Here is a 135,110-nt window from a genome sequence, read left to right as displayed (position 1 = left end):
ATTTGCAGTCCCGAGAGCAGGCTGCAAGAGCCCACGCAAAGGAAGGCCACAGCTGGGGCTCCGAGACCTCCGGGGGGCTGGAAGGATCAGAGACGATGTCTACTCAGCAACTGTGACAAAGCTTAAGTGGTTTGCTGTAATGCGTATGCTGCTCACCTGGGCAGATTAACAACACGTTAGTCAGCACACAAAGAAAAAAACACAGACAAGAGACTACATAGGTTAAGTTACAATCACCTTGTGCTGGTGCTGCTTCTTCCCTGTTAGAGTCTTCCTCAGGGTGACTGGATCTCAAAGAGCTGATCTCTCTCCATTAGCGGGCTGCTGCCCACCGCTAGCGGCAGCAGTTCCAGAGCCCGATTAGCACATACTGAAGTCAGAGATTAGAGACACATCAGCAAAACAACCCCCAACCTTTCAGGACAACATTACCGTCCTCTGGGAAAATTCAGATATGCACAGTGTCCAGGAGGCCACTGTAGGGCAGAAAATCAGCAGTTGATTTCTCCATGCTGGGGAAGACCGTTCTGCAAGTCAGGATGTAAGCCATGCTAAATTTTAGAGCGCTGCAAATCCAGCCTTCTTATAGTTTCTGTAGTCCCACAAAACACCATATACCCTAGAAGCCATCTGTACTTTAATAAAAGATGTGGGAAATGCATACAGAGCACCAGACTGTCCCAAAATAGGATCACATAGTTTCCAGCAAAGAGTGCTGAAGCATCCCTAAGTAGTAATCAAGTTTACATTTGTCACTGTGACACACGCCCCACATCCCCCCAAGATTTCACCCAATTTACTTCAACAAAGGAGTGGAGCAAGTAGCTATGGCTTGCACACACCATGTCCTGATAACTCAGTGGAGGTCACGTACATTGGCGTTTAGTGATAAACTCCTGTGCTGAGGGACCACCTACAGGTCACAAGCAACAAAGAGTCCCGGGCTTGGGGCTGAGCTTCAAAACATGAGCTAATGCCAGTAAGAAGCAAGCAATAAGTACATCAACACTCATCACAGCTTCCCAAGGTTTTTCTAAATGGAGCAGTTTTGCCCCCTGCGTCGCTGAGACCCCTAAGTTCTGCACGTGGCCAGCCTTGGCGCGCCCACGGGCATCTCAGCTGAAGCTTCGCAAGAGCTGCTGGCAACCAGCCTGCGCCGGCCAGCCCCGCTGCAGCGGCGGCTGCTGTCGTGCTCAAGGCCAGGCGAGAAAGGCGCTGACCAGGACCTGGCAAGGGAGCAGCAGCCCTTCTCTGCTCCTCCTCTCATCGCCTCCTCCGGGGCACCTGTGGCCCAGGCTCCCAAAGCCAAAGTACAGCGAGACCCAAGGGGATGCAGGCGAGCCCCTGGCTAATGGTACCATCACCACGTCTCCCCAGCACAGCAACAGGTTTTGCCTGAGCCACCAAAACTGGCACCAGCAGAGGAATTCCTGGAATACATCAGTCAAATATTGCATTTGAAATTTGAATTTACCTTAATGTGATTTCAACAGACAAAAAAAAACCCCAACCAAACCCTTAGAAAAAGGTTAATGTCCAATTGAGAGCTTGTAACACAGAAATCGATAATAAAATTCAATTATTTGGAAAAAAGCTAATTTTATTTCAAAGGTAATACCAAGAACATTTTACTTGTAAATTTAAAGTCACCTTGGGTCAATTGACCCAATTAGGTCAATTCACCTTCATTTACATATCAGAGGACTCCAGGCTTGCTGGGTAACAATAAAAGGAGACCCTGGTATTAGCGTCCATACTCTCAACAAATATTTCTTCAGAACACAAAACCAGACTTTTTTTGCACCTTGTAACTTTGAATTTATGTTATATGCACTGTTTATTGTCCAGCATAGAGGGCTAGAAAACAGCCAGATAGCAGCTGCCACATCTGAAAATGCAAACACTGCATTTCCCAAGCACGGGCTCATCGCGCCTACTTCTCTCCTCCCCCCCCCACACACGGCTATTACAATACAAGAGTGTACCCCTCATCTCCCACTGGGAAGCTCCCACTTTGCCCCACGGAAAGCTCCGGAGGAGCCAGACCCCTTTCCCCAGGCACTGCAGCTTCCACTGCCCTCCAGCCTGTGCTGCTGGTGCCCCCTCCCCAGCCAGGCTGCAACGCTGCGGTCAGGGTGGAGGGGCACAAGCACAGGACAGATGCACAAGCACGGCTCCTAGACTGCTGCAGAGCGTCCTTTTTGCAGCCTGCCTCAGACTGAATGTCTACTTGGAGGCCAAATTGCTCCCCTAAGTCATGTTTCCACCTTCCAGTATGAACAGCAGAGGCAAGTGCCCCCCCGTGCTCCCAGGGACCTGGGCAGAGCTGATGATCTCTGAAGGGGTTCAGCAGCTTTGTCTCACCTGCAACGACACCGGCATTTCAGACTTCCCGTGTCTGGCAAGCCTTTCCCTGCAGCTGCATTCACATGGCATTTAGGAAAGCGTGGCATGCCTTACCTCTCACACGGTAGCATTTATCTTCTCCTTGTCCAGTGGCCTGATGTTACGTTTAGATTATCTTCTCCTTGTCCAGTGGCCTGATGTTACGTTTAGAGAGGCAGAACTAACAGTGAAATAGAAAGGCTGAATCCATAGCTAGTGCAGAAGGGCTTAGAGTTGAACAAATGTTAGGGAAAAATGGCTCAACAGACTTGGATTACACAGAGAAATGCGTTATATCCAACAACGCAGCTCTTGAGTTACCTTTGAAATAACCACTTCAGACCACAAAATGAATTAAAATGCTGGCTACAGTTTGCATCCGTTGGAGGGCTGCATACACTGCTCAGTAACCAAGACTGAAAGCAGTAAAATTCATAACCATCTGAGAGTGAGCAGATTGCAAAAGGATGATAATTTTCCTTTCAGTAAAGCAGAAGGCAAGCACCAAAGACAACATTACCACAAACATTTGAGGAACTAGGAAGTTTTGTAGCATGCTGCAATTGGACTAATGAGAGTATGCTTAATACGTATCTAATTGTAGGCTATTTATGTCTGGAGTCCGAACATGGCTAGCTATATGTACAAATTTTTTTTCTATTCAACATACCTGGTCACACCTGTGGGAATGTGTGCTACTAAGGTGGAATCACAAACACATTTGTCCAGCTGAGACAGAACTTGCTATTAACTTAATTTGTATTAAGATCTACTTGAAGCTGATTTTTTTATTTTTTTAATAATAATCAAGTCTGGAGAGGGAGCAGCAACATTTATTTATGCAAGTTCTAACTAATAGTATGATATTGTTTACTCTCCCAGTTAATATGATAATTGGAAACAGCTCAAAAATTATTCAGAGCTTCTTGCTAGGAAAAACGATGCTGGTCTGGATTCTTTGGCAACATCAATGTGCCATCTGTGTATAAATGCAACACGTATTGCTGTGCACCTTCACGCACCGCTTTGATATGCAGATCTTCCGTGGTGGTTGACGGTGTGCAAGCAGCGAGCAAAACCAACATCCTCACCAATCTCTGTGTGCACGGAGAGGAGGAGATTACCCTGCTTGTCATAATGGAGACAGAGCTTTAAGAATTAGTTTAAATCCAATAGTAGTAGCAACAATTGAGCTCAAACTAAGTTTAGAAAGAAGTATCTAAACAAGCTCTGCACTAAGTATTACATCTGTACCAGGCTGTGTGCAGTACAGAGCTGCCAGACAGCAGCAGTCGCCTGTCTCTGGGCCCTGGAGCATGTGGGGTAGCCAGAGCTTTGCATTTCTGCTGATAACAGTGCAGAAAAAAAAACCCCATACCCCCCCATGGTGGAGAGGTGTCCTGGTTTCGGCTGGGATAGAGTTAATTTTCTTCCTAACAGCAGGCATAGTGCTGTGTTTTGGATTTAGTAGGAGAAGAATGTTGATAACAGGCTGATGTTTTTAGTTGTTGCTGAGTACTGCTTATGCTAGTCAAGGACTTTTTCAGCTTCCCATGCTCTGCCAGGCGCACAAGAAACTGGGAGGGGGCACAGCCAGAATAGTTGATCCAAACTGACCAAAGGGCTATTCCATACCATATGACGTCATGCTCAGTATATAAACTGGGGGGGTTGGCCGGGGAGGGGCGATTGCTGCTCGGGAACTGTCTGGGTATCGGTCGGCGGGTGGTGAGCAATTGCATTGTGCATCACTTGCTTCGTGTATCATTATTATTATTATCATTATTATACTGTTACTATTAGCATTACTATTTTACTTTATTTCAATTATTAAACTGTTCTTATCTCAGCCCAGGAGTGTTTCTCACTCTTACTCCTCCGATTCTCTCCCCCATCCCATCGGGGTAGGGGGAGTGAGCGAGCGGCTGCGTGGTGCTTAGTTGCTGGCTGGGGCTAAACCACGACAGTCCTTTTTGGCGCCCAACGTGGGGCTTGAGATAACAACAGATTAATCAGAGTGTATTAAGGAGTCTGTTAACAGTTGCCGGTCACGATATTAGTTCTTCTGATCTGCACCATGTTCTTTTTTTTGCAGCACGCGTTAAAGCTTGCTGTCAGTTTGTGTAGTGTGCTATGCTCTGCAGTGATTCATGATCTTTTGCTTGGGAGGCTCCTTATCAAAACCCTGACCTTGAGCATTCTTTGGTATTTGGGTTTCATACAGAAGTCACTACTGTACTTCGGGTACTACCTCATAGAGAGAGTTAGCAATTATACTTCTTACTCTGAGAGGCTTGTTGTGGAGGAAATACAGAATGGCACCTTTGCTGCTTTCTTCTATGATGTTTCCTCCTTCATTACAACAACTTTCCTGTATCTTGAACACCCCTGGGCAGTTAAGATACTTCTATTGATAATTCTTGGGAATGTTGTTTCCATTTTGATAAAGGTCAGTAAGCAGTTTAAAAATACCATCCAGAGATCTACCCCAAGGCTGGATAGTTATGAGTGGCAGGGTGTGTGGGAACGTATGCGCAAGTACCTAGGGCAGTGGGGACCTCCAGTGTTTTGGAACTTCACCCCTGAACAAGTGCAGAATCCTGAAGAATTAGTAAAGTATTTGGAAGAAGTATGTTGTCACCCTGGTAGCTCCAGAGAGACACAAATCATTGCAACATGCTGGGGACTGGCCCATGCCTATCGAGCCGTGGTCAACGCTAATCAGTACCCTCAAAAGAAAGAGAAGGTCTCTGGATCTGATGACAAAACAACAAGCACTGTGGCTACTCAAACCCCCACTACAGGCCCTGCGGCTACTCCAACCCCCACTACAGGCCTTGCAGCTACTCAAACCCCTGCCCCAGGCACTGTGGCTACTCCAGCCACAGCCATGAGCACTGCGGCTACTCAAACCCCAGTGACAGACACTGTGGCTAAACCAGAGAACCAACCTGCGCCGGTATCAGTTGCCCCTATACAGAAGAAAAAATACACGAGGAAATCAGTTCGTTTAGTAAGGGATGAAGATGAACCAGGGCCATCACGAGAACCAGAGGAGGAAGAACCCATAAATGAGATGGTGACCACCCGATCCCTATCCCTGAGTGAGCTGCGAGATATGCGAAAAGATTTCGGTCGTCATCCAGGCGAGCACATCATCACCTGGCTGCTCCGATGCTGGGATAACGGGGCCAGTAGCCTGGATTTAGAGGGTAGGGAAGCCAAGCAGCTGGGATCCCTTTCCAGGGAAGGGGGCATTGACAAAGCAATTGGAAAAGGGGCAAAACCGCTCAGCCTCTGGAGGCGACTTCTGTCAAGCGTGAAGGAAAGGTATCCCTTCAAGGAGGATGTTTTATACCGCCCAAGCAAATGGACCACCGTAGAGAAAGGTATCCAGTACCTGAGGGAATTAGGCGTGCTGGAGGTGATTTACAGTGACCTGAATGATGAGCGGTTAACCAAAGACCCAGATGAAGTCAGGTGCACACAATCCATGTGGCGGAAGGTGGTACGGAGCGCACCAGCATCGTATTCCAACTCGTTGGCAATACTAGCCTGGAAAGACGACGAGGCACCAACGGTGGATGAAGTGGCTAGACAACTCCGGGACTACGAAGAAAAGCTCTCTTCCTCCCTACGGGCCTGTGTCTCGGCTGTGGAAAAACTGTCTGAAAAAATATGCCAAGAGTTCCAACAACTCAGAGAGGATCTGTCCTACTCCCCACCTGCACGGACCAGTGTCTCAGCCATTAGGAGTCAACGTCCCTATGCTCAAGAGAGAGGATATAGAGGATACACACCACGGGGCACCCTGTGGTTTTACCTGCGTGATTATGGAGAGGACATGAGAAAGTGGGATGGAAAACCCACCTCAACCTTAGAGGCACGGGTGCGTGAATTGCAAGGAAAAACTATTAGAAAAGGCGGTTCTCCCAGGAAAATTGCAGCTCCAGTTTCCAGTGAGCAGTTCCCGAGACAGAGTAAGAGGGCTAATTTTACTTCCGACCTTGATCAGGGAACTTTTGATTCACATTTACAGGAAGTGAACAACGAATACTGTGACCAGTGTTAGAGGGGCCCTGCCTCCAGCCAGGTGGAGGAAAGGGACAACCGGGTTTACTGGACTGTGTGGATTCGATGGCCTGGAACGTCAGACCCACAGGAGTATAAGGCTCTAGTGGACACTGGTGCACAGTGCACGCTAATGCCATCAAACTATAGAGGGGCAGAACCCATTTGTATTTCTGGAGTGACAGGGGGATCCCAACAGCTAACTGTACTGGAAGCTGAAGTGAGCCTAACTGGGAATGAGTGGCAAAAGCACCCCATTGTGACTGGCCCAGATGCTCCGTGCATCCTTGGCATAGACTACCTCAGGAGAGGGTATTTCAAGGACCCAAAAGGGTACCGGTGGGCTTTTGGTATAGCTGCTTTGGAGACAGAGGAAATTAAACAGTTGTCCACCTTGCCCGGTCTCTCAGAGGACCCTTCGATTGTAGGGTTGCTGAAGGTTGAGGAACAACAGGTGCCGATTGCTACCACAACTGTGCACAGGCGGCAATATCGCACCAACCGAGACTCCCTGATTCCCATCCATAACCTGATTCGTCGACTGGAGAGCCAGGGAGTGATCAGCAAGACTCGCTCACCCTTTAACAGTCCCATATGGCCAGTGCGAAAGTCTAATGGGGAGTGGAGACTAACAGTGGACTATCGTGGCCTGAACGAAGTTACACCGCCGCTGAGTGCTGCCGTGCCAGACATGCTAGAACTTCAATATGAACTGGAGTCAAAGGCAGCTAAGTGGTATGCCACAATTGATATTGCTAATGCATTTTTCTCCATCCCTTTGGCAGCAGAGTGCAGACCCCAGTTTGCTTTTACCTGGAGGGGTGTTCAGTACACCTGGAACCGACTGCCCCAGGGGTGGAAGCACAGCCCCACCATTTGCCATGGACTGATCCAGACAGCACTGGAACAGGGTGAAGCTCCAGAACATCTGCAGTACATTGATGACATCATTGTGTGGGGCAATACAGCAGAAGAAGTTTTTGAGAAGGGAAAGAAAATAGTCCAAATCCTTCTGAAGGCTGGTTTTGCCATAAAACAGAGTAAGGTCAAGGGGCCTGCACAGGAGATCCAGTTTTTAGGAATAAAATGGCAAGATGGACGTCGTCAGATCCCAATGGATGTGATCAACAAAATAACAGCTATGTCCCCACCAACTAGCAAAAAGGAAACACAAGCTTTCTTAGGCGTTGTGGGGTTTTGGAGAATGCATATTCCAAATTACAGCCAGATCGTAAGCCCTCTCTATCAAGTGACCCGGAAGAAGAACGAATTCAAATGGGGCCCTGAGCAACAACAAGCCTTTGAACAAATTAAACGTGAGATAGTTCATGCAGTAGCCCTTGGGCCAGTCCGGGCAGGGCAGGATATTAAAAATGTGCTCTACACCGCAGCCGGGGAGAATGGCCCTACCTGGAGCCTCTGGCAGAAAGCACCAGGGGAGACTCGAGGTCGACCCCTAGGGTTTTGGAGTCGGGGATACAGAGGATCCGAAGCCCGCTACACTCCAACTGAGAAAGAGATACTGGCAGCATATGAAGGGGTTCGAGCTGCTTCAGAAGTGGTTGGTACTGAAGCACAGCTCCTGCTGGCACCCCGACTGCCGGTGTTGGGCTGGATGTTCAAAGGGAGGGTCCCCTCTACACATCATGCAACTGATGCTACATGGAGTAAGTGGGTTGCATTGATCACACAACGGGCTCGAATAGGAAACCCCAGTCGCCCAGGAATCCTGGAAGTGATCATGGACTGGCCAGAAGGAAAAAACCTTAGAATATCACCAGAGGAGGAGGTGACACGTGCTGAAGAGGCCCCACTGTATAATAAATTGCCAGAAAATGAAAAGCAATATGCCCTGTTCACTGATGGGTCCTGTCGTCTCGTGGGAAAGCATCGGAGGTGGAAAGCTGCTGTATGGAGTCCTATACGACAAGTCGCAGAAACTGCTGAAGGAGAAGGGGAGTCGAGTCAGTTTGCAGAGGTGAAAGCCATCCAGCTGGCTTTAGATATTGCTGAAAGAGAAAAGTGGCCAGTCCTTTATCTCTATACTGACTCATGGATGGTGGCAAATGCCCTGTGGGGGTGGCTGCAGCAATGGAAGCAGAGCAACTGGCAGCGCAGAGGCAAACCAATCTGGGCTGCCGCATTGTGGCAAGATATTGCTGCCCGGGTAGAGAACCTGGTTGTAAAAGTTCGTCATGTAGATGCTCATGTACCTAAGAGTCGGGCCACTGAAGAACATCAAAACAACCAGCAAGTAGATCAGGCTGCTAAGATTGAAGTGGCTCAGGTGGATTTGGACTGGCAACATAAGGGTGAATTATTTATAGCTCGGTGGGCCCATGACGCCTCAGGCCATCAAGGAAGGGATGCAACGTATAAATGGGCTCGTGATCGAGGGGTGGACTTAACTATGGACAGTATTGCACAGGTTATTCATGAGTGTGAAACATGCGCTGCAATCAAGCAAGCCAAGCAGTTCAAGCCCCTTGGGTATAGTGAACGATGGCTAAAATATAAATATGGGGAGGCCTGGCAGATTGATTACATCACGCTCCCACAGACCCGCCAGGGCAAGCGCTATGTGCTCACCATGGTGGAAGCAACCACTGGATGGCTGGAAACATATCCCGTGCCCCATGCCACCGCCCGGAACACCATCCTGGGCCTTGAAAAGCAAGTCCTGTGGCGACATGGCACCCCAGAAAGAATTGAGTCAGACAACGGGACTCATTTCCGAAACAACCTCATAGACACCTGGGCCAAAGAGCACGGCATTGAGTGGGTATATCACATCCCTTACCATGCACCAGCCTCCGGGAAAATTGAGCGATACAATGGATTGTTAAAGACTACCCTGAGAGCAATGGGTGGTGGGACGTTTAAACATTGGGATACGCATTTAGCAAAAGCCACCTGGTTAGTCAACACCAGGGGATCTGCCAATCGAGCTGGCCCTGCCCAATCAAAACTTTTACGTACTGTAGAAGGAGATAAAGTTCCTGTAGTGCACATGAAAAATATGCTGGGGAAGACAGTCTGGGTTACTTCCCCCTCTGGCAAAGGCAAACCCATTCGTGGGATTGCTTTTGCTCAAGGACCTGGGTGCACTTGGTGGGTGATGCGAAAGGATGGGGAAGCCCAATGTGTACCTCAAGGGAATTTGATTTTGGGTGAAAATAGCCAATGAACTGAATTGTATGATATTAATTGCTTTATAATACTGTATGTTATCTCTTAACTATATGTTATCTCTTAACTGCATGTTAATATAATAATATAGTAGGTTAATATTAAGTATATAATACTATATATTATGATTGCTATATGCCGCATCAATGGTATTGCAGTAAGAATTGCCCAGCCTAAGGAAAATGAACTTTGATGAAACCATGTTGGAATGAGAACTGACTTCAGCATGCAACAGTCCAACACTGCACACCACCTGTCCTGCTCTGAAAGACTGTGATGACAGATGGAACCCAAAGTCATGGGCTAAATGAACTCAATGGACATTTTAGAGGGATGGGCCATAGACGAAGGGAATGATATCTGTGTGTATATCAAGATAGGGAAAGGGGTGGTGATTAATTGGAACACATTGGAAAGGGGAGGGCCTGTGCATGACGTAGATGGTATAGAATAAGGGGTGGATACTGTCCTGGTTTCGGCTGGGATAGAGTTAATTTTCTTCCTAACAGCAGGCATAGTGCTGTGTTTTGGATTTAGTAGGAGAAGAATGTTGATAACAGGCTGATGTTTTTAGTTGTTGCTGAGTACTGCTTATGCTAGTCAAGGACTTTTTCAGCTTCCCATGCTCTGCCAGGCGCACAAGAAACTGGGAGGGGGCACAGCCAGAATAGTTGATCCAAACTGACCAAAGGGCTATTCCATACCATATGACGTCATGCTCAGTATATAAACTGGGGGGGTTGGCCGGGGAGGGGCGATTGCTGCTCGGGAACTGTCTGGGTATCGGTCGGCGGGTGGTGAGCAATTGCATTGTGCATCACTTGCTTCGTGTATCATTATTATTATTATCATTATTATACTGTTACTATTAGCATTACTATTTTACTTTATTTCAATTATTAAACTGTTCTTATCTCAGCCCAGGAGTGTTTCTCACTCTTACTCCTCCGATTCTCTCCCCCATCCCATCGGGGTAGGGGGAGTGAGCGAGCGGCTGCGTGGTGCTTAGTTGCTGGCTGGGGCTAAACCACGACAAGAGGGTAGTTAGGCAGAGCTGCGTTTTCCCCAAAGAGCAATGATTTACACTTTTTTGCACAAAAAGCACAGATTGTTCCTCTGTTCATCTCCAGCAGAAACATTTGCCAACGCAAAGGTCTCCAGGACCCTGCTCCCTCATACCACTTAGCAATAAAACTTGCCAAGGCTCCATTTATTGCACAAAGCAATACCAGAAACAAAGGAAATGCTGGTTCCCCACTTGTGTGTACCTAGTCTCTCCCGGCTACGCAGTGGCTGTTCATTCCCCGCATAAGCTTTCTTGGGAGCAGTCATTCAATTCCAGACACACCTCTCCTTGAACAGCCTGGCAACGCAAGGAAGAAGGAAGGAAGAATAATCCTGAATTTGTAGCCTAAAGTGACAGCCCCCAGACTGCACTGCAAGCAAACTCTGAGGTGCGAAGCTTAAAGAGCAATTCATTCACTTCTTCAGCACAGCACATGATGAACCTGCGTAGCAAAAAGGCCGCTGCGGCAAAGGGTAGGCAGTACCTGGTGCATGCTCCTGTCCTAAAGTACCAGTGAGGTACTGCTGTGTAGTGCCAGCTTCTTCGGTTTAATGGCAAGAAAATGTGGCTTGTCCTGAAGAGCACGGATTCCAAGAGGCATTGCAGCTTAGTGCACAAAAAAAGGGACGCTGAAGACAAACTTCTTTGAAGCTGAGTACATCCAGGCAAGAAGCTTTCTAGGGGCAGGACTATCACCAAAAATTGTTTCCTGGTGATGGGACTTCTGAAATATATCTTATTGACCTGGAATCTTTGCATATTCTCAAGGTGAACAGTCAGAGCATGATTTGGCAGGGCTGGAAGCTCTAAAAAGCCATTTCTGCTCCAGCAGCATCAGCTGGCTGAGAGACATCAAATGAGATTGTATCAGAGAGATGCGGTTGTGAGTATTGCAGCTATCAGCCATGCCCAAAAGCCATTAGCTAAATAGCCTGGGGAACTCTGACCTGCCATTCTCCAAACATCTGCATTTAACACAAGGCACAATCTCAATAAAATTAAAGAAGTGAGAGCCCAGGGCCCATGCTGGGGTACCTGCCCGAGGACTTGACATCTCGGTTGCATCCGAGCCAAGGCGGCTGTGCAAGGCACAAGCCTTGTGCGCACCGTCCCGGTGACACACGCTGCCACAAAGGCCTGCCAGCCCTGCCTCAGTTTGACAAGCTGGGGTTATTTAGGACCTAAATTTCAGGAAGGTTGTGGCAGCGAATCCTGTTACCTGAACACGGTACCGCCTCCCAGGAATGAGCATTAGTCTGGGATTGACCCACTTCAGTTCCTCAGCCTGATTTATAAAGTTATTCACTGTCTCCCCCAGGTCAAAAGTATGTCTCTGCAATCCTGTGAAAACCTAAAAAGTGGCTGTTGTCTGGTACACAGCTATTAGAAGGATTAAGCTGGCCTTTGCATAAATGTTAATGACAGATGTTAACACATCCTTTTTCTGAGAAGAGATGAAAAACTGCTGATTTTAGGGTCTCGTTTCAACCCTCTGTGCTGTGGACACTATTAGCAGTATCACTGCATAATCTATTTTAAAAAGACTGCAACTTTCCTCGAATGCCCGTAAAATGCTGGTGTCAGAATCCAGAAGACAGATTAACATTTTTCTTCACTAATAAAGTGCTAAAGATTCCTGAGAAGCCTTTGCTCTCATACGCTCTTCAGCCACTGTCATTCAGGAAAGCGGGAGGTGGCCTTTTTCAGCATAATTGCAGTAGTCTCCAGGTCTTCCCCGGTGCATTAAGCGTTTCCAGAGCAGAAGGAGGGTTTGGTCAGTGATTTCCACTGACAGTTCATGTGATGCTTTCAAGCCCGTGTACGCACACAGCTCCAGCAGCCATGAGGTGGGTAGTCTTCAGATTTGAAACAGCCATGGACCACGCCGCATATGGCTTTATCTCAGCACAATTTCTATCAGGAAAGAAGATAGGTAGACACTAAGAGAGCTGGGTAAAAGAACCTGGAAAAATCCAATGTGCCCGCACAGCGCAGTAAGAGACCGAACACATCTATCTGCAAACACCTTTCTCCTGCACTGTAGGCAATAACACCTGGCAGAGCGCAGGAGGTCACAAGCCCAATGCCCCTTGGAATTAGCTTTAAACCACAATTGTTTTCATGGAACAGAAAAGGAAAGCAGAATGCATTGAATCTCAGCCTTCTGGAAGAAACAAGCTAAGTTGATATCTGTAACGGAAAAGAAGGAGTTATAAGCTGGTTTTTCTTCCCCCCAGCATGCTTACAAAGTATTTGTCGTATTCTAGTTATTTTTATCCCTCCCAGTAGAAATACAAGTAATAAAAATAGCAGTATTTCTATAACAGAGAAAACAAAAACAATGGTGCACAATTGTGCCTCTGAGAGAAAATGCTGTAGTGTTTTTATTTCAGGAGAAAATTAACATGTGAAAAGAAACCTGAGAGGTCTTTGATTAACCTGCTCCACCAGCCTCCAGAGAGCACCGCAGAACTGCAGGATCTGCTCCCCCCCATACCCCGTGCCGACGCTTCCCACCCAACACCCCCGAGGACACGAGTGGTCTCCTCTCAAACAGCGCTTTCCAGGCGGGCGCAGCCCCTGCTCCGGGAGCGCGGCCGCCCGCATCGCCCCGCATCGCCCCGCGGTGATGGGGACTGGCAGCTCCTCACCTGCCATGCTCTGCGGTATCCAGCCCATCGAACTGAGCCTCGTTACCCCTTCTCTCTCCTACTGCCCTCAGGGACACCGTGGCAGGGCGTGGTGAGGGTCCTGCTGCAGCACAGGCAGTCCCAGCGCGTGCTGGACAGCAACGCCAAAACTCTTTCACAGGACCCACAGCCAGCAATCCAAGTGATTTTTCTGGCTAGAGACATACAGATGTTCATCGAAGATCTCTATTACGTGTACAGCTTACACTCAGAGCATCCTCTGCAAGGATTTCTCCTGGGAGCCCAAAGCAACATTTGCAATACTGCTATTAGTAAAAAAGGAAAAAAAAGAAAACTCTTGCCAATCACTTCACTGCTTAATAATCTCCTTCCACAGGTGACCACGGACAGAAGAGTTAATCCTAAATGACAGATGTGTTGGCAATCATCTCAGTTCCCGAGGATCCTCATAGAGAAACGTAACCAGCTTCATCTATGAGCTATGCAGCATATGGGACTTGCCCAAGCTGCTGGTTTCTGTTGCCTCTACTTTCCCACAATTTCATATCCCCCAGAAAGAGGAGCACCAGGTCCTGCAGTTTGGAATAAGGGTGTCCTTGCCAGCGGCCCGTGGAAAGAGCAGGAGAACCACACAACGGAAGAAAAGCAATCGGCTGCTCTCATCAGGCAGCAGAGTTCATGGCCCAGCACCGGCGCTCAAGGGCTCACCCTGGGAAAATGGCTGGGACAGCGGGGAAAAAGCATCGTGTCTGCCTCATTGCACGGTGTTTGCTGCTCCTGCCAGCATCAAATATCAGGCCCAAAAGATTTCACTGGGGTTTGTGGTTTGTTTTTTTTTTAATCTATTTACTTACCGATAACATTATTTCCCAAGGCTCTAAAATGACAAGAGGCAAGGACACAGAGACATTAGCACTGGCAAAAAGTTGTTTACTTAGTAGGTCTGCTTAGACAGTAGGCAAACACCCTCCCCACCTCTGCTCTCAGCCAGTGAAGTGCCCTCCATCATCACAGCAGAGTGCTGCCAAAGGCAATGCCCCAGTCACGGGCAGCCCAGAGGAGCAGAGGGTGACGGGCGCAAAGCCTGCAGCACCCTGTCCCGGGGAGGCACGTGTTCCCGGGATGCCAGGGGGCCCAGCCCCAGACATCGTCCAGACCCTCACAACTGCCCTGCCAGAGCCCTCCTGGCTAGGGTCACACTGCAAAAGTCGTCTCTGCACATTATTACTAGAACTCAGGAACAAACATTGTTTAGTTTAAGGAAGAAGTAACTCATCAAGTAAATGAGGGTATAGGTCTTCCGCTGACTTTGATGAAGCTCTGTCAACTTACACCACCTACAAATGTGGCCACCATAAATCATGACTCAGACACATGCATCCAGAAAGCCCTCTCTGTGAAGCCAGTTACTGTGCTTATCGTACAGTAAAAGCGAGAGAGAGAGAGGGCTCCTTGGAAGTAGAGAGTAGAATAGAGTCTCCAGGCCCAACAACAGCATTATTAAATTACTTTCTACAGAATTTAGTTTTCAACAGCCAGCAGCAAATAAGATGGCCTGACACATTTACGTTCTGCTCAGACGCTAAAAGGATACCGTGTCTGCGTGTATCTGGAGGAGAATTAGATCGATTATCATCGGGCAGAAGATGAAACTGATTTGACGTCCACAGTCACTCCATGAGCCAGCAGCACACTGAGTATCAGATCGCTTGCTGTGAAATGGAACCGAGAAATTGTAGAGTTAACAAAGATCATACTGTAGCTCTAGACACCAAGCTAGGGAAAGAAAACTTCCAAATAACAAAGCAGAGTATTGAATGCTGACACCACAATCTGATTAATCACATTTTCCAGAGGGAAGGAGAGCATTGCACAAGGGTGGTGAAACCAGGAACATACTGCAGCTTCAGGAGACACAGACCACACGCAGCTCTTCTACAGCCCCAGTCAGCTCTTCCAATTGCCTACTGAAGGAATAACTGAAATGCCTCAGTATTACCAACTTCAGCACCGCCTGTCTTTCCAGCATTAAATACTGTTGTTAACTCATTCAGTTTAGTTATAGCCCTTCTTTTTCATTAGATGCAGGGCAGCAGGAAAAGAGATGACAATGGTGAAAATACAGTCCACGCCATGGTCATTATTAACAGTGTTCCAGTACAGCTGTGCCCAAGCTCAAAGCAGGCTGAACATGTGCAGCATCCACTGCGTACGTGATTCAGCACAAAAATCCAGGGCTAGGATCAATGGCAGGCTCAGATCTCACCTAGTCTCAACTCTTTGCTCAGCATCAAGAACACACAAGCCCAAGAGACAGCATCGGATGCAGGGCCGGAGCACAGGGCTCCTGTCTACAGGTGATGCTCAGACCTTCCTTCTTTCAGGAGCACACAGTAAGCCTATGGTGGCGGCAGTGGTTGCTAGCTTGGTTACTTGCTTTACTCATTAAAAGGACCCCGAGACACAACTTTCAGCAACAAAAAAATGACTGAGGAGCATCGCCTTCCTGGACAGGTTTCAGCAGTGCAGAGAGCACCCAGAGCCTATGCTACATGCCCGATTCAAATGAATAACACACTGTTCTTGGTGCTTGGCACCAACAGTGCTCAAAGCAATTGCCAGAGTCAGGGGAACAAAGCGGATTACCATTGTAGTAGCTCCTCCTTGCTGAAAGCTTCCCCAACCCCTGCGTGCCTTGCAGTCGCAAATACGAAGAGGGGGCAGACGAGGCAGGTCGCTAGCTGAGGTTGTTCTTACGTGCCTCCTCCCCAGCAGGCATGGTTCACACAGTTTCCCCACGGCAGGAGGATTGCTGCTGCTGCCAGCTGTGCCCAGTGCAGTCATTTCCAACTTCCCCATGCAACATGACAGCATCGCCTTCAGCTCTCTGCTCGCACATCCAGGCAGTAAGCACAGCACTCTATTAAAGCTAAGATGGAGAGAGAGATGAATGAGATTGAAGTCCCCAGGTTACCACATTCCACTTAAACATGAACACTGACCCTGGGGTATAAGGCAACACGTGCAGATCTCAGCACACCACCCATGCCTCACTCCCAGCAAATGACGGGTCCTCAGCCGGTACCCCTCACACCTGTGGAAATCAAAGCCAGCCTTGCCTGAGAATTTCTTCCCGAGACAAAACTATTTGCTGAGAGACCAGCACGTAGATGGCTGTGTAAGAGCACCATCTGGTGACACACTCCGTATAAGAGATTTTAAAGAATGAACGGTTAATTTACAAATTCTTAGCAGAATGATGCATAACTTACAGTTTGCGATCTCTGCTTTTATGCAGAGTGTGTGTGTCTGACGACAGAAGGCTGACTATTCACAGACCACTCCGTGCTTCCTAACACAGTTGCTGCAGTTCTCTGAATTACATGCACCTTCCCTGTTGTGTTGAGTTGATTAAACCCCAGATTGGCAGATAATCTGTCTTCATTTAGAAAGCAGAATTCATTGTTGAGCACGGTCCCTGCAGCATGCTGTCAGAAGGACTTTTTGCTGCAACATCTCCTTCCTTTGAAAACATGCTAGGGCCAACAGAGCAGATACATGACTTACATTTGGGATTGCCTGGACACACAGATGACCTCCAAGGGGAAAACAGACTTCAGTTTGGCATTCTGCATCTTGTCCTGTTGAGATCCATGGCACAGACCCTGTGGCTGCGCCCATTACAGCTGCAGAACTGCACTGAACACATCTCCAAAGAGTTTCAAATGGAGTTTTCAGCCACTTTCAGAGCTCGCTCTTTCCTGATAGGAAAGCGATCTGAAACAGATACACACTGCCATGCAGATCCCAGCGTCAAATTCACAGCTTCAGCACATGCTAGTGGGATATCCCAAACCCGTATTCCCTGCAGTGGTGGAAATCTTCAAAAGATGTGATTTCCAAACACTTCTAGTTGCCAGAGCTGTGACAGACAGGATCACTTGTCACCCACCAGCTACATAACATTTGCTGAGTAACTCTTCTACCATGAAAGGCTTTTGTATTTATCTCTGATATGGCATATGAGATTAAAAAATAAAGATACTCTCAACAAGCCAGTTGCTATGCAGGTTTAGTTAAGGAAATGACTGCATCCAAACAAGCCTCGGTACTCTCGTTAGCCCGCTGGCCTCCGGCAGCGCAGGTGGATCTGGTTCCCCCCGGAGCGCAGGGGCTGAGCTGCATACGACAGCAGCAAGCTCTTCCTGTGAGCAATGCTGTGGGTTTTGTTGAAGCCACAGGAGGCAAAAAGGGCTGTCAGTAGATGAAGAACATCACTGTCGGGATGAAGCAACAGATACACCACCGACTCCCAAGTACGCCACAATGTACCCTTGCTTGTTCCTTGGCGAGGAGTCTTCACCAGGCATCCATCAACCTTAGCTGATGGGACCCAGCACCGTGTTTCGCGAGTCTTGAGTCATCTGCTAATTAAAGTTATACACTAAACACGCTCTTCTCTCTGGCGCATTATTGAAAGGAGCAGGAATTTATATCCCCGGTTTTAATCCCCACTAATTTAGCAAACGTTATCCTAGTTCCTAAGCATTAAATCACGTGAAGATCACCAAGCACTTAGGTGCAATGGCAGCCCGTGGAATGCATCAGAAGGTAATTTCGCAAACAGCAATTCCACTCAGTGTAAAGCGCTTAGTTCTGCATGCTTTGCTCCACTAACACAGAGCAAAGGACACAAGAACGGTATGAAATGCAGTTCAGCCCCTGTACACATATTCAGGCACTGAAGTGATGCAAAAAGCTCGCAGAGTGAAGTGGATTAACAGTACAGGGAAAGGCCAGTGGTCTGAAGATACAGGCTTGTAATCTCAACCCTCAGAGAAAGATGGCAATAATTCCAAAATCACATACTTGTCTACAAAGATATCGATGTGAATTCTACAAAGGCAGCAAATGGTAAAACAGTCTAGTGGCATAGTTTCTAACTCTTGGTAGAATTTCAGGATGGAAAGAAGAGATTAAGATATACCCCCGGGGGGGTGGGTGGTAAAAAATGGGCAACTGAATTGCAGCACTTTGTGATGTGGTGAACAGCTCAGTGTCATCGGAGCAAGCCAGGATTAGTTTAGCTAGGACACAAAGGGAAAAACACCAAGCAAGCCTACTGCGGGAATCCAGGGGATTGAGTGAAGTCAAACAGAGGTGCTGAAAATGACAGATCGCAGTCCAGCCACAAAGGCAGCCAACACGAATGCCACAGGAAGAGACGGAGCAGATGGGCTGTCAGAAGCTGGAGCAGATGGGCTGGCAAGGCTGAGATCGCTCTGGACACAGAGAGGCAGTGCTGCAGTGCCTGGCAAAGAGAAATGAAGCGTCCGCCCAGAGAACTGCTCATTGTTCCTCTGCCAGCAGAGCGCCAAACTCCAGCTCTAGAGGAATCAGAAGGGTCAGCAGGACATCCGGCCACCCATTTGTGTCAAGCGCACGCAGAGCAAGCATCGCCTCACGCAGACAGTATTTGGTCTAGCAGCAAGATCCATCTGAAGTGCAATGGTTTAGGTTCAAACCATCTGCTCCTTTGCTGCAGATCGCAAAAGGCAAGCAAGCGCATTCAAATAATCATTGTAAATGCAGGTATTCTCAATTTTAGCAAGAATAAATGTACTTTAGTGAAGTTAACTAAACCTTTCCCTAGAAGACAGCTCTCTTACCATGGAGCTTCTGTGATACTAAGCCACCACAAGCACTTAAAGAATAAACAAACAGCAAGAGAAAAAATCAACTTCTTTATGAGCTACAGCCTGAAGTTAGTTCTCTGATACATAACAGACATGCTTGGATCAGAGCCTTCACCAACTGCAAAGTTTCTGAAGGTACAAACATACCTTCGAGATGGTTGGCATTCCACGTTACTAGACCTCTCTCATTGCTTGCAGAAAAATTATTCAGAGGTAATTTTAGTTTATGTGCATGCTGACTTTACTTTCTTCTTGCGGTTCTGCATGGTCAGCTAGAGTACAATTGATACCGATGTCTTCAAGGAACTGCAATCATTTAATCTGACTCCTGTTGAAACAAACCCAACTAGTTCCTACGTCAAATTGTATAGCTGTAGTTGAACTGGGCCACATTCCAAGATATGTAAGTTCAATTCTGCCTTTAGTTCTGATATGGTAAGTCATGAGACTGCTCCAGTAGCAACAACAGCACAAAAAGTTGATTTATCAGTAGGAGGGAGCAGCCCAAGGCATATACACTAAACTGCAGTTAAAAGGTGAATGAACACAACAGCATTGCATGTGCACAGCTTTTTCACTGCATGCAAAAAGTACTGATGATGCAGGAGTAACCACCTCCTCTTCCCTTACAAAGACTACCAACCTTACCTCCTAGATGTCGTGGTTTAACCCCAGCCAGCAGCTGAGCACCACACAGCTGCTCGCTCACTCCCCCATGGTGGGATGGGGGAGAGAATCGGAAGGGTAAAAGTGAGAAAATGCGTAGGCTGAGACAAAGACAGTTTAATAGGTAAAGCAAAAGCCATGCATGCAAGCAAAGCAAAACAAGGAATTCATTCACTGCTTCCCACCGGCAGGCAGGTGTTCAGCCATCTCCAGGAAAGCAGGGCTCCATCACACGTAACCGTTACTTGGGAAGACAAACGCCATCACTCCGAACATCCCCCGCTTCCTTCTCCTTCCCCCAGCTTTATATGCCGAGCATGACATCGTATGGTATGGAATACCCCTTGGGTCAGTTGGGGTCAGCTGTCCCAGCTGCGTCCCCTCCCAACTCCTTGTGCCCCCCCAGCCTGCTCGCTGGTGGGGTGGGGTGAGCAGCAGGAAAGGCCTTGAGGCTGTGTGAGCACTGCTCAGCAACAGCAAAAACGTCCCTGTATTATCAACACTGTTTTCAGCACAAATCCAAACCACAGCCCCACAGGAGCTACTATGGGGAAAATTAACTAATTAATGCCAGCCAAAGGCAGCACACTAGATCACAGCACTATCGAGTCCGCGAGAGGAGGACTGGCCAGACGACCAGATTGCTTCCGCTGGCGTTGCTCCCCTGTATTTTGAATCACACCTCACACCCAAGTGCAGGGCCACACATCATGTTACTGCATGGGTCTGGTCCCTGATACACCAAAATACACATTTATTAAGCAAAGGAACACGCTGCCCCTAGCTATGCATTCACTGCAGACTCGTTTCCAACAGGTAAAATACACTAACCACCACGCGGAGTATGACAGCAGGCAAGGAGCATCACACAGCTGCGGGTGCAACGTTGACAAGTTACAGAGCAATCAGGATCAGCTCCCTTTTCCTTTTTCCAGTGCTCACTGGGGGGCGGGGGGGCACGGGGAACAACGCTCCAGAGCATCCCCCTGCAGACTGTCATCAGGTCTGCCGGAGCCTTGGAAAGCATCCCAGCTCCAGGAGCCGTACACCTCAGAACCGTCTCCTCCGAGGCTGCACCAAACTTCAGGATGATGGCAGCACAAAAAGCCCTAGAGAAAACCTTAAAATACTTGTATTTCAAGTACTAGGTGTAGACAAATGTGACAAATCATTTTATGGAAAAGTAAGTGCAGAGTGGTGAAATCACAGCATCTCCAACCCAAACTTTGAGTCGAGTTGACTTCAGTATTTTCTGTCTTGGAACTACTGATCGCTGCAGGTTATGCAGCCTCAGGTGGTCATACTTGAATGGCTGCAGTGAAAATTTCATCAAGGTACCTCCCCACTGCAAGTACCAGAGAAGTCTTTTGCCAGACCTGAACTGGTATCTTATGACCTAACGCAGATGTGCAAAAAAGAAACCCAAATTGAAAGAGTAATTTTTCTAATTTAATAGAAATAACCAAAACAAAATGGTTTTCAAACAATGCTTTCAACTGATCTAATACAACTTCTACAGCACATTCCAGAGCACTTAACAAGAAATATTTACAGGCAGCTAATGTATTAAATAACCATGTAAAGAAAACCTTTTTTTTTTTTTATTACACATCAGCAAAAAACACAGGAACGGAACAATTAGAAACGGTAACCTTGTTTAAAAAAAGTTAAATATGATTATTCAGATAATACAATATCACAGAAACAGCACGTTTTTGAAGAACCATATTAAAAGATGAGCGAAGTTTTTACTATGTGCAAAAAAGAACCAGTTCAATTACTGGAAGCAAGAAATAATCGAAGAATCAAAGAATGCCATGAATTTAACCCTTCCGTGAGTATGTTTACATGTAAAACAGGCTTCCAACCGCACAAATCTTTATAGGCTTATATACACGTTTCATGGTGTTCTGAACCTAAGAAATACCCCCATTTGCAGGCCATTAGCAGACATGCACTTTTTTTTAAAATGTAGCTCACTCTAGAGTGAATGCTGCAACAAGTTGAACTTATAAAATATTTTAGTACCTCTCCTTGTAGAAATTAATAAATTCTAAAGAAAGCAGCCTTGAGCTGTAGGATCACTCAATAGAAAAGGCCAAAACTGCATTTCATACATTTAATAGTTCACTTATAATAAAGATACCCAAATCAACTGCAACTTTTGAAAACCAATTCAGATACATTAGAAAGCATATAAAGTAGGATCCCCATAAGCAAACACAGGAACTAGATGGAAGAGTTACTGTACACGCACTTTGAGAAAATAAAAGAAATCGCCATATCTGAAGATAGAATGCATATGTTCAATCTGAAATATGTCTATGTAAACTGTGGCATATAAATTTTTTTTTAAAAAAGTACCTCCGTTATTCACTCAAACACCTACTTTTTAAAAAAATATGTAACTTTCCCCAATTTTTAAAATAAAATGCCACACTATATTGTCAATAACTCCTGCACACTTTGTTTTTAAAAGCTAGACTTGGTGATATGCATACAAACTTTCCTATAAAATCCCTGTCCAAAGGAAAGGACTCCTGTCATGCTAATAGGCAACAGACAAAGCAGTTTTATTGCTTTTTCCAAGGAGGAGAGTAAGAAAAACAAGAAAAAGCCAACTTCCAGTACATCATACACATAGCTTTAAAATACTGTTGCCATTACCTAAACTTTTAGAGGTCAGCCAATAAACTAGGTTATACAACAGAATGATAAATCCGGGCTAATTTTAAGAATTTCTGTTCCAGCGGCTTGCAGAAATGTTTATAAAACATTTCAGTGATCCAGTGTTAAGTGTGCCAACACAGTCAAATGTCACAAGTAATAGCAATGGTGACATTCCACACAAAAAAAACAACCTCTCTACATTTAACAGAGCATTTCTATTTTCAAAAGTTTGGGGAACATCTTTTTTTTGGATAGTAACTCTGCCTTATTATGCTATAGGCCACTTAATTCCAGGGCACAGAACCTATTCAAGCTGGTTAAATTATCACTAATCACTAGTAATTACATGGCAGGATACCTGCTGAGGTAATTGAGAAGTCCACAAGTAGCATACTGTACACTTTTCACTCTTATTTCAAAAGCAAGTTGCCTTTTACTTCTTTGGATTAACTTAAACTTCAGGGTCATTTACAACAAAAATTGAGACATGAATGGTCTTTTTTTTTTTACAAGTGTCTTAAATGAGAGCATATCGTTACATCAAGTGCCAGACTATCTTCTTGCTATCATGCTGGAACACTGCAATCGTGCAGACAAAGGAGCTGGCACACAGAGCGCACCCTCCGCATCTTTTATCTGCTACAAGTTTTATTGATGTAAGCTACGTTCTGATTCCCAGGGTAAAACACACTGTCACTTGCACATATTGCACACACATCATCTGGCACAAAGGAGATGCTCAGAGTAACACATTGGCCTGTTAATACAAACCCCATTAATCTGCTCTTGAACAAGGTACATAGAGCGCGGCACCAAAAAGTTGTTTTGACTGAGCAAACCCTTACCGGTTCTACAATGAACATCTACAGACAATAGGATCAGGAAATATATTAGCAGAGCTTATCTATCCTTTCAAATATTTTTTAATAGAACTTAGCTAAATTCAAAACAGTAATTGAATTGTTGTATCAGGAGTTCCAAAATGAAGGGGGAGGGAGAAAACGTTGTTTTGTTTCTTTTCTATAAAAAAGAAACACTTAAGACTTCTTGCACACAAGTCAAAATTCCACATACTACTACTGAGCACTGATGAGCTGAACAGAAGGGACAATTCTAGAAGTTCAGTGGGTTATGTGCAAGGGTAGAGCTTCAACTCTCATTGAGGTCAAAGCTTAGCATCACTTGTGGTTTGCAGGTGAACTAGTGGAATACAGGCTAAGTCGCTAGCCTACAAAGTTTGACAATTTTTCTACCTTGTCACAGTGAGTGACCCAATCCGAGAGGCTATCTCAAAACATTTAGACATCTGCTCCAGGGTCTGGTAGCTGGGATCTGGGTGGAAAACCGCTGGCACCATTCCTGCAGCAGCCAGGGAGCAAGCGCTGCCCCTGAACCGCAGCTCTGCAGCGTGGTCCTTGCCCCACTCTGTGGCCCAGTCCAGGATGCCGTCGCGCTTGCCCTATGCTCCGGCGCAGGCAGTGGGTATCTGCAGCACTTGAATCCATGACTGGTGCCTTACAAAGTGAACAGTTAAAAAGTTGAGGCCTGAAGGTACAGAACCTAGAGTGCTTAAGCGCCATAAAAATAGTAACCCCAATTGAAGAGAATTCACAAAATCTCATTTTCATGATAATTTTAATAATATTCCTTTGCAAAAAGAAGCTGAGAAACTAGAAATGCATAAATAGGCAATACACTGAGCCATTAAATGATCCCTTGTTACTATTAGTGTCCTATTCACACAGGTCATCCTTTCTACGGGCAGTTTTTGCTGTTTGCCAATTTAGTATGTTTAAGTAGAATTACTTTTCCTTTCACATACAAACCAGTAAAAAATAAATTTAAACTGGCACTATGTTAGTATCTGAGAAATGACAAAAAAAAAAACCAAAACCAAACCCAGTTTGAGTTTTAAGTGCAACATTTGCGTAATCTCAAGAAGCGAGTGTGAGTCAGTACCCTCATTTATTGTGAGAGGTATAGTCACAATGTACATATACTTTGTTCTTATAAAAAGAAATCAAATCTTCAGTGATTTGCATAAAAATTGCTGAGAGCATATCTCAATTTGATACATTGTGCGAAAATATTTATCTTTACCATTATGGTAAAGTGTATACAATGTCACAGGAACTGCTCATGCTGAGTATACCAAAACCCCAGTGATTTACCACAGAACTGCTGTATTCACACAAAATCTTATGGCAAATTTATAGTCCGTCAACTTGACCTCATCCAATTACATGATTTCTTCATCCTACTTTAACAAGATCTATATAAAGGCCAGAAATTACATTTATTACTTCTAGTATTGATTTCTGTCAGTAAAGGAAACAATTGTTCAAACTGTAATTACTTTGTGATGACCTCATTTCTAACCAGAAATGCTGGAATGAAGGCAGTGTGCAAAGGGAAGGCACTGCAGAGATGCCTGCCACAGGGTTTAGGGAAATAGGGAAATTGTTCCGTTTTCAATATTTGACCAGAAACCACTCAAAGCCAAATCCTGGTCTGTGCAAGTGCTTTGTTCAATGGATGGACAAGTAACCCAATCTCAACAGATTTATTCCAATCTTTCTAGACATTTCGCTCATAAGCTGCTTCTGAAGAAAGGTCTGAGTAGTACTCTAATAAAAATAAGACAGAACCTCAAAATGAATGCAATGTTAGAAATAGCATATATTACAAATCTTTTCTTGATAGGAACAATTAATAAGAATACATATTAGCTTAAAAACAGTTCAGCAAATGTTGCTGATCTGCAAGAAATCTCAATTCACTATTTACAAATAAGACAAAGTGAATACAGGAAATTTTACACATTTGGTAGTTAATAGGTTATTGTTTGCCGAGTGGTCTATTAGAAACCGATATTTAGGAAGACTGGAAAAACACCCCAACCAGTTATTACCTCTTCAGTCTATACTTTAAGTACAGAAAATTAGACAATGAGCACTGGAGGTAACATTCTACCTCATTAGGGGGAGCGGGGACAGATGACACAATGCTAAGACTTCTGCCATGAACGCCATTAAAATGTTCTGTGTACAGGATTCATAATAAATATACCTAGCCCTACTGAAAAGAGAGTGTTGCCACCAGTTTAGTCTTTCATCTGTCAAGAACTCACACTCCTGCACTTGCCAATTCAGAACAGTTTAATGATTTTTTTTTTCCTTTTGCTATACATAAAATGTAGTAAAGAAAGTCAAATTTAGATAATTGGATCAACACGGAAGATCAGTTATTCACAATACCACTTAAATGAGATGATAAAAGCAATGACCAACACGCACTTAAGTTCACACAAAGAGGGGGTTTCAGAAACATTGCTTGCAGTTTACACTGCAATCCAGCATGAATGCAAGATACAGTAACTGTATTGGTCCAGTCCTGCAGAACATTTTACTAAGCAGTCTTATCTGTACATGGAACATCTCTTATCACACCTGCTTCTCTTCAACATTCATCCACCTCTACCTGTGAGACCAGGATGAGTGTGTCCCCTCCATCAGGAAAAGAAAAAATATAGCAAATAATCGGGGGGGAGGGGGGGGGGGGGGGCAACAGCGACACCCCCACAACCAAAAATTTACAATACAGGTTTTTTTCCCCTTTTGATGAGAATGCTTTTCTGTACAAGTGTTTTTTGTAATCTAATACTGTTTAAAAAGCTATCAGCTTCTTCAAGATGACCACTGTAGGCATGATAATATTCCAGGAACACTTAAATAACAGTTTTTACAATAAATTTTAGGTCCATATCATTAGATTACTTTATATGCACTGGTCTCTCATCTGATTTTAGGCGTTTTCTACGTGGTTGTATAAAATCTTCATCGGAGTCCTCAGTTATTTCACCATCATCCTCTTCCTGCTCAAATTCAGGCAAAGGCTGGAAGGTCCTGTCTGGGTAGATCTCTGTAAGTTTATCTTCAAAGTATAATGCAACTGCCTTCCCTGCCTGTGCTACTTCTGAATCAGCCTGTAAATAAAAGAAGACAGGAATATTCACCTGTTGGAAATGCACATCCCTTCACCAAGTGTGCATGGTCTGAAACGCTTACCTTCAAATTAATCTCTTGTGTTTCTGCATAAACTTGAACAACTTTCATCATCTAAAAAGGATACCAGAGTCAAAAAAAATGAAATTGTAATGCTTTCTAAAGTTATGAGATTGCATAGGATTGGATGACTAAAGTCAGCCATAACAACAAAACAGTTTGTTATGGACTACACCTCTTTAGTTCTCAAACTTAGCGGAAGCAGGTCTAAAACAGTCTTAGGAGGGTGACATGAGGTAAATAAACCTTCAACAAAACACACAACTTTTGTACAAATAAGTGTCTACCAGCCATTTTCAAAACTGCACTCCACTCGTGACTGCTTTCTTCATTATTAATTTTAGTTGCCTGGACATTATTGTGGAAAAGTCTCACTTTAGAGAGAAGTGCTCCATGAGACTACTTTCTTGGGTGTCTTACCCCACTTCAATTTCTATTTTTTAAAAGCATATGGCTTAGAGGCACTAGACATGATGCTACTATGAGAGGTCAGGGTGACTCATCTTTTGCCATGAGCCAGCATTTCAAACAGCGAGACAAGTCTGAAACATCATTTAAAAAAAAAAAACCCAACAAACACACACACATCCATCAGTCCTTGCTCCCTTGTTTTACTCTTGTCCCTAAGAGCTGCAGCATGTTTTCCTCTACAGTAGATGCTTCATTAATTCCCTTGATTGAGAAGTTCACATAATTGCAACTTCTTCCACAGTGCTCATTAACCTCCACCTAATACAGAGACATAAGGGAGTCGGGGGTGTCAAAGTCCCAAATGCTTGTGAGCGTTTACAGCATTACATCATCAACCTTGACTTTTACTAGTGTACGTGTGAAACAGTTGAGATTTAATTGTAGGTTTGTGTACTTCCTTCAATTTACTTCTTCACAGAGCTAGAAACGCAGCCCAAACACTGCAAAACTCAGATTACATTTTACAGAAAAATACTAGCTGTTTTATGCATTTCTAAGGTCAGAAGAAAGCCATTCCCTGTGATGCCTTCTCCCCAGGGCTTTTTGTCATCCTTGCTTTAAGGCATCTCAGAAATGAGGATACCCTCTTATCTCAGCTCCTACTCTGTTTCAGCACAATGCCACAATGTTTTTGATATTCAGAATATTTTTTTCCATTGCTCCACCTAGTAACAACACTTGGGTAATTTATCTCCAAGTCACATTTTACATGTAAAGTGCAAATATTTCATTATCAGATGGGTTCATTGCGAAGTAAGTCAACTTGCCACACTCATCAAAAATACGACTCCATTATCTACTGAAAACTGATTTTTGTGAGAGCCCAACTACTCAGGAGCTAAAGCACTAAGCTTAATACTAGACATAATGAACATAATGCTTTTCTGGGTTCAGCCTGCATGAGGTACTAAAACCAGTACAATATTCTTCAGAAAGGGACTTTTCCTCAGTAGAGGAAGTTTCCTCAATAGAGGTTTACCATGTTTCATGAGTGTAAGAACAATTATCTGTACAATAGCTTGTATTAGTGCTATATGTAGCTTGAGACAGTTTTAACGACTGCTTGATTGTCTTTATTACCACACTTCCTATGCACTTCTACAATCTATTTCATGTACAGTAACAAGGTCACCCTGCTCCTCAGTCATATATCCATACCAGTGAACGCACTTAAAAAGTTCCGTCTGTTAAAGCCCGATCTCCCCATTTAGCTAAAACTGAGAGGTAGTTCTGTAACTGCATTTGTTTTGTTTTTTAAGTGTCTGATTCAGCATCTGCTCCATAAGCAGAAGTTACAACTGGAAGCAGAGCCTTTAATTAGAGAAGCTGCACAACCATGTTGAAATAAATCTTAATCTAAAAAAATGTATACAGATTGGAAGTTAACATACTTCATTAAACCTTTCACAGTTCTTGAATATCAACCGGACATCTGCCACAAAATCCTCAGGAGTCTGGTAGTGTTGGGAATGCTTCTTTTGCAGTTTCTTTTTCACTGTAGATAAATCCATTGGTTTCTTTATAATTTTATAGTAGTTTGGTATCTGTAAAAGACAGTGATTGATCACTACAATGACTACATAGTTCACAGAAGCAGCTGAATTTCTTCACTTATCAAAATATCAATCAGCTAATCTCATCATGCACTGTGTGCATGTTCAGCAAGTGAGAACAATTTCCTTTCCTCAAACTGTTTAAGAAGTTCTTTCTAACCTTCAGTGTCTATCATAGCACAGCAAAGCTTTTCATTATAGTTACTTCTTTTACAGCTGAAAACAGAAGAGTCAAAGCAGTTTCTTTCCTCCTTTCAAAAGATTGTCAGAAAAAACAAAACAAAAAAAAACCAACCCCAAACACCCACAAACTCCCCTAAAGCATTTTGAATTTCATGGGTATCCCGAGACATCCTCTTCCAATTCAACCACTGCTAATTGCAGGTATTTTTAAATATGTGGGTTTGAGACTGGGCGAAGAGCCTCTGCGTGGAGAGGCTACAGGATCAGCCTGGGCCTCTCAGAATGATGACAACAAGGCTGGGGAAGGGTCTGGAGCACAGGCCTTATGCGGACCAGCCGAGGGAACGGGGATTGTTTAGCTTGGAGAAGAGGAGGCTGAGGGGAGACCTTATCGCTCTCTACAACTACCTGAAAGGAGGTTGTAGCGAGGTGGGTGTTGGTCTCTTCTCCCAAGTAGTTAGCGATAGGACGAGAGGAAATGGGCTCAAGCTGCGCCAGGGGAGGTTTAGGTTGGAAATTAGGAAAAATTTCTTTACGGAAAGGGTGGTCAAGAATTGGAACAGGCTGCCCAGAGAGGTGGTGGAGTCCCCATCCCTGGAAGTGTTCAAAAAACGGGCAGAGGTGGCACTTGGGGACATGGTTCAGTCTGGTCTACCCTTGATTGGTTTAGTGTGGACTTGGTAGTTAATGGTTGGACTGGATGATCTTAAAGGTCTTTTCCAACCTAAACGATTCTATGATTCTATGAAATACTGGATGACTGCCAGAACTTTTACACTGAGCAAGAAGGACATGCTTCAAGTAAAAGCAGTCAGTTCCTTCCCAAACTCAACTCTAGACTTTTAGAGATGTTATGCCAAAAATAAATCACAAACTATTTTTCAGAAGACTCACCGAGGCTGGGACTGGCTCTTGAAATTCAATGCTCAGCTCATGACAATACAGGTAAAGCAGGAGACGTTCACATTTCTTACAAAGAAATAAACAGCTTCACATTAATATCCTTAATTTCTCCTCAGCCCAGAAGTTCATATCTTCCTATTTTAAATAGGTTTGTACTTTAGCAGCTTAGTACTAGAAGATTTAAGTGCAATACCCACAAGCTTAATTATAAAATGTAAAGTTCTTAGGAGGGCATTGTTGAGAGGGTAGAACACCACCTTACTGTTCACGTAGCAGAAACATACTCCCTTTTTGCTTTCTTCTTCCTAAACAAAAGCCTAGGGCTAAAGTCAAACATGAAGAAGCATGCCAATATACAGTCAAATTAAAAAAACAAACAAACAAAAAAGACAAACTACAACCACTTTTGTCCAACCATAACTGCATGTAACAGGAAAGGACTGAATCGCAGACTTTTATTCTTTTCCCCACAACACAAAATTAAATAATTTGAAACCAAAGGCAGAGTGTTTTTATGAATTCCCTGTTGAAATATTTTTCTTTCCTTTGCTTGTAACTCCTTTGGAGGCATTTGATTTGGTAATACTCTAACACTTTATGCACAGGCTGACTGATAAAGCTAAAAATAATTCTGACTGTCAAGGTCATTACACCTTCCACAAGAATGCACCTAAATACTTCTAGCACCTCTCTCAGCATCAACTTAACACACCAAACTTACATAACTATTTTATGAAGGTTATATCAATGTTAAATGCAAAGGACTTCTAATTAAGAACACTGAAGAGATTAATGCATGTTAAAGGATGCATTTAAATACAGAATGCAAGTTTACATGCAAGTTTTAGCTACTAGATTATGAGTCCTAATGTAATGGAGCACTCCCACATAGTCACCAACACCTGGATATGTGGTCACAGCAAGAAAAATCTCATTACTCATTTTGGGTTTTTTTTGCAAAAGCCATAAGTATATTTAATTTGCTGCAGCCACAGCAAACACATCTTCAATAAACAGTGGGGGATAGCTAATGCAAGAAACGACTTTTTTCTAGGAAACAGATTCCTACAGATTTGAGACATACCCTTTGGTCCACAGGGCTCAGACCTTGTGCTGTTTTCCCTTTCTTGCTGTGTTGTGAATTGTCACAATCATATTCTACTTCTGGTTTGCTCAGATCTCTGCAGAATGTACATATCCACTCTCCACTAAACAGAAATAAACACAATTATTCCAGATACCTAGGGACAAAGACTCATCAGTGATGACTACAAAGATTTTTTTCATTAGCTCTTACAGATTCACACTGTACTGTAGCAAAGACTTGGATATCCAAAGATAAGGAATAACCCTTAATGCTCAAGATAATTCTGCCAGTCAAGGCCATTTTTCCTGCCCTCATATTCCTCTCCCAAGTACGTTCTAATACTTTAAACACCTTCCTCACCATGACTTTAAGATGAACTTTGCACAACAGAATCACATTTTGAGAGACCATATGTTTACCAGATAAACACTGACCAGTTAACATGCAAAACAATTCAGGCAGGCCTTTGAAATGTCAGATTTTTTTACTAACAAGAAATCATCCAGAACAAGCTGATGTTGAGGATGAAACACCAGTGTTGGTACGTGTTGAAATCTACCATATGATGAGACCACAGAGCTGTTCTCAGGAACCATTACACTGTTTCTGGTACCTTGGAAAGCTGAGGAGTGTTGGTACATGACAAGTCAGGTGAAACACCTTTGGGCACTTTTCACAACATAACAGATCCCCTCCATTTTGGCATACAGCACACCAGTCTTCATTTGGATCATCATCTTTGTTATTGCCTTCTCCTCCAATTCTAGCTGATCGGTGCATTAGACTCCGCACTGGGGATTTTCCATTTACAAGGCTATGTCCAGACTGTTTGCAACTTTCACTTAAATCTGCTGGTTCAGTTTTTACATGATTTTCAAGACTTCCCAATGCTTCTAATTCACTTTCCAGATGCAAGTTAGTGGATAGTGGTGGTGTCAAGCTGCTCTCAGGACTGCTAAGCTGAAATGAAAGTAGCACATGACAATCAGAAAGAGTCAATTTTACAAGGGTATCTTTCTTCATATGGTGGAAGTAAAAAGCCATCCACCATTTAAAGGTACTATACTCATTTCCCAAAATACACGGCAAATCATTACAAAGACCCAAGTTGCATACAATATTGAAAACTACTTTTACAAGTCCATCCTTTCAAGAACAGACTCATTTCTACTGATATATAACATGATAAACAAACTTTCAAGCCAAACACACTGATAAATTTTTAAAAATATACATTCACTGTCACTAGGAAAAATCCTCAAATCCATCACCCTGCTCCCAGTACACAATCCTATTAAATCAAGCATAGCTGGGAAACACTGAAAAAATATTCACTTGCACAAATATTTTATTTATGCTCTGGCATAAGAACTTTTGACTGATTGGAAGATTTCTCAATGTAATTACATACGTATGAATGTCCAGGAACTACTAACAATAGGTGACTTAAGAGCTTTTATTAGTTAGAGGTTAAAAGCAGCAAACGCACTATACTGCTGAGGGTATTTCATTTTAATAGCTAGAAATGAAATGTACACAACAGACTATCCTGTGTCTGGCACAGCATAGTATTAAAGGATGTAATAAAGTTCTCAATGAGGACCAAACTGAGATTCCTGTTTTCTATCCGACTACTTTCAACACACAACTACCTATGGTAATACATAAAACTGACAAGGACTAGGTGTGTTTTCAATCCACATCACTAGGATCCTGTCCAAATCAGGCAGGGAAACGTCTGCCATCATTTAATGTTTATTTGTTCCACATAAGAGAGCAAGCTACTGTTCAAGTCCCATTGCCGGCTTATTGGTACCTATGTCACAAACCCCCAGTAATTAAGTCTTAGCAGTCCTACAAAAACAGACAGCTCAGCACTTGAGCTGGCCCACACTTAAAGTTCAGACACACTGCCAGGGAGCAAAATACCTCTCAATCTTCAGGGCTGTTAACAGAGTATGAGGCTTAAGAGTAAAACTGCTTTTTTATTTCCAAAATCCTAAACATGCTGCTAGGAAAAACACAACATACTGTCACACAAACTAACTGTACCATGCAAGCACTCCTTCTGCCATCCTCTGTTTTCTCCTGTTTTACTGTTCCTGAGAAACTGCATATCTCTTCCTCTGTCCCTGGCTCTTGCTTGACTTTCACTTGGTCAGACTTGAAGTTAATGCTAGTTTTCTCAGCAGTTCTGCCCGACGAGCCACAGCTAGAAAAGAGACCAGCATATAAATAAGAGGAAAACTCATCAGAGGACAGAAATTTAAATGACCATTTCCTGAACAATTTCAAAGGCAAAGCACGTCAGAACATTTACAAGACAGCTCAAGTTTACAAGACAGCAGAGAATCATAGTGAAGAGGGGGCGGCGGGTGTGTGTGGAATCTCCTTCATGTAAGCATTCTTCCATTACTGGGTCATAATATCAAAGCCCTATTGACCCACTGCCAATTCATTTTTTTTTTTCTTCATGTCTGATTTTTCAGCCTGGCAGTGTTAACGTAACACACTCACCTTCCTCTGCTACCTGTGCTGGAGGTACTAGGTGGCCTTACAGGAGTGTGGGAGTTGGACAAACCTGCAAAGAAGCAGCATAGAAGTTGACTTGGTACAAATTTACATTCTGCAGGAAAATAAATGTCTACTGTTGAGTAACACCAGAAGTACTGCTAGAATATCCTAATTTAATAATTCACATAAGTCAGCTGCACTCTCAGTCGTTTGATCAGAACAAAGGTCTAGCACACCACATTAAATAAAAACAAGACAACACACTGTTCTTAAGAGTCCCAATAATTATTTCACCTAATCCAAACAGTGTTATAGCCCTCAGCCCATTAAGTCCTCAAATTTTATTCACTGACATCCACCAGTAAAGTCAAGAAAAGCAGGCTCAGTATGTTTTACATGCAGGTTTTGAGACACATAGTAAGTTCCTCTGCTGCTACCATTCATTCACAGAATCTTACAATAATCTTGCAGGGAGAAGACTAAGAGAAACGTGTATTTGAATGACTGAAATCAGATTCTTACTAATAGAAATTGACATTTTCAACATTTACATAACTCAACATTAGGTATTGGTGACTTAGTTTGTTCACATGCATAACGAAAGCTCTATCATCTGTTGGCTATACTTAGAATGACCTTGCTCAAATGATTGTTGCGTGTAAGTATTTCTGTGACTAAACTATTCTATAAACTTACTTCCCAAACCACAGAATGGTCTAGCCAGTCATCATCTGGGGGCAATAACTGAACTACATCCTCTGATGCACAATAAAATAAAAAAGGATTGTGGTAACACAGGACGAAAATATAGTCTATACACGTATCTGGAACTCTGTGTTGATGTGCTGGCAGTTTGTTATTACAAAGATATTTCTGAAGGAGGGTAAAATTTAAATTTCCAGAAGAATTTTTTTCTGAGCAAAATAAATTTTAAACTAACTCAATGTTACTTCCCTTTTGGCAGGAAATGGTAGGTAATTATTTTCAACTTACATACCAGAAATACCCATCACTTTCTAGAATCACTAGAAATACCCATCACATTTACCTGATGACCCTGGAGATAGAGCTGAAGGTCCTGGGGAGGGATTCATGGTACTTGTAGGTTGTGGGGGTAGGTGGCTGCCCGTAATGTATCTACTTAGAAGGTTATCTAAATTACTTGAACCAGCATCTTCAAGCTAAGAAGCAAAACCAAAAGTCTGAATCAGAGAGGCCTAATTAAAGTTTCTTAATAGTTCCACATCTTTAAACTGTGATCAGTATCTTTACCAGAATTGTTCACTATCCCTTCAAGGATTCAGGACATCAGCAAACGTTTTTATCAGTTTCATACAGAGATCAGTCTTTCAAAACAGAAACCCACAGTCAGAAACTTAAAGTAAGATTTTTTTCAAGAGCTCCTAAATACCTGAGTTCTTCCAGTATGGTCATAGGCTGCACTTACTTTAGGTCATTCCAAACTTTTTGGTTCCCAGATGTTCAGGGTGTTAGTCATATGAACTACCAGCTTACTAATTTTGCAAGAGTTATTCCACAATTAAGAAATTAAAGGAAACCATGAACTTGTTTTTCCTTAGCATAATGTGAAATCTCCCTCCCTCCCATTCACTTTTTACACAGACTTTAGTATCTATTAAAAACAAGGAAACAGGTACCCTATTACTTTAACTGCTTAAAGCTATTAACTGCAAGACAGCATAATTGCAAATAATGTGTTTGAAAGACACTGTATTCAAAGCAGGTTTTTACGACTATGCAAGCAACTCGAAAGACTAATAGCTTCCTATCCAACTCTTCTATCAACTAAAATCTGTAACAGCTATTACATGAACAGGTATAAAAAAAGAGCATCTTAACAGAATTCTGCATTTTCAGCGCACCTAGAGGTTGCATGTTTATGTTTCAGACTATCCCACTAACAACTATTTCTAACTTGTTGTATCATGAACTTTAGACACGTACAGCTGAATCAGTCATAACCAGTTATACTTGTGTTTTGTTCTAATGACTAAACAAAGCTTCAGCACTGCAGATCAATCACAGAGATGTGATCCTTTTTTTCTTCACTATTCTTACGTTAGCAAATTACGTGCAGCCTCATGAGGAAACTGAACGTACAACCCTTGAACATGAGTCTCTATAGATTAAGAGGTAAACAGTTGCCATTGGTATTACAGCAGACCATCTGCTTGGATGAAATTCAGGTTTTGTTTCTAAGGCGATTGTTTCCTGTATCATGACCGAATCTCCCGTGCTTTATATGGGCATTTCAACGTAAACTTCCTGTTCTCAAGACAAAGTCATCATCCTCCACCTCCCTGGCCTCCCAAACACTGCTGCAGAAAACATATTACTTTTACTTTCTTTGCCTCCACCCATACACTAAATTATGCTTCTGACGTCTCCAAATGAGCTTGACTTCATCAAAATCGACCTCAGCTTGTGTACAGTACTATCCACTGCCTCTCTGGGCAAAGAATACAGGGCACACTCTGCAGTGCCAAGTCAGTGAGTATCAATAGCGTGCAGAAGTGAAAACTACAGAAGTAGCAACAGTCACACTCTGTGCAAGCAAGAATTTCCAGGCAGACACCACTACAGGTCAAGTTGAATCACGGAGGCCAGCTTAAGTGTTCTGCAGCACCTTCCAGGATCCAACGCTAATGTAAATGCTGGCCTCTTGCACACAAGGAAATGATTACAGCCACACCACTGGGGTACAGAGGAAATGTGAGGAGAGAGAAAAGTAGGGCAGTGGGAGACCTTTTCTCTGTACTTCCTGCATTTGATTGCTATGTTTAGGAACATCACAAGGAAGTGCCAGGCAACTTTAACTCTGAATAAACCATTCAGGGCATTCAACATAGGTAACTATTCAACTATTCTAGTGATATCTTCCCATATGATAGTCTTGTGGAAGAAAGGAAGTGAACACAGTACTTGGGATTAACCAATCTAAGTATCAATTTTACTATAGGACAGCCATTAAATACTTATGAATCTAAAGGTTAATACAGATTGAGCAGGTCAGCCCTTTATAGGGAAAATAGTTGCATGCCCAAGTCAAGGGGTGAAGATTTTAATTCTTTGACTTAAATTATAACTAACTATACCATTCTACAGACAAGTACCAGTATCCAAATAAAAAAGATACAGAAAAGAAAGCAGATCATTACTTCACCCACAGTGTAAGCGCCTGATTTTCTCCACTGACCTGGATGGGTGGGATATCCGGCAGGGAAGGTAAATTTTCTGGGTTTGTTACAGAAGGAATGAGTTCAATTGCTGTAACGGACGGACTTGTTGGACCACGGTTTGCACTTGCCATTGTTGCTGTAGTAGGACTAGTTGGATTAATAGTGGTGTTGTGCACAGAAACAACTGGAAAAGGCCCCGCATGTCCAGGGTTAGAATGCTGTAGGAAAAGAGAAGAGAACATGACTGCACTACAAACAAATCAGCCACTGCATGTAAAATTGCAACATGTGCATTATACGATACTCCTCAACAAAAAACTGGGGGGAAGAACATAACCTGATAGCACTGAATGCAAAGCGACTGCTATTTTTATTTACTTTGAAAGAAAAAACACTTTATGTGGCTAGATATTTAAATATACAGCACATCTTCCACCAAATTATTTTCATATATAGTTCAGTTTTCTTAAAGCAATTACTTCCTCCAAAGACAACTTTAGAGTCTGTACGTCTGTCTACAGACTTTTTTTTTTAAAAGGAAAGAGTAACTGTTTCAAGTATTATAAAGTCATTTTTTGTTTTCCAGTCACATTAGCATTCATTGTCAAGAATTTTTATTCTTAATGGTATGCAGAGCTCTGCATCATGCTTCAGGTTTGAATTTAAAAACACTTTAGAATTTGGTTTCATTAAAACCCCTCAACTACATCATTTTGAACTTCACTATTCCTAACTATTTTCTAAGAAACCCAAAAGCTGAATGTCACTGAAAAGTGAAAAAGGAAATATTTTGTTTCCCAGAACTAAAATGCAATACAAATATTGGAATTCATTTTCATTTTTAAGGTTTGAATTTTCTTATGTTCAGCAAAAATGTCACAGTACAGTATGCAACATGAAAAAGCATATAAATGTGTGCAGCTGTGAGTTATATGTGATAAACACATTTACAGCTGGAGGTATCATCTATTGTAATGAAAGTTTGGCGCAATGGCACAAATGAAGCGTGTACACAGGATATACTTGTCTTTGAAGGTGAGGTTGCATCATGGAGTATTGTGGTCCATTGTGGCGTGGTATTCCTGGTATACGAGCAGCATTCTGAGCCATTCTCATCTGATGTGCTTGGAAAGCCCCACAGTTCATGTTACCCCTCTGCATGGTCTGCATGCTGATCAACCTGGGAGGCTGCAAGGGTTTTTGTTTTTTAAAAATTTTGCTTTTAACATGGAAAAAAGAAGCCAATCTCTTTCCACAGTAGTAGGTTTACCAGTTACATAACATCAAGAAAAGCCAATAGCTGTCACATTTAAAGTATGTCAAATTTCAAAAGATCTTCACATTTATAAACTGCTTTGTAAGTTTATATTTGATAGGGCAATTTTAACTCTCAGTGTTCTGGTAAAAGGTGAAGTAAGAACATATGAGATACTTACCTGCTGCTGTAAGATTTGTGGACTCGTCTGCCTGGGAACTGACCCAGATGGCTGTCCCATCCTCATCTGCTGCAGCTGCTGATGTTTTTGTGCATACACTTGCTGCTGCATATGCTGAAGTCGAAGCTGCGCTAGATTGATTTGCCCTGGAGCTTTGTTGATGTGGTTTGTTCCTGGAGGAGCTTGTCCAACCACTACATTAGGAGTGTAACTAGGAGTTGGCTTATTTTCAATGACAAGGTTACCTAAACAAAACAAAAAAGGAACTAGTAAACAGCTAAATCTCCATCATTATCCAAAGGTCAATAAATGCAGAATATTCAGATGTTTCTAATTCAGTTTCCTCAGGGGCAGTAACAAAGCAATTTAAGTTTGAAATCTTCTTTTTAAGTCTCCATAACTGCACACAAGAGAGACAAAAAGAAAACTCAGACTACAAGAAGAAGAAATTGCAAAACTAAAAACAAGACCTATGAGGCAAGAGTGAAAGAACTGGAACGGCGCAGCCTAAAAGACAGAGATGACTGTTCTCTGTGTTCACAACAAACGGACAAGATGAGAAACAAAACAGGAAAAAAAACATGTTGAGCATAAAGTTTCTATACCTAAGGAAGCAAAGCCCGGGAAAAGGTATCTGGGGGACAGTGGAGAGCATCCCATCACTGAATGACTAAGAACAGGTTAGACAAGCATGACACAAAACACTGCTACAAGCGAGTCCTGCCTTGATACAATGCAATGGACCACACTGTCTCTAGCTCTCTCCAGTCCTGTTTTCAAAGGGAAAAGGCAAAATGTTGATTTTTGACTTTGAACATGTACTCACTGGAATCTGCATGTCACTTTTTATTGAGGTTGACAGCTTCTGTTTCCTACACGCCTTCCCTGCCTGCTCTGGGTTCCTAGTCAAACAACATTTGAAGCTCTGTTCTGGAAAGCCCTGCTTTTTCCTTCTTGAGTAATGTCCAAGAGTAACAGCACTCAAAACTTGCTTCAGGAACTGCCCATGAAGGAATAGCGTCAAATGTTAAACCATTACTTACACAATGAAAAGTTTTTTTACTGTGCATATAAACCTTCTTGACTAAAGACAGGAACACCAAAACCTGGCTAGTGGACTTAGAGCAAGAAGCGAGTACACACAAAAGCATCAGGAAGAGCTGGTATTATCAGATTTTCTGTTAGATTCTCATCCAACAGAAACGTTCACAAGCAGGAGCTAACAGATACCTCTGTCTCACTGTGCTCTCCCCACTCTAGCTCACCCCCCCTCTTCTCTCATTCAAAACCTGTTCTTTGAAAAGTATAATTATGGCATTAATATGGAAGAAAAACAGTGACACTACACTGCTGCAGGATAAGGCAATAATAAAGAAGCTAGGATATCAAACACCTTACATCCGTAAAAGAGCACGTTATTACTGCATCTGGCAACAGTCAGCAATGTGCAGTAATCATAACTCCAAATGTTCAGCGATCCCAGCTGTCACCAAGCGCTCATGCAGGACATGAGCGCTCCAAGCTCCTGTCTCACCCAGATTATTACAGACTCCCATGGCAAATAAAGCTTTAGGGCAAAGAAGGAATAAACAGCTGCACTGAGAAAAACTACTTAAGATATAAAAGGTTACAGCTATGGTGCCGTAATCTACCATGCGGCAGTTGCAAGCAACACACACGCAGAACAGCAGCGTATCTCCCATTATGAGGCTCTGTTTTTCTTCACCTTTATAAACGTGCCAGACATCTTAGGATACAAAACTAGTTAAACGTTGCTTCTCAATTCACTTACCTTTCCAGCAATCACATGGACTGGCTTGGTACTTAGCCATGAACTTTCCTCATATCAACAGTCCCCCTAATTATGCTTGTTCGTGCAACTTCCAACACATTAAGACATCTAATATTACTCTGTATGCAGCTAAATATGAAGTTCAGATAGGCAAAACTGATTCTATTTACTTGCCAAAAAAAGCTCATTCCAGAAACTGAAGCACCCATTTAGCGCTAGTGTGTTATACTGTAACCATCAGAACCACTTCAAGAGGAGAAAAAAAGGCCATTCCTAGAACTATTCCTACTGGAAACCAAAACCTGTGGAGAAAGCTTTGCTAACAGAAAGAACAGAGCACGTAAGGAGGGTAATCAGGACTGGATAGGTTGTATCAAGAACTTTGATCTTCTGCATTAAGAGATGTATTGCACTCCAACTCATTCATGTTGGATGAACACCCAGCTGATGAACTCAATCTAGTTTTTCAAGTAACACGGAATAAACAAACACAATTTTCTCACCTAAATTGACGACATTCTTTGCCCAGAATGTAGGGTCACAATGGAAGCGTATTGCTCCATTGGCAGCTGGGACAGGATCACAACGTGCCTTTAAAATATGACGTAACTGGAATGTTATCTAATGGAAAGCAAAAACAAGACTGTTGATGACAACGAAATAAAGAACGAGAACGTTAAGCAGTGTGCATTTGCCCAGCAAGTTTAGACTGCTGGATCACCAACAAGGACTGTCAACAGCACGTTTGGTTAGTAGCCTGGAAAGTACTCAATTCACCAGGAAAATCACCCACCGTACAACTAATTTTTTACTAAACTCAGAGGATTACAGAGAAGTACTGTTACACAATAATACTACTTCTGCAATGACTCAAATGAAACACTGAGGTGCCTTTACAGAGCTTGACCCCATTCCTTCTACGATAATACTGTTAAGTCCTTAATTTATGAATGAAAAGTGGTGTACAAGTTGGGAAATTTATCCCATTATTACAGAAGGGTTTTTTTTGTTTTGTTTTTTAAATGAAGCATGAACAACTCATTGTCTGTTCCTTGGATATAATCTAGTGAAGCTACATGACACTTAGAAAATTCTTTTGACTAAACAATCTCTGTACCGTACAGTCAAGTTAGAGGATGCTTCCTTACCAGCCGTTTACTGTATAGCAAAGCAGTACTGCTGCCACTTGCAATAGCCCAATTAGTAAAGTTCATCACATGCTTCACTTGTCGTGAAAGACCAGTGATGTCGTTTTGTTGTTGTATTAACTTCATCTGTCTCTCCTTTGTTACATTCTACAAAGAAAGAAAAACTTTATTACAATGGGGGCTTCAGATTTATGAGGAAAATGTAAACCGCTATCACAGTTCTTAGAGCAAAAGAAAAAAGTCACAAGCAAAGCAGCTTATACTAATGCTCATATTCAGAGTGGCTAGAACCATCAAGTAATAATTCTCTATTATTCCACTCTAACATTCTTCCCAGAGGTATCAAAGTGCAGGGAAAATAGTGGGCTCAGAGAAGAGCCTCTGCTTTATCCCAGGAAAATACCAACTACTAAAACGAGACCAGTTCTCTTCCTCATGTTGCCAGAGGCATAGCAGCACGGCAAAGAACTGGGGGAGCCACCCAGACTGGGGCCAGCCAAAGTGCCCGCTCCGTAGCGGGTGGTGCCCTGGCATTCCTGCAGCCGCCAGCGCAGAGACAGCAACAGCAGCGGCCCAGATGCTCCGAGCACCAGCTCCTACGCCAACCAGAAACTGCCCCTAAACACCTCCCGAGTGCGGCAGGTGAACTCAGCAGCCCTATCTCTGACGAGTCTTCAGCCTTTGATAACCTGCCAGCTGCAAACTTTGTGCTAAAAATCTGGGTTGCTGTACCAAATCTTCAGGATTCAAATTTAGCAATACGCGATTGGGCAACTGTTACAACCTCACAAAAAAAGGAAAGTTTCCAATGGAATTTTTCTAGCTTGTAACAAGAAAAGCCAAAATTCAATTACTCATGTAATTTTAAATTATTTGTTTCACTCCTGATCAAATACTCTCTTCTTCCAGGAGTACTCCATTTCATTGCCAAATAACTGTTCCTTAACCAGAAGAAATCTATTGTAATTAACCTGATCTTAAATTTTTCAGTCACATCATGGCAGACTGGCAATATGCTGCGAACTAAGTTATTATGATAGATTTCGTCTCTTCAGATAAAAAAAAGTAATAATAAATTACATTTTCACAGATTTGAGTAAAAGTCAGAATATAATTATTATTCAGAATGGGCTAGCCGGAAAGTATGTCTGAAGTCATTGCCTCCTTTATGATGCCAATCTATGTAACTTTTAAATACCAGCATTACACCTTCACGTACAAATACGTAAGACCACCATGTTTTTGAAAACCTAGGTGAGCTTCAAGTGTCAGGATTTGTGAGAAGTCAACACCAAGTTGTGAAAATTACTAAGGAAATAAATACTAACAACCGCCATTAGGACCCGCCACTGTCTTAGCAGCAAAGCAGTCAACGTGACGCTAGGAGTGAAAATTAATACTAGCCTGTCCACTTCCCTGCTCCCTTCCCCTGCTGCCATCACCCTATACAAGCAGGAGGGAAACTGATTTTAACAACAATCTAGCACAACCGTCAGAGCAAAGAACGATGTACAGTTGCATTAACCACATTGCATTTACTTGTTACGTGCTCAAGACAATGTACACAGACCTGTCTCTAGGAGTTCACACTCTGAAGAAAAACTTCTAGACAATGTAAGAGGAGAAGACAAAAAGCAGCAACTCAACCGTAACAGTGCTATGACTCAAGTCATGAACCTTAAACATCTTAGAATTATGTTATAATATAGAAATACGGGAAACAGAACATGGAAAGGAGATTTTCAGAGACTCCTTTATGATGAGGAGCCTGTTTTTGAATTAATCTGAGGCATAAACATAAAACTAAAGGAGCCACAGGCTCCAGCTAGTGAAAGGATAAACAACAGATTTAACTCCAACGCACTATTAATAGGAAATATCAGTATCGCAACACCTGCACAGTCACACCAAACAAACTGTTTTCAAACTTGGAATGTGAGTTCTCAATAGAGAACTGGAAACAGTGAACAACACTTATTTTTTCTCTTAACTGTACCTCAAGGTGCTGTAAGAGAGATTTTCCCTTTTTATTGATTTCATTGATGAGGGTGAATATAGCCACTTTGATTTCCTGTTCTACTCGTTTGTTAGTTTCATTTACTTCTTTTATCCTAAAAAAAGAAAAATGTATTGTCAGGCAGTCACTTTATACTATGCTGCCAAATACTAAATACCACGGGCATCTTCCCACCCTTGAAGACTGAACGAGCAATTTCTGTATTGAAGTAGTGCAAATCCTTCAATACAGTGCAAAATTTATAGCTTGTTTGATTTCTAACAGAGATATCATCATTAATCAACTTTTTCAAAGAAGCCATCTAAAATTTCAGTTTTGGAAAAAAATTTAAATAGCCCGAGATCAAGATGGTATCTCAATTAACAACTTGTGTTTTACTTAAAATAACATGAAACAGTCCTTGTAGTTTATACACGTTTACACACACGCAGACATACCCAGCCGAGACCACATGTGTGTGTATGTGTGCATATGTATTTACTCCATATCATGTCTCTTTCACTATGAAGAATTTATGTATGATACCTTAAACTTTTATGCTATTGTATATTAACCAGAAAGGAGGTCAACCCTGAATTTCAGATGGACCCCTCCACCTCCCCCAAAAAATCTTGTAACAAAAAGGTTATTACATAACTGTAATCAATACACAATAAGAATATAAACGTTTCACTAATGATTTGCCTGACACTAGTCTACATTATTCTCTTGAGCTTTACTATCACTGCCTTTCAGTTTTTTATACCTCATACCTCTTCATCATTTCCATCATTGTCATTCTTCCTCAGGTTTAGTGTCTTCACTATTCTCAATTCTTCAGACTCAAGCAAATCATCTTGAGCTCTGTCCACAGAATTTGAAATACAGCATTTCTTAAACTCCATTGTAAATTCTGGATTTGTTTGATCCTATGCTGCCTTAATCTAGTGACAACATAGCATTGCAGCAGGATTCTTTACTTCGCTTGTAGGAGTCAGAGCACAATATCTTGCCATGAGCCAGTCTGAGCATGAAGCCTTAAACTGTCCTTTTTTAGCGGGCTTCTTCGCTACTAGATCAAGCATCTGAACTTGTCATTCATCCTGATATGATCACAAGACCACTCATCTGCCTGGTGATGATCTTCGTTGTTGGTGTCAAATGCCCTTTTTAGGCACCTCAGACACGTGTGGTTTTTCGTGACAGCACAACCTGGTCTTCCACTCCAAAAAACATTCAACCAACCCTTCATTAAGTCAGTAGGCATCCATCCTTGGCTTTGGCAGCTAACAATTATTCCAGTAGGCAGCTATTCCTTCAACACTGTTTTACGTTCCATGATTACATACGATGGCAATTTCATATCATCCGCTAACACTGACAACATTATTATAATATATATTTTTTTTCATTCCCTGAAGTTTTTATAGTAGATTTTGTGCCCTAGACTTCAACAAAGTAACCGAATGGCATGTCGAAGTAAACTAGTGTCTCGCACTACCTACTTGGCTCAGCAGATAATCATGATCTTTACACAACCCAATCACATGCTGCAGAAATTCACTGAACTTTCAGTGAAGCCAGAAACTCTTAGGCAAAAAAAATTACAATGTGTTACTCATATACGCACCACCCATTACTGGCCTCAAATTCCTATCAGAAAACATTGTGTGACGTTTCTTGAGCTTTCAGTTTAATTATTTCCCATGTAACTGGGTTTCTGTCTCTTCTTCAAGCATGTGACAGTTCTACAGCTTGCCCCCCTGCTTCACAATGGTGTTATCTTTTGGATCCCTTCAGAGAGTTCCATGCCGAATCATCACATAAAAATTTCCATTTTCATTGCTTCCATCTTCACACATTTGCCTCTGTCATGCTGTATGTTCTCCTTCCCTTACAACTTTTCTTTTCTTTTAAAAAATGTACATGGTACCACTAGGAGTTAAAAATTTGCACCAGAACTTCTCCTTATGTCTTTGGTACACTTCCTTCTACCCTTGTACTTCCCATCTCCAGATGATCTGTCATTCTGCAAATGACTTAAAAGTTGTAGAAGGCTCACAAAACCACCACGAGTCACAGTGGAATTCCCTGACCTCCAGCACACCACATCACCACAACTGGGTGAAAAGCCAGCAGCTATCATGTGCCCTGTCTCTATATTTAATATTATATATGACGTTGAATTTAGGCTAACCCTGGCATTCTTAAGTTAAACTACCTAAAGAAAAGCTTGTCTTCCTTTCAAGTAATTACACTAAGTTTTGCTTAATTTAAAAAAAAAAATGCACACCACTTCCTATTCAATTTCAAAACAAGTTTTTGTTACACAGTTATTAGAGGCATTCATATGAAACATAAAAATATTTCAGGAAAAAAATGTTTATCTCTACAGCCAACACTTCTGTCACCTAGAGCTGAACTTAACAGAAACCATAAGACAGGTTTGCCTTTGCCTTGCCTTTTTTATTCCTTTTTTCTTTTCCCCTCCCCCAAGCATAATAAATGTGTCACATCTTTGGTTCTACTCAAAGTTGCCATAAAAGACATCATCTTTGACATCTGCTTCTTGTAACAACTTCCAACAGATGCACAGTATCGTAGGGAAGAAAACATTACGTAAGCAATTAAGTCCAATACAACTAAAGATACAGAATCAACTAAAATGTAAGTATTATTCTAGTCCCATCATCCATCTTACTGTGATTCATTAAAAGGCAATGTAATAGTAACAGTTAATCATTTTGGGGTACTTACCTATTCTGAACCTGGGCAGCTGCAAAATTTACATAATTCTTCTTCTCAAGAAGTTTGGCCAATAGGTTCTCAATTGCACCCTTCTGGTTCTGAAAAGCTTCTTCCAGAAACTGATACCTTTTCAACATGCAAAAGAAGATATCAATTACCAAGGAGCAATGTGCTGAAACTAAGGGTTCCCAATTTAGATGAAAAGCTATAAAATTTTGAAAAAAATATGACAAAACACACAGAAAAATCAAACTATATGTATGCCAATCAGCGTGCAAGATGTTTCAGTACTGATAAAATCCTTTGTGACTGTCCAGAAGACTGAACCTCTATGGGTCAGTTATTAATTGCAACAGGGAGACAATGCCCTGCATCATTTCACAAGACAGCACGCTATGGAACACCAGCTAAAGGAGATACCAGAAACTTCAGAGTTTGACAAATCATTTTGTTAACATTAGATGAGGAAAATGCACTAATAGCTTAAACACACTTTAAATGATACAAAAAAAACCCCCACCAAACCCCAAAACTATCCCAGAAAAACAGTTTTTTTCAGCTGAGATTATACTGCTCATATTTGACTGAATTAGTTTAATCTGAAAGAAAATATTCCTATAAAAAAAAAAACATTTTTTTTTTTTGGTACTTCCAAGTGAAGAACATATCATTCACTTCCAAGCCCTTCAACCAAACAGCTACTGTATCAAAGGCACCTTCCATTACTTCATCTGAAAAGAGTGCAAGTAGCTACATTGAAGGAAAATAATGAAATTAGTTGCATTTTCCTAACATAGTATGGATCACAAGAGGCATTAACAATGCAGCAGAAGCAAAACACCTATGTTGAAAATGGCAAGGATAATTAAGTAGCTCCAAGAGTTTCCATCTGATCAACTGCTCAGCTATCAAAAGATTCCCCCCAAAACCCAGGATTTCTACCAGTCACTTGCCACTTCTTGTCTTTGCAGTAAGTAAACTTCATGCTTCTGAAATATAATTCATTAACAACAGGGAAAACTTAGGTTCCCAGAATGTCTTCCCTTCTTCACTACACTAAATCCCAACGTTCAAAATGGCAGAAAACTCCTACAATTGAAGTGAAGCATCTCACAAGCTGCACCAGAAGCAACCTACACAATCTCCCAACCACAACTGAAAAGAAAGTAGCATTGTCTTTCATCAAAATCTAGGAGAACATTACAAGCTAATGTAACAGTAGAAGACTCTGAATCTATGACCAAATTTACAGTAACACTGTTTCTTGATTCAAATTACTCACAATGATGATAAGAGACTTAGGCAAGAGAACACTGTTCACCTCTGCTCCTGTCCATTCAGTTTGTACCAGCAATGGACAAGTTTCAACTACAAGAGTTTACATTCCTCAGTCTCAATGTTAGAATGTGGCTTCTTCTAAGAACAGCCTGAAGTTCTTGCAGACAGACAGTATCACAAGATTTTAGGTATTATAATGCAAAACAGTAGCAATACTAAAGCCAAGGGCAACAAAATTTGAAATGTTTGGAGATCTGCAGATTTTCTAAAGCTATTTTCATTAAGTTGAAAAATCAGATTTCCACTTTAAGGAGAGAAAAAAAAAATGTATCTACACTTACCTAGTACTGCTAAAATTTTGCTCTAACTCCTGCTACAGCCAAAATACCTTTTTTTTTTTTTTTTAAAAATACTGTATTGTATTTCTAGCTTCCGAAGTGAGCGGACTGAAAACTACCTAAACTAGAGGAATCGCACACCATTAGGCTGCTACAAGAATGTCAGCTTTCTACAAAATCGCCAGCAATTCTTTCACTTGAAATTCTGAACTGAACACTGGACCATGTTGCTCCTGAAATGGTGATTCACCCTCCTTTGGTGCAAACTATTAGGATTTCAGGTAAGAAGTAAACAGGAGATTAAAATCAATTCTTGTTTCCACTTGACAGGATTTTCCTTCAATGATTTAATGAGTTTCATAAAAATCTCAGTTGTACTTCATGGTGGACGAAGCAGTCGCCCTAACCATCTGCAATTCCCATCTGCAGACAGAACAATTTTTAAAGAATATTCTGCAACAAAGCATGTTAATAGCAAAGTATTCTCTTACTGGAAGAGAACAGGTAAGTAGAACAAGATACATCTGTTAATCAGTTAGCATCATGCGCAAAACAGATGCAAAGAAACAGACTAGAAAAAGTTAGTTAACATATCCTAGGAGACCACGCGTTCTGGACAAGCATGTCTTTCAGGATATTTATGATCAAGCCTATGAAAGAACAGAGCAGGAATATTTGAGGTGGTTAATATTTTAATAGAACTAATTTCAAAAGTAAAAGCTCTCCATTAGGCTGCTGTAGCAGTCTGTGAGAGTAATCACTACTCTGGAAAAAAACCACTAAATTCAATATTGCAACGCACTGTCAAGCACCTTTACAGAGAAACGTTACTTGTAGACTGACTAGGAAAAGCAGTGTTGCAGTGGCTGACAAATACATATTTATTCCCAGATTCTCTATTATAACACTGCAAAATACTTTTTCAAACATTCAAACAACTATATGACATTGCTGCTAAAGAGCAGGAAGTTTTAAGGTATCTTAACAGGTTCCAACTTTTTTCTAGCAGCTAAGAGAAAAGCAAGCTCCGGAGACAAAACCCATAATTTCTTTTTACTTGGAATGAGGAAACTTTCAACCAACTAAAACCAAACATTTTTTTCCCTCTGTACTAGAAAAATATATTCATCTATGAGGCAAAATTTATACCTTCCTTTACAAAATTACCCTAAATTGAAAGACTGTTGCATAATAAAATATGCCCTTTCAAAGAATTACCTCATCCATGACTCACTGCATCACTGTTGCTTCCTTACAGCAGCAGGTGTTCAGGGCTGTAGCAATTTCTATTCAAGTCCTGAACAGAGTGACAGCACTGGTAAATGCCAGGCAAGTTAACACCTTAATCACACCACATCACCTCGCACCATGTTGTTCTGAATCTGCTCTTAAGGTACTCCACAAAGCTCAACCAACTGATCACTTAAAGTTTTCAGCACTCCACACAGGTTCTCCTTTGCAAGGGATCATTTCAGTCCGACAAAGAGTAAACACAACAGTATTTAATGACACAGCTGTTTTAAATCAATGCCATTTCATCCTCTGAGAAAGCGCACCACAGGAATTAAGACATGGGAATAATTGTACCTGTGTTCTTTGTGTTCCAGTAACTGACAGTCTCTGCATGTCAGCCTGTCACATGTTTCACAGAAAAGTTTTAACTGCTCTTGTTTGTGGACAGGACAGAAAACAGGACGTTGACCAGATGCTCCCACGGCCTCTGTTTTTAAAAATAAACCATTTTTGCATTTTAAAATAAAATTTAGACAATCTGAAGAGCAAATCTACCAACTTCCAAGCTAAGTAACAACCAAGAATTTGGACAAAGACAGCTACAGACCTGTTCTCACCCTAAAGTTACCGTGAATACGTTCTCATTGAAATATTCACAGTGCCAGTGGTTTATAGCTGTTTCTGCTTCAGTGTGTTCAAAGCGAAGGAGGAATTCCTCTCCTATCACAAACACTCAAAAGACACTGGCACCTGTAAGAATGTAAAAACTGTACACAAACACCAGGATCATTTAAAAGTTGTGTTTAAAGATTAAATTGCGTGCAATTGCACCTCTGACACACTGAAGGGTGGATCAAACCGCACAAACTTTTATGCTGTCAAACACCCAGAGGTTTTCTAAATCACCACTTCAAAACCTTTATAAACCTCATTAAGTCATATGCAACTGAAGTGGTAAATGCAAAGCAAACATTGCCCGTGTTAAGAGTTACTTAAACCCCAGCTAAACTGCTTAACTCTTCCACTTAAGCAAATAACAGGTAACGTCAAAGAATAGTTCTGAGTTTACTAAAAAGTGCTGCACAGTCTTCTAAAGATATTTTGAGCTTAGCACAGAGGAAAGCAGCCTTTGGAAGATACAGCAGGTAAGGTTTAAAACATGAATGTCTTCCTCAGTCTCCAACATTTCTGAAGCTTGTTATATCATGCAAGTTATTGTAAAGAAAGAGAGTTCATGAATCTACAGCTGACACTCATTAATAGAAATTTAAAGTCTCCAGGGCGTATCTTAAAGAGTCTAACAAGAAAGAAGGGAACAAGCTCCCCTGAGAAAATAATGAATAGTCATTCCCTGCAATCAAGAGAGTTACTAAGGATTGCTGTACATCAGGTCAAAGGCAGGCTACGTTCTTGCCATATGCTAGCATACCTACTACACATGGGCTTCCATCTTCACAAACACCAACCTGAATTTCTGACAGAAAGTTTACTTTATTGGAGAAGCCATTTTTCAGCACCTCCCCACTCAGGTTATTAAAGGGGAAGGGGAGCTATAGTATCACCTTCGCAGTCACAATACAGCACTCCTAATGAAAAACATCAGTAATTCTTTGTAGAGACCTGTAATTTGATTTCACCTCAAGGGTTTCTCGTCTACTAGGATTAATACGTTTAAAGAGGTAATATTTCTTATTAAACAATACCCATTAAGACACAGAGAAACCTCTCCAAAAATTAAGTTTATTTGATAGAGCAAGTGAAATAAGATCATTGTCTAAAAGAACTAAGCTCAATAGCAAACTTTTTAACTATTAATATGATTTGGACGAGAGTTGGCAGAAAGCAAAGCAGTGTTACTCCTTTGAAATGGCACAACGAACAATCATGAAGATCTTTATTCTAAATGTAGAGAGAGCGCAAAATGTCAAGATCTCTCTTCCTTGGTATGATCAGTCTTCATATACATCCAGATTGTGTAGAACATATGGGTCTTTAAATCGGAACTTTTATCCCATTAGAAATAAAATCTTCTAAGCTAAAATCCAGTTACCTTTTACGTGTACTGAGAATGTTTTCCACATTACCTCAGTAGGTTACAAACGATATGTGGTCAAATGCTAGTTTAAGAATTAACTTCTAATAAAGCTCCATGTCTAAACAAACTGTACACAAACTTTGCACACTAAATTTTGCTAACTGAAAGAGGTATCAAATCTAAAATAAATTCAAATTCCATATTTACTCAGCAATATCAATACAACAGTAACATCATATTGAATATGACTATAAGCTTATCTGTATATACTTCTCTACTGGGAGAACTATAATTGCTCCTTATAACCAAGTACGGCAAAATGTATAATTTAATTTCCTTGGCCAATGGATAAGACTACCAGTATGTCAGCGCTCTCCAGATATCAAGCCCTCCATTTAGGTTATTCTACTAAATAAAAGAATTATTAAGAATGGATCTAAATTCTTTCCAAAGACTGCAGTCTCATTCTGTTTCTTCTGTACTTAAGGTATTTTTTACATTGGACATCAAACTGCACAAAGTATTAGCAAATAACCCATTTTAGCTTAAAATTTAGTTTTTCCTCTATTTTTAGAGCTACCAATTTTGCACTGGTAGCTTTTTACTAAACTTTTCCCAAATCTTTGGGGAAAGCCATACAGCTGGTTGTTACCTAAACAATCCTCCCACTCTCTTTGTACGTGTGCCGAAAGAGAAAACGTTTTTACTACAGGCAGGACTAAGTGATATCCACTCACCTGAAGATACATCCTCTTTTTTTCTGATCATATGATCTTTAGTAAATTTTACTCGCTGATGAGCTTCTATGCAAGTCTTGCACAACCATTCCCCACACTCTACACAAAATCCAACAGCACTGGCATTATCTTCACAGCTTGTACACACCTGCAAAGGGAAACGGTCAGTTATCAATTTCCTGGAAAGCATTAACATGTACAGAAACAAAACCAGCATGTGACTTCCAGAGAGCAGGGGAGTGCCATACCTGTTCTGACTTCTCATCGGAGCTGCTTGGTGTTTCTGATGTGTCTTTTACAAAGTAGTTATCCACCAGATCTATTTGTCTGCATTCTTGGCGGCATATCGGACATCTGATTACACCAACTGCAAAACAGAAAAAGTTTCCCAGTTTTAGGAAAAAGAACATGAAAATCAACATGCCCAGAATCAAAAGATGACAAGAATGAACACAAAATCCTTAGACTGTTCATTTCACTTGGGTAAACGAACGGATTCCGCAGCTGACATTACCCTTAAAAACCAGCCGTTACCTACGTATAATGGGTTTCCCCCCAAAAAAGCACCCCAACAACAACAAAAACCAAAAAAACCCACAAATCACACACACTCCCCTCTTCAGAAAAGAATCGCTTATCTAGAATGAAGCTGTGATAATTTCTACATCATACTCAAGTTTTTCCTACTGATTTCTTAAAAAAAAAAAAAATTAGGTATTTTTAGCCAAGTCATTGCTCTCCCCAAGCAAGTATCATCTTTTTTTTCCCCACCTCATTTTAGTTTAACAAACCCAAGACACCTGTTAATTGCTTTTTATAACCACCTATTGCCCAGCCTGTCTCAAGACAAGCATTAGAGAGGTGTGCCTGGATAGTCAGGTATGACGTTAGTGATGTTCATGAAACCATCAAAGTAGTAGTGTGTCACAGCATTCTCCCAGATACAACAGGGGATGTTTTCGAACATAACCTATTTCCACGTGGCCAGGGAGGCAGATGCAGTAATACGACCTATCTGAAAGCTTCAGGGTTTTTTCAAACAGTGTTCTGCAGGGAAGGCTAATACCAAATAGCAAAAAAAAAATCCTCTCGTGCCAACTACACCCACCTTGCTGCAGCACATATAACACTTTGTACGCATACATGTAAATGTAGATGCACACAGCTTTACGCTGGATATCAATTAGACTAGTTCCTTTCCAGTATCCTGCTTTGTTATCCTCTGTAATTGCTAAAGTAGTTTTAAGTCCTCAGTGGAGCTGCAAAGAAGTTACTACATGAACCGAACTGACGTTTAAAAATGTTCTATGAACAACCTACGTTAAAGGTTTGAAAACTTATTTACCACCAAGGTAGTTGTCAACACTTTCCTCCCAGAAGTGTCATCTAGTTCCTAAACAATTTTATTGTGAATATAATGTTCAAGGAGAAGCTTTCAAAGCAACTGGGTATTTTTATACACTGGGACACCTGAAACAACTTTGAAAAGTAAGTGTAATTAAATGATGCTCAACTCCTTTGAGAATATTCAGTTAGAACAGTAGGACTTATTTCAGGGAGATTAATTACATTAGTAGTAAGTTAGCATTAATTTTTTCAAGCGCTAAAATTAACAATGGCTTCAGAACACAGAAGATTCACTGCAGAGCAACAATAATCCAACTAAAAATTCCCTGTCTCATCAAACCAAACATGCTTCAAGAGCAGGATGTGAAAAACAACCAGTATTTCAGTATCTACATGTACAAGAGCTTTCATAGACACAATGAATCCTCCCCTGTACGCAGAACCTTGAAATTTTCATACTACTGAAAGGCAAAATTCTTCAGGGAATACTATATGAAAGCCTTCTATCAGCTGATGTGTATATAAAAAAATTATATAAAAAAATTTCAAACATTTACCATTAAAACTATTCCACCTAAACCAGACCACAGCTAAACCCGATTTTTAGTGCTGTTGGGTTAATCACACAAAATATTGCAGGAAAAGAAAAAGCCCAAGATCTATAATCTTTACACAATGCAAAGTCAAATTCCACAGATGCAAACCGCTTCCTGTAAGGCAGGTTTTGTTTTCTTTTTAAACTAGAGAAATCACTGAAAATTTGGATAACATCAAGCCCTTTGATGTCAAACGAATGATACAACTGGCAGTCCACGGGCTGCGTTCTGACCGCGGGTAATTCCACCTTGCCCACTTCTTCTGTCCAAGAGGACACGGGGAACGGGCAGTCCACGAGTACTGCTCTCACAGTCAAACACCCACTTTTTGCACCTCCATATTCAAATACACTTTGCACACAAGGTGCCACCAGTGTTCTGCACAAATCTCTATAGATCACAATCCTAAGACAAGGCCTTGCAATTCTCAGTCAGCATATTACACTTCACTTTCGCATCTCAATGCCCATTACTTCCAACAGCAGCTTTCCAATATGATGAGCCACAATACATCTCATACTGACTCATGTCCCAGTCTTTTAATCTAATATAAAACAAATGAATGCAGCATCATTTGTACTAGAAACCAAACTGCATTACTGAAAAGATAGAGATGTGGCTGATTTTGTGAGAGGAGAGGGAAAAGTAGAGAAAAAAAAAAAGCACACTGAAATAGCTTTTACATGGAAGAAAAACAGAAAGAAATCCTTACCTGTCAAAACTTGAGACAATTTGCAAGCTAACAAAGTTTATGGTAAAAATTTAATGAGAATGTATTTTAGGACAAACTAAGGCTCAAATGTTTCTATAACCTACTAGAAAAGCAAGGTTTCACTGCCAGTTTCAGTCCAAAAAAATTCTTACATAAGGAAATTGAAATGAAGTAAAAGTAAAAATATCATCCTAGTTATACTACAGCAGAACTTATTACATTGTTTTTCTGCATCAATTTAAATTAGAAGCTTAATACCGTTCAAAAAAAAAAAAAAAAAAAAACAAACCACATGCCAATAGCCCTAGTACACACATTTCCACTGTCACTCTGCTTTCAAAACAGGGACATAACTGCTTCCAAGGAATGTATCAGCACACAGCAAAACATCTGTTTTTGCAAAAGATCAATCTGTTTTTCTAAATCACAGCTGAATTAGAATTAGACACATTCACAGAAATTATGAAGGTCAGACTGGTTTATGATCTCCCCCCCAATCCTAATTATTACCATAAAGACTTCCTACATTCTCAAAGATGGCTTCATATTATTCTGAAGCCATAAATCGATATTGCAGAGGTTAACAGCAACACTACAGCTAAGAGTTGAGAATCAGGAAGTTTCTTTCAGACTTCACATTTCAAATCCCATATAGCTTAGTTTCACCTAACCGTAAAAAAGAAAAGCTTCTTCCCTGGCAAAAATACTAAAAGAAATAGTAGTATTGACTGCATCACATGAAACTCTGCACTGAGGGTCTAAAACTTTTGAACAGCAGTTCCTTTCTGACTTACAGTACACTATCATCAAAATACTGTCATCAGCATTAACTACAGGAACACAGTTATTATACTTCAGGTACCAAAAAAAAAAAAGAAAGAAAAAAAAAAAAAGGAAAAGCACCCACAAACTTCACCAGCCATCCACGGATGCTCCTGTGAGTATCAGTACTTTCACAAAGACATGCAAGAACAAACAGCCTTTGGACCTAAAAGGCCACGGTAACTATTTTACAAGAGTTGCAGATAACAGGAGTTGGCTTCCGAGCTTCTTACATTGCATTTAAGAGGACTGACATCACCGGTTTTTCTACTTGTTTATACACCATTGTGAGGTTTGTGACGTAACAGCCATGAGCATAAATACTCATTACCTCTCTTCCACAGTACTTGATATACACAGCTATATATACCAAATTTTCCCTTCCCTGCCGTTTCCAGTAGCACTGTGGTGAAATTAATTACATCCTATTCCCAATTAATTGTGCGGTTCAGATCACATTCTACTTTTTCTCACACACTTCTCCAGACATTATCCGGAACAGCAAAAATGTTTTCAATCACACATGTGTACTGTCCCCTGTCTGCTGCTGCACACAACACGCAGCCTAAACTCGGTTTTCTTTCTCTCCTTTCACCCTACCTAAGGCTGATTTAAGTGAGAAGCGGGAACAATTTCTTACCTGGAAGTTTGGTTTGAGAGTCACCAATCCAGCAGGTAGGAAAAGCCTGCCGCGCACTGTCAACCCCGCTCACAGGGAGACAGGATTCACTTGCCATCTTCTCACATCATGAACCACTGCTCCCTACAAGAGTTTTCAAAGCCTGCAAAGAGGGAGAAAAGAAACTCCCAGGTTCCTTGCGACACACCCCTAAGGAGTCTCCTGACGCGGTCCGGAAGAGCAATTCGCCGAGACACAACTCTGAGCCGAAGAAAGCGCACAGGAGAGCTGGCCGGAGCGCATCCCCACAAGAACAGCGTCAGGGCAGGGCCTGCCAGAGCCGCAGCGGGCACTGGCCCCGGGGAGCCGCTCCGCACCCAGCTCTCCCCGGCACGCTGATGGCACTGGCGGCGGACGGGCACGGGAACGCCGGCCCCGGCCCCAACGCTCGCTGCCCCTGCCCTGCACAGGAGCCCATCCCTGCAAACCAGGCTGCCGATCCTGACGGCAAAACCAAGGCAAGGCCGTGCAAGAACGCCCTGGGACAGCTCCAGCTCTCCCGGCGACTTCTGCCGAGGCGATCACCGACGCTCCCAAGCGAAGCAGAGTGCCGAATACCCCCGGCGAAGAGTTTCTGTCAGAGCAAGGAGAGCCTAGTAGCGCAAACTGCACTACGCAACGCAAGGTGTTGAACCCTTAGTTATACAACTGCTAGAAGTCACATCTTCCTTACGATGCGCGCTAGACGTTATTTGTCAAAGACTTTAAGAACACTAATGAGAGTAGCATCTATGTAATCCTTTTAACTGCTTATGATTCAGATAAAGCACACTAAACTAGACCACAGACATCAAAGGATGTCAAAGCACAAAACTGAAGCAAATTGAGAGGAAAAAGTAATTTTGTTTTCATAAAAACGGAAAGACTGCTAAAAAAATCTGCAACATAATCCAGCAGCAAATCACAATGGAACATTTCAAAGAACTTAAGATTTTGAATAGAAGATGCTTTTAATCTGCCACTGCCAGCTAACACCTAAAGCTGCAACAAAACTATTTCCTTAACTGTAACTCTGAACTGTGAGAATACCTTGTATATATTTATGTTTAAATTTTCCCAAGGGTAACGACGTATTTCTGATGGCTATTTGCATGCATCTCAAAACAGGCAATTTTTTCAACAGGTTAATATAACTATGACGGCCTTCATCTTGATCTACTTGCAACAGGAAGTTTATTCAAAACCTGCCTAGAATTAATTTCTCCAGTCTGACAACTTAATCCTGACACACTAAAATACTCTTCCAAATTTTAAAAATACTTGAGAGCTACAGAGATGGAGGGGGAAAGGCTTGATTCTCTGTACTTCCAGTCTTGTAGGATGAAACCAGAGAGATTATCTCCAGAGAAAGCTTATGTCAAGACTTCAGCTACTCTACCCACTCCAGCTTGATATTAAGGAATTCAGACTCTTGGCACTTTTAACCTAAGTTGAAATCGACTGCTCTGCCCCCAGTGCATCTTTGCTAGGCAAGACACATTCTGCCCAGTAAGACAGTATGTGTTCAACTCTTCTACTTTTGCACAAGAAGAAAAAAACTGGAATTTTCTCAGTCTTAGTTTTTGCTCCCTACCCACACTTCTAGAAATTCCCTTCTGGAATTTATCAGATGTTTCAGAGACCACCTGTGGAAGAGCAAGGCTTCCTGAGCCAGTAAGAATGAATCCGTTTGCTAGCCAAACCCATGTACTACCATCCTCTCGATCTGGTTTTCTAGTTTTTGTTCACAAACACTAGGAGAAGCTGGCTGGGAGCTTCCAGCACCGTAGCCCTGGGGTTAGAGAGAGGGGAGGAAGGGGAGGGGAGCACAGTTACCACTAGCCATGGAAACTTGCCTGCTCACTACAAACATGACACTAGCTAAAGCAAAACAGCTAACTTTCATAAGAAGCTTCCGTACATTCACTTGCTGACATCCACTCCTAGCTGACTTAAAATGAACAGGTCACAGCCTAACCAAACACTTCTTAAACCTTAGAGAGAACAAAAGCAATAATGGGAAGCGAAGTCACTGAAGTTCTAACTCCAAGACAGCCTTTGGCAACAAAAAAAAGGGTATTGCTGCGGGTGAGGAGATCATCAGTCTGAACGGGGGAGGGCATGGCATGCACACGACGTACGTGACCAAGGGGTAAGACACGACAAAAAGCACTTTGCACTCCAGTAGCACCACTCACCACGGGATCCCTCCATCACTGGGCTAACACAGGGACTCTTCCCAGTAGTTCAAAACTATAAATTCAAAGCATCTCTCAAAGTTTATTCAAATATTGAACCCAAACACTTGCATTCCTAATATCCCCACTTACATACTAAAATTCATAGTTTCGTAAGATCCAACTCCTTTAACACAAGCTCTGGTCTGTAATACAAAAATCTTTATCGATCCTTCAGTTGCTTCATGACATTCAAGAGTACAAAACCCCTAAAACGCAAGTAACTGACCTCACTTTAATACCCTAAAACACAATGTTTGAAGTTACCTTATGGACAAGAAGCTGAACAGGAGTCAGCAGCACGGCCTTCAGCAAGAAAAGGCCGACGCAGCCCAGGCTGCATCAGCAGAACAGCCAGCAGGCCCAGCGCAGCGATCCTTCCCTCCCCGTTCCGCACGCTGGGAGACCGCACCGGGACACCGGGCCCAGCCCGGGGCTCCCCCGTGCAGGACAGACTGACAAACTGGGGCAAGCCCAGCAGCGGCGACCAACATGTTCAGGGCTGGAGCACGCAACGCGCGAGCAGAGGCTGCACCTCCCGGAGCACCCGGCCTGCGCCGGGGGACCTCGCCGCGGTCCGCAAGCCCTGACGGCGCGGCGGCAGCGCCAGGCTCGTCCCACAGGCGCGCAGTCCAAGGGCAAGCATGAACGCACACAAGCAGGAACAAGGCAAAACCTGCGTCAGCGCAACATCTATTTCACGTATTTACAAGGACGGTGAAACGCTTCAGCAGAGGTTCAGAGACGCTGCGAAGCTGCCATCCCAGCAGTCGCCACGCAGCTGGAGAAGGCCCTGAAGAACCTCCTGGAACCAGCCCTGCTCTGAGCAAGAGGTCAAGCTAGACACGTCTGCCAGTCCCTGCCAACCCATGCGATGCCGGGCTCCCTTGTCAACATTCACTTTAAAGAAACGGCTTAGATCTTCTGTTGATACTTATGAGACAGCGATTAGCACTAGCCTAAAACTCTACCACATCATCCACTGACAATCAAGTCATCAACCTTCCACAACCCTAATTACTGTTGAGTGAACAGCATCATTTTAGACATCTGGTTTTAAACACACGTGTTTGGTTTGGGTTGAAACGTGTCATGCTGATTCCCAACACAAAAGTACTAAGTGAATATAAGAAAATTCAAAAATCCTTTCAAATGTTTAGATTGTTATAATGATGATAAAGCTTCACAGTTCAGCAAATATTTGCAAGCGCTCGTGCAATCTAGTAACTCAAACTTCCGTTTTCAGTTCAAACTTGGCATGCATGCAGTCCTCTAAGGAATGAAACTCTGCCATGCTTCATTTATTGGTTGAGGACACCAACAGTAGTTAGTGCATGTGCAACAATATTTACTTCTCTCAGAAATGTAAGCATCCAAATATGTTTCTGCATAGCCTTACATCAAAACCTCTGTTCTAGTTTCAGTGATTAGTCCTTGAAATAAATCCTCACAGGTCAAGCGAGTAACATAATCAAACTGAAATCTATCAGAATATAAATACATTAAAAAAAAAATTAACTGCTTTCAAGGTCCACTCCTAACTCAGTAGTTTTGGTTTGGTTTTTTTTTTTTTTACAAACAATCCTTGCTTATATCACAACTGTCATGCACTGAACTGACAACAGATTATATTTAATAAGGAAAAGCAATTCATAGCAGTCACAGACATCAATTCTTATAAAAATAACACATGCCTAGAATGTTCTCAGACAAAAACATTATTTTAAAACACACTATCAATTTAGACTGAAATTTAAGTTTCAGACCTCAATTTTTAGTAAGTTCAGAATACGAACTGAACAATTTTCAGGACTCAGCCTTTGCTGGGCTCCAGCATATATTCCTGATGCTCAGCATTCAACACAGGAGAAAGCTAAAGAATCAAGAGAGTTCAGATGATGCGTACTAACATTCAGTGAAACTAAGATGGCCTGCATTTACATAGCTTAAGCAGTCTATTCGATGCAGGAATTTTCAACTTTCTAGACTGAAAATACAGTAACTACTACTGAACTCAAATGATGTCATACTCCCATAGATGTCATAACATTTTTATGTCCCCCTTCAAAAGCAAATTAAAAGTAGTTACTGCATGATTTAAGGTGTGATTAATACACAGTTTCTAAATACGCAAACACTGGGTATGGGAGTTAAATTCAGTGTATCAAAATAACTTAGGATGCTATATATTATAGCACTCAGCACTAAATGTATTGTTCCTCAAATTACATATACATGCACATTAACCAATCATGTATGTATCCCTTAAGCTCTCTGAAAGCATCTTGCAGCTCTTTTTTAGTTCTTCAGCCTAATGAAGATTGTAACATTCACACGGAGCTGGCAGAGCCACACATTCTCTCTATTGAGATAATCTTCTTAAGAGAGATTGTAAATATCTCGGTGAGGCAGTGAAACCTCAAAACAACCTATCTTCCCAGGAGCAGAAGCAGCAGTGCGTGCATAAAAAGTTGTTTTGCAGTATCTGTAACCGTCTGAAATCTCTAACTTAGAAGTTTTTCAGAATACTCTGATACAAATACAAGAAGGCATTTTCTTTTGTAACCTATTCAATCTGAAAGGTGGAGTCCACGTTGGACAGCCAAAACACCAGGCATTGAGAAATCATCTATCCACCAAATAAAATGCACATTCCAATGACCTATTACATCATTAAACTGAATACGAGATGCTACGTTTTATGTTAAATAAATGACATAAAAATACACATTTTAAATACATAAACCCAAAAACTTCCAACTTTTTTCCCAACATTAAACAGCAAAAAAAATTCTTTCACCACTGCAACACATATGAACCTACCAGTTACTTCTTTATAATACAGCAACCCACAACTTCAGATAATTGTTTTAAGCTTTAGTCAGTGTTTCTCAAACTTGAGATCATTCTTCTGTCTTCATTAGCAGTGTCTCTCGAGTAAGTAGCAACATGGTAGAAGAAGAGACACTGACACAGACCACACACTACTGCCTTCAAGCATCCTTACTGTTTTCTCCAAGAGAGCAGCAGCATGCTTTCATCAGGAAAGGGCACGGTCACTCAGAGAACCACTCCGTAGGTACCGACCTCGCACTCAACTCCTCCTAAGCAGCTTCCACACTTATGACCCAATAAATACACATATTTACTATTTTAAGTACTAACAGAGCAAAATCTGAAACTAATTAAGAAGGCAACCAGGAAAAGAAAAGAAATCAAAAGAAAATCCCAGTTCTTTTCCACAGCACTTTTAATTCTCTTATCTAGGTGTAGAGACACTGAAAAATAGCAGGCAAATTTAAATGCATATAAAAGAGTACAGCATATAATCCAGCAGTGAGAGCCTGCAGTTAAGTGTAACCTGCTTCAGGTATAGCTATGGGTACCACTTCCCATTAATTCTTTCTTCATGAAAAAACACCAGCTCACGGTTAAGGAGACTAGAGAAGCAGTAGAAGTGGAAGTAACACTTCATGACTATCAAAACCCATGCCAACAGGGAAGGAACCTGCATGACTAAGCAATGTGGTACTTCTCTGTATGTTGAGAATGTCCGTTTTGTACCCGATTTACTGGTATTTCATGTGCCATTCAACTGATTCCATTTACAACGTGCAGAGAGAGCTGTCCACAAAAGTGCATCTTCTGGTTGATCAATGTGTCATGCTTAACTGACCTGCTGGGCTAATACATTTGTTCTTACAGACTTATGTACCACTACAGATGGATCATTCACATCTTTACCAGTGTACTCTCCCGGACCCTACATGCACATCTTGCTCACATCATCTAGAAGTTTTTCATGCAGCAATCCAAAAATGATACTTCACCAAAGCACACAATCAAGCATTCTTAAAACGTGTATAACAAGAATCGATATTCCAGTTTATATATACTTCAGAAGCTACGCTTTGTGTTGTTCACACACGTGTATCCTAACAGACATAGTGGGATTCAGATAATCCTGCTAATTGCTAGGAAAGTAAACCTAGTTTTCCAAGTTCTGTCTCTTTCACTAGCATTTATAACACAAAATGTAGAATCTGGAATTCAACAAGAAGGATCACAAGACCAGCCAAGTGCTTTAGTGCATTTATGAGCTATATTTAATGCATCACCTTTTTAAAACTGGCGGACTTTCTAAGACCACATCCTAGATGAAACACTTCTGAACAGTTTGGATGAAAAAACCACTACCAAGCCAGGTTAATTTCTTCATTATGCAACACAGGAAAGGCTTGAGTCCTTGCTAAAACCAGAAAGATGTCACCAAACAAGGTCTCCTTGACCACAGGGCCCAGTTAAGACCTGCAAAACCACTTACCAGGGCCCTAGTTTGGTCTGTAGACCACAGCATGTGAGTCAGTCCATTAAAAGCTCCAGAAGCTTTTCAATTCATCCCTGAACATATAAAATAAACAAAACAAAATTCAAGTTGTGATTTCAACAAAAACACCTGGAAGGGGCAGTCTACGCTTGTTCCACGGCACAAGCTCTGTACGCGCAGAGCACACAGGCAGAGCAGGCCAGCTGGCAAACAGCACCGCACTGCTTTCACTCGGGCCACGGGAAACACGCACCCGAAAGCAGGTGAACTACACGCACCCCCTCCAGCTGAGCGTGTAATACTGGAACCACAGCGAATGGGATTTCACTTAGACAATTTTTTTTCCCCGAGTGCCGCAGAACTGAACAGTTGAACACCTCCTCAGAGGCACGCCTCTACTGTAACACCCCCGAAAGCCAAAACAAAACGCAGAACGCAATTTAGGCTGTAATTCCAAGAACTTCCAAGTTTCAGCCGTCGCCTGGAAACACGAACCAAGCTGCTGACGGGCGCTGCAAGGCCCTGCCCGGGGCACCGGGGCAGCAGGCACACCGGCGGCCACGTACGCCGGCCTCCCCGGGTGCAGCTTTCAAACAGGGCCGCGACCCACGGGGGCTCCAGCCCCGAGAGCCGAAGCCGAAGGCTCCCGCGGTGCCAGAAGCGAGACCCCGGCCAGCAAGGCGAGGGGCCGGCCGGGGCAGAGGCCGCGGGCGGGCGGCGCCCCCGCGCTCACCTTGCTGGATGTCGCCGTTGGCGCCGCCGGGCACGGGCACGCTGAGCTGCCGCTCGGGCTCGGGCAGGCAGCGGCGGCAGAAGGAGTGCAGGCAGGGCAGCAGCTTGGGCTCGGCCTCGCGGCGGCTCTGCAGGCTCTGCACGCAGACGGCGCAGGTGTCCAGCAGCGAGAAGGGCCCCGGCGCCGCCGGCGTCAGCGGCGGCACCGGGCTGGGGCCGGGCCCCGGAACGCCGCCGGGCCCCGCCGCCGCCTCGGCCTCGGCCTCCCCGAGACCGCGCTCCGCCGCCGCCGCCGCCGCCGCGCCCGGGCTCTCCCGCTCCTCGGGCGGCGCGGCGGCGGGCGCGGGCGGCGCGGCGCCGGAGGGGGACGCGGCCCTGGGCTCCAGGCCGCCGCCGCCGCCCGGCCCGGCCTCGGCAGCCCCCTCCCCGCCGCCGCCGCCTCCTTTGTTTTCCGCCATGTTTCCTCCTTTGAACCCGACTCCCCGCTCCGCGCACGCACGGCGTCACCACGCGCCGTGCGCGCGCCCCGGCGGGGTGGCGGGCCCCAGGCTCGCGCAGGCGCGCCCGGCAGGCCGTGCGCAGCCGCGCGTGCTCCGCCGTCAGGGGGGGCGTCCGGACAGACGGGCCGTGACGTACCGCCGGCCGGGGCGGGGCGCAGGCCTGTCACCGCGCCTCGGGGTCGATCTCCATTGGCCGGCGTCAGCAGCTTCGCAACCAATCGCCACTGGGGGCCGGGGCGCGCGGCGGAGCGCAAGCCCCGCCCCCCGAGCGGCTCCGCGGCCCCGGCCCGGGCGGGAGCGAGAAGGCGGGGCAGAGCCGCAGCCCCGCCCGTGAGCGCCGCGCCCGAGCCCGCCCGGGCCCTGGGAGGCTGCCCGCGGGCAGGAGGCGCCGGCAGCTGCAGCCCCACGGCCCCTACCTACCCCCGCCGAGAGCCAGCCCTCGGCTCCGCTGCGGAGCCCCGCGCCCCCGCGGCGAGCTGGAGGAGCCGTGTCCCGGCGCAGCGCCAGGTGCGAGGCCCGGTAACTCTGCACAAGCTGGCGATGGGAACGCCCGGCTGAGCGGACGGGCCGCAAGGATGCCGAGGCATTGCGATGCTGCAGGACATGCACAAGCGTGCGCACTGCGCCGCGCCGCTTAGGAGGGAGCATGAGAAGCGCGCGCTGGAAGGTAAGGGGACGATCGCCGTCGCACCGCCGTGGCGCAGGTATAAAACCCCTACAGCAAACCCCCTCGGCGCGCACCGTTCGGCCGGGACACCTCACGCGCATGAACAAGCATTTACCTTTGCAATTCCATACGCTGCGTCCTAGCTTCTCTCCCGCGCTGGCACGGGCCGGTTACGAATGCCGTAACGCCCGGCGCAGCCTCGTGCCCAGACACGGCCTCCCACATCAGCCCCGCAGTGGCTTCACGGCAAAGCCCGCCTCGTGGACAGCACTCGGGCTGCTTTTGAACGTCAATCAGAAGCCATACAGATAGCAAAACAACGTTTATTACAGGCATAGGGGAAAATGCAAAAACACAAAACAGGTTTGTTTAAGAGCTCCTACTTTAAGTATATAAAAAGTGAAACAATTCACAGTATATTTAACTGCGCCCATAATACATTTTAACAGGACATTTTCAGTCTACCCTGCCTCCTCCTAGGATTTCAAACAAGGAAAAGAAACAGTGAAAATACCTTTTTATCATCTTACACAACTGCAACTTGAGGTGTCTACAAACACATAGCATCTCCAAAGTTGTTTTGTTTTTTTTTAACGTATGCTGTAGTAAGACAGTAAGGATTAAGTCACTGGAAGTCTTGCTGTATGTTCTCCTTGTTCGCTTCCCCATGCTGCTGTTTGATTTGTGAAATTTCATTTTCTAGCTGCACAATAGTTCGTTCAATCTCGTAATTTTTACTGACAAGAGACACCCATCTGGAAGGGAAAAGAAATAAAATAACACTTGAAGGCTTTTTAAGTCCTCTGTTTTAAAATCAAAGACAATTATTGCTCCAAAGAAAGCACGAAGACACTGAATAAAGCAGTATTTTTCTCAGTTTGATATATGAATGGAAATTTGAACAATGCAGTGATAAAAAGTAGTTTTTAACCCTGTTAAACCTTAACATACCAAATTTAATTTACTAGACTCAAATCCACTAACTGCCAATATTTAGATAAAGAAGAGTTTAAGAAACAATTTAGGCAATTTCAAGCAGCTAATATGCCCCCCTTCTCACACCTGCTGCTCACCGATTCACTCAACCACAGTAACTATTACGTAGACCTGAATCACAAACCCTTTAAAACACTTTGTGCAAAGCATCAGTATTCATGCGGTAACACCCTACAACAGTACTAAAAGATCACTGATGCTCTGCATGGAAGAATTTCAAGCAAAAGATACACTTGTGGAAGATTTAACAGAAAAATTCTGGAGACTCACGTAGATTCCATTTCTCGTAGCTTAGCCCCAGCTGTCAGCTGCATGTTCTTCCGTTGCCAGTTCAGATCTTGAATGTTTTTCCTGGGGAGAGAGAGATGTGTGTGGGTTTTTTTTTTCCTCCTTTCTTTAAAATTTGTAATATCTGCTTCTAATTTCAAAACACACCTAATCCCTAGAAGTACTACCAGAAGACACTTGTATAGCCAGGACCTAACTACAACATATACATGGACAAGTGGCAGTACAGGGCTCCACACAGAACCCTGAGATAAATAAAAACAAAACCACAAAAAACAAAACAAAACAAAAAAAAACCCCAAACAAAAAAACCCCCACAACCACCACAAAAACCAAACCCAAACCACAACAAAAAAAATTCCACTCTACTACAGGCAAAACTTTTCAAGCCTACTGCTCCTGAACATGTGCAGAACAGAGAAAATGTTTTGTTCTGTCTGAAAAAAAGCCAGAAAAGTAAAGATGAATGGCTCATCATTCACAAAATTCATAATTCAGTGAAGCACCTGAGAAGTGCAGAATACTTAAAATACTTCGGTCTCTAAGTAGTTCTTAGTTCACACCGCTAATGCCCGTATTCTGTTAGCCTGCTTGCTAACACCATGGTGTTCCTTTAGCCTTCCCAACTTGAATTCTGCTTCTACCCTTTCCCAGGCTGATTCTGTCCAAAACAATAATTCCAGTTAATCTAAACACGCAGGTACTGATAAAAGATACGAATCGCTACACAACTTGACTTCTACCCATGTCCCAGTATACGGTCCCATCTTCAGGCTGAGAATGACAGTAGCTCACCTAAATCTGAAAGCTGAAAACCTTTACTTGCCAAGTCCATAGTGTGCTGTCTAAATAGAATGAATTATGAAAGCGCATCATTTCAATATGCTACAACCTCCATCCCCGAGTAATCCATCTCTGTAAATGCATTAAAGTGTCCACTTTAAAATGATAGACCAAACGTCAGGGAACACCTCTTCACTGAGACAACTGCACACTAAATAAGTCTATCAGCCGTGAAAAGAAAACATGACTGCATTTCAGAGAAGATTCCACCACAATCCATTCTGTTCAAAGCAGAGGTTCACACAAAACCAAACCAAACCAAACAAACACAGAGTTTGAGTGGAATAGGCATTATGAATGTAACCGCTTGGGGAGGGCAGGGTCAGATTTCTTAATTATTGTTATTACTGGTTCTTTTTTCCTAAGACCATGGCAGCGGCATATAGACAAGGCTTTGTATAGCATGGGGCAGGGCAGGGGGAAAGGGGTTCACTTTCCTTCAAACCTCAGTATGAAAATATGAAAAAGAATGACTCACCTCAACTTCTGAAGCTCCTTCTGGGCTTGTTCTATCATATGAACCAGATGTCTAATAGCAGAATGCAAGCAAAGCATTAGGAAAACATACAATTGCTAGATAAGACCCATTTAACCTGCAATTTAACCCTCCAGAGCTAAGGATGCAACAAGCCACTTCAACACAAACACCACACAACTTGTTCTCAGTGCAGTCTGTGCTCTTCACTCCTGAAGGGAATGACACAACGCCAGAACACTCCAATTGTAACATGCAGTTTTAAAACATAAACTTTCAACACTCACTATGGTCAGCCCTTGCCATCAGACAGTATCATAAAATCATAACCATTAGCTGATCAAGTTTTATCTTCAAGGTTGTTACTGTATGCTTGTGCTATTGTGACTGGAATGCTATTGTAACATCTCCCTACCTTATCACCCATCTTCTAATTTTAATTCTACCTGTAACCAACTTTTTTTATTGTTTCCCTCATCGTCGGAGCACAAACAGTTCTTTTCGCTTCCTGACACATGTGCAAGCTAATAGATCCTCTACCTGCCTCCGTTCTCCAAAGCTAAGCAACCCTTTACCTTCTCTCAAAGGTGAGTTTCGCATTCCTTTTGCCTACACCTTTATTTAAGGCTAAAGTAACACTTCTCGAAAGTGAACATTAACGTTCTCTGCCTGAAGTAACCCTGGTGCTTCCTGCAGCCATATTGTCTACAATTTTTTTTTGGCTTTCACAACAGCTTTATTAAGGATCAATAAAAAGTCATCTTTATTTCCACTGCTGAATGATCATTTCACAGGCTGTCATTAGTCCCATTAGTTATCCCCAGTTAAAGCCCGTTACCACCAACTGCTACCCAAACATTAACTCACAAAATTCAAGACTAGGATGTATTGAAACACAGACCATTTCCTGGCCACAGAGAAAATTCCTTCTCTTTCAGATCAGCCTCCTTTTCTTCTACATATAGCTATCTCAAAGGGGCTCAGTTACTGCAGGATATGTTCTAAAGATGCCCACTGGACTTACACAGGAAAACATGAGAAATATACAAAACTTGCAGTCAGAACAACAAGGTTCAGCAAAGCAGATGAAGGCCTTACTCGTTGTACACCTTCCATGCATTACAGCCGTGCTGCGACATTAACTCCAGGTTCTCGATGCGGACAGCCTGGTGCTCCAGCTGCGCCATGGAGTTGTTCACGCACTCCTGCCACGCCGTGATGTCGTTCTTCTGCCCAGAGGACGGGGCCGGCAGCTCGTACCTACAACACACCGCCTGCCCGCCTCAGGAGAAGGCCCGGCCGCCTCCGGCCCGGTGGGCACCGCTCCCTGAGGGCGCCGCGGCCAGCGGCTGCTCGGGTCGCCTCGGCTCACCTCTTCATGCTGAGCAGCTCCAGGGGCTGCCGGGCCGCCAGGCGCTCGAACTCGTTCCGCATGATCTCGGTCTGCGGGGAAGGCGGCGGTGGCGGCAGGGGCCGGCCGGGGGCGGGGGCCAGCTGGGACAGGGGGCCGGGGGCGGGGGCCGGCCGGGGGCGGGGGCCGGCCGGGGGCGGGGGCCGGCCGGGGGCGGGGGCCGGCCGGGGGCGGGGGCCGGCCGGGGGCGGGGGCCGGCCGGGGGCGGGGGCCGGCCGGGGGCGGGGGCCGGCCGGGGGCGGGGGCCACCTGGGACAGGGGGCCGGGGGCGGGGGCCGGCCGGGGGCAGGGGCCGCCTCACCTCGAAGGCGCTGTAGTCGTGCGCCGGCAGGTAACTAAGGTAGTTCTTCGTCGGCCGGTACCGCCGCGTCTCCTCCTCCACCAGCGCCGCGGCCTAGCGCACACAGGGCGTCAGGCAGGAACGCCGGCCCGGCCCGCGCCCTCCGCCCCGGCCCGCACTCACCGCCTCGCGGACGCCCGGCGCCTCGTAGCCCTGATCGAAGTAGGGCAGCGCATCCACCACCACGTCGCCGGCCACCAGCCCCGGGCCCGCCATGCTGCGCCCGGGCCCGCGCTCTGCGCATGCGCCGGACCCTGCCCTCCGCCAGGCAGCGCTGCCGCACGGCGCCTGCGCGACCCCTCGTAACGCCGGCCCCGCCCCTCACGGCCCGACATCGCCCCAGGCCCCGCCCCCCAGAGAGGCCGGGCGAGGCGGGCGCGGTTGGGGCCCAGGGATGTTTTTAGATTTTTATTGGCAGCGGCAGCCGCACACGGGCCCCGCGCCCCGGGGCAGCCCCAGCCCTCCTGGAGGCAAAGGGGAGTCCAGCTCCGGCCGCTTCGCTGGCCCGCAGCAGCGCACCAGCCCGGCTCCGCCCACGGCCCCGCCCCGCAGCTCGGCTCCACCCACGGCCCGGCTCCGCCCACTAACTCGGCTCCGCCCCATATCCAGGCTCCGCCCACCTCCCGGCTGCGCCCCACATCCCAGCTCCGGCTCCACCCCTCAGCCCAGCTCCGCCCCCGCCCCACTCCACATCCCGGCTCCACCCACTAACCCGGCTCCGCCCACGGCCCGGCACCGCCCCGCCCACAGCCCGGCTCCACCCACTAACCCGGCTCCGCTCCGCCCACGGCCCGGCTCCGCCCCACAGCCCGGCTCGGCTCCGCCCACCCGCCCGGCTCCGCCCCGGGCGCGGCCCCAGAGAGGCCGGGCGAGGCGGGCGCGGTTGCGGCCCGGGGACGTTTCTGGATTTTATTGGCGGCCGCGGCCGCAGCCGCACGCGGGCCCCGCGCCCCGGGCAGCCCCAGCCCTCCTGGAGGCCAAGGGGAGCCCAGCTCCGGCCGCCGCGCCGGCCCGCAGCAGCGCACATTCATTTCTTCTGAAGAAACTTCATTTTATTTCCTGCGGAGAAAAAACAACATTAGGAGCAGCAGGCGCTCCAGGAGTCATCTGCCTGAGGAATTCTTAAGGCAGAAATTCCTGCGCGGCCACCCCTGCTGCCAGACACGACTTCTGCCCCCGAGTGTGTTCTCAGCCAAGACCAAAGTTAAGAAAGAAGTTTAGACAGCTCTAGGACTAGGCAACTTCCACAAATCTAAAGATGCAAAAGCTTAAAAATAAAAGAGAAACCTTACAAAGTGTTCGGTATCCCCTGCAGGGGCAAATGTAAAGAAAAGGAACACAAGTGCACAGGCAAAGAATGGGCCCTGCTCTCTTTTGCATGCAATTATTTGTTCAATAGCTAAATATATTTAAAAAAAAAAAAAAAATCAACAAAAAGCAAGGGTGTCCTACCAAGACTACGAAGGATTTTGTTCATTCCAGTTGGTTCCGTCTCTGGAATACTCTCCAAATACTCCAAGGCACGGACCTCAAAAAGGCCTGAAGAGAAAAAAAAAAAAAAACAAAAAACCACACACTCACCTAGATGAGCTATTCCATCTTTTAGCACGTGGCATCTTATATCATTAACAAGGTTACAGAAAGGAAACCATGCATGTAATGTAAGCTGCAAGGATCAAGCCCAGAAAGCAGAGAGATGCAAAAATTCTTTGCTTCATAAGATGAATTTTGTTGAGTAATTAGAAGGGCATGGAGCTATTACATATGCCAAAATGCCAACAGGATAACTTCCCAGGACAAAAGACTTCTTAAGAGTCAAAGTCACATGACATACTTTGAAAGTGAGTTGTAAAACAAGAAAGTAAGATCAAACCTCACCTTTGACCACGTTCTTACTTAGCTCTCGATCCTGTATGAACCCTGCAAACATCTGTGTTTCCATGAAGAAGTGCAAGAAATGACGCACATTGCGTGACACATGAGATTTACGGAACAGTTCCCGCTGAAACACCCGCTCCCCCTTTTCTGTGACACTCATGTGCAGGGAGTAGTGTCCAACGACCTCCACAAAGAACTGCACGAAAGCTTCTGAGACCAGGGAGTTAAGAGGCATGTCTCCTGTGAAGAGGACAACAGAGGAGAGATTTCCCTCTACATCATCACTTCGGTCATTCCTTTTCCAAAAGAGGAGCAGCAGTTACTTTTTAGGCTGGCTGTCCCAGACGATGAAATTTCAGATGAGTGTTTGATATCAAAGAAGCCACAGCTCAAATATTAAGACTTCTCTCCCATGTCAACTTTCTGCTGCAGCTGAGACAGGCTCCATTCTAAAGCTTTTCCAGTAGTTAAAGCATTCATAATTTCTTTTCCCCTGTCAAACACCTAGTGTCTAATAAGCTGTAAGCTCGTAACAGTCTAAGTTTAATTCTCTTAAAGAATTAGGCAAATTAGAGAACACAAACACACTGGAAAACTAACTTTGTTACTTCTGATGTGCATGGAATTACATAATTTGCTGATGCCATTCTCTCAAGCTACTGAATGCTTTTTAAAATTCTCACACTCATTTATCTGACAGATTATGTATAAGCAGTTCAACTTTGAAAATGATCTGTCAGATTACCCTCTAAAGTACACAAACTTGCTATGTTCTCTATTTAAGAAAAACATTCTTTCTGCCACTTAAGAGAAATCAAAGAAAACTCAAAGCATGGGAACTGATGGACTTGGCCCAAAGAAAACTAGAGATCTACACATACTGATTGTGAAAAGAGGAACAATTGTTAGGACACCAGATTTCTTTCTAACGTATTCACAAGAAAGATGTTCTCAGTAAGATCACAGGAAAACAACTTTCTAGAATGTCACTTCCTAATGCTTATTTCCATTCACTCATTTTTATATCAACTACATGGAAGCTGTAGAGATTTGCTAATGTGAAAACACTTTTCCACAGAAGTACCTTGTGCGTCACTCTGCTCGTGTGACAAGATTTCACTTCGTTCTTCCAAGATTTGTACAAGTGCAGCCTGGAGTTTATGAGGCAGGATCTCATCTTCATCTGACACCTAAAAAGAAAAATGGCCATGAAAGCATTTTTGTGTTGAATCTATCATCAGTAGAACCTTCTGACTGTGAACAGATGAGAAATACTCGTAACATGCCTAGAGCACTTAGAGGGAAGTTACTCTGTGATATGGTGTATCTTGGTGGAGACAATGCATTTATCTTGCAGCTACAGAAATGAAAAACGCTTGCTCAGCATCCTCCAACTACATACTATTAGAGTCACACACACAACTGGCCAACACAGAACAATGTGTGCTATATCCACAACACAGACTCAGGCTTATTATACTGGTGATAAAACACACAAGAACAACAAAATCCTACTGAGAAAATATGACAAGTCTCAACATTATGGTTAAAAATAACCAATCTTTTAATACCTTTCTCCAGTTGCAGGCTGCAATGCAAAATAGAACAGTAAGGCAAGGAAAAGGAGATGCAAATATCCTCCTGAACTAGTAATACTCCAGTATGTTTATAGCTACTTGTCTGGTGATGAAGAAGCACATTAGGTAAAGTTCAGCAGAGAACCACAAGTGAACTGTGATAATTTGTCTCCTAGACTATCAGTCCTGGAAGAAAAAAAAAAATCAAAACCAACAAACACACCCCAGCTAGATGAGAAAGGAGAAAGCTCTGTAGAGAACAAATACGCAGGCAAGACAGCCAGAAGGCAGCAAAGAATCCTACTGGTCCACTTCACATAATGAACCAACTAAGTATCTGTTTTTAAATTCAGCTCCGGTAAGCAGCATCTTTGGCTTCGCAGAGCTTGGTACCTCATGCAATCCCAATCTTGCAACAAAGATTTGTGAGCCTGTTCCCTTCTCTATAGATCAAAAAGGAATGCAAGATGTTTCTTCAGCCACTGGGGTCTACCTATGAATACTAGCTTTTGCTGATTTCTTGTTTTCATTTTCTTTCATTGATGCCTTTTCCTGGCATATAACCATGAGTGACTGGTAGTTATTTCACTCACCTCTTGCAAGAACTTGTCAGCACAAAGATCAACAATCAGAACCTGGGGAAAGATGTACAAAACATACTGACTCTTATAACCAGGTACGTTGCTGTACAGAAAAAAACACTTTTTTTTTAAATGTCCCCAGTGGCAAGGGATGTCACACATGAAACACAAATTTTGCATAACTGCAGCCTGTCTATAAGAACAGTGAATATTTATCTTTGGTAATAATGGAACACCCTGACATGTATCTGGCAAGTTCACCAACTGTCTCAGAAAAAGGTCTAAGAGTTTATATGAAGACAGAATCCACAGAGATTATGCCAGAGAGGTCAGCCTCATACCACTGACATCGTCCCTCCACCGTGCTTCACCCAATTCTCACCTCTTCTATGGGCAGGTCCTGGAGCTGTGGTAACGAGCAGGAGAGAATGCCAATTAAGAATGGGGTCGGAGAGCACACAATATCAATCATAGAAGTTGGTAGGACCGGTATGTAGGTGTGTTGCCAAGTGAAGGGATAAAGCGTCGCAACTGCAGCATGACCACATTTAGACAGAGTGCTAGAAAGGCAAGAGAAGCACAGAGTGGATTGTCAATGTCTCGTTCAGTACTCAGCTACAGACACAGGTTAGAAATGCTCAGGGAAAATGTAATTCGTGTATATTGTTTATGCATCAGCAGAAGCCCCATGCATCCACTTTTAAAGTCAGCTATGGGGAGCTAAGAATAGCATCAACCCAGGCTAAAGAGGTAAAGGAAACATTCCCTTATCTCCTCTTGGGTGAAGAGCATACTCCAAATGCTAAGCATGCACATGTTGTGTGGAAAGTCTGCAAAAAGCTTTTAAATGTACCTATTTACAAAAAGTTAGACAAGCTTGCACATGAAACAGGCCCAAACGCCGAAGAAAAAATAGTATCCCTCAGAAAGAACTAGCCACTCAGACTCTTTTTTTACCTTAAGTTGTCAGCAACAAAGATCACCCTCCTTTCCAGCAGGAGAGAGGCAAAGACCTGAATCATGTGAGAGACACTTAGACACTTCAACAGGCATTCGAAGTCAACGTGTTCGAGTCGAGAATCCAATGGACGGCAGAGCTCCATCACCTGAGAGGCAAGCAGAGATGCAGGGCGCTGGAGGAGAAAGCCACGGCGCGGAGCAGGGCCGGACAAGGCAGCCCAGCTGGGGCGCAGAACTGGCGGCTCCGCACAAGTGGAACCCCATGGCCTGGGCAGTCCACACAGGGCATGGCAGAGGACGCCCAAGCAGCTCTTCCTTAAAATGCAGGGAATCACTTCTACAGTCGGTGATGCGACAGGAAGCTGGTTTCTGCGACAGCCTCCCTTCGGACTTTAGGACATTATCTTCAGACTAATTCTTTACAGGCGGCATCGCTCTACCGTGCAGTTTGCAAAGTGCCACTATGCCCCAGGGACACCATCGGCACAGGAAAGCCAGCCCTGGTCTCCGTTACCTCATTTCCTGCTCCCGGCAGGAAACTCCTCACGGTAATCGTGCGTCCAGGAGCAGGGAAAGGCGCCTCCATCACACTGCGCATAAATGGGTGTACTAGGGCTGGGGACATCTCTCGCCTCTTCTCCACTTCATCCAAAATCTGCGAGAAAATACACCAGACGTTGGTTCGATGCCTGCTGGTGAGCCAGAGGAGATACGAGCCTCTGTTAGAGCATCCCGTGCCATGGCTACACGTGAAGGCTCCAACACGGACTCACAGCCCTCTCCCCCCCTCGCTTGGGATCCCTGTGAAAGCTCCTCTCAAATGTCTGAACAATGAAATGGGAATAGATACCTGTGAGTACAACTCTTCATTCTCAAATCCAATCTCCTGCTACTGCAAAGTAATGTCTTGTATGTGATAATCAAATTCTCACAACTAGTTAGAGGAATAAGAGGAGCAACACCCGATCCTCCTCCCCAAGAAATCTTTCTCAAACACTGTTCTAGAAACTCTGTGCTCCAACAATTAGAAATCAGCTTTCGTCATAAGCTTGCCCCTGTATTCTTCTGCAATTAGCTGCCCTTTCCCTGCAGTATCTGTGCCCAGTCCTTACCTCCAGTATCTCCTCTCCTTATAAGTGCTAGGATAAACAAGCTGAGATCTCCCTCCCCAAAAGTGATTTTCCATTTCCAAGTCATGGAAGAAGAGGATGAAGGGGCACCATCAGTAGCATCAAGCACTAGAAGCCACCCCCTGACAATAGTTTGCTGAAGGAATAGTCATCTGTGTATCAGCTGACAAGTCGCAGCACTAGTATCATTTTATTTGCCCTGTCAAAGCAAAGGCAGTAAGGAAGCACCACTCCCCTGGGATGAGTTACAATCGCTAAGCAATTCTAGACTGGACAGAAGCATCCAGTTACTTTCAGGAGCTTGCCGGTTGTCAGAGGCTCAAGTTCGATAAGAAGTAACAGGCTCTCCCCACTTCACCTTGGAGAAGAGGTTGAAGCAGCCCAGGCGGCTAACGATGCAGTATACCTCAGGAAGGCGCTTCCCTTTCCCTTCTGGCTGAAAGGCAACAGGAACAGTTATGCTGAGAACAGGGACGCAATAAAGAACCTGGCACCTACACTGCAGCTGATTCACAGAAGTCCTTCTGCTGTAGTTCCCTCTACACTTCTGACTTAAAAGATTGCTGAGGAATGGCCAGTTCCAAGAGCTGTCTTTCATGCTCAGAGCCCATTTCACTGTATTGCTGGGCATCACCATCCTCCTTCCCTTACGCATTCAAAGGGCTGGTTACCTCAGCAGCAGCAGAGGTGCTATGTAACCCACATGGGAAATTCCTGCCAATTCATGTCTTGCACTTGACTGCACATTTATCAATGCTTTCTTTATACTCCACCCAACACACACATACTTACCAGGAGCTTCTTGCAGTACCCAAACCAGCGTCCGCCATCCTCACCCGTCAACACAAAAGAAAATGTTTCACTGGGGAACCAAAGAACAGTCAGGGTTAAATTCACCATGCAGTTCAGAGAAGACACTGACAAACAAAGCACAGAAACTACAAGCCGTTCTCTTTCTGGTCATGCTGAAGACCCCCTGTTGTGGTTAGCAAGCTACTTTGGGCTCTGTTCAGTCAGTGTAAAAACCTGCAGCCTACGGACTCTCAGTGATCTGCTACAGCTCTCTTCCTTCCCAGCTGCTTCTCCGTTCTGCCAAGGAGCAACAGAAGCACTTGCCAGCCCCAGGAGCTGGCCTTGAACAGACGTTACAAACTTCCTTCTTAGAGGAAAGACAGTGCTCGGGCAGAAGCAGTGCTTCTGAGTCCACCTCCGTATCTCATCTTCCCCTATCACAGGGGTTAGGGATTCAGCCTTTCCCATTTTTCCTTGCTCTGGCTGCAGTTCCTCCGGTCGAAGAAACTGGCACATACCTGAGCTTTCAGCATTGCCTGTTTCAGGCATCAGTATTCAAAAAGTCTTTACCTTTTAAGGTCTGATGTAGGAAACCAGTCTTTGGGATCTGGAAAGCAGAATTTGGGAATGATCTTTAGCCTCTCTTCAGTATCCTTTGACTGTCTGAAGGGATGTTCAGGCTGGAGGGGTAACACATGCATTTGAAGTCACCGAAGTGTGGTGCACAGCTGCAGCATTTAAAACAACGGGAAACAGTATCTTCCTGACACTTCCAAATGCTGAACCATCAGATAGCTAATGCACAAGTATAGGAGAACATATTCTGACTATAACAGATTCCCAGTTCCCTCTGGCATGTTTCCTGCTGATTGGACCTTTGTAAAATTACCCAGCTGGCCTTGGTAAGAACCAAGTAAGGATTTACAAGCATGGCCAAGTTTATTGGGCAATGAAGCTAGAACCGACCCCCCAAATGATGGTTGTGTCAGCTTGCCTCGGTTCTACTCCTAAGAGATTTGAAGACACTAAGAGGAATGGGAATGTGTTCAGCTTGCGATGTGCAGATCACTCATCATTCGATTGCAAAACAGTGTATCTGAATCACGTGTTCCAGTAACCACACGTGGGCTCAAGTCAAATCCCTCAAAGACTACAGGACAACTTTCCACACTCAAAACTGCCCAGAAGGGGCAAAAGGAAGGTTTTCAACTAAGAGAGATCACATTTAAGTAGGAAATGCCCCTGAGAAGAGGAAAGTTTATTGCATAAAGCTGATTTTAGACACTGTACTCTCAGTCAGTGCATCTAAGCTATTCTAGTGTCCCAAGCTGTGACAGCATGGAGTAGTTAGAAAACAGTTCAGCATTTTCACAGAGTAACAGTTGTACAAAAGCTTTGATGTCCTTGGGCATGCAACCCAAAGAAGAGGGTGACAAGCAGATTACTTGGAAGCAAGGCTATTTTTAGAAAGGAGAAAAATCTGTAATCAGAACACCCCCATAATTACTGGGCAGTGTTTCCTGCAAAATCCCAACATGATAGACTGTCCCATATAAAGTCACTCACCAAAACACTTCACTTTGAGCAGAGGATAAATAAACACTGAGAAAATAATTTGGTTTTTTAGCGCATTGTAAAAAGCCAGTAAAGAGCCACATGGTACAGTTGGGTCTGATTATCTGCTGAGGTAGCAGGAAAAGAACAATGCACTGCCCTTCCCTGGTGCAACCTCTCAGTCTGTCTCAGCTCTTTCTGGCTGTAGTCCTTTATTCATTTTGTCAATCCAAAACGCTTACACATTTGAGACACTAGAGTTATTTGCACATAAATCCCTTACATAGCAGGATACTACGGGTCCTGCTGGTGTCCCACATAACCTCCCTTAATGCATCTGACATCTCCTCCTCTATCTGGATGATATGCAGATTCCTTAATAATCTCTGGCTTATTCCTGATAGCACAGCTAGAATTATTAGTTTTGTTCTGTTTTTTAGTGGAGAGCAGCAGGTACAAGCCTAGACGGTGACAACTGACTATTCATTTCAATCTGGAACCACAGAAGCAAGCATCAATGCTCCATCCTCTTAGCTTCACAGTAACTACTGTGTACACCGAGTCATAATTCGGAGTCACACACTGATCTTGTCATCCATTTGGGCTGAACAGACAGAAAGCAAGCTTATTTAAAATGGCTCGTTCTAGCTACAGTACTTTAACTTCAGCAGTTCTCCTCTGCTTTTGGGGGACTAGTACACATGACTTTGCCATTTTAGGTTTTTTTCCCAAAACAGTATAAATAAGCATAAAAGCCCTGGGATTCTAGTTCCTGTGCACCATCAGTCAAATTGCTTCACTCCTTGTTTATAAACCACTGACTACTAGGATGAGGTCATGCCAGCTTTGGAAACAGAGCACTGCACTCCCTCTCCTCTCCGGCAGGCTGCCTCAGCAGTGTATCACAATACAGTACAGCTTTATGGTATTTCCAGGCAATTAGTGTTAGAGTAGGAGCCTTCCTAGTACCAAAAAACCCAGTAAACTCGTTATGAAGAAAGATATTCAACAACTGCCCAACGCTATACATTAGGTCTGTAACAGGGCAAGGTGCTTCTTATCCCAAGCCTGTACCCTAACCCGTGGGCCAGCTTTCCTAGTATAGAGTTTAGGAAGGGATACACACTGCAAGAGGAAATAAACAGCTGCTGAGTGTGTTTTGTGGGCAGGTTTCCATGCAGCTCATACCTTGCTGGGAAACTGCTGTATGATCTGTGGTGTGTATGTCATCTCAGATGCCTTCTTGTGCAGCGACACCACCACAAACAGCTCAAATAGCCGCTGCTCCTGAAGCTCTATCAAATCCCTCTCCAGAGTCTGGTAGTGTGGGTTCCTCTTGGAGGCTGACTGCACCTGCAGCAGGCACCTGTGTCGACCTGAAGAAAAGAACAAATCCAAAACCAGCCTGTGACTATCACTGCCACACACCTACAGGTCACAGAAGCGGACTCGTCAACACCTTTAGAAGGGGGAAGAGAGATGGGTGCATTTGCCTAACATCAATGCTGCGCTCTACAGGACTTGGACTCCTGCATCAGCTCCTCAAGCACAGAGCTGTTCCGGATAGGGGAGCACCGGTCTTGCTGCAGCTCTGCAAGTCCCTCTTGAGCGATGGCTAGCATTCTCCTGCTGTCCTGACATTCTTTCCACACCTCTCAGAGCAACACACCGTGGTAACGATGAGGGAAGCCCAGCTGTGAGAAGCAGCCCAGCTCCACCAGTTCAGTAACTGCCAGGCCTCAGGCAGCTACTCTGTAAAGCAGCATGGGCATTCAAGAGAGGCAGAGCCAGTTTCCTGGCCAAGAAACCTCCAGGCTGGGACATCTTGACAGGCAATACAGACTCACAAGCACAGGCACAGCACTCTGATGTAAGACATTCCTGTGGCCCAGGCATCATGACACATTCTGGACACTTTGGAAACAACTCTTAAATCAGGCAGTGACTCAATCGCTGTATTTCTGCAGAGACTCTTCACTCTCCATTACTTTCCTTAACATAAAAAAATGGAACTTCACTATTCGCTCCACATTAAGGCCTTCTGTGTGCTTCCCTCCAAGTAAATGAAACATCTAAAACGAGTCTGTTGGTCCTTTTTGCTAGATGCTTGCTTAGAGACAAGACAGAGTCACTCATCACGGCTGCTGGCCAACCATTACCATTTTGCATTCAAACCTTACCAGCACAGAAACTAAAACCTCTTTGGTCCTTCCCACACCAGCTAAAACCAAGTAGGTATTTCAGGTCTGTAGTTTGGGCCTATAATCATACTCAGGACAGTGGAACCAGACAAATAACCAAGTGATTTCCCCCCAGAGGAAAGGGCGTTTCACAACATTTTACATATAAAACAGAACCAAGGGAAGGAAGTGGGGAGAAAATAACCTCAAGTGTTAGCAGCAGAGATGATCCAGGGACAATCTCCTGCAAGACATATTTTAGTTAAGTGTGACTCTACCAACCCAAAAATTAATCTACTTCTAGCAGATTAATGGCATTAAACCTCAAGGGCTCAGGAGAAGTGGCAGAAATAGAGGTTGATTTGTCACAGCAACAGCTCCCAGCCTTGGCCATGCTGCCTCTTAGATGATCTTTTTTTTCTGTCTCACCAGAAGCCACAACTAGTCAGTGTGCTTATCCCATTAGAGCCGTAGCCAAATGTATAGTGCTATGGGGACAGGACCAGCCCCTGTGATTCACTCACTTTTTGGCTGATTTTCTGTATCGCTTTCATTCCCACTGGTTTCACCTGAAACACACATAGTTTTCACTTATTAGCCATGCGGAAAGAAGATGGGCAACACCTAATGTTGGGAAAGAGAGAGAACTGCAGACTCATCAGACCAGCGTCACTCAGGGCTGCCCACCTATCCCACTCAAAGCATCAGCAAAGAACAGCCGGTATTGGCAAATGTTCTACAACAGTAAACTTGAAAAAGCAGAGTTGATATCAAGTCACTGTTTCCAGTAAACCACCTGTAGCTCAGCTGAACACAGGCAAAGAATGGAAACCAGGTGGTTATTTGATGCTGCTATAAAAGTTAACAGACTTGCTGAACAGAATATACTACAAATAAAGACAATACCACGGCTACAAAATCAGAACACAAGAATATCACTTTAGAGGCACAAAAGCAGTGAGTGGAGTAGTCAGACGTAGTTCTCATGCCACGTGGTTTTGTGGGGAATTTTTGGGTTTGTTCTGCTTTTTTGAAAAAGCACTTTTAACCAGCAGCCCAGCTCTTCAGGCTTAGATCACAGCAGAATCTTCCATTTGTGACAGTGTTAAACTTGGCTTAGGCAAGTGTTCCCAGTCCTAGCGGTGCTGAAAGCTCAACAATTCCGGCTGCAAAACATGGGGTTTAGCACTGTTGAGTCAGCCCAGCATGAGCTGCAGGAGATGGTGGTGCCTGGCCTGCTAACTGTGCCCCAGGATGTACAGGAGCTGTGCCACTCAAGAGGTTTATGGCAAAGAGAATGGTGCTGGAGACCTCTATACCTTTCATTGGAGGTGCTTCTCTCCCAACAGGACTGAGCAACTTCACCCTCTTCTTTCCACGCTTAGAATCAAAGATCTCCTGTATTTTTAGTACCAGCTGAAATCCAAAGCAGAAGCAGAGGTTAATGCGTGGGTGCAGAAAAGGGTCCAGGTGCCAAAAGGACTGCAGCCCAACAGCTATCACCTAGCACCACAGCACTCGGGAAAGGCTGCCCAAGTCCTGCCAGGGACCCTGGCTCAGGGACTGCTTGCTAGAGTACTTCTAGCACAGCTCACTGCAAAATGAATAAGCACAGAATTTCTGCTACAAGAGACAGATTACTGTTAGCACAACTCAAAGCTGGAAGTTATCATAAATTGCTCACAAAACAGATAGCAGAAGCAGGAAACTGTCTGGCATCAGATCTCCATTTTCTACTAGAGACACCAACTGCAAAGGCACTTGCAAGAAGATCTTATAAATGCTCCACCACAAAGGACTCTGAACTCCACATGCTCTCAAGCATCCCAATTCGTTCCAAGCCCAGAAAAAGCAGAGCTCTCTCAGTGTAGCTTGGGGTTTGGTTTTTGTTTGTTTGGTTTGGTTTTTAAGTTTGCTGCTCTAGCTGGATGTCAGACAGCCAAAGTTCTCCAAAGCACCATATCGGGCACAGAACAAGGCTGCTCTAAGCATAGCCCTTGTCCCAGGGTAGTTTGCTAAAAAGAAAGGATTATGTACTTTCATTTTGCATAGGTGAGGACAGACAGTGGGACAGAACAATGGGGTCTATGCTTCAGGGACACCACAGACCTGGTCCACTGGAAGAAAAGATTTGGAAAAAAACGTAGCCCAATGCAGACTAAGCTACAGACATGAAAGAAGGGTCAGTATTTAGACACTCCACTCTCTGCTGTTAACCTTCCTTCCACTGGTCACAACGGCCTTAAAACCAAAGTCCTAATGCCTTCCGTCACTCCTGTCACAGGCCCCTCTGGGCTCCCCCCTCAGCTGCCAGGTGTACAATGCTGCACCTTGATTCTGCATGTCAAAGACGGCTGTCGCTTCATTGTGAAGAAGGATTTACGCGAAATGCAGTGAGCAGGTCAAGTTCATTCTTGTCTCAAGAATTCATTAAATGTTCCCACTGAATGTAGGAGGGTGGGGCCCAGCCATTTGTCACCACAAATACTGCATAAAAAGGAAGATATTCAGCAAAAGAACCTGTTTTTCAGCTCAAGCCTTTATCCACAGCTCAGCAAAACAGGCAGGCTCTTCTCCTTTTCAGATCTATTTCTACCCATTTTCTGCATTAGCCAGTCCTCCTACCACGATGAGGCTGCAAGGAAGAAAAGAGCCCACAGCAGAAAGCAGTTGCTTCTCCTGCAAAATCTGCCTTCTTTCCCCTCTACTGTCCAGCCTTACCTAGAGGGTTTCCATTTCTGTTCTGATTTTTGTGCAGTTGAGTCACCAGTGAAAGATACTGGGTGTGTTTAAGGCAGCTACATGTTTCTTAAACAATAAGTATGTTTTTTCTTTTTAGACTCCAATCCTTTCCTCAATCTCTCGAGCAATCTTGGCTCAATTCCTTGTGAGCAAAAAGACTAAAGTGTGCTTCCTGCATGTAAATTGTTACCAGATTTTTGGAATAGGTTTGCTTTTGGAGAATGTCTTATTTTCCCCCTCCAAATGAAAGATACTCTCCATCACAGCATTTTTATAATCTTGCCATCCCCTTCCTGATTTGCCAGGCCTACAGTTTGTTTAAAAACACATACAGAAGTTACTTGTTACTCTAAAGTACTTAACATTTGAAAACTGTTTTGCAGCTGTCCAACTCCACCTCACAGGCTTGTGCAATTTGAGCACATACACCCAATTTTCACAAGAAATAAAGATCTGCAAAAGTTAAATGATTTTACCATGGCAAAAGTAAGTTGTTGCCACTACCACAACTGGAATTTGAGTCCTATGCACGAAGTGCCACTACACTGGTAGCTGCAGCTGTCCTTCTAGAGCACATGCTGCATTTTATCTATACTGAAGGATATGAGCTGGTAATCAATACTAGTATCTAGAAAGATTCCCAATGCACCAAATGAGAATTACAACAGAGTCCTCTATCGTGAAGGTGGATTAAAAGCCTTTCTCGCTACTCCGGCCTCAGAAGCATACCTGCCTTTGCACACAGGCAGGAGGCAGCAGCCAGAGGCAGCAGAGGGCAGAACTGTACGAAGGCTCTGTGAAATGCGCTTATCCCTAAAAGCTGCTCTTCACCTTTAGACTACGAAACAGCTGCAAGGGTATGTTCCTGATGGCAAGAACTCCAAGCCAACAAGCCAAGTAACCAAGGGCCCAGCCAGCTCGCCACAGCAGCCCTACGCTGTCAGCCATCTAACAACTCAGTGCCTGCAGTGAGACCCTAAGGGTCAGCCTGAGAAGTCACCAGGAGCAAGGGACATGTACGCACAATTGTACAGACCTGGCCCTTCAGCTCACAGAGAGCTTCCTTGCATTCCTGCACCGCATTCAGTGCAAAACCAGCTTCATTACTCTTCATGGAAGCATTGGGAACAAGGCTTAAATGACAAAACACAAGGAAGAGCTGGTATTCACACACGGCACTGATCTCCAGGTCAACACCTAGTACTCCATTTGCAGACTGTTGGCCAACAAAACCACCACTGCCTCAGCTGGAACTGGCACTCTGTTTTTCGATTTGTGAACACCTGTCCTGCTAGCTGGAGGGGAAATGGTTCGAGCAGGGTCTCTTGCCCACACATACCGCAGTGCTAACCAGCGTTCGTTCACCTGCCAGACACACAGCTCCGCAACAGCACTCAGAATGTGCTAGACAAAGCAGCAAGAGTTCGAAATGCCATGCAAGGAGTAATGCTTAAATCTCACCCAGGGCAAGTTCTTTCTCCTGCTAGCAGCCTCTACTGCTCGGAACAGCTTCCACTCAGTCAGTGTGACAGGCAGGGTTGTGTCCTTCACCATTTTCCCTTGGAAACTTGCCTGGGAGGGCTTTAGCTCAAGAGTCTTGCGACTGAGAAAGGGAGGTTTTGGGGGAGGCTAGAAAACAGAATCAGAAGAGATGGTTAAGCATGGGATTAAGCTTTGGTCCAAGCTCAAAGGAGTCAGATTACAAATGATAAACTTCTGCAGCCTCCTGCTCTACCAAGCCCCCCATCCCACCCCCACCCCACATACTCAAGCATCTCATCAACATTCTCTTGTTCCTATTCTTTTGCTCCTTAGCAGCTTAATCAACCGCCACTGCCATAGCTGTTCGTTATCTTTTACATTAATAACAAACAATAAAAACTAAGGAAAACCAATGACGTAGCAATGGGGAATGCGGGGCCAGGGGGAGCACAAAATAGGGCCCTTGTGAGTATGACTCTCTGCAAACATGTGACCGTTTAATCCCCTCACCCTACCTTGGGAGCCCTACTGGTGCTCCGGGGGGGTGGTAGCTTCCAGACAGATGGGACCTTCCACAGGGGTAAGGGCAGTGCTCCAATATCTTCATAGGGGTTCTCTTTTGCAGGACCTGGAAAAGCATTGGATGGGACATTTATGAAAGGAGATAAAGTCCTGCATTCTTGCAAGGGATGTAAGCAGGAAGAGTGTGCAGTTGTCTGCCAACCTTTAACAGGGTCTGAGAGAGACCTGTTTTAAGATGGATAGGTTCCCACCACTCAAAGATCCTTCTAACCCACTACCATTAACTTGGCAGACTGTACACAGGCTCAGCAAAACAAAACACTTCTACCACTGCAGAGAAAGTACCTCTATTGCAAAGCAGCTAATTTTGTCAGTGTTCACACTGATCTCTGTGCAGCACTCGAGCAAAGCAGTTGAAGAGCTAATAAAGAAAACAGTTTAGCACAGGCCAATTCTAGCAACCTTCCATGACATCTGAAATCAGGCTGTTCACATGCAGATAGTTACTAACATCAACAAAGAACCCTGGACGGGGTAGACCTTGAAAGTCACAGAGCTGGAAAGGGCCTCAATGCATTCTCATCTTCATTCCTCCCTCCCCAGCAAATTTGCTACCCTTAATTAAAGCGAGCGCATCCCCCAGAAGCACAGGCACATACAGATAATGTCCTCGTAGATGTTGTCTTCTGACTGTGCGTAGACGAGCCTGGATCCTGTAGTGCCATTCGTCCTTTCTCGAAGTCTGTGGGAGTTGGTGGTTGCCATCCGGTTGCGGAAGCCCTGGATGTCCTCAAACTCAAAAGATTTCCTAGAGGAAAACCAGTGTAACGTCTTCTAAAGGCATCTGCATGTACCAGTGAGTTGCTGTCTCCAGTCCACACAGAGTATGGTCCTCCTTGGGGCCATCAAGCACACGGATGCTCCACTCTGGACTCTCTGATTTCCAAGTGTTGAGGTTTAACCCCAGCCAGCAGCTCAGCCCCACACAGCCGCTCGCTCACTCCCGCCCAGTGGGATGGGGGAGAGAATCAGAAGGGTAAAAGTGAGAAAATGCGTGGGTTGAGATAAAGACAGTTTAATAGGCAAAGCAAAAGCCATGCATGCAAGCAAAGCAAAGTAAGGGATCCATTCACTGCTTCCCACCGGCAGGCAGGTGTTCAGCCGTCTCCAGGAAAGCAGGGCTCCATCACACGTAACTGTTACTTGGGAAGACAAATGCTAAAACTCCAAATGTCCCCCCCTTCCTCCTTCTTCACCCAATTTTTATTGCTGAGCATGATATCATATGGTCTGGGGTATCCCTTGGGTCAGCTGGGGTCAGCTGTCCCGGCTGTGTCCCCTCCCAGCTTCTTGCCCACCCCCAGCCTGCTCACAGCGGGGTGGGGTGAGAAGCAGAAAAAGCCTTGAAGCTGTGTAAACACTGCTCAGCAATAACTAAAACACTGGAATATTATCAGTAATATTTTCATGACAAATCCAAAACATAGCACCAGCAAGCTACTATGAAGAAAATTAACTCTATCCCAGTCAAAACCAGCACACCAACCGAGTCCTACTCGCTTAACTCTGGGAGACTTTTAAATTAAAAATTAAGTTGGACGCCCCATGGCCAAGCACACTTCAAGCAGGTATGGCGAGTCCCATCCTGTCACAGAGGCAAGAACCCAAAACATGTTTTGCAGACTAAGCACTTGCAGCAGTACTCAGAATTAGGGCACTGCTTTCTACTGGACCTCTCCTACTGCTCATGCTAAGGGTGTTACCGCATTTGTGAGTTTGCATTTTCGTACACTTGGCCTCCATTTCAAAACTATGGCACAGAGGTCACAAAGGAGCTGGCAGAGATTTAGCCCATCATCACAAAATTTAGTTTGTTGCTGCACACTTTGCCATGGTGAAAGAAGGTTTCAGGAGTCCTAGCCACATCTCCACCTACAATGTTCACACTACTCGCTAGCACAGCTGCCCTAGGCAGCTCATCTGCAAGCAGAGCTAGCATCAAGCTAGCTCAGAGGCGTTGTACTCTGTAACAGGCACCTACGTACGGGGAAGAGGGAAGAACAGCCAAACCTACTGCAACAGGAGCACCCACAGCTGACAGCCTCCAACTTTAAGCAACAAGAGAATCTTTCACTCACAGGAAAGCCGGAACACTTAGCAGCCATACTGCCCCAAGAGAAAGCTATTCTGTAATCCACAAATTGCAGCAGAGGAGAAGCTCGGGGAAGAAGCAGGCAGCACTCTCCCTGGGGCCAGCACACCAGCATATCGTCACTCAACTCTGGTTTAAGGTATGTGACCGACATCTGTTTGGAGCTTTTAGCCTTCTTTGCAAGATTATCAGCAGCAAAAGCAGTGCATACGCAATGCTGGAAAAGGGATACTTTCATCCAGAAATATCCTCTCCCCATCAACAGAGGCATCATCAGTACTAGCACCTCCGCAAGGATATCGTGGCAAGCTCTTTAAACCCATCTAGAAATTGATTTAAGGAAACATGTTTCAGACATGACAGATGAATCGATGTACCTCTGGGTTCTCTCTCTGATCCTCCCGCTGGCTTTTCTCTTCTCAGGATTGCTGGAGGATGACACCAGGTCTCCTCCGTGCTGCTTTTGCAGGGGAGCTTCCCTGGTAGCTCTGGCATCACTACAGCTACTAGCATCCTTTTCTGCGAGATAGCGGAAAGTCCTACGGGGCTTGGGTGGTGGGACAGCAGCTGGCTCCTCCTCTTGCCCCTCAGCCTCAGAGTAAATGTTTTTCAAGCTCCTCTCTGCCCTGCAGAGAGAGTCCACTCCTTTAAGTTCTCTTTCTGTGGAGCCACAGCTCCCTTGCTTCCTCTGAAGGTCCAAGGGAGCTGGTGGGGCTTTGCCAGGCAGAAGGGGATCTACTCTCCTCCACAGAGCTTGTGAGGTATAGAAGTTCCCTGGGGGCAGAGTCACCCCTGGGTCCAGGAAGCCTGCTTGCCACTCTCCTTTCTCCTTGGCTGGGGAAGCTAGGCTGCATGCACAGGGCTTGAGGTCACCACAGTCATCAGTCTGCAAGCAGCTCCGTGTGTCTTCCCTGAAGTCCAAACCCAGGCTCTTCGGATCTTCGGACCCAGTCTTTCTGCCCTTCTCTGTATGTTCTGGCTTTACTTTGGGTAGAGCGTCGCAGCTGGGATCATACTTTACTCCAAAGTCCTTCAGCTGCTGTTTCTGCTTGCCAGAGCACCCTCGTGCCCTCCCCTCCCACTGGGAGATCTTCTGTTTGATGTTGCGGCAGTGGCTCCGGGAGAGGGTCTGCACAGCACAGCGTGAGAAGCTGCTGTCCGCTGACCCTGTCGGGTGCATGGCAAGTGCCAATGTGCTTACAAACGCCCCATCTCCAGCCTCGTCCAGGTCCAGCTGTGCCCTGCATACATCAAGCTGGCATGAGACTCCAAAGCACCCAGTGGTGTCCAAGAGCCCCTGGGTGTCAGCTCTGCAAGGACTGCCTGCTAGCACGACCTGCAGACAAAAAGAAGAAAAGAACCATCAGCTGCACTCCAGCCATACGCACCACCAGGAACTCCCAGCTGCTCTCTGGCAATTGCTGAAGAACATTCCTCCCCAAATCACATGTTCAAGAGTGGCTTCCAGAGCACGCTCCCCACAAAGCCTGTTTCTGTAGCACACATCTGGGAGGGCTAACAAAAGGAAGCAGAGGTCTCACCAGCTTAAAAAACAAACAAAACACCACAACAGGAACAAAACACAGCCAGGGATCCCAAGGGTCCGAACTCAAGGAAATTATTTAATGGCACAGGAACACAGCAGCATGGCCCGTCTGCAGCAGAGCTCTCAGCCAGCTGCTCTGCTGCCTCCTTGTACCGATGCAGGCTACGCAGGAGTGCTCGGTTTCTCCTGATGCTCTGCATTGCTCAGAGCACCTTAGGCAGCAAACAGCCAAACCACTGCAGCACGATGTCTCTACCAGAGCTCTCAACACAGCAGAGACACAGCAAGATGCAAGATACCACGCCAGCTGTATAGAAATGGAACCACATCTACTCCAGAGAGTCGTCAGCAGCAGGACAGATGCTGCGTCACACAGGACTAGGACAATTGTGATTGACCGGAGAAGAGCCCAGCTGTACTCCTCCTCCCAGAAGTGCTCTCCACTGCACAACACAAGTGAAAACCTGTCTGATGTTCTGCTTGTCAACGCCTGACCTAAATTTGCCATCAGAGAGACCGGAGGGCAGTGGTGCCCAGCCTGCGGCTTACAGCCAGGGGAAGTTTTAAAAGGCATGTAACAGAGAGCAAAAGGCAGAGGAAATTGGTGAGTTCTCATGCTCAAGAGGAAAACAGCCCCATGTTTAGATCAGCAGAGGAGAAGGAATGCTAAAGAAACACTATGACTTCTCCTACCCAAGCAGAGCCTGCGCAAACAGGAGCTATGCTGTTTGAGACCACCCCAACGTACAATCCAGAGGATACAGCAGTCCTCCAGATAGTCTTGCAGCAAGAAAGGCAGATCCAGCCAGCTCTCACTGCCAAAAACTGGGTACGTGTCCTCCAAAGCTGCTATTATGACACCCAGTCTTCATTGACTCACCAGAGCCTGTAAGAATTTGCAGAACCAAGGATGGGAAGCAAACCAAGCTGGAAGACAGAGGAGCTTAAACCTGCCTGACAAGGGTTCATGCCCCATGCTCCAGGCCGGGTGTGGAGAGCCCCTACAGCAGCAGAGGCCTGCATCCTTCCCACCGTTGATACCGCACCTCACATGCCAGGGCTCCAGTGCTACCGCCCCTACCCCTGGCACGGCTGATCTGCTTGGCGGAGACATTTGCGGTGCAATTAAAAGCACTGGCCTTGGCAGACCTGCTTGATATAGTTAGTGAGAAAGCTCATTGATGTAGGACAGCCCAGGGCTCCCCAAGCAATTCAGTGGTGGCTTGGGCACACACATGGCATCAAGCCTCTGCTCTCCGCTGCACTTTCACACTCTCTACCAACGCAGCACTGCTCGCTGTGGCAAGAAGCTCACTGCTGCCTGTCTCCAGAGAGAACAGCATGGGTTCTTGCAGTCTGGCATTGCTTATCACATTGTCCCAGACAGCCAGTAACTCTCCCACTCAGCAGTGAATGGGCTAAACTTAGACAATCTGGGTAAGCAAATGAAGCGGGGGTTTTTGCTCCAGCATCAGCATTCCACCCTGTCCTCAACGCTTTTGTAGCCACACCGCTCCTGACCACCACCCAGCACAACTCTGAAGAAGCGAGGTGAACTACTACTGCGCAGGTGGCCCTGCAGCTCCAGTGCCAGCTCCAGCGTGGCACGGCACCCCCTTCCCACTCCTGCCAGTAGCAAGGTGCAGGCAGGGGATGAGCAGACAGAAGAGGGCTGCCGATCCCCTCATGGAGGGGCAGGGAGACAGTAGAACAAGTTCGAGAATGACAGAGAACACACACAACAGTGAACCACACTACCCCACTCTCCCCGACTCAGGGGGGACTGCAGGGTACTGCCCAGGGCACTGCAGTGCTGCTGTGCCCCACTGCGAGACCCTCTTCCCACACAACCCGGCTGCTCCCCTGCTGCTCCAGGCAGCAAGGGGCCCCTGCCCTCTCCTATAAATAGGCATTGTTTTCAAAACATCCCGAGCCAGAGCAGAGCCATCCTTCCTCAATCCCTGTCTGCGCAGCCCTGATTAGCAGACAGGAAAGCAACCTTCCCCTTTCTTATGCCATTGCAACTACTCTACAGCAACAGTGCTCAAGGCCACTCCTGAGGACCTGAAGCACAAGCTTGCAGAGAAGCAAAGGCTCTGATGGGGAAAGCCAGACTAAGAGAGGGGCAAAACAGCCTCCTTCCAGCCAGTACAGCTTCAGACCAGGCACTTTTAGTCCCTGCCAGGTCTGCAAACACAGGACCACTGGATGCAGAACTCACACAGGGACAGACCCCCGAAGGACTTTGCAGTGTGGAGCAATGGGCTTATTCACAGGACTCAGCACTTCAAGGCCAGCATATGCATTCATGGAGCACATGCAGCTCCATGCTGATAGCAAGCCCACGTGGCACCAAAGGCTCCCTTGCTTCCCAACAGCACTGGCAGCTTTCTTCTCCGAATACACAAGCTGTCAGCTACCCCTGGGCTCAGACCAGCAGCCTGGCAAAACATCTGCATGCAGCATCCATAAGGGCAAATCACTGCACAGAGGAGACTGGGTAGCCCTGGTCAGCTTTCTAGTTGGGTCCATCCTCAGAGTGTGGCGGGCTGCCTGTCCTCAAGCAGGTCAGGTCTGCTGGCCTCCAGCCTGCCCCGTATCCTTCCTCCTATGACTCACGTTGGTAAGGGTGCAATGAAAAGTGCATTTGCCATAGTTTCCTCAGCCAGTCTGTCATATTTGTGCTTCCCGATATAGAGCCATGGCCCACGTCAGCCTAATGCTCCTGACCTCTCCTACTGTCCATATGTACTTCCGTGATGAGGCACACCAGCAACTGTGAAACACAGTGGAGAAGCACAGTCCCAGCCAGCATCCAGGTACTGGTGAGACTGTGTCTGCAGTGCTGCCTCTGGTTCTGCTCACTGATGAATGCCCAGAGTTCCAGCAGCTCACCCAGTGCTCAAGCAATTACCCGACTCTAGCATCCAGAGCTACGCAGACCCATATGCAGAAACAGGATCCGCATTGAGTTTATTTCCTCCCCATCAGCATAAACCTACCAAGCAATACTGGTGAGCAGCAAAGCTCCACACACTGGCTGGAGAAGTAATATTACTCAGAAGGTGAAGTAATAACCTGCACTCACCTAAGAAGCCGTACAGTTTTGAGTGCAACAGCAAAGATCTTTCCCAGGCATGTCATTGATCTTTGAAGTACCAGATACAACCAGAAACCCATGGCTCCTGGCTCACCTTAAACACAGACAGCAGAGCACAAGCTTAAAGCACCCGATGTTCTTTCTTGCTCCGTGCTGCTCCACCAGCCACAGCCCTGAACTGTGTCTTCCAAAATAACCATCTGAGGAGGAGAAGAATGCGGCTCTTCACCTGTCCAGGCTTGCAAGGCAGGTGGCTGCTATCAAGAACTAGGCGTTTAATCTAAGCTCATCACGTGAGCCAGGTCAAGGATAGAGACTGATCTTTGGTGAAGAAAGAGCAGACTGGGGTGGTCTGATCCAAGCTAAGTAACCCTCAGACACAGTCAGACAGGCCACAGTCTGAGCGAGACCACCTGAGTCCGACAACCAGCACTTCTATCTCAGGCACCACACACACCATTCGTTTCACAAACTAACCAGACTTAACATGACTGCTTCTCTCCTGACCTCTCCTTCCAACTCCTACAGCGGCTCCAGTATGCTTCCCAGTATTTCCACCGAAGCCAAATTTATCATCCCTATTGCATTAGTACTTACAGCAGTTCCGTGTAGTCAAGAATAACGAATCATTTAATTGAAAGCAGTAGTTTGGGGCGAAAAGAAATTAAATCATTTCTAGACCAAGTATCACACATTTCTCCCAAAAGGCAGCCTCTCCGATCCACACTGTTTGAAGACAGCTTCCATATCTTTATCCAAAGCAGAAGAACAAGACACATTCACACCACGATAGGCAGCCCTGACTCTTTTTCCAATTCTGAAAGCCAGAGAGCACGCTAAGCATTTTCCATGCAAAGTCTCAAGACAATTCCATTTCCTGAAACCACATGCTCAAGGAGAGAATGCTGCCAGTGCTGTTCAAGAATAAAATACTCTTTGATTCTGAGGTCAAGCCCACCCACCACAGGTGCTGCTGGTACCCCACAACCCCCCTTGCCACACTCATGCCGGCACCTGATTAGCTAAACAAAGGCACTAACACACCACCTTACCTTCTCCTGCTGCACAACTGGCATGAGAACACGGAAAGCACTGACTTGGCAAGCCCATGCAGTTCTGAAGCAATCTTTCACTCCTTTTATGAGAGCTGTGCAGTTCTAAACCACCCAAGATACCTCCTTGTCACCAAGCCTCCTGTGTTGGTAGCCAAATAAAAGACAGTTTCTGGTGTTCTGAAGTCTAGGGATGCTGCCAGCTCAGTCCTGGAGGGATAAAGGGACAGTCAGCACAGCAGCAAGGACCCCTTCCAGAGTTCTCAACCGGGAATGAGTTCTCAGCTCAGCTCAGAATGGGAGTCCATTCTGTTCAGCTCCAGAACAAACCTGAAGCGTTTCTGAACAAAACTCTGCCATGCTGATGCCTGAAAGACATGGGCAGTACCAAACAAGCAGATTTTATATTGAAATAAGTAACACTTCAGGAATGCGGTATGCTTAGTCATTTCCATCTCAATACAAAGCAACTCTACTTATTAACTCATTCGAAGCTTCTGCATATCATGCTGAGGACGGAGTTCCACCTCATCAGATACATGGCCATGAGGAGCACAGCCCCTGGACACAGTGAATGTGATGCTAATCTTAATTACAGGGCAAAAGGAGGTTAACTCCGACCTCTGCCATGGGTCCTAAGACTTTTGTACTGACGAGAAAGATATATCTGGATCTTTCAACTTTCAGTCTTCTTCTGAAGTGATGAAATTCAACTTCTTCAAAGTAAGTTTTTACCCATGGTAAAAAAAAAAAAAAAAAGCCACACTTTAAACATGTAAGCCCTGAAGGCTTTTATACCAGAGGACACACGGACAGAACCCACAATGTACTATTTTTAAAGTCATGGGTTTTTAACCTGACTCACAGTATGTGAGTGCTCAGGTTAGCAATACTGAAAACAGAAGTTCACTCAGACACTACCCCACAGGCTGGCTGCATGCCCCAGGAATGCTGCAGCTTCACACAAGAACTAAGACCCAAGGTGGGGACAGAGAGAAAGCTAAACTCAAACATGAGTTACCCTGCAGCCGTTTCTTGGTGCAACTGTCAGAGGTGAGATTCCAGGCTTCCCCCAGGGCTGACATCACCATAAAGCCACGACCACCTTTATGTTACAAGGGCCACCGCAGGTAGGCTGTGTGGGGCCACAACAAGCGGCTACTCGTTCCTTTGGAAGTCAGCAGCATGGAGGCAGCTGCCCCAAGAGGTTCAGAGGGTGCAGACCAAGGTAGCACCAGAAAACCTCTCAGACACACATCCAGATAACACGTACCCAGAGCTACAGGGAATGAGCCACATCCACGCTGGAAGACCTAGACAAGAATTTTGTACTGTGTTTAAGTAGCTTAACTTCTAAACGCTCAAATAGTAAGCAATTCGCCCAATCCTGCCTGCAAGCCCCCGAAGGGACAACCAGTCTGAGTAGTGACTGAGACACATCACACTCCTGGGGAGCCACTGGGCTCCTGACCCTGGTCAGGACAATTCCATTGCTCTAGCAAATACCCTGCTTAGGGCCTTTCCCTTACCCGGCCGTCTGCGATGGAGCGGCTGGACTGAACTGCTGCACCTCCCCTCTGGCTGACAGAGCCCTGGAAAGGCAGCACATGAGCTTGTTCAGCAGCTTCTCATTTCTCTGTTCCGCTGTCTCTTCCCATGCAGCAAGGTGACCGCTCGCTCCTCATCCCTCCCTTCCGTCACTCAGACAGACAGGAACAGCAACCACCACGTTGCCACAGCACAACCACCATTGCCCAGATACACATTTCCAGGGACTGTTTATCCTACAACTCCTCCTCTGCTCTTCTTCCGTCATTAGGGCTGATGCAAGTCCCAGCTGTCAAGAGGAAGCGCTCCCACCGCTACTAGGGCTCTGTCAGAGCCACGGTAGCCAGGCGCCCACTCAGACAGGCTGCGTTCAGCCATGGTAGCTGGCACACAGGGGTCTACAGCGAACCGGGAAAGGCAAGGGGAGACTGGTCCAACATGCCGGCCTGCATCCCGTGCCCTAGGACAGCACTCCCAGAAAGGTACTCGGGCCTGCGTACCTCAGTGCAACAAAGCACAAACACCTAGCGCTACCGAAAATATCACAGCCTACTAGTAAATAATTTGCCCTAAAGAAGCTCCGTACAGAATCATGGAGTGGTTGACATCGGAGAGGACCTCTGGAGGTCACCTTGTCCAACCCCCTGGTCAAGCAGGGCCACCTACAGCAGGTTGCCCAGGCCCGTGCTCAGATGGCTTTTCGTGTCTCCAAGCAGGGAGACTCCACAACCTCCCCGTGCAACCCGTGCCCGTGCTTGGTCGCCCTCAGAGTGAAAAAGTGTTTCCCCGATGTTCCGAGGGAACCTCCCGTGTGTCAGTTTGTGCCCACCACCTCTGGTCCCGTCACTGGGCCCCACAGGAGCAGCCTGGCTGGGTCCCCTTTGCGACCCCCCTTCAGGCATTTGTGCGCTTTGATAGGACCCCCAGAGCCCCCCGCGCCTCCTCTTCTGCAGGCTGAAGGGTGCGAGGGGCTGCGGTGCGGCACGCGGCTGGTGACCCAGCTGGCAGCCGGTGGGCTTGCGCAGGCTCCTACTTCCTCCGTGGGTTCAGCTCCCGTTCGGCCTCTCCCCGCCCTGCCCACGGGGGGAGCGGTCCGGCCGCTGCTCCCCGCCCTGCCCGGGGACCGGGTCACGGGGACCCCGACACGGGGACCCCTCGGGGCCGAGCTGCCGGCCCCGTCGCAGGCCCTGCAGAGCTCTGCGGCCGGCGGGGCTCTGGCCGGGGGCTGGCGAGTACCGGCTCCCCCGCGGGCCGGCCGGGCACCCGGCGCCCGCCTGCAGCACCGCTCGCCTCGCCGCCCCGCGGCGGGCAACCACGCCGACCCCAGCAGCCCCGGGCTCCCGCCGGGGCGGGAAGGCAGCGCCCTGCACCGCGGGCCGCTACCGGCAGCCATCGGACCGGCAGCCCCGAGCCCGGCCGCGACCCCGCGGGAAGCCCCGACCCCCGCCCCGGGCCGAGCTGCGCGTCCGGAGCCCCGGCTGACGGGAGAGGAGCGCCGCCGCGCCTGCCCGCCCCCGCTGCCCCCCGGCCCCGCTCCCCGCTGCCCCCCTCGCCCCCCGGCCCCGCGCCCCCGCCCCGCCTCACCCGGCGCCTCAGCCGGGCCCCGGCCCCGGCCCCGGCCCCGCTCCCGCAGGACGCGCACGGCGCGCACGGCGCTCCCGCCCATTGGCTCGCGCGGCCGCCACTCAGGCGGCGGCCCCGGCCCCGCCCCCGCCGCAGGCGCAGGCTGCTGCAGGCAGAGCGGGCTTTACTGCGCGGCCGCCGCGCGCCGCCTCGCGCCCCCGGGCCGCCCCCGCGCCCCCCCCCGCGGTCCAGCCGCCCGTGCGCGCGCCTCAGTCGCTTTTCAGGCCCTCGGCGATGAGGTTGAGCTCGTAGCACCAGGTCTCGTAGCGGTAGGCCATGCGGATCTGAGCCACGTTGGTCTTGCGGATGTCGTTGCCGTGGGGCCCCTCTTCCTGGTAGTTTTCGCCCAGGAACTTGGCTTTCTCCTGCCAGAGACAAGGACCGCGGTAGAGGCCTCGGCGGGCCCTGCTGGCAGCGCCCGCGGGAAAGGGGGGCTGCTGCCGGCTCCCGGGAGGCCGCGCAGAGCGGCTGCCCCGCTCCCCTTCCCCGGGCAGGCAGGGAGCGCTGCGAGCAGGGCCAAGCCTGCCCTCCCAGAGGGGCACCTACCTCATGGGACAGGCCACACTGCAGGACGCTGTTTCTGGCAATTTCACACATGTCGCAGGTGCTGAGCTTGAAGACCTGGGCAGCGATGGCGTACTCCTCCATCAGGGGCTCCTGCAGCCGCAGGCTGTGTTAGAGGCCAGCAGCTTCTGCCAGCACAGCCCATGCTACTGCAAAGGCTGTCCCAGAGATGGCCCAGCATGCCGGACGCGTGCAAATGCTGCTGGCTTCCCTGAAAAACAAGGCCCACACAGTCCCAGCCCCAGTGTCAGACAGTAGGAGGTGATCAGCTCACACTGTACCTTGGTGTAATGAAACTGCATGGGGTCATCTGTAGAAAGGGACACCATGAGGCCCTTCTGGTGGAAGTCAAGCAATGGATTCTTTGCATACTCCAGGAAGAGGCTGTTGTTGCTGAGTGGGGACATAGCAATGGGAATTTGGGCAAGGAAGTACAGATACTGCAACACCGGGCTCTGCAAAGATGAGCAGAGTTGCCACGTTAGGGATAAAGTTGCTGCGCCCTCCACCTCTCCGGGGTCACTCCTCAGGTCAGCCCAGTGCCCCAGCCAGGAAATCTGGTGCACAGAGCTCGTGCGTGCAAGAAAAAAGATAGGCAAGCTAGCAATCCCCAAGGGCCCACATGGAGCACAAGAGGCCAAGTGAGTTCAAACCTGTCTGATTTCAGAACTCAGATGGCTCCAATGATAACAGACATATTCAATGATAGGTCTGTGAGGGTGAACCCCTGAAACCTGAATATGTTTCTCAGCTACATCCCCAAACATGCCTGGAGAAACCCAGAGAATCATGTAACATCTGCCTGAAGCCAGGCTGTCTGTGTCAGTCTAAAGCAGAGGCACAATTAACTGTCAGCCACCGTGGAGGCCAGCTGTGAACATGTTCTCCTCCTCTGCCACGCCTGGGCTGCTCTGTGGCAGACTACTCCACTTACCTTCTTGAGGTTGAGACCATGGGAGATGTTATCTGCTGTCATGAAGGCTGCAAGTAGATGTGTGACTGCCCCGGCTTCCCCACAGTGTGGACGGAAGAGGAACGTGTTCATACCACGCTGCCTAGGCACATGGAAGAAGGACTCAGAGCGGCAAGCAGCAGGGTTAGGTGGCATGCGATGCAAGATTCCCTGACTTCAGGTCCAGCTCTGACCCTACCAGTAGGTCCCCAAGAATCCAGTTTGACCTAGGAGCACATTACTTGTTCTCTTTTCTCCTCTGTGCACACAATAGATGCATCTCTACAATCCCAAAGTTTTCACCCCAGTCCATCACACGTCCTACCAAGGAGTGTTTGGATTGCTCTGGGACATGAAGCTCCAAACTACACTGGTGGCAGAGCAAGGAGGGACCCCCTTCTTCCACACCAACAATCAAAGAGCTGAGACAACTCATGAGGCAGCCCCCCTTCTGCCAGCCCATCGCAGGTCCCTTAGCAGACCCAGGGCCTCACCTGCGTAAGTTGTTAAGCACCAGGATGTTGGCATACATATAGTATACATAGTAGGTGTAGGATGGGTTCTTCTCAGAAGTCCACTGCTCTGGCTTTGGGCTTTTAGTGCAGAACATGTGTCCACTATGCTTGGATTCATCATCCACGCTGTCGAAGCCAGTGATCTACTTGGCAAGGTCACAAAAAAGCTGCATCTCAAAGCTCCCCACCTCATCATGCCCAGGTAGGCTGGCTCACCCAGCCCCACTGCAGCTTGCCATAGCCCAGCTGTAGCCTGTACCCCTGCCCCAACCAAGAGCGGAGTCAGGGGCAAGGCTGCAGACCTTGCTCCTCGCAAACCCCCAAGCTCTATCAAGGGCCAGAAATAAAGTTCACACCAAACCACTTCTCCAGGAGGGGAGTGGGCAGCATTTCTCACAGCCCCACAGCAGCCAGCTCAGGGAATCTGACCCCTCCCAACACTTCTGGGCGCACACACCCTTTCCCACAATGTGGCAGGAGGGCTACAAGCCCACTGATGACATTTTCCACGTCGGGGCCAGTACCCCATTTCTTGTGCACAAACAGGAACGTGAGTGCTCACCACACCCTGACAACATCATCAGGTGACACTCACGTGGCGTAGAAAGACACTCAGCTCTTTGTGGGCTTGAGGATTGACAGTTGCCTCAAACACAGGAACAAAGATATTTTCCAGCATCTTCCCAAAGTGTGGGAGGAAATTCTTAGACCTGAACACATCACTGTGGGCAGAGACAGGGATTAGCTGCTAGCAGAGGAACAACATGGCCCACTGTCCCCATAATCCCTTCAGGATAAAAACATGAGGTATAGTGCACTGTAAGGCACACTGCTCTCTCAGACCCACAGCACATACTAAATCCTGGGTACTTGGATCATCCACTTCATATTGGGGGAATAGACCCGATGTTTGTTGAACCAGCTGGCTAGCCTGGGCCACTCCTCAGTCGATCGCCCATAGATTGAGAGGCGAGGCTCCGCGTACTGGTACTTGGCATCCTCCAGATCAGAGCCAACCTCCTGCAAACCAGAACAGACAGTCACACGGGGACCCTCCAGCCCCTGGGCACAGCAGCAGCACTACAGCTTAACCGCTGTCCCCTCCCTTGTATTCTCACCTTGATGATGGTAGCAAAGTACTCGCCATGGATAGTGTTCTCCGTCTTCAGATAGAGGTCACGCAGCTCACTGGCACCCACGGGGTTGTACTTGTCATTGAACTTGTCAAAGCGCTGAAATGTCTGCCGCCCCTGGAGTCGGGAGGATGAGGGGCAAATACTACACACACACACACACTGGGTCCAAGCATAGCAGCTGAGCAGGGACTGATCCAAACAACCCAAAATGGGAAAGCCAGGAGCTGCTACATCCTGCCACGAACACGCACAACATGTCATGGATACACAGGGAGGGGAAAAGCTATGCCTGCAGGGGTGGATGAGAGTGACCCAACAGTGGTCTTACAGTAAATGCCCTACCACTTACAGCATGGACATCCAGGGAATCCACTGTCAGGTCATAGGGGTGCAGATTGAGCTGCTGGAAAAGCTGTTTCAGGGTGAGCTCTTTGCCCTTGGCATCATAAACTACACGGTCAGCATCCACACGGTATGATTTCTTGATGAAACGCAGAAGATGCTTCTGGTTCATGCAGGCTGCAGCATGGATGTGTGTGTCCACCTGAGAAACCAGAGGGACGGCTATCTAGCTTCAAGTTGGGATGCTCGGGTACCATCACAGGGAGGCTAACAAACCCCTCAGGTGAGCCCAAGTTGTGTGGGGAGCACAGCTCAGCCCAGCAGATGAACACAATAGCCCTAGGCCAAGAACAGCCCAGTCAGCACCATCCCATTAGCAGGAACAACGTAGGTGCCACAGACCTTGACACTAATATCCAGTTCTCAGGGAGGGGAAGGCACCAAGACAGCTCGTCTTCAGAGTCACTAGGGCTGTAAGCCTTGCCATTTACCTTCCGGCAGTTGTAGAAATCCCGGTGGGGATTGTTCTTCAGCTCTTTCATCTCCTCCGTCTCATTTAGCATTTCATGCACTTGGAACTTGGATGAGAGGAACTTCAGGCGCCGATGAGTGTAGGTCTTACTAGTGAAGGCAAAGGGCAGAATGGTGACTGGGGTCCTTACCCCTCAACACAGGGGCATGGCCCATCAAACACAGGGATGCAGCTTTCACCTGAGGTGGAGGAGCTCATGCTGGCCTGGCCTGCTTCCCTTAGGTCTTTCTCCTGGCTCTATTACAGAGCTTTGAAGGAAGGCCTGGCCAGGTGTGAGCATACCTGCAGGGCATGTCTCCAAACCCTGAATGCTGACTTTGGTTAAGACCCCAATCAAGATGGCTGACAAGGGCCAAGGACACTTTGGTAGCCAGCAGGCTGCAGGTATGGCATCAGTGGGTTCCTCCCTCCTCCCAGGAAGAGGAGAGGGCCCTGCCCTGTCCTCCTTCTGCCTGCTGATGCAGGACCTCTGCAGCTGCACCCAGCAATGCTGGGTTGTGCACTTACACAGGCCCCTTTGCAATCAGGGCCAAGAGGAAGTTCATGTCATCAATGAAGTGCTCGAGGCTGGGGTAGGGCAGGTCCTTTGGCTCATTTCTGCCAACTGCTGCCTTGTCTCCATAGATGTAAACCACCCCATCCTTCATCTGGACATGGTATCCCAGGTCCTCAGCGAGATTCCCAGCTTCAAAGGGATCCTGTCCATCCTTCACTGGCGGGGTGAACACTGGACCAAAAGGAGAATACCATGAGGCACAGGCTGCCAGCCAAAACCCCCCAAGCCTGCCATGCTCCTCTACCCCAAGCAGAGGGCAGGGACAGCCCTGCCACTGTGCATGGAAAGGGAGGCCTGGGCAAGCGACTCCCCTGTGGAGCACTTCCGCAACCCTTTTCTGACCCCTGCCCACCCCAGGCTGAAGCCAGAGAGGAAAACCCTCCAGGTGCCTAGATGTACCTGGGCCAGTGTCACTCGCCCTCCAGACCTCGCCTTCGATAGCACGTAGGTACTGAGATGGGGTCCTGGGGAACCTCTGCACAGACTGCTGCATGTATTTCTCCCGAATGCACAGGGCACGGTACAGGCCTTTGCAGACAACTTCAAAATCTTCAACTGTCACCTGCAAGAGAGCTGTTGCTGAACACAACCACACAACTGGAACCTAGCTGCCTGAGAGATACGCTGGTGCACCCAGATGTGAAGAGGACAGTTTTGTTCACAGCAAGATACATACCTTATCGCCCCCTCCCTCCCACTGCTCTGCCTGAGCAGGGCAAAGAAGGGATGATAGGCAAAGTCCTAGACATGGCAAAGGGAAGATCCTCACACCAGAACCAATGAATTCCAGCTGTCATCCCCTCTTACATTCCTCACTGCAAACTGTAATTGGCACTGCAATGGAAGCCAGGCCTGCGCAAAACACTGAAAGCTATTTTTGGAGCTCAGGCTGAAACTGAAGCAGGACCAACAACATACACTGACCCAATGTATCAAGAATTTTTGATTTACTGCACAGACAAGTGTTTTGGGCAGTCAAGAGAGGTCAGACTGGAGCAGCACGGGAGAATACCATGCAGCACTTGCAGCTAGCTACGGCTGTGGCAGAAGAAATCTGCCTGTGCACTGCTCCTCTGCTACACAACTCCAAGCTGAGCAACCTGCTCCAGCCCAGGAGGGAGCAACCTGCCAGCAGTATCTCAGAAGCAGCACAAATGTAATAGGAGGCTGTGGAGGAGGAGAAGAAGGAGTTAGCACAGGATGTGATAGCAGTCCTGGTCAATTGGCTCTAGGTGACCCTGCTTGAGCAGGGGGGTTGGACCAGATGACCTCCAGAGGTCCCTGCCAACCTCAACCATTCTAGGATTCTGCATGCATGGATCTCAGACAGATACAGCTGTGTGCAAACAGGAGCAGACTGCGACAGAGTGAGCACAGTCTACCCTGCCATGCCCTCCCCTCTGCCCTGTTCGGAGAATTCCATGGGAAGCATGCAGCATCCCACAGACTCCTGCTAAGGAATTCTGCTCCGGATCCTCCAGGGATGCAAGCAGGGCACCATCAGATGCTCATGAGACACAGGCTATCCCCACTGCACCTGGTACAGACTCCTGTGACACTGGGCACTACTGAGGGACAGGCAGGGGCTAGATGAGGCGGTAGCCAGCATGGGGAAGGGTAGAGCCATGCAAGTACCTACCCCAGAGGCATAATCCCCTGTGATCTGTACCCGCTGGAAGTCAGGCACAGTCTGGTACACGGGGGAGGTAGAGATGACCTCATCAATAGTGGACAGTCTGGTTATAGACTTGTGAGCCACAGGGACTGCCAATGCAATCGTCTTCAGGCGGAGCAGGCGCTTCTTCCTGCCAGGGAGGAAAGCCTCAGGCCAACAGCCCTGACTCCAGGGCCACACGCAGGTGCAGGGTCAGGGGTACTTACCACAGCCATGTTCCAACTATGCACAACATAGAATCATCTCACTGGTGCTTTCTGAGCACCTTAAACAGACACTGCCAAGAGTAGAGGCCACAGCACACAAAGCAGCCACAAACTTTCAAGCATGGTCTTTGGAAGTCACACCTTTCCAGAGAAAGGTCTCTAAGTCTCCCTCTCCAACAGCTCTGTGGCCATTGCTGTGCTGACACCCACGGAACAGGCCAAGGGTGTCTTTCTGTCCAACAGTAGGAACAGTTGGAGGGGAAACCCTGAAGTACTTGACAGATGCCCTGGGGTTACCAAGCATTTATCCCATGGGTGTAGTGAGCTGTTTTCACAGGCCTTGATTTATGTTCCCCCTGCTTTCTTCCAGCTCTGGCTGGGGATGGGCAGACAATGCTCCTCTCCTTTCCCCAACTGCCCTGGTTGCTGCTCACCGCTTTTCTGCTGTGACAGAGCTCTCCTGAAGCATCATGTGTGCTCTCATTTCCTGGCGTGAGATGGGGCAGACCTCTTCCACATCAAAAGGAGAGATCTCTTGCCTGGTCTCCTCATCTTTCACCTCAGAGGCAAAGACCTTCTCTGCGAAGGAGCGCATTGCCTCGTCCATCTCTGCAAGTAAAAGGAGCAGAGTGCAGGGTCACACAGGCATCTGCTTCCCAGCCACCCTAACAGGCAGATGGCCCTTGCAGTCAGCTTCCTCCATGCTGCCTGGAAGACTCTGAGCAACAAGCTTCCAGAGCCTGGGCCACATATAGTGGGCTGGAGACATACCTAGACACCCCCAGCACACCAGAAAAGGTGAATACAACCCACAGCCCAAGAGCAGCACAAAAAGGCCCAGAAAGAAGCAAGTCCTTGGGAAGCGCACTTATGAGAGCATGGACTGGGGGCAAGAGGGGAAAGTTGGCAGAGCCCTTACAGCTCTAGGAAGCCCAAGACCCACTTGCTCCACAAGGCATCCAGTCAGGATGAAGATAGAGGTATAGGTGGAGATGGACAGAGCTGGCAGCCCATGCACTTAGTTCCTGCCATCACAGTGCAGCTGAAGAGCTCCTAGCTAGGGAACCATCGCGTGGACTAGACCCCTCTCAGCCCATCAAGTGCAGCATGCTGCAAATGTGCCAGCTAATATGGCCCTACGAAAGTCGCCATTGACACAAGGTTGGCTGGAGCTTTATGAAGTAGGAGAAAGAAGGTTAAAAGCCCTTCCACTGCCAACAAAATACCATAAAACAAGAATCCAAGGGATCTTCTGGCAACGTCTCCTGGAAGCACATATTTGCATAGCAGCATATAGACAGTAATAGAGCAGGTTTTGCCAGCAGTTGGCAGCTCAGCATGAAGCGTAGTGAGGATCGATGCTGAAAGATGGACCACACTACTGACATGTCAGATGGGACATGGTCAGCAGATGAGGAGCAAAGCAGAAAGAACTGACATGCATGGCAGAAGTGTGCCAGACCTACAAGAGATTTTCAGTAACGAACCTAGCCATTTTTTTTCCCCCCACAGGGTGCTGAGGGGATCAAAACAGTTTATCCCTGTAGCCCTGAATCTGCAGTTCCAAGGTCCTAGCTGCAGGTTAGTAGGGGGCATAACACAGGGGCTTCCTTTTCCTGCTGTTACATGGTAAGGCAAAAGGGCTTGTGCTGAGCTACAAACACATGGGCAAATTCTGGCACTAGGTCCATTTCTCAGCAGTGCAATGTCACAGAAACAGGATTTCGGTAACAAAAGTTGCTTGCTGTTGTAAAACTGCTGTATCACCAATGGGCCCCAATGTGCTTCTCAAAAGACAAAATGCACTTTTTTGCACCGTGCCATTATTGCCCACTGTTAGGGACTCTGGGATGACAGGTGTCTCAGCAAGAAATGTTTACTGCTGATACATAAGGCCTCAGCAAACATGAAGTAGGAAGAAGAGGGCAGGGGCACCATACTGTGGACTTCAACCTGAAAAAAGGAGATGAAGCATTTGATCTGTCCCCTCCTGGATCAAATCCACTAGGAGCAGGATGCATTGAAAAGAAGTTACTTTAGGCTGGATCTCTGTTAAGGAAAAAAAAAAAAAAACCAAACAAAAAAGGGAAAAAAAACCAAACCCAAAAAACCCAACAAAGGTGTGAATAGGTGCAAGGGAAATTGCAAAATGTTTCACTTCCTGCCACAGAGGAAAGAACTCCGCTAAAAAAAGTTTATCTCCTAAGCAGGAGCTCAGGGGTGCTAGGACAATGTTTAACAAATAGCAGCTTCATATATCAGAGGACCAAAAAGCTGGAACCGTTCCCTGAAACAGTGAGGGGCACAGCTGGCACTGCTGAGAAATAGCATCCTCTCAAACTGCTGAAAGATCACCATGATCATGTAACTGCTGTTTGTTTCCAATGATCATGTCTAGGCAGTAACACAGCAGAGCATAAAAAAAGCCTAGCAGTACTCACCTTTGTCTTCTGCTGTTTGAGACAAAACAGAAACAAAATAAAAATAGATGTGATCAGCCCTTCAAATTCTAAGCCTTCTTGCCTAAACATCACATCAGTGATTAAAAATAGATTAGTAAAGTACAAGTTTAGCCAAAGCCTTCCACTTACAAAAGAACGAACAGTACTTGTCACTTTGTACAATATAAAGATGTAAGTTCAGTGTTGCCTGTTCCACGATACAGCCTCGGTGGTGTGCGCATAAATGCACCACATTGCAGATGCCATCCAACCTGAGGCTCGTAGGCAGAGCTTCTGCCTTACGCAGTCTCTCGGTTTCCCTGCAGCTGTCCAAGAGGAACAGCATTTTCTAGGCCCTAGATCACCTCAGTCAACACTACAAGCAACTAACAGATACCTAGTCATCTAATAAGACTGAGCTGTCTTGGAAGGTCTCTCTCTCCCCCTACGCCTGTGTCCAGGCGCAGGGATGCAGAAGAGCAAAGGAACAACTTAAGAGGGCAGAACAGCATTCTCCTGCCTGAACAAGAAAGCAAGTATTTTAGTGACTCGGAGCACCGGGGCCGCTTTGCTATTTTTAGTCCATGACTCGCCATCTGTTGTGAAGATCAGGATGGATGGTCATTTCAAAAACGCTGCTTCATCCTTCTGCCGCCTATGGTCACACCTCCACTTATTCACTAACAGGATCAGGCAGCTGAGACACTGCAGTTCCACAGATCTTCGCTCCTGGTCATACAGTGTGGCATCAACGTTTTCGGGGTGCAACTCATGCCCTTTCCATCTGACCCAGAAAATTCAGACTGGAGCTCTGGCATCACAAGTCACCAGCTGGTGACTTCCCAAAGTCCAGCCTGCAGAACATACTCGCCTGGCATTTGAACTCCACATATTCATTTGCAAACTAAGCATCCCAGAAATGCCTAGTTTGACCTTTCATCTCTGTAGTGGATGAAAATTACACTCATGAAGGTCAACAAACTCCCACTGATGTTGCAAGGCCAGGCTTTAATACTAGCTGCACATGCTAGGACAGCGTCTGTCACACCACACAGCACTGCAACTCTAAACATGCTCTTATCAGAACTGTTCTCTGCCGATATTCTTCAGGGCTCTGTAATGACTATCACATGTCCCTCTGTACTGTTCTGCAAAGCCTGGCTGGCCCTACTCCTGCTGCCCAGCTTGTGTTCCCCATCCCCTTGGGACTGCAGCGCCGCACATCTTCTGAGCTTAGCCAGGTTGACCAGAGACTCCTGAAACCCCTCTGACCCCTTCCACAGTGATTTAATGGCATCATTACAGGATACGTTTACAGGATACATCGCACTGCGGGAGGGACAATATTTTTCTTCAGGACGAGTAGAGCAAGATTTAAACAATAATGCTATTTCTTTGCTGCACTATCCAAAAATGTCTCCAAGCAGGAAGAAAAACACTTGAAGCCCCCAGCAAGGTCCCCTGGACTGCAAAGACACCACACCATCAAAATCTCAGAGGCTGCAGGCTAAGAAGCCTGCCCTGTGGCTCCTTGTCTCACTACTTGCTTTCAGACCTACCTGGAATTCTCACCCGTGACATCTTTGCAGCAAGTTTGCAGAGCCTCAAGTAACAGCCTACTGTAACAGAACTCAAGTAGCTGACTGACTGCACAACAGCCTAACACTAATTTTACTGCTTTCCCTTCCCTGTAATTAGACTCTCCCACTCTAAAAGGAGAACAGAAGTTAACCAGATGACTATTTAAAGTGCGACCACAAACACTTGCACTGAAACAGGTGAAACCAGGGCTCAAATTTAACTTTTTTTTTTTTTTTTTTTTTTTTTTAAGTTAGGCTTTCATTTTACATTTAATAGAGTTTCACCTGTTGTCTGGCCAGACTGCTACTTCCCAGGACAGCTGCACCTTTCTAAAGTGGACTATGGAAGTCAGTCTTTCTTTTAAGAGATACTAAAACTGTCTTCTGTGCTGAACCAGTGGTTTAAAGGAAAAAATCCCTAAGGCACAGGGCTGACGTTTTCATCAGAACAGGAGCTGTGGATAGGTACAAATGATGTGCTCTCACCAACCAGGGTGCTATTCAGAGAAGATTTTTCCTGAGAGAGGTCTACTTGAAAGACTGGATTTTAGCAACAGAATTTGCACAGATGTCTTTGCATCTTCCCATCTGAAACAAACAAACAGAAAGTGCAAGGAGCTATATTTTGTTCCTGGGCTTTTCAGGAACTGCCTTTATAAAACTTTGTATCATAATAGTAAGGTGATATTCAGTTCTGTACACGGTGAGCCATAACCAAGGCATATCTTACAGAGAGCAGCACTTACTACAATCCAAGGTGTGGCAAGAAACTCCTCCCTTAAGCTACACATGGTGGCTTGGGTCTGGCAGAGCAGGGTATCAGTTTGGGAAGTACCCCTCAGCTTGTTTTAAGTAGATTCTTCCTAGCATACAGGCATTGAGGGCTGTACCCAGACCTTTAGGGTCTCCTCAAACCTACTTCAGATCTCTCACATGAAGTTGGAAGACAGCTCCTGCCTGAAGAAAATGGCCAGAATTTGTAATGCCCTGCATGTTGCCAGGGTAACTGTGAGCTTCTGACTCAGCTTCCTGATGGGAAGCAGTAAGCCTGAACAGGTCAGAAGGATACAATAGTTTTGATTTGAAACAGTCTTTTCCTGTTTGTTTATACTTCACTTCTTAAGGGAGTTGAAAAACTGCACTGAAATCAGAATAAGTCAAGAAGAGCATTCAGGCTACAGTCAGCACAGTCTTGTTGCCAATTTAAAAGGTGACTTTGGTCATAACATTGAAGGGAACAGAAAAACTAGCACCCCTGGAAAAGATGACATTGTTTAGAATTATACATGCATGTAAGGGCTTCCTGTGCTATGTTTTGTAGGAACAGCTATGAAAAGGCCTTGTCCCAGAAGAAGGCTGGAGTAAGTGAAAGAGTTACTTGTGTAAGATACAGAACTAGAAATAACAAATCATAAATTTTGTCCATAGGTGCACGGGAAGCTTGTGGCACAACTAGTCAGTGAAATCAGATGAGCTGAGACCTGGTGCAGCATCTCCAGCTGAGATAATTTCCAGAGCATCCAGAGACTCTCTCTGAAAGATGACTGTTTGATGTGCACAACTTCTAAACATGCTGGGTTACAATTAAGAAATTCTCCAGAATTCAGGGAGCTTTAGTCCCACTTCCCAGATATTCCCCAGGAGTATAACTTGATTTCCCCCCTAAATATGCAGAGGTGCAGCCAATAGGGCAAAGCTGGGATGCCGTTACAGTCTTGATCTCCAATACCTGGTCTCCTACCGCATGCTGATAGCGGTCTTCAGTTTCTGAATTATTCTCGTGCTTACTCACTCCCCAGTTGGTGAGTCCACACTCCACATTATTGTTTAACTATTTCATTTAAGGTCAATAAAAATTGGCTCCTGCTTGTTTGCTCTCTCACAGGGACTATATCTGCCCCTAACCTTTCTGATATATGAAGATCTTGGGATTCACATCTGAAACCAAAATTAACCTTTAGGGTGCGGAGGTCATCTTCCTCAAGCAGTCTCTAGCTTTTTAAATCACAGGGTCAACTTAGTTGGGTTCATGGTAGAAATATGAGTAAAGCTTGGGTATGCTGTGCTAAAGTTAGATCTACAGCCCCTTTAAACTGTAGTACTGAATAAAACAAGCCATCTTCCCACTCTCTCTCAGCTGGAAAGTGAGTGATTCAAACCCAGAGACTTCAGAGTGGCTTTAAAACCCCACACTTTTATCTCTGAGCTGCCTTCATTCCACCTACGTCTAGTCAAAGGAAAATGGCCAAACATGCCGGAAATTTGGCAGCTTCGGGTATTTAGCAGGATCTTCCTCTAGTTCACCTAGCACAGCAGCCATATCACAGGGGTAGCCATCCAAATAGAAGCCTAGGGGTAAGTTTTGCTAGAAAATGGTTTCAAATCCTGAGAAGTATTAACAGAGAAGGGGTAATGTGGAAACTCACAAGGGCACTCCCTGATGTGCTGTGCCTTTGACCAACAGCACCTTGCACTAAGAGCAGCCTCAATCTCTCCTTTTGGAACAGGCAGAAGTGACAATTTGAGTAAATCTAGATCCCATAGAGAAAGCAGACAGCATTGTTACAAGCTTTCTGTAAGCCAGTTGTGGATCCTGTGCCCGGATCACTACCACAAAAGAAACAACCAAAGAATTCAAAGTTTATTCTTTAAAAAAACTTATTTAAGAAGCAAAATAATTTACTTCAATTCAAACCAAGAGAGATGCCATTATTGAAAGCAAATAATTATACAAAGTAACAACAAATTAGCCCTTGGATAAAAAGTCCAGATCCCAACAGTTCCCTACCATCCTGGAGGTTATACACAAACAGTCACTCAAGGCTTGGGGAGTAAAGGACTGCATATAGGATCAGAATATAATTCAAACGTCCACTGCTCTCCTTCCCCCCACAGACCTAAAGTTGCTTGAAAAACCAATTCTAAGTCATTGAACTGCACTAAAAATTATGATGGCTTAAGCATCATGGTTACTATCCAAAGCCCTACTGATGACAAAAAGAACAAAATTTGAGCACTGTTGTTTGAACAAGACCATGGAGTGGGGATGCTAACGGTAACAAGCCACAGTTATACTATCTCGTTGAACAGCTGTTCTCAGTCCATAATAACAGAAACATTTCTTTCAGTTATTGGCACTTGTAATTTTTGAACAAGAGCTTTAGGCTTTTTTAATATTTTACCTCAAAGTTGTTTATGCCTGTTCTTCCCAGTCAGGAAGTTAGCTCAGCACTAACACGGTGTTGTGCTGCTAGTTCTAAATAACAACATTTGGACTAAATCTACAAAACCACCTTTTACCAGGGATCTGTCTTGTGCAAAAACTTCTGTGCTTATCTTCTAAATAGTTTTCCCAAAGGTTCTTGGGGTTTTGTCCTTCCACAGTTCTCTCGGCTGCCACCAAAATCAGGGTTCTCTTATATAGATAGCTGTAAACAAAGTACATCCATTTACTTCATACTCATGGCTAGTACAACACCCTGATTTCGTATCACTCACTACATTTGAACCTAAAATAATGCAGATGGGAGTACCACTCAGGTAGGTCAGCTCTGCAGCATCCTAAAAGCTGATGCATCCTCCTCTAAGGTTCCAAAGGTGAAATACATACTGACCTATCCTTACCAGGTCTTCTTCCCGTGTAAGATTTTATATGGCCCAAGAGAAAGGGAACACTGAAGAGAAAGTAGATGCATTTGCCAGTTCCCATACAATTCTGAGAATTCACAACTTTTGGAGTTACAGCTAGTACATTTTTAATGACAACTAGAATATGCCATGCAATGTAGAGAATTATTATGACGAACCTCCATCCAAAAGAAATAAATTTCTGTACTTGACCACGTAACTTTCAAACATCAAATGCCAGCTGCAAAAGGTTTCCCACGGTCACGGGCAGCAGGCAGTCATGCTCTGAACTCTGCAATCCTGCTTGTCAGGAAAGAAACTCCTAAGTTTCGCAAATAACCAAAAAACATACATGGACTCGGATAACAACACCTGACCATTCAAACATATTGCAAACTCCACATTGCTGTCTTTCCAAAATGCTGAGTCTATGTGACCAGATGTGTATCCCAAAAGCTATAATTTTCCATGTGTAATTTTATTAAGTGGACAACAGTGTACCACACATCTCTTTAGAAGTGGACAGTCATCTCCTGCCACAGTGCTCAAAGAATGCTTTCACAAATAACTTTTCTTCTTGCACCACATAAAAGAAAAGCACTGCTTGCTGATTACAGACATGACAGCTTGCAGTGATGGTAATTCTGTCACGTTTAACCTTGCAGGCATGAGATCATCTTCAAACAAACTCAACTCAAGTCACAGCCAATGCTATCCATAATGCTGCCCACCACTGTGTATATTGCTGGAAAATGTTTTATGTAAAAATATTGTATTTTTAATTCTTATCAATGTCACGTCAGTCAAGGGTAAAATAAATTGCAAGAAGTACTTATAAGGATTATAACGGATAAAGAAAACGTGATGCAGGTTGATCCTCTTCATTCCAAGAAGTATGTAAGTAGTGAAGGAAGCAATATTAAAAGGAACAATTTCTTCTCTCAGTATTTACTGATTTCTAATTTCCATTTGAAATTGAGAACTCCAAATTAAGGCGTATGAATCTGACAGCAACAAACTGAAATTAAGCCTCTTGCCATTTCTCCACTCACGCTGGGTCGGCTGACTGAACGCTCCCTCTGTTGGCTGAAGGCTCGTTACTCTTCCATCAGAGAGTAACTGGGAATTCAGCTTTGCTGTGGGATACATCGTCTGACCACACAGAACAGAATCCAGTATCAGCAGCACAAGAACTAGGGAAGGACACAGTATTCCAAGGAACACTGATAGGTTTTGCAACAGTGACCACACTTGTACGTCCCAATTATATGAGGTGACAACGTTTTGTTCTCGGAAGAACTCACACAGCTTATGCAGTAATTTTCTCGTACTTCGACACTCTTAGAACAAGCCCAGAATTCCCATCAGTATATCATACACCTTCTGCATAGTCATCACTGAACTCACTTCCTTCCTCATTTTGCAAGGATGCTGCAATCAGAAGCTAGCTCAGTTTTCTGTTATAGCTCATTGCCTTCTCCTCTCAGTCTGGACATGCTAAGTCTGTGACAACCACTGCACCAAACAGAGTCAACCTGAAATCCCATACTCCTTCCCTAACAAGGAGACTCTCCAACTACATTTTACAGAGAGACATTTCGAAGACACTATGTTTACAGTCTGGTTGTAAGAAAATAATTCAGAATAAAATCATTTGCAAGTTACAGAGCTGAATAACAGCTGTCCAAACTAACTAACCTCCAGTTACTAGATTAACTATTGAGAAGCTGCCCATAAATGTTGGCAGTTAATGTTAAAAATGAACACCTGACAAATTTGGTCCAACTTGGAAGAGATCTGAATGCTGCAGAAAAACAATATAAACAGTTCCACCTACAAAGAATGTAAAAAACAGATGCAGTATGTCCCCCTCCCTAGTTCAAGAGTGTTACAAGTGCCTGCTGGATCTTCCAGCCTATAAATTCCTGTTTTAGTATCCTGTCAAGCAAAGAGATCACTCACACAAGACTTGTCTGCTTAAGTCAATGAGCTCCCAAGAAATTCCAGTCCTCGGGGTTTTCCTCAACCCAAGGGAACAGGGGACAACTTCAAATCTTCTTAGCAAACAGGCACTTAAGTTAGGAAAGCTATCTTCTTTTTATTACAGAAAATGAAGGACCAGTTAAGCGGTACTTCTGGCACAAAGGAGATGTTGCAAATACGCTGTACGGGTGCACAGAGAGCAGAGACCAATCTGATACGTGGCAGGAGCGTTCATGGTGGCAAAACCATTTCTGACATTACCTGCCAAGCAATGATTAGTGCCACCCCTCTGACAGAACTGCAAATCAGAATCCAATAGAAAGGGGACAAACATCACTTCTAGCTTTTACTCTAGAGGTAAAGTGTCATCTTTTTCACAGCATTTAGTCTCTATAGTTCACTTTTCTTGTGACTGGTTTTCTTCTTGAACAAACCAAGATAACACAGTGAGAAAAGAATCCCAGTACATCAAGAGATGTGCCTGCTCTGTTAGCTGAGCAAGGAGGTAGACGCCATAGATGTTCTCTTCAGATGGAGCACAGAAAAGGACCTTGTGCTAATTAACCAAGATTCTGGTCACTGGCACCAAAATACTGCAGGGCATCAGCATGAGACGCAATACAGTAGCATCGAGACTTGTCCAGCAGCTACATCTGAACCACGTATTCTTGGCATCTGGAACAGAAAGGCATCTCTAATTAGCTGCTGTCCAACTTTGTGATGGATGTGCAGTGCAACAGTGTAGTACAAATCCTGAACTGGTCTACCTGTTTCTACAGTGAAGAGCAAAATCTTTTAGGTAACTGTTGAAAAGAATTTCACTCAGTTGGGGAATTCATAGATTTCATTACTCGCATTATTTTATTTGGTTAATCTTTGAACAGTGCGTATTCCAGAGGAACACAGCTCAAGATAAGCTGCACAGAAGTCGATCAATCATCAGCAAATGGTGACTGCAGAATTGTGCACACTCCGCTTTCTAGTTCAGGTGCTTCTTGTGTACAAGACAGAAATTACACATTCTCCAAATACTCAAAATGGTTTCCCAAAGGAAGGAGACACTGACAAGAATGATACAGAAAATCACAAAATTATCAGTTCAGTGGAAATCCACAGGCTACAGCCAAAATGTTGCTGTGAACAGAATTTCCTTTTCTTAAGCTTTGCTATCTACTTAGAGGAGTAAAAAAAAATTTGGAGTAGTAATTAATTGTAGGATCTAAATCTCTGGGTATCAGCAGGTTGTATAATAGGGAAAAACCCCACCTATAGCAGCTAGTATTTCTAAGCCACGCTTATCAACAACTGAAAGACACACAGACAAAAAGTCAATGAAAAACTTAGATTACGGCTCACCTTATCACATCACAATGCAAGACAATCCCATACAGCCTTGATTCCCATCTTCATTGCTGTTGAGCTTTTTCATCCGGTACTGCCGGATCTCTCTCACCAGTGTGTAAAAAGCATCTTCCACACCCTGAATGCAAATGATCCAGGTAAAGTATTTTCTTTCCTGAAGCTTTTGAGATCACTGTTCTTTCCATCACAGGATCCCTTAACATATTTGAAAGACATACTTCTACAGGAAGAGTAGTAGCCAACTTATCCCATAGTTCATAAGAGGAAGAAACTAGCACTTATGTCCAAAACTCTCCACTTACGCTCTTAACTCCTCCTCTGAGGCAAACACCGAGGGTAACAGCCATTAAAAGAAACAAGGCAAATTTTAAGTGTAGAGGGGTCCCATGCAGGAAACAAACTGCTACTTGGCTAATCACCCCCAGTTTAGAATTCTTAGAATTTTCTGGCTACTGCTTAATTATTGTACCTTTTCTGTTTCATTCCACACTGATGTAGGCAGAACACAGGCTAACTGGGCAGAGCCACATATTCAACACAACTCTGAAAAAGTCTATTAGTCCAACCTGGGGAATGCTTTCTGTAAACATGATCTTATAATTGGCCTTCATTAAGAAGCCAAGAAAACCGACCAGGTCTGGGATGACTAACCACACAGTCTGACCACTTCCCAGCAAGAGCAGATGAAGCTCTCTTACGAACATGACCCACTTGAAAGAAAATCAATACAAGTCTGAAGTGGTTTGTGTACTGACCTAGCCCAGTGATAAAACCAAAACTCTTTCAAGCTAAGAGTGAGGGGGGAAATCAAAAGCTAAAAATTGCAAATGGATTAAAAAATGCTTACTCCTGTAGACAAGAAAAAAAGTACATGGGAAAATGTTAGACCATTCTGCATTTAGCATACAGGAAGAAGTCAGACCAAGAATGGAAGCATCTTACCTGTCGTGTTTTAGCAGATGTCTCTATGAAGGGGATTCCATAGCTTTTTGCTAATTCTTGAGCCTGTTTTGTGTCTACTGTTCTTGTAGGCAAATCACACTTATTCCCAACTAGCACCATTGGCACATCATCTGAATCTTTCACTCTCTTGATCTGTTCTCTTTAAAAAGACAAATTAAAAAAGTTAGGAACTATTTTCTAAACATAAAAGCTGTTTTAGTTCAGTATTTGAACAACCTTGTACTACAAAAATATACATTAAAGCTGGACAGGACCTCAGGGGTTCTAACCTACAGCAGTACGTCTAATAGCTTCGTACACTCCATCTTCTAGTCCACGTATGACTCCACTCTGACGTGTGTTTGCCTTCTTACCCATTTTCTTACAGATCATGTTCTGTATGCTCTAAATATCATTTGATTAACACAACCCAGATAACTGTCCCACTCTCAATTGACTAATAACGTATAGACACAGAACGCAGATAAGCTTGAAAAACTTTTCAAATTAAGCGGGAGATTTAATATTTGTCTATGATTTAGTCTTCACTGGGTCTAATAGCAAATGGGCCTGATGCCTTTTCCAGTTCCCTCTCTGTGGTAAAGACACAGATCATACCTGTAAAGGTTAATATCAGCAAACGATTTACTGTTGTTAATAGCAAAAACACACAGGAATCCTTCCCCAGTTCTCATGTACTGATCACGCATGGCACTATACTCTTCCTGTCCCGCAGTGTCCAGAATGTCTAACAAGCATGTCTCTCCATCAATAACAACCTGCTTTCTATATGAATCCTGCAAAATACACAAGCAAATTTTAGATTAGAGAAAAACATTGTACTACTTCTTTCCACCTCAAGCATTATTAAGGAAAAATAAAAATAATAAAAAAAAAAGAAGAGTATGATTCGCAGGAGCTTTTCGAGCTTCCCCCCCCCCCCCCCAAAATGAAGAAATACCAATATATAAAACTATCAGCATTTGAAATGCTACTCTAAGTGCCCTCAACCTTTCTTACAGAAAAGAAAAATCCTGTTCTTGGTAAGAAATTTCTCAACTAGTAGACAGAAAAAAACTACTATAAATACCACCACTACAACATCACGACTAGAATCTACAATCCGCGCAGATCGGTGGTGACTTTTTTTGTTGCCCTTGTTGGCTGCCTACTCTCCTTTAGAAAGCAAGAAATAGAATATGCGAGGAACCTTTGAAAGAGTTTTCCCAGAATTTCTTATCCTGTGCACTCTGATCCCACACCTAGCTTCTTAAGGAAAGACACAAATTAAAAAAAAAAAAACAAAACCCTACAAAAGCAAACCCCAATCAGCAGCAGCCTCCCGTCTCGATTCACACAGAGCTCCCCGCCCGGGATCGCCCCGCCGGCGGTACCGCAGCTCCCACCGCCGGCCTGGCCGTGCCCGCAGCGGCCGCCGCGGCTCACCTCGATGGTGGGGTCGTACTCATCCACGAAGTGGTTCTGGATGAGCTGGATGGTCAGCGCGCTCTTACCGACGCCGCCGGCTCCCACCACCACCAGCTTGTACTCGGTCATCGCCCTCCCCGCGGCCTCGGGCGGAGCGCAGCGCGGCGCAGCCCCCCGCCGCCAGCCCCGGCCGCCGCCCGCCGCTCCCGCGAACGCGGAACACCCTCCCCGCGCCTTCCGGCTTCCGGCCCCGGCACGGCGTCATCAGCCGCCGCCGGAAGCGCTCATGCGCCCCCGCCGCTTCCGGGCACGTGACGCCGGCGGAGCGCGGCGCCCCCGCGAAGCAAGACACGGGCAAGGAGAGGCTTTTTTCAAAATCAGTAAAACTTTATTCTATTTCCATTCTTCGGCATTAACAGAAAAAATTGGAGAAAGCAATGTTTGTTTTACAAAGATAATGCATCTCCCAGAGAAGAAAACCCTAAATTGTGAATAGAGGTAACATGAAAAAAAAAAAAAAAACCCAAACAAAAAAAAAACCACAGTACTGCCCTCTATTCAAAGAAAGTAACTCCTCATCTTTTTGGTTAAAGTAATACTTAGACCAATCATTCAGTTTTCTTGCTTGATAAAGCGTGACTGGGGAAATGGAGGGAGGGGGGTAGGGGAGAAGTGGGGAAAAAAAAAGCACACAGACATCAACTATTTCACCTTGATGAAAGTCTCAATACAGCTATGGAAAGCCTAAGTATTTATTCTTTTACAGTACACTGGGTGCCGGCTGCAAAAAAGAAAAAAAAAAAAAAAGGATTCACTTCAGGCACAACTTCTTTCTTTTTAAATTTAAATCAGTAAAAGAAACTGGGTTTAAAGCTGCAGTGTTCTAAGCAGCAGCAGATTTGTGCATTGTTTTAAATATACTTAAATTACCACACTGATGGCACACCTCAGCCTTATGAAATTCTGCACTGCATGTGTTTCAGAACGCTACAAAAATAAGTCTACCCTGGAAAGAGACTTTCATTGAGCTCTAACAACTTCGCTGCCTAAAGGACTCAAGTTAAATGAAATATGAAAACATTGTTAACATTTGGCCATCAACTTAAGTTATCTGAATGTTCACACAGATTTTATATAAAGTTGAACTTATTCCACCCTCCTATGGTCCTCAGAACTTGAGCAGAGTGAGCTGAAGTGAGCCTTCCACTTCCACTTGGAAGGAAAGACATAATGCAATTGAGCACTAAGGCATAGTAATACCTTGGCCAAAACAAAGTAAAGCATAGATAGTTGTAGTGCAGAATTCCGTAAGGTCTACCAGAGTAGAGCTGTCTATAATGTTTACTCACGTAGGCAATGTAGATTTGCAGTTACCAGTTGCGTTAAATGCACCATTCAAAACAAGCTTCTAAAATGTGATACTATAAGGCGCCACCTTAAGTTCTCCAGAATGCAACTGTGCATAATTTTAAAATGGTTTCATAAATTTATTTTAAACATAACATGAGAAGGTGTTAAAACTGGTGTAATAGCTTCATAGAATTTGGAGGAAGGGATGAATAGGGAGATATTCAGTACCCTTCACCAGCCCCCACCACTCAGTTGTACATCAGCTATAGGTTTTGTGGATCAGTCTATAACACCAGCTTGACGGATCTTTCTCTCTGCACCAAATCCCTGCAAGGAAAACAAAACAAACTTTTAGCTCCAGCATCATGCTTTAAAGCAAACCTGTTCTGTTCCGACCAAGTACAGCATTAGCACATTTCTAGTTAGCCACAGCTGTCTTCAGAAAGACAGTAACACAACAGGTTCTGTGGGTTGCTCTTTGTAGTCCTAGACACTTCACAGATTCCAGACGCTTTACTCCTTCTGCTTATCATGTGGTGTCAGAACCTTATGTGAAAGCCAAGTTTAGATGGCTATCTAAACTATCTCTGAGAAGGAGAGCAGGAGGTTTATAAAAGAAAAAACAAACCAAGATGGACATTATGGGCTAGAACACAACAAGCAATTGGTTGCTTCTATACCGTGTGCTCTTCTGAAACCACAGCATACGTTACCGACACAGGGTATAGCGCCCTGACTTTGCACAAAAATAATCTAATGTGTGAGATTATCTCACCTGCTGTGGCAGGTGACTAGTTCGGTACGGAATGAAAGCGGACACCCCGTTTCAAACAGCTTAGGCTTCCAACAGAGGAAGCAATGTTATTTTATCCAAGTTAAAACACAAACTGCAGTTATTCTGCAACCTAGCCTTTTATCTTACGTACCTTTGAGTTATCCGGTCCCCTAGGCTGACGAAGAACTGTTAGACGAGGAGCATTGGCATCATCCAGATTAATGCTCTTTAAACGATTAACAAGTCTATCAGGACGTGGAGCAGCAACAGCCTTAGCGCCTTCACTGTAACGGAGTCAACCATACAAAGCACTGATGACTTCCCAGAGATGGTGTAAGCTTCCTAATTTACAGTCATGTTCCCCATTAAGCCATTAGCATAATCTGTCTCATGAAAGTGGACCTTCTGGATTACACCATGTATGTCTGCCTCAAACCCATTACTTTAAACACAGGACTCTGAAATAGCAGTAGCTCAAAACAGTATTCTCTGAAGGGTATTCTCTAGTGAGTAGAGGTGTTGCATTTACTCTCATTTCTGACATTTCTGTTCCCTTTAACTGGAACAATAAAAGGCTTGCGAGATGCCAGTATGTAATGGCACAGCATTAACATCTCTGAAGATGATGAGAACAGAATTTTGAGAGAAAAAATTAAACATTAGCACTTCTACAGCAACAGGAAGCCATCTCAAGCTTAAGCAACATCCAAATTGTGCGGTTTTCTTCAAAATGTGTAAGAAGCTCAAAAGCAAAAAAAATACCCATCGCGCTTAAGAAATGACATGCCAAAAAGAAGAGTGCCTAACACCACTGGTGTTCTATTTAAAAAAGAAAGTTGCTTTTCAGGAAACAGGTGGAAGCACTATGTACTATGCTGGCCAGAGAGCCCAGCAACTACATAGTTATACCATCAGTTTTCTTATTATTCGTTAATTTCTACTTGGAAGGCTGCACCGAAGTTCCTGCTATGGGAGGGGGAGCTTCTTAAGAATAAATTAGAAGAAGAACAAGCTATCTGTAATTAAGAAAAGCTGAGAGTTCTGCTGCTGCACTGTACTGGACACCATGCAAGTGCTGGCAGTTCTCAGGTGAGAGGGTCTCGCTGAAGCCAGCTGAAATTCAGAGCTCCCATTCCATGAACAGCTAGCTTAGTTTAGAAGCAGTGTGCACTCCTCTACTGTGATGTAGACAGCATGCCAGATTAAATCACTTCAATTCTAAATTCTCACCAGACACGCCACACATTACAGGCACTGCATTTTCCTGTGCGCTGGTTCAGGATTACTGAGAACTCCACTTCATCCCCAGCCTGTAGCTCCACACCATCCTGAACTTCTTTGACGTGGAAGAAGAGCTTTTTGCTGTCACCCACTTCATAGTTAATGAAACCAAACTGAAAATGAACACATCACAAGGTTATTTCTTTCCTCTTGATCCAAACAGATGCAAAGACTTACTCATTATTGCAGTTTAACTACTTCTAGGGGGGGAAAAAAAAAAACCCAACCCAAAAAAACCACCAAGCAAACTCTGACGTGCCTAATGGAAGTGGAAATGCAAATTCTACACTGAACAGAAAGAACATTCTGTCTGGAAGCAATAGTTCTGGAAGTCTAGGCATTCTTCTTTGGTTTGTAAAGTCACAATTAAACCCCAAAGTCTATAGAACAAGTTCTGAAAACTGCCAAAGTCCTGCAGTTGTATTAAACTGAGAAGAGTACCGCTACATTTCTAAGACTCCACCTTAAGAATTACACAGTAGAAACCACTCCATTTTTTGGTCTGTCACTGGTATAAGAAGTCAGTTACTTCCATTTAACATTCCACTCATGTATAAACAAGCAAGAGTCATCTAGCCTCTCCATACATGACTAAAGCTTAGTGCTGCAGAATAACTATAAAAACAGAAAGCATTCACAGCACTCAATTTTCTAATCATTCTGAGACACAACTAACTAGGGCAATGATCAGCCTTTGCGTTTCAGGTGGACTGTAATCATTGACTGCTTAACACACGAAGAAGCTTCTTCTAGATGCAAAGTATGCGCAGTTTTGTTTCTTTTTAAACACTTTCTTTTAATGCCCTGTTCAGCAGAAACTAGTTAGACCAATTTCTGGGACATCTCAAAAACAGGTCTTCAGAATCAACCACAGCAGGAACTGTTGCCCAGTAGTACCAATGTATTAGCACCAAACCAAGTACTGAGTTCACCTTTACTAAAGTCACATTACACAGGCTTGCATAAACCAGTGCTTGGGTTACACATACCTGCTTCCCTAGAACCACGGTACAAATCAATCCATTTGTGCACAACAAGCTTCTGGGATTCAAGTGCTGAAGTGGGTTCTCATCTGCTCTATGCCAAGTCAAGCAGTTATTTCCTATTAACATGCATCTTGTCTTCATAGCAGCGGTCACTCACCTGATCTTTCACACATTCCACTGTGGCTCTGCGGAACGGTGTGATGTTAACAGCCATTGTCTGCCCATTTTGACCAAGAACACAGAGCTGAAACTTTACTGTCTCTCCCTTTTGCAGACAGTCACCTTTGTTTGCCATTCCAACAATTCCAAACGGATAGACCTCTCCTTTCATCTCACCTAGAGGAGGAAAAAATACGAGACAGAATCGAGATGTGTCCTTTCCTACCTGAAGGCATTCAGAATTTATTTCCAATATTAAAAATTATACTAGTAGTATGAATATAGCCTGTAGTGTGAATATAATTCTCAACACCTCTATTTACAGTTTATTAAACTTCTACACTTCTTGTGCGTTTGTGCAAGGAACACTTACAATTTAAAAGCAACAAATCTTACCATCCTCCATGACTTCAATCATGCCCTGGTATTCAGTTTGTGTGGGATCTACACTCCTTAAAGGACGAATTACTTTACCAGAGTAAACAGTTGGATCAGCTTCTTCAGTGATACCATTCACTGAAAAGAAACAGACAGTGCAAGAACAGGATGTTCTAGTCATACTTTATTTTAAAAAGAATTAGTAAGTGATTCAGATTGACCAGGAGCCAATAGTTTGCACTGCAAGACACCTAAGGCTGTGCACTCTACCACCCAGTAAAACTGGAACAGCTTTAACACAGCAATAAGCAATGATCGCTTTTCTAATCAGGCGACACTGACAGTTCAAACACAGAAGTAGCAAAATATCAGTTTCTCATGAAACTAGAGGCCATCAAACTTGAAAAGCAAATCTAAGCATTTTACTTCTCTTCCGCTGCATTCCCATTCCCTGCTCACCTTAAAGTATGCATTTTTTGCCCCCAAGTCCTTAATACCCCCAACTGCAGTCCTGCAATTTTCCTTCTGTGAGGTACAGCACAACCAGTGCAATTACTAATTTGACTAGTTCTGCCACTAGGTCTCTCCTTATAACCCTCCAATCGAAGAGGACAGAGTACGGTAAAGGTTCGAAGAATTGCTACTGTCTATAGAACTGTTGGTCTGCACTTGTCTGTTCTCTGGAAACACAGGCAACAGCTTTCAGGAAACCAATGACCACCACATTAAGCATCGTCCTCTTGGTCTAAGCTCCAACTGTAAATAGATTGTTTACAAACTTTATCCATCAGCACCTGCCAAGAGCCTTGTAAGCAGAAAATACCAGGTACAGGCTTACCTGCATGTGTTTTGTTCACCTTTTCTGCACTAACTTTGTTTCCTTTGCCTTTTGACAAGCTGTACTCAACAGTGTCTCCAAGTTCCAGGCTATCAATATCACCACAGTATTCACTACAGGAACAGAATTATGTACAATTTTCCTTTAGTTACATGACAACAGTGTTGCTCACCCAAAATTTACTTAAGTTGATCAGAAACCATAGCCCAGCACCTCCCGTTTTCAAGAAATCCTCTTTCAAGAAAGTGAAGCATTTCAAATATACAATACAACTGTGTTTCTTGGCCTGGGATTCAGAGGCATAGAACACCAAGATTGCTGACTAACAGAAAAGCCTGAACCAGTCCAGCAGAGATGATAAATGGAACCCGACACACCTAAGCATACATATATGCATGTGAAGTCCAAATGGGTTTAACAGTCAACCCTACGAAACTCTGCCGCCCGCCCCCCCCCCCCCCCCCCCCCCCCCCCCCCCCCCCCAAACAAAAAACCCACCCACAGAAACAAACAAGTAATAAAATTGCCATTCACCTGTAGTGGAAAAAGATCTCCTTATCATGATTGGCTGTTTCAATAAATCCAAAGTTATCTTTCAGGGCTGCAACATATCCCAAAAGCCTCTTAGAGCTGTAATTGCGCCCTAGCATTCTGACAGAAACGGCTGTTTGCAGACCCGTTCTCTTTACTTCACAAACACTGAACTCAACCTGTTGAAGAGGAGCGTATCAGTACTAGATAGAAAAAAACCGAACAAACCACGACCACCAAAACCATGACCACCACCAAAGGAAAAAATGCTCAAAGGAAAAAACTAATTTCAAAGCTGTGTAGTTCTAATCAATATCTAGGCTCTCCAGGAAAATAGTTTTCTATCCACTGCTCTCCCTGAAGCATCTGTCAGTCATTGACATCTACAACATTCCAGAGTAGCAGTCACACCAGTGACATCTGCAAGGCAAGCCAGCCTCCAGCAGTCAGCTTCTTTTTATCCGTTAAAGATGAGAATCTTTCTGTTTATGTGATTTGCCTCCTTTCACTACACTTATCACCAGTGACCCACAGCGAGCATGTGCCTAGCTTTTGCTCACTTGTTTCAGATTTTTAAAAACAGTAATCAGTGCCTTCCTAGCATGGCTCCTGAGCACTGACAGTTTTTAGGCTGCTCTTCCACCCTTTCCATTGTCTCTCAGGCTAATTTGCTCATAAGGTTATGTTCTCCCTCTTCAACATTCATCCCTAAGTCTTCATGCTAATTTCCTCTTGATTATTCACAAGTGGAGTCCACTATCTTAATTATAAGAATTCTTTGTTTAAAAAGCATCATTTACATACTAAGACACTTTTTTCATATATGTATCACCACGTTTTAGGATATTTTTCTTAGTTATAGAGAAGATTAAGCCACTCAAACTTAGGACAGAAAAAAAGAAATGGGTGGCATTATGCAGATGTCCTTCATTTGTTCTGAGAGGGAGGACAAACACAGTAACAAGGCAAAGAGAAGCTCACATTTCACAATGCACAGAAAAATATCTCCCAACAGTAAACTTAGTTATATTGCCTTATCTCCTATCTGGGGATTAGCAGATCCTTCCACATCCTTGGCCTGGTAAGGAATGGTCAGTTTTACTCCACAGTCATCATAAACAATTATTCCATCCTCAGCTTCCTAAAAACAAAACATCAGAATTCAGCCATCAGTATCTTATTCATAAGCAAACAAGTTTACTGTGTATAGTTCAAGCACTGCTCATATGAGCCACAGTGGTTTTACAGTAACTGCTAAGTAACTGGTGAAAAACACAACAAAGCAATCAACTCCGAGTAAGAAGCTTTAAATGATATTAGGCAATATTTTTAAAGGAAAGAAAGTATTAACACCATTTCCAGTTAAGTATTTACTGGAAGTTTCATTATTCTGGCATTGTTTAAAACAGCATGACAAAACAATAGAGGATCTCCTCTAGCCCTAGAAACTTAATTTTAACCAATTCTATCTAGCATCTTACGTAGCAGGAGGTAGAAAGAAACTTCCCATCAAGTTCTTGGTAATCATCCTCAGCAACATGATCATTAAAGCTGCTTTTATTATCTTTTTTCACAGAAGTTAGTTTTCACTGACTGCTGTCATTAGCTATTCAACGTAGTTCACATTTATACATGATAAACAGTGCTTCAAAAAGTTGAATTACAGATTTTAAGGAAGCAACCTCAGTCTCCAAAGCCAGGAACACAGAACAGGTACTTCACAAGTATAAGAACAGCATTACCTTCTCTTTGCCTTTATTTGGGCTAGTGGCTTTGGCTGGAGTGGCTTCTTTGTCTATAGTGCCCACAAAACGGTGATCTGATTGGGTGTGGAAAGAAACCGTGCCCTTTGGAAGTTTTTTAATCCTTATAGCATGATTTCTTTGGGCAGACAACATATCCTGAAAAACAAGATTGATCAGATTTTACACAGACTGCACATAATTTATGAAATCTTAGTTATTAAAGAAAAGTATAAATCTCACTTACAGGAACGACAGTGAACTCTACTTCATCAGAAATATGGAGTTGATTTCCATCCATAATTTCACTGAAGTGAAAGAACATGCGAGCATCCCGGTCCACACATTTAATGAAGCCAAAGCCATCTCTCATTGCTGCAATCACACCCTAGGAACAGTCAAATGGACAATTACAGTTTTACTACTAGTATGCGACATTTGTCTGCAGGTACTCCATATCTGTTTGTGGAGTATGTAATAATCCAAACACAACGCCTGAACCCTATGAAAACACTTCTTTGTTTATACAATATGCTTCCTTGCGAACTGTAGCGCTAATGGCTATGGTCAACCTGAAATGCAAACAGATCATACTTACCTAGTTTCTCAATTTCTTATGAAGTGGAAAAGATTAATTTAAGCCACTACCAACAAGGACTACAGTTTAAGAACCTGACATTACTACTATGCAGAGAACACAATCTTCAAGGGGGTAACTCTACAAATACATGCATCACCTATACAAGTATGTAATACATACATAAATACACACAAAACATACAAGAACCTGTATAAACACGAAATACAACCAGTGGTCGGAGGGAAGTTTAAGAGAAAACCCATCAGATTTCCAGACACAAATGAAGAAATTAAAAAGCTTTCTTACAAAGTTTGTAAGATTATCATATCCACAGGTGTATATTATGGTAAGCGTGTTACATATTTTAGTGGCCTCCCTGATGACCACTAGAAATGGAATGCTGAATGATAAACAGAATATACTGTGCCCCATCAACTGTCATTTCTCACCCTGACCTCTGTTTAAAAAAAAACAAAAACAAAAAAAACCCCAACTCCATAAAGTTGCTGAAAGAGTTCATTACTCAAGTTGGGAAGAACTAGTACCAGATCACACCAGAGGTATTGAGCAAGACAGAATTCATGAACATACTCAGTTCAACCCAGTTACTACAGAGCCTTTAGCAAGTCTCAGGGAAGGCTTACAGGATATGAATGACAATGCAAAGATACTTTCCACGTGTAGGAACATTCTTCTCTTATATAGCTTTCACAAGCTCAGAAAAATCATCTAACCTTTCCAGAAGCCGCCAATACTTGTCACCTCAATGACAGCTCAATTCAGGCGGGCAAACATATCTAGCCAGAGTATAAGAAGTCTATAGGATAGAATGCCAAAAACCGAGAGGCTGAGGTCAAAGTTCAGTGGTTTTCTTAACGCAAAGGGTCCCTAATTCACAGCATACCAATGCGATAGCACTGTAATTGGACTCCAATTGAAAAGGAAGGCAAACTTACAGTCTAGTTGGAACAGAACCAACATTCCAAATTAGAGGAATGAAAGATATTCTTTAATGCTGATTACCACATCCATCTTAGTCCCTGTAATCCACAAAGAGTTTTTTGTATGTGACAGAACGCAGGTCTTCACTATCCTTCTCCTGGACCCTCAGACAGAGACAGATTGGCCAAAGAACATGAAATCCAAAAGCAGCACACAGTACCTGCTCTGAAACGTAAGACTTTTCACTACCTGAACCAGAGTACCCCAGGTTCTTCCAGTTTTCCTAAGAAACATGAGTAGTTACCTATTTATAGACTCAAGCACGTGAATTTTTAAACTAATAGTTCAAGACTGCATTAACTTCCATCTGCTATAACCAGCCAGCAATCCAATTCAAGAGGGCCAATTAAGGTCTAATTTTCTAATATGATTTCATTTACTCAGTAGTTAACTTTTTATTCTTTTAAAGGAAAGACGCACAGCATTAATTCTGAATTCTATACCATTTAAGCACTTTATTCGAAGTGTAGATCTGAGGATTGGATTTCATAAAAGGCAACGGAACACACCAGTGATTTTTACATTAAGTTATTGTTTAAGACAAAACACCCACGTTTTACTTTCATTTCCCCTCAAGAGTTAAAACTTTTAAAGATAGATACTTGCCATTTCCCTAGTTTCATTAGTAAACTGGAAAGTATTGGGGAGAACCTCAATATTGGTGGCTCGTTCCAGTTTGTCACGTCTGTCTGTTGAAATATTGAATCGAACGTGGTCACTTTCCAGCAAGGTCACCTTGGATTTTGTATCTTTGTCTCCAAATGGAAGTTCTTTAGGAATCACGAAGTCAACTTTGATGCGGCCAGGTAATGGATCACTCTAGCAGACAGAAAAACCAACAGAAAAAGTTCACCTGCAAGACTCAGCATAACTGCAGACAGAACAGTTGGCAGAAATACTAATGCTAACAGAAGTATGGATGACACCAAATGCCTGCTGGACTTGGACCACTATGCTTCATTTCTACCACTCCCAATTTGTAATTTACTGTCTATAGCCAAATGCAAGGTACTTTTTGTTGTTGTTGGGTTTTGTTTCGTTGTGTTTTTTTTTTTCTTAAGCAGCAAGTATGTATTGCCAAAGAAATTAAGACTATTTCAAGAATTAAATTCATAACCATACTTAGAACACTTCTAAAAGGCAGTGTCTTTCTTATTAAGTGTTCAAAAACTCACAAAAAAACCCCACCTCAACCTTTCCCACAGCAACAGCGCAGACTCACCTAAAACCTTAAGCGGAGTGCTCATGTACACTCTTTTCTCAAAATCAAACATTAAAAGTCAAGTTATCCCTCTGTCACAAACCTCATTAATTGTTAATGCTCACAGGGATCCATAGATCAGGCTTATTCCAGCAAATATTTTCTTCCCTTTTCCCTATGCTTTTGCCTTAAAGATACATCCTAAACCCACAAAACTCAATGGGAACTATTTGAAACATTAAAGAAAACACATGCTCCCCAATGTACCACTACCCTAATTCTTACTCTTTATAACCTTTAGAAAAATTGCATACTGTGACTGCTATCAATGGCTGTTACAGGCTAAGTACAACCTTACTCCTTTACTCTGATGCAATGCTTATGCAGCAGACCGTTATAGGGAAAGGGGAACATTTTTACTATTTGACTGGAATTCAATACAATATTTCACATAAACTTAAGTAAATACTGAAATGCACCTGGTTTTTGCTGGGTACTTTTGGAATTACTTTGGTTACAGTTCCTTCAAAATGTTCAATGCTGATATCTTCAAAAATGACAGTTCCTTGAGGCAGCAGTCTAACATCTGTTGCAACTTCTTTACCCTAAAAGCACAAAATCAGTCAAATACCCATAGAAGAGGTAAGGTAACAGACATTTCCCAATGAGCCTCCCTTCCCCCCCTTCTTTTTACAAGTGAATTTGAGAAAACAGACATCTGTCCAGTATGCCCTAGGATCTTGTCTTCAGTTTTTACTGGATTTCGTCTTACATTTCTGTCTTTGATTGTAAACTCCACATCATCACCAGGCTGTAAGGCTTCTAGGTCACCTTTGAATTCACTATAGTGAAAGAATATCTCCTTCACGACATCACCCCTCTCAATAAATCCAAAGGCTTCCTGAGAACAGAACAAAGTGTTTAATAAATTGCCTATTCTCTTAACATACCAAGACAAAATTTTAAAGGTTCTATCAAACAGAGTGAAAAACTATGACATACCAGTATAGCAGACTTAAGAGTGCACACAGCTAACAGACTACCACAAGAAATATATAAACGGAAATAAATAGGACCTCCTTTGTTAAGAAGAGTATTAGTATCAGAGATTAGCTGTTTAAACAGTTTCACCCAGTCTGCACCCACAGCTCCAAACTGTTAATAGCTCTTAATACCCTATATATAGTACTTATAACACCACTTTTCAGAACAGCGTTTCTTTTACAAATGAAATTTCAAAGCTAAAGCATCACTTACTTTCATGGCACAGACTACTCCTTGACAGCGGGCTTGTTTCTTTTTTAACAGCATAATGTTACGAGCACTTACAGCACCAGTACTAGAGGGAAAAAACGGAAACAGCAAGCCTGAAACAACTCAAAACTGGAGCAAAAATTAAGATTATATTTCATAATGTCATTTCAGTTCCTGGAACAGGCATGAATTGCTGCCTGACTACTAAAACAAAGTATGAAGTCAGAAAAATAAAATACCAACTTACTGTTTATTTGTATCAATTACAAAGTTTATTTTATCTCCTGTTTCCAGCTGTACATTTCCTTCAACATCCTCTGGGGTATAGGTCAGGTAAAAGACTTCCTGTAAATTAATATTGACTAATATTAGCCTATTTGCAGAATAGTTGTTTCAAAGAAAGATTAACACAGTTTTGTTTAATAACAGTATCTGCTATTAAAGAAATTAATTTAGGGAGAAAATCAGAAGTGGTCAAACATGGCATGCAAAAACATTCTTTTTTCTAGTCATGCTGTTTTGATGAGTCTGTAACAAGCAACTTAAGTTGAAAAGTTTGTACATGGCTATCTTTAAATGTCAATTTCTAAAAGTTCAAGGTAAGGATACATGAACATTACATAACCCAGCTTCATTAAGTTTTAAAAGAGAAAAACGACTATTTGGCTCTATATAAAGTTGTCCATAGATATAAGCAAGCAAGCTGTCAAATTAACATTTCTGTATGTAGTAATTACCAAAGCATACTTTTTTTGGCCAAGAACTACAGTTCTTAGCAGTGTCAATTGTCTACATTCAGCGGTATAAATTTTTTTTGCTCATAGACCATAGTGATGGACCAGTGAAGAGTTCAAGTAAAATACATAAGCTTTACCCCGTTACGTTCGTAGCATACACTCCCTGTTGGACTCTGACCCGGTGCAGCTGGAGATTTACTCTCTAAATTGTGAGGAACAGCACACACAACCTACCAGTCAAAAAAAAAAAAAAAAAAAAAAAATTTCCATTGCTAGTCATTTCAGGAGCATCATTGTTGAATACAAAATGAACCTCAGTATCCTCTACTATACACTCAGGGACACACTTCTAGTGTCACTCAACAGGGAATGCCACGCTGCAAAGTTTCAATCTTACAGAACACCTATTGACTCTAAAAACCGTTTGGAGCTAAGTAAGAGCTCAAACTGAACCTCTGAATTTGTACCAGAACACCACACTATATTTCAGTGTACCTGAATACTGTATGTAGTTAATATGCATGCTAAGTGAATCTAGCCTTCTGTACTGGAGTAAATGATGGAAATTATGCATGTATAGAAAACAGGCACTAACTTGTCCATTTATTCGTTCTTCAGGTAATATTTCTGGTTTTATCTTCACCAATTTAATAGCAATGGGTTTTCCAGTTCGGCGATCAGAAGACACTTCAAACTCAACATCGTCTACAAGACAATCAAACATGATAATGGTGTCACAGAGTTTTGCTTGGGTTTTTTTTTTTTTTGGTTGGTTTGTTTGCTTAAATCACTAAGTGGTTACATTTGATAATTCACTGCTTGTAGCCAAACACAATAAAGTAAAACTCCAGTGCTTTTGTTACAAAGGAAGGACACTCTATTTGCAAGTATTTCTCTGGTTATTCTGCTTATTCACTCCTGTTGCTAATGAACTATTCTGTTGTCATAGCTTGCCCTTCAACAATTCCCTCCCCCTGCCCTGTTCACTATACAGTAGACTTCACACTGAAGTTCAGACAACATAACATACGCCATCAAGCAGTTTAGAAACTTCACTGCCACATTAATTAGTAGCATGAAGTAGCAGCCTCCCGATTCTGAAAAATCAACTGGCCATCTTCAAATTAATTTAAAAAAAAAAAAAAATACTGAGTATGTGAGGTATATTCTTTCACAGTCTAAGCACTTGCTTCCATCTCAGTTATACAAGTTTGACCTAACACCACACCTTTTTCAGAACGGCCACAATCATATTAATACAAGCTGCACAAAGCTTAAGTGCTGTAAAGGTCTCTCATCAGGAGTGGTAGATTATCAATTCAATTATCTCTTTAGCCCATCAGAAGCAACAGCATGCACCTGTTCATGCCACAAGATAAAAGCATTTTCTATAGCAAGTGAAAGACACTGGTCTTCACTCAGTCAAGTAACTCTGAAAGTCGCCTAATTACCTCCTACTTTGAGCTCCTGTAAGTTGCCATTATACTGTGAACAGTGGAAGAACAGTCTAGCTTGCCGTTCTGAACACTGAATGAATCCATAAGAGGTCAGCAGTTTTTCTATAACCCCAGTCTCACGCAGTGCTGCCGAAGTACCATTGGGGTACCCGTTGTGTCCATTGTTGTGGAGCAGGTTTGGATCAAAGCTCATCTGTTCAAAAGAAAGCGGGGGGGGGGGGGGGACGACCACAAAAAACACTCTGCTTAAAATAAGCTTCCTTTCCCCATACCCCCATATCAAACACAAAGAGCTTGTGGAAATTATTGTAACAAGCAAATTCTAACCATTTTTAAAATAAGACTAAGAACATCAAAACAGTCAAGCTGTTGTAAACCAATAATACTTAAAATTTAGAGAGGCAACATATTTATAAAATAGGCCAGAAATACAACACCGAAATAGTTTGCTTAGACCAAAACAAACTTTCAACTTTAAGTATTACACCTCAAAGTGCTCCCACATTCACTATTTCACATTAGAGCCTGAAAATATCTAAAGTATCTGCTCTTCCAAATTAAACAGGTAGTTAGGAAAATGCAACAGTTATGAACCAACATTCACATCCCTGCAAAGTTTTGTTCCCAGTTTGTCTATTCAGTCTTTCATACTAAAAAAATGGCGTTAAGTATTTAAACATTTTTGCACAGTTACAGAATTAATACCCAGAATTAAACTAACTTTTCTGTGGCATAGGAGCTCAAGTGCTAGAGAGACTTAGAAAATGGGAAAAGAGCATTAAACTGAAAAAGCTAAAGCTGTAACGAACTGTAAATTAACTTACATCCATTAAAACTTTTTTTTTTTTGGGGGGGGGGGGGTGTCTTATTTTCAAGGCACGGACTCAATCTTGAAACACTCACAAGTCCCTTTAGTCATTCACTGGCTTTTTGATGTGCAAGTCTCACTTTTAAAGCAAGCTATTTCCATTTACAGGTTCGCAATTAAATCAGTTGAAATGTATTACACCTCACCAAACACTTGAATTCAAGAAAGACTACTGAAGCAACCCTCCCCAAACAGTCAACATGCATCTTAAAATACAGTATTGGGAGTTCTATTTACTGCAGTTTCCAGACTATTCATTTTGGAAATTGAATGAGACTGTATCTGTTCTCTGCTTTCTTGTTGCATCAAGCAGAAGAGATTCAAAATTAGTCAGCAATATGTTTAGTGGAGATAAAAGACATCTGAACAACTTGTAAAATGGTCATGCTTCTGAATCTAATACAGATATCAAGTTACTTAATGTATTAAAAGGTATAGTTACAGCATGTCTTACTATGCTGTTTGGAAAATCAGTTTAAAAGTGATCAAAGAGCATCACTCCAATATATGAACCCATATCTTTTGAGGAAGGCAACCCCTAGGACTTTCCATACACAAGAAGATGCCTCTGTGGGAAGGCAACAGCTGAAGTGTGTGATTTTAAGCCATCCTAGAGCTTGAAATACTTTTCAAAAGTAAATTGGTCCTACAAGTAGGGTGGCTGGGGGAAAAGAAAATTATGTACTACTATACCTTTTCCCAGGATAATAATAGGCAAGACCATTAACCCATTCTGAAAGCTCAAATCAGTGTGACAAATGTTTTTTGCGAGTCATTTACAAAATGGCCACTTCACATCTCTGATACAAGGCAAGTACGTAAACATAAACACACATACACCTCTACCACAGACATTAAGTAACAAGACTACTACTAAAGGTACATCAGATACAGAAAATGGCAAAAATTGACCTAAAAATCAAGTTCAGAATAGCCTATCTTAGGTTTAGAAAACCACACTGCTGTAATCTCTGGCTCAAAGACTACCACTGCATGATAACATTTGAACAGTTTGAGTTTAAAGGAGTATTAGCAGTATAGCACAAAGAACTCATCAGTCATCTAAAGCCTGCCAACTTAAGTTCAAACAAAGATACATTCCTCAGAGTGGCACTAAAATTTGCTGTAGAAAGATGCATGATAATATTGGCACTCTTTCCAGATGCCTGTCATATTCCTACACCTGTTCAAACATAATAACAGAGTGTAACAGAAATCAAACACAACATCCATTTATACATATCACCAGGAGTACTGTAGCAGAACTTTAAGAAACTTCTAGTAATAGGCTACAGCCTATTAACGTATAAACAAGACTTGCTTGGACCTACAATATAATGGTTATATACCAGACCACGACGACCTGACTGTGCTGTCCACTGCCAACAGTTCACTCCCAACAGCTGACTTTTAGCACAGCTGACCCGGCAGTTTACAAGAACTATGAACCCCACCACTACAAGTACTCAGAGGAACAAAAAAATCTGTGCGGTTAAGATTTAAAGATTACTAAACAGAGGTTGTTGGGGGGGGGGGGGGGACGGACACCAACCAAAGGGATTGGAACCACAACACTACCGTTACTAGAAGAGAGAACATTAATAACCAGTTCTCTAGGATTATAAGTATTGTTAAACAGAACCATACTGCAGGTACTATTAATTTGTCATACTACTACTAAACCAACATAACAGCAAAGAACTGCTAAAAAAACCCTAACAAAAACCACCCCCCTCTGTTGACACCTTGTTTCCTGTAAGTTTAAAAAGATATGTAAATCTTTATGTAACACATACACCAACCTCGCAGTGATATTAAAATATTGCACTTTCAGTAGTATTAGCCGATTCTTCTGTTTCAGCACAAGTTTCTAAGGATGAAGACAGAGAGAGAGAGACACAGAGAGAAAGACGGGGGGGGGCGGGGGGGGAAAGATAGCAAGAGAACGTGATCTATCAAGCTAGTAGAGAATACAAGTGCTGCTGCCCTGGGCAGTTTCAGTACAGCACTGGAGAAAACGAAGACTACTAGCAGCGTTGGGACGTGCTCTTTTGAAGCTGTTGAGTAGGCACAAACTTCTTGTTTCAGATCAAGCCTTGTATCTTCAGTGTAAGTTTCCTCTTCTTTGGTCTTGAGTTGTTGTTACAATGTGGTATATTCTTTTCCTGATCTGAACTTGAAGCAGCAGTTTCAGGTGGTAAATTCTGTTCTGTTCCACTTCATACTGGAAAAAGGAAAAAGACTCACTTTAAAAGAAATTATACATCAGTCCTAGGTGTTCCTACAAACAGGTGCATTTCCTCTACCTTACTACTGCAGGTTTTATCATGCTAGGAAAGACTCTTTTACAGATATATTTGGCATTCCCATTTTCAGTTTTGTTTTCCAAGAAACTCTACCTCCAAGCCAGTGATATGGTATTTTCAATTTTAAACTCTTCAGACAGTTAAGCATTTCTGGAAAGGTCCCATTTGTACAATTAAAACAGCAAGTTCATTTTGATGAATAGCAGCATCGTTTAATGCAAGTCTTAGTCCTCCTATCAATAACTTTACATGGGTGCCGTCTCATAATTGAATTAATAAGTACTTGCATAGACCTTCAAACTAGCAATGGGGGGGTGTGCGTGAATTAGAATTTCCTGATAATTTTTGTTCCGAAAGGTAAGTCAAGGACTAGCAATACCTGAAACACTTTTAGCTTTGTATAAAAATAAACAATTTTCTCAATTACATGTACAGATGCTGTATGCCTGTTCTACACAGACTATATGCACCCTGGCAGAGCATGTAGAAGAATTGCAGAGCCATTCTCTGGACTTCTTAAAACAGTGTTTGCAAAATGTTGATTACATATAGATAATATTTGTGTAGATAACATAACGGAGAAGCCTCTCTGCAACAGTAACTGGATAATAATTCTCTCCTGAAGTTTTCCAGTACCACTTTGCATTTTCACGAAAAAGCGGTTTAGACAAACTGCTACCTACAACATAAAACCGAAACCTTACAGAAAGAGAAGCTTTTTTTGAAAAGAAATAAAATCAAGTTTTGATTTCAATTTGTTGCTTATTCAGTACATATGGTAAAAAAGCAGAGGAGATTTTTGTGGACAAAAGCTGCTAAGAAGCAACACAGCTATGACTCTATGAATAAATCAGCAGTTCACTGGTTAGGCAGTAATCTAAAGGTATGAAGCATCAGAGCACAACTCTTCCACAAGTCGTTCCACAAGTCCCACACCAAATGAGCAAAAAAACAGACAAAGCCTATTTCTCCACTGTAGTGGAGAAGTGAATTTCACAATTTACATTGAGCTTTGAATTCCCTTTAGTGAACTTGAAAGAGTCGATTTAAGTGACTGAAACATGAATGCAGAGATGTTTACATTTAGAGAGAGACATGAGACATTTAACTCTCATCGCAGTGAAAATGCTGACTGCAGTCAGCTACTACAAATAAGAACTCTAAACCCCAAAAGCACACAACCGCTGTATGCAAACTCATCGCCCAGTTTTCACAGAAGTTTTTATTTCAATGGCCTCTCCTCCAGATGAAGGACCTTCCTTTAGTCACCACTCTGAAAAACTTAAAACTGAAATAAATTTTAAGACCATTACACATACACGAATGAGACTAAATAGGAAACCAGATGAGGGCGGTACAAACCAGTACCTGGTATGAAAGGTTTCCAGTGACAGATTCAATCATAAAAAAAATTATATAAATCAGAAGACACAAAGCCATGTGCAAAAATAACAGGATCACAAGACTTTTCACATTCCTCCACATTAGATTCAGGCAACTGTTACCACAATCTCTTCAGGATAGTATTACTTTTTGGACAGCATTTCAGATCTCAAATGAGCATCCCCCACAACCAAGTTCAGGAGGAATGAAGCAGGCATACACTGTATCACAGGAACTGCACAGAGATGCTTAGAGTCTTCTTATTCACGTACTTCTCTCTCATCTAATTAGACTAATATTATTAGAGCTCTACCAGAGCTGTAACGTATCATATTACATTTCTCATTTTTCTGGGCATAGAATGTTATTACATTTTCATAGAAATATCAAAACACCTCTTCTGCCCAAAGGTGACTAAAGCTAATTTTGTCAGGTAACAGAATAAGGCATTAAGTTTTTCCCTTAAAAGCCAGTTCGATTTGATAACAAGATTCGTTTACTACACTTACTAAAAAAAATGGGGTTGTCAAGCAAGCATAACTCAAGGAAAAAAAAAAACAAATTCACTGTGTCTGTCTGCCTCAAATTCTTTACTTTTTAATTCAGCTACTATAAATACTCCTCCAAATGGTAAACACTCTAAGCAGCTGCCCAGCCCCCAAGTCACACTGGGTTCTGCATTTATATATTTACAGCCGAAAGGATTAATGCAAAGACAGGGAAGAGCTGCACAAGTCCTGTTCTTGAAGTCTTTCGGGTGCAGATTTTGCTAAATGACAGTAAGTCGCATAAAGCTGTTCACAGCTAGAAACCATCTATACAGCGTAACAGCAGAACCTGCTAGACTACAAACGCTGTTTTGTTTACCGTTTTCTTCACAAAAAGAGGTAACTGCAAGACATGTAATTTACTGGATTAGAAAATGTGCTTCTGGAAATAGCCATCCTTTACGTGACTAAGATCAAATTTAATAAAGACAGGACTTTATATTTGCAGTATGTGTGCACAGCACAGCTATTAGGTAATACTTAGAGATAAACCTATCCCATTTCTTTTCAGAGGAATATTGGAAACCAGCACTGAACACTAGCTCTCGAGCACCCCAAGCAATACAGCTACGAGATCAGCTGGCAGCATTTGCCAGGTTAGTGAAGTCACTTTTACGTCAAAAAAATACATCGGGGGGGTGGAGGGGAAGTTAAAGAACTTCCAAGGACGTCTGTAAAGACATAAATACCTACAGAATCATTCAAAAAAATAATCGCAAAACCAAAACTCCGTTTTCTTTTAGTGGGCCTGGAGTTCGGGGAAGAGCCCCGCGCCCGTTTCTAGTCCAGACAACAGGAAACGGGGCCCGGACCGGGAGAGGCTGGTCGCGGCCCTTCAGGAGCGGCCTGCGGCACAGCCAGCCTCGAGCGCCCGGCCAGGCCCTCCCGCCGGCCCCGCTCCCTGCGCTGCAGCAAGATGGTGGCCGCGGAGCGGGGCCGCGGGCCGCGCCGAGGGGCGGTGCCAGAAGCCCCAGCCAGCAGCGCGCCGAGCGGGGGCCGCCGTGTGCGGGAGGCGGCGGCTCGCCGGCCGCAGCCCACGCTATGACAGCGCAAAGGCCGGGAAGGGGCCGCGCCGGGCGCCGCCGCTTCCCGGCCCGGGGGAAGGGCAGGCCCGGCGGAGGGAGTGGCCGCCCCGCCGCCCTCCCCGCACACAAAGGGGGGCGATGGCGGCCGCTCCCCCACACACAAAGGGACGGGGGCCTAGCCTCCGCGCCGGGCGGGGCCGCGCGCAGCACGCCGGGAGCCGCGGTCCGCCGCCGCCCCTCCGCGGCCGCCCGTCCCCAGGAGCCCCAGCGCCGAGGCCCCGCCCGCGGCCTGCCGGGACCCGTAGTCCCCTCGGCACCGCCCCCGGCCAGCCCGCCGCCCGCCGGCCTGCAGGCCCCAACAGGCCCCGCAGCCCGCCGGGCCGCGCAG

The 135,110-nt window shown here is 44.5% G+C and overlaps 6 protein-coding genes across 15 annotated transcripts; all 6 read right to left on the bottom strand.

The window, feature by feature from the left end:
- Positions 1 to 25,966: 25,966 nt before the first annotated feature.
- TRIM33 (tripartite motif containing 33) lies at positions 25,967 to 62,999 on the bottom strand. Its single transcript, XM_075722520.1, has 20 exons — positions 62,543 to 62,999; positions 51,359 to 51,477; positions 51,111 to 51,258; positions 48,693 to 48,825; positions 45,499 to 45,615; positions 42,742 to 42,856; positions 40,746 to 40,892; positions 40,101 to 40,218; positions 37,806 to 38,050; positions 37,393 to 37,557; positions 36,387 to 36,587; positions 34,218 to 34,350; positions 33,173 to 33,236; positions 32,708 to 32,867; positions 31,269 to 31,615; positions 30,653 to 30,776; positions 29,560 to 29,634; positions 28,321 to 28,473; positions 26,462 to 26,512; positions 25,967 to 26,379 (listed from the first exon to the last, which is right to left on the bottom strand). Exons 1-20 carry the CDS (start codon positions 62,997 to 62,999, stop codon positions 26,167 to 26,169), a joined length of 3,285 nt encoding a protein of 1,094 aa, XP_075578635.1. The 3' UTR covers positions 25,967 to 26,166.
- A 1,018-nt stretch (positions 63,000 to 64,017) lies between these two features.
- BCAS2 (BCAS2 pre-mRNA processing factor) lies at positions 64,018 to 68,277 on the bottom strand. 2 transcript variants are annotated; one of them, XM_075722523.1, is made up of 7 exons: positions 68,185 to 68,277; positions 68,023 to 68,115; positions 67,683 to 67,753; positions 67,409 to 67,570; positions 66,314 to 66,364; positions 64,975 to 65,055; positions 64,018 to 64,463 (listed from the first exon to the last, which is right to left on the bottom strand). In XM_075722523.1, exons 1-7 carry the CDS (start codon positions 68,275 to 68,277, stop codon positions 64,334 to 64,336), a joined length of 681 nt encoding a protein of 226 aa, XP_075578638.1. In that variant the 3' UTR covers positions 64,018 to 64,333. The 2 variants fall into 2 exon arrangements, with proteins under 2 accessions (XP_075578638.1, XP_075578639.1); XM_075722524.1 differs by lacking the exon at positions 66,314 to 66,364.
- Positions 68,278 to 69,081: 804 nt separating this feature from the next.
- Positions 69,082 to 86,816, bottom strand: DENND2C (DENN domain containing 2C). 4 transcript variants are annotated; one of them, XM_009484863.2, is made up of 18 exons: positions 85,989 to 86,816; positions 84,119 to 84,267; positions 83,453 to 83,565; positions 82,917 to 83,084; positions 80,033 to 80,129; positions 79,238 to 79,282; positions 77,722 to 77,909; positions 75,550 to 75,659; positions 74,980 to 75,049; positions 74,546 to 74,623; positions 73,572 to 73,712; positions 73,055 to 73,203; positions 72,480 to 72,657; positions 72,110 to 72,151; positions 71,024 to 71,129; positions 69,940 to 70,176; positions 69,514 to 69,600; positions 69,082 to 69,120 (listed from the first exon to the last, which is right to left on the bottom strand). In XM_009484863.2, exons 1-18 carry the CDS (start codon positions 86,789 to 86,791, stop codon positions 69,089 to 69,091), a joined length of 2,793 nt encoding a protein of 930 aa, XP_009483138.1. In that variant the 5' UTR covers positions 86,792 to 86,816; the 3' UTR covers positions 69,082 to 69,088. The 4 variants fall into 4 exon arrangements, 3 of the variants coding, with proteins under 3 accessions (XP_009483138.1, XP_075578510.1, XP_075578509.1); XM_075722395.1 differs by lacking the exon at positions 82,917 to 83,084; XM_075722394.1 differs by lacking the exons at positions 69,082 to 69,120; positions 69,514 to 69,600 and having other exon boundaries at positions 69,744 to 70,179.
- A 7,873-nt stretch (positions 86,817 to 94,689) lies between these two features.
- AMPD1 (adenosine monophosphate deaminase 1) lies at positions 94,690 to 104,980 on the bottom strand. Of its 3 annotated transcripts, XM_075722241.1 has the most exons (16): positions 104,959 to 104,980; positions 103,400 to 103,411; positions 101,393 to 101,567; positions 100,717 to 100,882; positions 99,477 to 99,639; positions 99,029 to 99,248; positions 98,481 to 98,610; positions 97,997 to 98,191; positions 97,630 to 97,761; positions 97,368 to 97,531; positions 97,107 to 97,233; positions 96,491 to 96,654; positions 95,979 to 96,099; positions 95,326 to 95,499; positions 95,027 to 95,137; positions 94,690 to 94,845 (listed from the first exon to the last, which is right to left on the bottom strand). In XM_075722241.1, exons 1-16 carry the CDS (start codon positions 104,978 to 104,980, stop codon positions 94,690 to 94,692), a joined length of 2,232 nt encoding a protein of 743 aa, XP_075578356.1. The 3 variants fall into 3 exon arrangements, with proteins under 3 accessions (XP_075578356.1, XP_075578354.1, XP_075578355.1); XM_075722239.1 differs by lacking the exon at positions 103,400 to 103,411; XM_075722240.1 differs by lacking the exons at positions 103,400 to 103,411; positions 104,959 to 104,980 and having other exon boundaries at positions 100,717 to 100,899; positions 101,410 to 101,565.
- Positions 104,981 to 107,693: 2,713 nt separating this feature from the next.
- Positions 107,694 to 114,462, bottom strand: NRAS (NRAS proto-oncogene, GTPase). Of its 2 annotated transcripts, none has more exons than XM_075722526.1 (5): positions 114,340 to 114,462; positions 113,512 to 113,690; positions 112,894 to 113,053; positions 111,946 to 112,069; positions 107,694 to 111,264 (listed from the first exon to the last, which is right to left on the bottom strand). In XM_075722526.1, the coding sequence occupies exons 1-4, from the start codon at positions 114,448 to 114,450 to the stop codon at positions 111,950 to 111,952; spliced, it is 570 nt and encodes a 189-aa protein (XP_075578641.1). In that variant the 5' UTR covers positions 114,451 to 114,462; the 3' UTR covers positions 107,694 to 111,264; positions 111,946 to 111,949. The 2 variants fall into 2 exon arrangements, with proteins under 2 accessions (XP_075578641.1, XP_075578640.1); XM_075722525.1 differs by lacking the exon at positions 107,694 to 111,264 and adding an exon at positions 111,454 to 111,650 and having other exon boundaries at positions 114,340 to 114,453.
- Positions 114,463 to 114,699: 237 nt separating this feature from the next.
- On the bottom strand, positions 114,700 to 131,379 carry CSDE1 (cold shock domain containing E1). 3 transcript variants are annotated; one of them, XM_009480508.2, is made up of 19 exons: positions 131,263 to 131,379; positions 128,587 to 128,785; positions 127,731 to 127,840; positions 127,273 to 127,365; positions 126,646 to 126,743; positions 126,402 to 126,483; positions 125,917 to 126,045; positions 125,624 to 125,749; positions 124,550 to 124,762; positions 122,609 to 122,749; positions 122,362 to 122,520; positions 121,653 to 121,760; positions 120,623 to 120,798; positions 120,089 to 120,201; positions 119,269 to 119,388; positions 118,871 to 119,049; positions 117,677 to 117,840; positions 116,598 to 116,730; positions 114,700 to 115,998 (listed from the first exon to the last, which is right to left on the bottom strand). In XM_009480508.2, the coding sequence occupies exons 2-19, from the start codon at positions 128,783 to 128,785 to the stop codon at positions 115,951 to 115,953; spliced, it is 2,391 nt and encodes a 796-aa protein (XP_009478783.1). In that variant the 5' UTR covers positions 131,263 to 131,379; the 3' UTR covers positions 114,700 to 115,950. The 3 variants fall into 3 exon arrangements, with proteins under 3 accessions (XP_009478783.1, XP_075578637.1, XP_075578636.1); XM_075722522.1 differs by lacking the exon at positions 131,263 to 131,379 and adding an exon at positions 130,810 to 130,994; XM_075722521.1 differs by lacking the exon at positions 131,263 to 131,379 and adding an exon at positions 129,417 to 129,816.
- Positions 131,380 to 135,110: the final 3,731 nt, after the last annotated feature.

This window comes from Pelecanus crispus, chromosome 17 (genome assembly GCF_030463565.1).
Source record: "Pelecanus crispus isolate bPelCri1 chromosome 17, bPelCri1.pri, whole genome shotgun sequence".
Lineage (NCBI taxonomy): Eukaryota > Metazoa > Chordata > Aves > Pelecaniformes > Pelecanidae > Pelecanus > Pelecanus crispus.
The sequence above is the reverse complement of the archived record's forward strand: the minus strand, read 5'-3'. Positions and strand labels throughout refer to the sequence as shown.

Coding starts and splice junctions, on each gene's coding strand:
- AMPD1 (XM_075722241.1), bottom strand. CDS start 104,980: ATGTCACGGGTGAGAATTCCAG. Junction 97,532..97,629: donor ACTTTGCTACCATCATCAAG/GTGAGAATACAA, acceptor TCTGGTTTGCAG/GAGGTTGGCTCTGATCTGGA. Junction 94,846..95,026: donor AGTGTGGCCTGTCCCATGAG/GTAGGTGCCCCT, acceptor TGTCTCTGGCAG/GAGAAAGCCAAGTTCCTGGG.
- CSDE1 (XM_075722521.1), bottom strand. Junction 122,521..122,608: donor TAGAGTTCACTGTCGTTCCT/GTAAGTGAGATT, acceptor CTTGTTTTTCAG/GATATGTTGTCTGCCCAAAG. Junction 119,050..119,268: donor GATTGAAGTCATGGAGGATG/GTAAGATTTGTT, acceptor TTCCTCCTCTAG/GTGAGATGAAAGGAGAGGTC.
- TRIM33 (XM_075722520.1), bottom strand. CDS start 62,999: ATGGCGGAAAACAAAGGAGGCGGCGGCGGCGGGGAGGGGGCTGCCGAG. Junction 40,893..42,741: donor CTCTCTTACAGCACCTTGAG/GTACAGTTAAGA, acceptor CTTTCTTTGTAG/AATGTAACAAAGGAGAGACA. Junction 29,635..30,652: donor TGAGCCCTGTGGACCAAAGG/GTATGTCTCAAA, acceptor TTTCTTTGTAAG/AAATGTGAACGTCTCCTGCT.
- DENND2C (XM_009484863.2), bottom strand. CDS start 86,791: ATGCACCCGACAGGGTCAGCGGACAGCAGCTTCTCACGCTGTGCTGTG. Junction 80,130..82,916: donor GGAGAAAGAACTTGCCCTGG/GTGAGATTTAAG, acceptor TTTGGATTTCAG/CTGGTACTAAAAATACAGGA. Junction 72,658..73,054: donor TTTGTTGCTGACAACTTAAG/GTAAAAAAAGAG, acceptor TTGCCTTTCTAG/CACTCTGTCTAAATGTGGTC.
- NRAS (XM_075722526.1), bottom strand. CDS start 114,450: ATGACCGAGTACAAGCTGGTGGTGGTGGGAGCCGGCGGCGTCGGTAAG. Junction 113,054..113,511: donor GCTGATATTAACCTTTACAG/GTATGATCTGTG, acceptor GTCTTTTTAAAG/AGAACAGATCAAGAGAGTGA. Junction 112,070..112,893: donor CATCTGCTAAAACACGACAG/GTAAGATGCTTC, acceptor ATTTGCATTCAG/GGTGTGGAAGATGCTTTTTA.
- BCAS2 (XM_075722523.1), bottom strand. CDS start 68,277: ATGGCGGGCCCGGGGCTGGTGGCCGGCGACGTGGTGGTGGATGCGCTG. Junction 67,754..68,022: donor ACGACTACAGCGCCTTCGAG/GTGAGGCGGCCC, acceptor CCTTCCCCGCAG/ACCGAGATCATGCGGAACGA. Junction 66,365..67,408: donor GCATGGAAGGTGTACAACGA/GTAAGGCCTTCA, acceptor TTCTGCTATTAG/ACATCTGGTTCATATGATAG.